Source organism: Hyla sarda, chromosome 3 (assembly GCF_029499605.1).
Source record: "Hyla sarda isolate aHylSar1 chromosome 3, aHylSar1.hap1, whole genome shotgun sequence".
NCBI classification, from domain to species: domain Eukaryota; kingdom Metazoa; phylum Chordata; class Amphibia; order Anura; family Hylidae; genus Hyla; species Hyla sarda.
The window spans coordinates 410,696,197-410,840,375 of NC_079191.1; the positions used below are offsets into that span (position 1 = coordinate 410,696,197).

At 45.0% G+C, this 144,179-nt stretch overlaps 1 long non-coding RNA gene across 1 annotated transcript; it reads right to left on the reverse strand.

Annotated features, from left to right (window-relative positions):
- Window positions 1-33,537: 33,537 nt before the first annotated feature.
- Window positions 33,538-91,085, reverse strand: LOC130362976 (uncharacterized). Its single transcript, XR_008891667.1, has 5 exons — window positions 90,919-91,085; window positions 87,312-87,806; window positions 77,650-77,823; window positions 45,367-45,526; window positions 33,538-33,634 (listed from the first exon to the last, which is right to left on the reverse strand). It is a non-coding gene; the product is annotated as an uncharacterized LOC130362976 (long non-coding RNA).
- Between the last annotated feature and the right edge of the window lie 53,094 nt (window positions 91,086-144,179).

A 144,179-nucleotide genomic window follows, 5' to 3' on the forward strand; every position in this document is an offset into this window, starting at 1 on the left:
CCACCTAGAGGAGTAGGGGGTGTACCACTCAAGCCACTCGCACAAATACAGCCATAAAGGCTTAATAGTTAAAAAAGCGCATTAGGATTAAGGCTATGTTCACATCAGTGTTTGAAGTTCTGTTATGGAGCTCATTCCGCTAAAATGATGGGACTTTAGTGGAGAAACCCTGCATGTCAGTTTTTTTCTCCTCTAAAACTTGAAAAATACCAGACTTTTAACGCAAATCCAGATGGACCCCATTCAAAGTGAATGAACCCTGTCAGGTTCCGATGATGTCAATTATGACACCCTCCATCCAGGCACCATTATTCAGCTGATTTAATGGAGCTCCACAACACTAATGTAAACCCAGTCTAAGAAGTAGATTAAAGGGGTACTCCACTGGCCAGTGTTTGGAACATTTAGTTCTGCTATGTGCCAGGGGACATCACACCCCCTCCATAGACTTGCATTGAGGGAGTGTGACCTGACATCACGAGGGGGCGTGGCCAACCCCCACAGCACACACACAACGTTCGGAACTAAATGTTCCGAACGCTGGCCAGTGGAGTACCCCTTTAAGAAACATTATGATTTACTTTGAGTTGCTCATTTAGGATTCTATCAGGTAGCATCAGTAGCGGTCATTGCTTAACTGAACATGGCCATACAAAAAAAATGCTGAATTGCATAAAAGTTCATTGACAAATTAATTCAATGTTACTTAAAAACCATGTGGAGTCCGTAGGCTTCATCACTAGAGCACAGTGGGCAGATTGGGTTTCCTTGCGATTAAATCTTTCCCTTTGTACAATTATTCATATCTATAGAGATGGGGTTTGTGAACAAGTTATGAACAGCTCTAGTTCAGGTAAGGATACAGCGGACTCTTTGCAGTCCAGATGTACGTTCTTCTGTCTTCTCCCATGAACATGATTCATTCTCTAGCTCAAAATTACTACCAACAATTTTTTATGTATATTTATATCATTATATCATTATAAACATTATATTGCTTAAGAAACACAATGTAGGAAATCTAGTCATGGATGGAGGCTCCTGGGTCTTAATGTACAACTTACCAACCATCTGATGCCAGGATAATACATACAGCCGACAGTATAGTAAATATTAAAGGGAAGGTGTCATCGGAAAAGGACATATATTCAAATCAAGTTTTTAGGCATCACATATTTTGTAAGAATTTTTGTTGTTGTTTTATTTTCATTTTACTTTTTATATCATATAATAATCCTGAAACTTTGCAATTTTTATTCTATTAGGTCTAATAATTGTCATGCAGGGCAGGGATAAGTGCTGCCCTGAACTGACTGACATTCTCTGTCCCTGCCTATCTCCTTAATAGTGTGGAGGTGGCAGCAGCATGAGGAAACCATATAGTGGCTGAATGACACAGCCTGGAGTTAGCGGCAGCATGAGGAGACCATTTAGTGGCTGAATGACACAGCGTGGAGGTGTTGGCAGCATGAGAAGACCATATAGTGCCTGAATGACACAGCGTGGAGGTGACGGCAGCATGAGGAGACCATAAATTTTCTGAAAGACACAGCGTGGAGGTGGCAGCAGCATGAGGTGACCATATAGTGCCTTAATAACACAGTATGGAGGTGGCGGCAGCATGAGGAGAATATATAGTGGCTGAATGGCACAGCCTGCAGTTGGCGGCAGCATGAGGAGATCACATAGTGGCTGAATTACACAGCGTGGAGTTGGCGGCAGCATATTGTGGCTGAATGACACAGCCTGGAGTTTGCAGCAGCATGAGGAGAACATATAGTGTCTGAATGACACAGCCTGGAGGTGGCAGAAGCATGAGGAGACCATATAGTGGCTGAATAACACAGCGTGGAGGTGGTGGCACCATGAGGGGAACCTATAGTGGCTGAATGACACAGCCTGGAATTGGCGCCAGCATGAGGAGAACATATAATGGCTGAATGACACAGCTGGAGGTGGCGGAAGCATGAGGAGACCATATAATGGCTGAATGACACAGTGTGGAGGTGGCAGCAGCATGAGGAGACCATATAGTGGCTGAATGACACAGCCTGGAGTTGGTGGCAGCATAAAAAGACCATATACTGGCTAAATGACACAGCATGGAGGTGGTTGCAGCATGAGGAGAATATATGGTGTCAGAATGAGACAGCCTGGAGGGGGCATCAGCACGAGGAGAACATATGGTGGCAGAATGAGACAGCCTAGAGGTGGCAGCAGCAGCATCAGGAATCCTGAAAGTAACCCCATGAGAGAGTGGTGCGGTGGGTGGCAATACCAGTACCCGCCGACGTAGGTGGGTGAAAAAAGGAGAACTTTGGCATCAGATGTGTGGTATCAGGCGGGTGGCAGGATCAGAATAGTAGCTGAGACAGATAGGCAGAAGAAAAGTAAGTATTGAGGATATGCATTACGTAAAACTAAACTTTTAATAATATGCTTAGGATGAAATAAGTCAAATTAACCGATGTGGGTAAAACCTTCCCCTTTAAAGCCCTACTCTCGCATTATTAATTCCCTTCTTGGCAAGTGTTACTCGCTCTTAAAAAGGCGGCCCCACACAGGAACCTCTCCCTATTTCCACCTACAAACACTGTAATTTCCCAGGGTTTTTAGGTGGAAATAGGGATTGGTTCCTGTGTGGGGCCACCCTTTTTAAGATGAGTAACACTTTCCTCGAAAAGGTGGAAGGGAATGACGTATTGTCCATTGAAGCAGGTGGGGGTAAAAACTACCCCTGTAAGGCCCTACTCTCACAGTATTAATTCCCTTCTTAAAAAGGGCGGCATTACAGTGTTTGTAGGTGGAAATAGGGAGAGGTTCCTGTGTAGGTCCTCCCTTTTTAGGGCGAGTAACACTTGCCAAGAAGGGAATTAAAGGGGTATTCCAAGCAAAACCTTTTTATATATATATATATATATATATATATATATATATATATATATATATATATATATATATATCAACTGGCTCCGGAAAGTTAAACATATTTGTAAATTACTTCTATTAAAAAATCTTAATGATAATGTCACGTCCCGGGAGCTGTGCATGATGGGAGAATATCCCCATAGGAACTGCACAGCTCCCGAGACGTGAGTCATCAGAGAGCAGATAGACAGAAAACAACAAATCAACTTCAGAAGCTAATAACTATTGGAAGGATTAAGATTTTTTAATAGAAGTAATTTACAAATCTGTTTAACTTTCCGGAGTCAGTTGATATATAAAAAAAAGTTTTGGCCTGGAATACCCTTTTAATAATGCAAGAGTAGGGGGCAGTTTTTACCCCCACTGGTTACAATGGACTGTACATTGTTCCCTTTCACCTTTTAGAGGTCTTTGCATCACATCAATACTTGGTGGTGTAGGTGGCACATGGTGTTTTTTGTACAACTTTCCTTTTGTTTGATTTAAAAAAAAAATTGGGGTACATATATTTTATCCTAAGAATATTATTAAAAGTTACGTTTTACGTAATGCATAATGTCCGTAATTGGGGAGCAGCGCATTAAATTTGTTAAGCACTATCCATATTTGTGAAGTGTTGTTGTGGCACCATGGTCAATCTACTCTGATGCATCAGGCATTGGGGGGTGGAAATCCTGGCTGATCCATGCCTGATTCATCTTCACAAAGGTCAGTTTCTCCACATGTTTCGTGGACAGACGAGTTCCCCTTGGGGTTCCTATAACCCCCTCCGCACTAAACACCCGCTCTGATGGCACACTACTGGCCGGGCAGTACAGCTTTTCTAGGGCAAACTCTGCTAGTTGTGGCCACAAATCAAGTTTGGCTGCCCAGAAGTCCAGCGGATCTTCAAGGTGTGTTGGCAGGGTCATGTCAAGGTATGCCACCACCTGCTGGTTCAGGTCCTGCTCCAGGTCTACCTGCTGCTGATGAGTTGCTTCACTATGCGGGTGAAGAAAGCTACTCATCAGCGACGGTAGACTCAGGCTGCTGCGGATGGAGCTGGTGCTGCTCCTGCCACCCCATCCCTCCCCAGCAGCCATGGCAGTGGAAGGTGAGCGCAGAGGGCCCCCCGAGTCAGACCTGCGAGAGGATGGACGATGGCACAGATAGGCATTGACCTACTGACTACAGAGGATTACTCTGTAGTAGGTCAGTTTGTCCTCCCTCTCAGTGGGTGTAAAAAAGGCCCCCATTTTGTGCCGGTAGTGAGGGTCCAATAAGGTGGAGAGCCAGAAGTCATCCCGTTGCAGAATGGTGACAATTCGGCGATCACTGCGCAAGCAAGTGAGCATGCATCGTTCCATTTGTGCAAGTGACTCAGAGGGACTCCCTGCCTCCATCTCCACGGCATACTGCCGTGTCTGGATCCTCTGTCTCACCTTCCTCATAACCCTCCAGCTCCTCTAGCTGCTCCTGCTCCTCCTCTCCTGTCAGATGACTAGAAAAACTGCCCATCTCATGAAATCTAAACCGTGCTTCAATGTGCTCCTCCCCCTCATCTCCTCCTCCCGCTCCTCCTCCAGTTCAGCCCCCACAGGGCTCATGTGAGATGTAGGCGCCATGTCTCCAGTGCCCTGACCAGCCATCGTTTCCAACACGTGTTGTAGAAGATGAAGCAGTGGAATGACGTTGTTCATCCCGTAATCCTGGCGACTGACTAATAATGTGGCTTCCTCAAAGGGCCTGAGCAAACGGCAGTTGTCACGTATGAGCTGCCAATGGTTGACATTGAAGTTACATAGGGGAGTACCCCTATCCACTTGGATCATCAAGAAGTCGGAGATGGCTTTTCTCTGTTCGTATCAAAACATATGGAGGGTGGAATTCCAATGTGTAGAAACATCGCAAATCAGACTATGTTGCAGGATGCTGTTCTGATGCTGCAGCTCAAGGAAGGTGTACGAGTGGCTAAAGTGCATGCAAAGTTACCTTCCCATTGTTAGGATGTCTTGCAGTTAGGGCGAACACTTCAAGAACAGCTTGACAACCAGATTTAACATGTGTGCCATGCAGAGGCAGGCTTCCTTGTCACAGCGCAGACAAGATGTTCTTCCCATTGACAGTCACCATGGTTCCCATTTCCAGTTTTCTTGGAGTAAGCAATGATTCGATTTCTTGATGAATGACTTTTAGCTTCCTCCCCTGTGTGGCTCCGTTGGCCAAGGCAAACCATGTGAAGAACAGCATGACACCACTGTGCCCTGCACACATGGTATGCTGGAGGGGCACTGAGACTTGTCCATGCAATGGAGGCTGAGGACACAGTGGAGGATGAGGAGGTGGAGTCGTACACTTTCACAGGACCAATGGCCTGAGAGCGTGGGGCGGAAGCATTGTGACCTGTCCAAGTTGCTGTTGTGTCTGTGCAGGAACCACATTCACCCATTTATTGTCCTTGACCATAGTTACAGCTCCACACGTCGGCGCTGCTGTGCCCTTTGGTACACACCAACAAGCTCAAGGACTGGCCCACCTTCTGTTCCACAAAATTGTGCAGGGCTGGTACTGCCTTCTTTGCAAAGAAATGACGGCTTGGGACTCTCTACCTCAGCTCGGCATAAGCCATCAGTTCTCTGAAAGGTGCAGAGTCCACCACTTGAAAAGGGAGCGACTGCAGCACCAGCATCTTGGACAGGAGCACATTCCGCTTCTGCGCCATTGGATGAGTGGACGCATACTCTTGACTCTTGGACATGGCTTCGCCAATGGATTGCTGGTGGAATTACTGACTCGAAGTAGGAGGAGCATCTCGAGTGACAGAAGGAGGGTATGACACACAGCTCCCTTCGGCTGAGGTGGTGGAGCTTTGGCTGGCTGAAACAGGGAGCGGTATGCCACTGGGTAATGTAGCATGCTTGACCACCACATCGGAGCCATAATTCTCCCAGGCCACTTTATGGTGACACTGCATATATGTGGCCAGGTTAACATTCTCCGGATGCTTGATGAACAACTGCCACACCGCCGAGTAGCTGATTTTCCCACCAACAGTCTGCATTGATTGACTGCTACTCCAGTAGTTTACAGTTTACTGCAGTAAAACAGGCTGCGGTCAGAAACATACACTCGTTACAATAAAAAGCCGACATATACAGATCCCTATCCAATGGCCCCCTACTTTTATTACACACCGGATTACAATGAAAGGTAACATCTGTATGTAAATAAAATGGAATTAGGCCATGTACTACAAAGCTCAGGATCCCCCATACATAGGTCACACAACATTCTTAAAAACTCTCCCCTATAAGTGAATAAGATCAGCTTTAGTCTATTGTGCCTAGGTTTCTGGGTCTTGCCGTAAATCATATCTCTAAATGCAGCTAAAAACTGTGTAGGCAAGATTACTTCGCCCATAAATAATGTAGTCAAAATTAAATAAAAAATTACAATCAGAAACTAGGAACAGAATACAAAAATGAACATGTTTTAGTATCTGGCTATGATCCATGATACATCCAGTGATACAACTTTAAAATGAAGACCCCTCTGATACCTGCTAACACCACCACATCCTTAATTATCTGATTACTGGTCATCTAGCTTCTTTCCATGATATTTGGTTTGAATTTCCACACTACTTCATACAATATTCCACACATAGAATATTTCGAAAAATTTTGGGCATTTCCAGTTAAGATAGGAGTGTGGGTTCAACCCAGCCCTACCCACACTATATAGCCTTAACACAATGCTCAGGTGAAGAAAATCCTGTGATATCTTCCCTGCACTAGACTGCACCGAGGGGAATTGTTCTATTATGCACCGTATGAAATAAAGCTGCATTAGAAAAGAAAACTGGAGGGTGAGTGCGCAAAAAATTATACACCCATCTATATGGCTTATATACCTGCATCATGTGTACTGTGAAGAGAGAGATACTTACTAGTGTTGAGCGGCATAGGCCATATTCAAATTCGCGAATATTCGCGAATATATGGACGAATATTCGTCATATATTCGCGAATATTCGCATATTCGTAATATTCTCGTTTTATTTTCGCATATGCGAATATTAGCATATGCGAAAATAACATATGCAAAATTTTGCATATACAAAATAAGCATAAGAAAAAAATTGCATATGCGAAAATTAGCATATGCTAATTTTCGCATATGCGAAAATTCGCACACCAGTCTCACACAGTAGTATTAGAGCCTTCTATACACCACACAAGCTGGAAGCAGAGAGGGGGGATCACTGTGATGTGTACTGTGAAAAAAAAAAAAGAATATTCGTAATTACGAATATATAGCGCTATATTCGTGAATATTCGCGAATTTGCGAATATGCAATATTTGCGAATAAAATTCGTATTGCGAATATTCGCAAGCAACACTAATACTTACCATCTCGTCGCTGGTCCAGGCCACTCCTTATATACCTCCGATCCATCATTATGTCATCACTAGAGGGAGGGCTACACAAGAAGAGGCCCAGACTGGCTGTATCATGTATACAACAGCCCCCCATCAAAGAGTTTACTAGTGTCACCTAATTAACTCCTTCCTTACTGGGCCGGCATATAGCGCTCAGCCCAGCAAGATGTTACAGTAAACCAGGGAATTTTTTGTGGCAAAAGAGTTAAGTTGTGCTGCACAGCACCACAACTTAATCCTTTTACTGCTGGTTCACCGTGAACGAAACACTTTCTGAAAGTTCAGCGAGCTTGCTCAACTCTGCTTTAGAATAATACACCCAATGTTCTAAAACATTCATGCAAAAACAAAACCATCTCACAAGTGTAATTTTCACCATAATCTTCCTGATTCTCCCTGCTGCTCTGGCTTATTTTCCATGATCAGGCAGCTGTATCGCACAAAAGTCCATTGCAGTCTGGCTCTTGTTACCAGAGCTCTGGTCTCCTGTCTCCTTCCGAAAGTATTCACTCATACAAAGCTCCAGAGATCTCACTAATAAATAGGGCTATGGGATCTAACCTTTTCTGATTTTTTTAATCTTCAATATCCCCTTCTTAGGTTATATTTACACATCATAAAATTTAAAGCGACTTTTCAGAATAGACTCTGCTGTGTGGTTACATAAGGAGCAGCGCTATTTCTGGCCATTATATAACTTGTATATGGTATCTTTCAGCAGATTTCTGCTCTGCAGACTTTATTTATAATTTGCAGTTCTCCCAGAGCTGTTTGACGGAGCTCCCTCCTTCCCTCTTCATAGACTCATATTGCTTGTCTTGCAGACACAGGACAAAGAGGAGCTGATTTTCAGAGAAGAAGATATGAGCAGCCCTTCCTCCCAGAGTCTACTGTGCTGTGCTGAGTCTCCTCATCCAATCACTGCAGGCTGCTCTATAGCCCCCTCCTCTTTTTTATCAGTCAGGAGTCTGATAGACAGGACAGGAGTGAGCACAGATGACTGCTAGTCCAGCTTCAGCTAGGAAAAAGATGATGCTGCAGCCGGACAGGATAATGTTCTGGAGGGTATGGGGACCCCTAGTGGCCTTTTTTTTTTTTTATAAGCCATGATTTCTATAACAAGGAGATAAAACATTTTATGAAGTACAGTAGAAAGGTAATGTTTTGCCAAGATGTACAACATATAAAAAGTTTTTGATTCTGACAGTGCCCATTTAACCTATTTTCATTAACACACTTAAAGAGTACCTGTCACCAAACTAAGCTTTTTTTAATATATTGTTCCTGATGTAATTATAAGACACTTTGCTATTTACTTGCTGTAAAAATTCTCCAGCTTTATATGTTTTTAATGTGATTGAAAAAACAGCCACTAGGTGGCTCTGTTCTTTTCCCTGCGCAAGCCAAACAGTTAGTTTGGTCTCCTCCGGCCTGGCAGGAGACCAAACTCAGGAAGTCTGGGCGGGGCCTGGTAAGACACAGCTCTCGCAGGCTTTAGTGATGTCACTCCTGCTGTGGAATGCACACTTTCACCTGCCAGGAGCTCACACAATGTGAGCAAGGGGAGAGGTATGATACACAGCTTTTAAAGCTCTGATTTTTTTTTTTAAAGAATTCAACTTGAGAAAAAAGAGACATGGTCGCATATCCACAACATGCATCTTGATCTAATGCTTCTCAGCAAGATTTATTAAAGTAACAGGTCATTACTGTACTTTATGATCATGAAGTGCAAGCCCACTAGCCACGTCACGGCCACCTGTAAGTAGTGGGTCCCTAGCATCCCTAGCATAAAATGGCGCAGCACTGAGTGGCGACCACCAACGCCCCAACACCAGTGCCCACAGGGGGAACGACCCAACTGAACTGGTAGAGCAGCCCCAATACCATTCAAAGCAGTCCCTGGGCCACGCCACCCCACAGACACAGCGCCCGGGCAGCAACAGACGCCAAACAGCACCAGGGGGAACAGATGTAAAAAGCTCACTCACCATGTGCTCCCAGTATGAGACTGGGAGGCTGCCAGGAGGAATAGGGCCCTAATGCAGCTTCCTGCCAATTAAATAGGCCTGCGTTGACGGGGAGGGGCAGAGTGCAGACCAAGCGAAAACAAAAAAAGGAGGGGATAGAAAACACAATGTGAATTTAACTTGAGAAAAAACAGTGCCCTGTGGGCACTGGTGTTGGGGCGGTGGTGGTCGCCACTCAGTGCTGCGCCATTTTATGCTAGGGATGCTAGGGACCCACTACTTACAAGTGGCCGTGACATGGCTAGTGGGCTTGCGCTTCATGATCATAGAGTACACTAATGACCTGTTGGTTTAAAAATGTTGCTGAGAAGCATTAGATCAAGGTGCATGTTGTGGATGTGCGACCATGTCTGTTTTTTCTCTAGTTGAATTCACAATTTTTTTAAGGTTAGGAGGGGGGTTAGTTGTAGTTAGGGAATATAATCTGAGTTAGTTTAGAAAATATTGTTTGATGACCGGTACTCTTTAAAGATATTTATGTTAAAAGATTTGCTTTTATTTTTAATGCTTAAAGGGGTACTCCACTGGAAACAACATTTTTTTAAGTCAACTGATGACAGAAAGTTAAACAGATCCTTCTAGTACTTATAAGCTTCTGTATGTTCCACAGGAAGTTCTTTTCTTTTTGAATTTCTTTTCTGTCTGACCACAGTGCTCTCAGCTGACACCTCTGTCTGCGTCAGGACCTGTCCAGAGCAGAATAGGTTTGCTATGGGTATTTGCTCCTACTCTGAACAGTTCCTGACACGGACAAAGGTGTCAGCAGAGAGCATTGTGGTCAGACTGGAAAAAAATTCAGAAAGAAAGGAACTTCTTGTGGAGCATACAGCTGTTTATAAGTACTAGAAGGATAAAAACATTTTAATAGAAGTAATTTACAAATCTGTTTAACTTTCTGGCACCAGTTGATTTAAATTATTTTTTTTTCTTCCAGCGGAGTACCCCTTTAAGGACAATCAGAAGAAGTAAGGTAAGGTAGCCCGAAAGACAATTACATTGAGTTGAGACAATGCATTCTAAGGAGCACTAGGATCACCACAAGGCATCTTTGGCAGGTTTGTTGCTGTTCTTCTCAGAACGGTTCCAAGACTGTCATCAAGTCATCTTCAAAGTCACATTCAATCTCTGCAATCTGGGAGAAAAGTAACAGGTTATCGTACTTGCAAACAAGCAATTGCATTTTGCACAACGTCTTGTTTGTTGACATGAACTTAGGACTGCTTGGTCCGCAGACATTCCAGCCCTTACAGGATGATCATAACACTTTATGAAGTTCTACGCTTACAGTGTCTCTACAGGACAGTGTTTCCCAACCAGGGTGCCTCCAGCTGTTGCAAAACTACAATTCCCAGCATGCCCGGACAGCCTTTGGCTGTCCGGGCATGCTGGGAGATGTAGTTTTGCAACAGCTGGAGGCACCCTGGTTGGGAAGCACAGCTATAGCAAATCAGCAGAAATTCAAACGCCACATCTGACTTTAATCATTCTAATGACTCCATATAACGCTACAATAAACGGCTCCAAACATTTTCTTCTCAAGTAATTCGACATCAACACTCATTTAAATATCTGACATTTCAGCTTTTTGTGTGTCCACGCACATGCTACCCGGGACCCCCCCCCCATGATCCAGAGGGGATAGCTGCCAACACGGAGCTCGTGATCTGGCAGAACAGACCTGTCCTTACATTACATGACAGATAATCCATGTGAATGTCCAGCATGTCATACCACATTATTCCTGTAGTGGCCACTGCAGCGGAATTGAATAGCCAGTTAGAGTTTATCCTGATCACTAGACATTCAGCGATCAGATGATTCAAAGGGGTTTTCCAGGGAAAAAACTTTATATATCTATATATCTATATCTATATATGGAAAGGCCTGCGCAGCTGGCCTGTAATTGTGGGAGGAGCGGGATGACTATAAGAACCCACAGCTCTTCCCCTTCTATGACGCCGTGGGTTCTTCGCTCCGTCAGCTGACACGCATCAGCTGACCGGAAGTTGTCAGACGTCTTCCTCGTTCGGGACCTCGCCGTTTGCGATCATCTAAACGTAAGTAGCTGGGACGCTGGGGGTTGTGCCGTGAGGCTTCCCGGTCGCGTGGATGACCGGTGATCGGCCCGGCTTCCCCCCAGCTATCCTCGCATGCTGTCAGTTTATTCCTAATCGTCCGGGGTACGGTCCCGGTGTTCTAGCCTACACCGCCAGCCCACCTGCCTTACTGTCCGGGCGCATTCTCCCCATACCGCTTGGCTGCCCTACTCACTCACCCCCCCCCCTCCCCTCTTACCTCACACAAAAAAAAAAAAAAAAAAAAAAATGTGTATAGACAGGGGTTCATATATAATTAACCTACGTCAGTGCTATAAGCATCATAGGTTCCCCGCTGCTATTAGCAGGGGAGTCATATGTAATATACAAAGATAGTGTTATATTATTATGTATTTTCCACAGCACTACGCAGGGGGGTGAGGTTCTAGGGCGGCCAGAGTATTCATGGCGGTTATGTTACCAACGCTACCTAACAGGTCCCCCATAGGGCTGCGGTGGACTCCTTAAGGGGCCGGGCAGTCAACTTCCTACTTTTCCTCCCGGTTTACTATTACCCCCTCCGTATGTACTAGTACACTGTTCATACCGCAGGTTATATGCATTTGCTGTCATCTTTCTCTTATCTCAGCCCTCCATTATTTTCTATTCGCATTCCGTACGTTCACGCATTCAATCTCATGTGTGTTGTTTCTCATGTTCAGGTGATTAGTATTTACGCATTCTGATGCTTGTTAAGTTTAAACTGATTTTCATGAGTCTCTGTTTGTTAGGTTCGTCAAATCGTCTTTACACCGCAGACCAAACCAGTTAATTCGGTAGGTTAGACTCTTGTACCTCCTGGTGTTACCTGTCCAGAGTTCATTGGTAGCCATGTGTATGTAGCTTCTAGTCTTGACAGTTTACGGTCCTTGGGGTTCCCTGTCCCTGTCTCTTGACCTTATCTGTTGTTTAGGTGGTGCCGCGGTTCAGTTGGTAGTTCCAGATATATTTCCTAGTTGGTGTTAGTCTCCCGCCACGCACGCATTTGTTCATCAGGCAATTTGTATTATCTGCCAAGGTACGTAGTCAGCCCGTGTTAGAAGTTTCTTTGGTGATATATGTGCTATGCTATAATTAAGTTTCTTCACAGCTATCAGTTCCCGCCGGAATACTGCAACTACACTGTTTATAAGTCTCCGGCCGTCACGCTGCCTGTATCCTTTCTCAAAATCCGAAAAGTAGTTCACTGGGACATAAGGTCCAGTTAAGAGTCGCTTCTTCGGGTAAGAATTATTTTATTATCCAAGTAAGCACCTCATGAACCTGACACGTCTTCAGGTTGTGTTTACTTGCGTTGTCGGTGCACCTCTTTTACGTTATAGTCACGTTCTCAAAAAATTGATTTTCACATTGTTCAGGGTTTTCATGGTGTTTGTATTAACTTTCGCGCTTTCCTCTGGGTTCTCACTTATCTAGACGCAGTCACGCATTCGATTCTCGTCCAATACGTCGTCAGGTACCTTCCCTGTCTCGGTTAATAAGTTGTTTCGTCATTGCCCAAGTAATCACCTATAAACCCGTCACATTTTCGTGATTGCTTGCATGGTCGTTGCACTCCCCTTTTCGTATAGTCATGATAAAAAAAAATAAAAAAAAATGTACTTTATGTTGTTATAGGTTGATATGGTACTCGTGTAAGCGTTTCGCACTCATCACCGGGCACATATTCGTCTAGGCCCGTTACGCATACGTTTCCCGTCTGACACCCCTTTGGTTGCTCCCCCTCTGTTCTGCTTAAGTGTCGTACGTCGTTGTTCAAGTAATCACCTCATGAACCTAACACGTTTTTAGGTTGTGATTGCTTGCGTTGTCGCACCATTTCTTTTTCTGTGTAGTCTCCGTCCTTAAGATGCTCTTCATGGTGTTCTAGGTTGTTAAGGTACTCATATAACGTTTCGCACTTGCCACCGGGCACACACTTGTCTAGGTCCGGTCACGTATACGATCCCCATCCGACACGTTTTCGCTTACTCTCTCTCTGTCCCGGTATTTCACGATCATCTTTGTTTAGATTAAGTGGTGTCTTGGTAGTTTTCTCCTTAGTCATAGCTTGCTGCAGACAGGTTACTTAGCATCGGTTTGGATTATTTTCCAGGATGTCGCACGCGTCTGACATTGAGGATTCTGCTTCGGTTTTGGAGAATGCAGCCAGAGGTTCCGATCAAGCTAGTGTCCCTTCCCTGAGAACATGGACTATTCCAAAATTGACGGCTGAGCTAGTTAGAAGGGGCATCCCCTTCCCGGCTTCTGCCCGTAAAGCGGAATTATATAGGATCCTCACTGCAGACTCCGCCGGACACAGCAGTGAAGAAGTTTCCATGTCCACCATTCAAACTTCTCTTACTCAGTTACATGCCGCTATTAATAATTTAACCTCTGATGTCAGTGACATGCGAAGTAGGATGAATGCCATGGAGTCCAGAAATACTGCAGGCACTTCTACCCCGGTTCCACCTCCTACTGTGCCATCTTCTCATGCCAGTATTTCAGGTACGCCATCTGCTGTCCCCAACATTTCGCCAGCCCATTTTATTCCTGCCCATATTAGGAAAGAGATCTTGGAAGGCAAGGATGTTAATCTGGCATCTTTGCTTATAGCGACTCATGATCTAAACGAAAATAAGACCATAGCCTGCGGAGATGTCTCCGTAGTTCTTAAATCCAAAGATGCCAGATTAAATAAGAAGCTCACCTTGTCCGAATTCATTATGGCGTTCAGCATTTTCCGGGACGTCATATGTTCGGCCAAACCAGACAGGAGGGAAGAATTAGATCAGTACCTCTACAAAATCACTGAATTAAGCCACAAATTTGGTGGGTATTCGTTCTACGAATACCATAAGTCTTTCTCGGCCAAAGCTGCTGCCGCCCTAAGCCAGTATAACTTCAGCGTTAATTGGGCTATGGTAGACACTGAATTATACTGCAACCACTTCTCAGGGCTTAAACTCCCAGGGTGCGCCTTTTGCCATTCTTCCTTTCACACCACAGACTGGTGTGCCTCAGTCACTTCACAAGCTCCTTCAGAAACACCCAGCACGTCTAGATCTGCCCAACCTCGAGGTCCTAAGGTATCCGGCCTTACAGATAAGCTAGGCAGAGCCATAGTCTTTTTAGGAAAATCACAAATATGCAACAACTTTAACTACACTTCCTGCACTTACAGCCAGTGCCGCCTACTGCATATCTGCTCAGTCTGTTTTAGGGCTCATCCCAAGACCACGTGCAGCCAAAAATCTGAGAAGTCCTGACTAGCGGTGGTGGATTCGGACCTCTTGGGCCGTTTTCTGCAGGGTCACCCAGACCAGTCTTTCGCCAGACACCTAGTCGCTGGCTTCCAGCAGGGTTTCCATGTCGGTTTCGTGGCCCTGCCGCAGATGACCCATGAGTGCGTTAATCTAGCCTCCGCTACATCAGACCCAGACTCAGTTTCTACCCTTATACAGACTGAACTAGATAAGGGATTTATTATTGGCCCTTTTGTTGATTCACCCTTTGACATATATAGAGTCAGCCCTATAGGCTTAGCGACGGGCAAATTCAATAATAAAAAGCGTTTAATTTATGATTTGTCTGCCCCCTATTCTTCTACAATCCCAAATCTTAATGCACTTATTCCCGCCGAAGAATTTGCCCTTAAGTATTCTTCTGTTGACGAGGCCATAGCTATCATATTGAGCCTGGGGCGGGGAGCTTGGTTATCTAAGGCGGACATATCCGATGCCTTCAAGCTCCTCCCTATCATGCCTCAACAATGGCAATGGCATGGTCTTCGCTGGCAGAACCTGTACTATTTCGCTACCAAGCTAACCTTTGGTGCACGCAGCAGTCCATGGTTATTTAACCGTTTTGCTTCAGCTCTCCACTGGATACTGGAAAATCGGTTTGAGTGTAATCACGTCATTCATTATCTCGACGATTTTCTGTTAATCGAGTCTCCCAATGCCTCGCCTAGGGATCTGCAGGTTCTCCGAGCAGTCTTTGACACTCTTGGGGTCCCAGTGTCTCCCGCTAAAACTGAAGGTCCCTCCAGGGTCATTACATTTCTAGGTATTGAGCTCGATTCTCAGAAAATGGAAGCCAGACTTCCTGAAGCTAAACTCGTGAGGATTAGAACCGCCATACACAGGCTTAGGGAACGCCCCTACATTTCCAAGGTTGAGTTACAATCCATCCTGGGGATGTTAAATTTCGCTATGCGTATCATCCCCCAGGGACGCACTTTCATATCTCGCCTCTTGGCCTTATTACCGTCAGCCTCTGAGCAAAGTAGTCTAATACATCTAGATTGCCAAGCTTTAGCAGATCTAGCTATGTGGGAGTCGTTTTTGCACAATTGGAACGGCATTTCATTTTTTATCCCTAGCATTGGGAACGAATCGCCCATGGTTTTTTCCGACGCTGCCTCTTCAACGGGTTTCGCTGCTATCTGGGGCAATCATTGGTTCGCCGGCCCTTGGCCTCCCGAGATCACCCAGATTGAAGGCTTCATAAGGAGTTCGGCAGCCTTTGAACTGTACCCGATAGTAGCCGCTGCTCAGTTGTGGGGTCCAGCTTGGAACAGGACCACTGTTCTTTTCGTGTCCGATAATGCCGCTACCGTAGATATTCTACTGAAGGGTAGGTCTAGATGCCCTATCATCGTGAGTTTAGCTAGACGATTAGTTTGGCTATCCCTACATCATTCATTTACTTTTACATGTGCTCACATTGAAGGTTTCCAGAATATTGCTGCAGATGCCTTATCTAGGAACAACCTCTCACATTTCTTTCAGGTGATGCCGGAAGCCGATTCCATAGGGGCGCAAGTTCCCCCGTTCCATTCACTAGTCATGAATTGAACCAGCATCTTCGGATAGCCAAACGTTTGGTCAGTGATTCCTTGTCTACAAATACACGTAAAATTTATGCTACGGCATGGAACTCATTCTCCAAATACAGATCCGAGCATGCCGAGGGCGACAAGATTTCAGTTCCTTTCCTTTTAGCTTATATTGGGTTTTGCCATTCCACACTGCATTTATCACACAATACTATTAGGAGTTATCTAGCCGGTATCCAACACCATCTGTCCTTAACCAATACCTGTAGTTATTCTATATTCTCTTCCCGCCTGGTGAAGTCCGCTCTGAAGGGCATCCTCAAGAAGGAAGTCCCTCGCAGCCCAGTCAGACAACCTATCACAGGCAACATGTTCAGGCAGTTGTCCGACCTGTTAGATTCCGCACCGTTGGGTTTCCATGATAGCCTCACATTAAAAGCAGCCATGTACCTTGCCTACTATGGGTTTCTCAGACCAGGCGAGTGTACTGCTCGGTCCGTTAACGCACCCTTTCTTAAGGTCAGTCAGCTGTCTTATGTTTCTGATCGTTTCGAACTGTCCCTCACTCAGACCAAGACCTCGTCTCCGGGTCAATCCGTGACAGTCCGATTTTTCCCCACTACGCACAAATGGTGTCCTGTCACGGTCCTCCGTGATTTGTTGAATGCCTATGTTAACCCATCTGCTGATGACCCTTTGCTCCGTTTCAGATCTAATCCATTAACTACTTCTCAGTTCATCAAACATATACGCATTCTGGTCAGGTCGCTGGGAGGAGACCCGACCTCATTATCCGGTCACTCCTTCCGTATTGGCGCAGCTACAGCCGCTTCTAAGCACGGGGTCCCAGCTCACGTAATCAAGAAATTAGGACGTTGGAAATCCGGATGCTACATGCAGTATATCCCTAACCCTCGCAAAGAAATGGCTAGCGCATTCCAGTCTCTTGTGTTGTAATCTGCAATAAACAAATGTTTGTTTAAATCCGGGTTTTGCCCTCTTTTCCTGGCATATTCTTCACGCCGCAGTTATGGCACACTTCAGACTGCCTAGTTGAGGATGATAGGTTATTGGTTACAGTTGGTTGTTAGGTTAGTATTAGGGTTTTACGCATTTCGGTCATGTAGCAACGACCACAAATGGAAAGGCCTGCGCAGCTGGCCTGTAATTGTGGGAGGAGCGGGATGACTATAAGAACCCACAGCTCTTCCCCTTCTATGACGCCGTGGGTTCTTCGCTCCCACCCGCCCCCCCTTCTTTTATTTCTTCACATTTACCACAGGGTATGCCCTCTTTTCCTGGCATATTCTTCACGCCGCAGTTATGGCACACTTCAGACTGCCTAGTTGAGGATGATAGGTTATTGGTTACAGTTGGTTGTTAGGTTAGTATTAGGGTTTTACGCATTTCGGTCATGTAGCAACGACCACAAATATATATATTTATCTGTAGCAAGGTGTGAGCCACTCACCACATACACGCCCTCCTCACCACCTGTGCCGTAGACCGGCTGGTACCGCCTCCAGCCTATTATTAGACAAGAACAAAGACGAGGTCCGGCACCAGGATGGTTGCAGATAAAAACTTGCATTGTTTTATTGAAGATATCGCAGTACAAGGCAGAACGTCTGACGCGTTTCGCACGTGACCGTGCTTAATCGTAGACTGAGACTAAGCATATATATATATATATATATATATATATATATATATATATATATGTATATATATATATATATATATATATATATGTATCAACTGGCTCCAGAAAGTTAAACAGATTTGTAAATGACTTCTATTTTTAATTTCGAATCGAATGACTCTGTAAATATTGTGGAATGATTCCCTGTAATGTGATAGTTACATTATAAATATCCTCCAGAACAGTGGTCTCAAACTGTGGCCCCCAGATATTGCATAAATTCAACTCCCAGCATGCCCGGACAGCTGTAGGCTGTCCAAGCATGCTGGGAGTTGAAGTTTTGCAAAATCTGGAGGGCCATAGTTTGAGACTGCTGCTCTAAAATGTTTGCCGTGTCCCTCCTTTCCAACACAGACTTACATCCAGCCTTAAAGGGGTTCTCCTGTGGAAAAACGTTCATTTTATTTTTTTCAAATCAACTGGTGCCAGAAAGTTAAGCAGATTTGTAAATAACTTCTATTAAAAATTCTTAATCCATCCAGTACTTATCAGCTGCTGTATGCTTGACAGGAAGTTGAGTAGTTTTTTTCTGTCTGTCTCTCACAGTGCTCTCTGCTGACACCTCTGTCCGTGTCAGGAACCGTCCAGAGCAGGAGAGGTTTTCTATGGGGATTTGCTTCTACTCTGGACAGTTCCTGACATGGACAGAGGTGTCAGCAGAGAGCACTGTGGTCAGACTGGACAGAACTACACAACTTCCTCTGGAGCATACAGCAGCTGATAAGTACTGGAAGAATTTAAGGGGTACTCCGACCCAAGACATCTTATCCCCTATTCAAAGGATAGGGGATAAGATTTCTAATTGCGGGGGTCCTGCCGCTGGGAACCCCCTCGATCTCTCCTGCAGCACCCCTGTCCTCTCGTGCACGGAGAAAACTTCTCTCTGTGCCTGATGACTGCCGATACTGGGGCCAGAGGATCGTGACGTCACAGTTCCACCCCCTCGTGACTTCACGCCCCGTCCCTTCAATGCAAGTCTATTGGAGGGGGCGTGGCGTCATGAGGGGTGGGACTGTGATGTCACGATCCTCCACACCAGTATCTCCAGTCATCAGGCACAGAGCGAAGCTCACTCCATGCACCAGATGACAGGGGTGCTGCAGGAGAGATCGAGGGGGTTCCCAGCAGCGGGATCAGACGATCCTTTGGATAGGGGATAAGATGTCAAGGGGTGGAGTACCCCTTTAAGATTTTTTTATATAGAAGTAATTTACAAATCTGTTTAACTTTCTGGAACCAGTTGATTTAAAAAAATGATTAGTACCCTTTAACTCCCTCGATATGTGATTTGTTCTTAACATGAAACCTCATTTATTCTAGCTATGACCCAATCCTACAGTGAAGGAGGAATTTGGCGATTACTGGTGCGATCCCACTATTATCATCACAGTCACCCGGACACTCACTCTGTAAGCTTCGAAGCTTCGCACCATTGTAAAGACTAATACCTGATACTGTTCATGGAAAGCTGTTCTGCACATGTACGATTTCTACGTCCAAATAGATTTACGTGTCTACAAAGGAAAGGGGTGTTTTTAATTACAATATATCAAAACAATGCTGGACTGGATCTTAAAAGAAATGTACTTATTTTTAACTTTTTTCCATGAATATTGTAGTTAAATAGTCGCACTCTTTAGGGAAATACTATGAGTTACAGGACAAATACAAGTCAATGACCATTTTTTACTCCATGACTTTAAAGCATACCAGTCATATTACAAAAAAAATGAATAAATAATGCATCTATATGTTACTCACTAGGTCATGCAGATGCTTTACATGTCTTTTTATGTGTCTAGCCTCTGTATTTGTCTCACACATCGCTCTGTTCTGCTGCTCACTCATTCTGGCATCCACTGCTCAGGGAGGGGAGTGTCCGAGGCAAGCATTGAGCCTGCCCTCACTCACAATGCATTCACTTCCTCCCTGAGTCTGCTGTGCTGGGTCTCTTCATGCAATCACTTCATGCTTCTCTGTAACCCCTCTTCTCTATTTTCATGCTGAAGTCTGATGGGACAGGAGTGAGCACAGAGGAGTGCTAGTCCCGCCTTCACTTCCTGGACTTTGTGCCAGCCTGCTCTTCAGCTAGGACAAAGATGAATTCTGCAGCTGGGCAGGATTATGTACTTCACTGTATTTGCAGCTAACACTTCTGCAGGAAGGCTATTCCACGCATCCACTACTCTCTCAGTAAAGTACAGTGGTCCCTCAACATACATTGGTAATCCGTTCCAAATGGACCATCGTTTGTTGAAACCATCGTGTGTTGAGGGATCCGTGCAATGTAAAGTATAGGACAGTGGTCTACAACCTGCGGACCTCCAGATGTTGCAAAACTACAACACTCAGCATGCCCGGACAGCCAACGGCTGTCCAGGCATGCTGGGAGTTGTAGTTTTGCAACATCTGGAGGCCCGCAGGTTGAAGAGCACTGGTATTTGAGGTTATACTCACCTGTCCCCGCCGCTCCTGACCCATCACCGCTCGTCACCGCTGCTTTAGATGTCGCCCTCCATCACTGTCGCCGCGTCCTCGTGGTGTCCCCGACGCTCTGGCAAGGCCTCTGCTTCCCCGGCATTCTCGCTCTCCATCGCCGCCATCACGTAGTTACGCACGCCGCTCCTATTGGATGACGGGACGGCATGCGCAGCGACGTGATGATGACGATGGAGAGCGCCGACGATGTAAGGGGATCCCGAAGAGGACGCGCCGGAGCCCCGAGGACAGGTAAGTGATCGTCAGCGGACCACACGGGGCACCGTAAACGGCTATCCGGGGGCAGCTGAAGCAGTCTGCGCTGCTGAATAGCCGTTTATGCGATGGGGGGGTCACTGTAATACTTCCCGATATTACTGCAGAAACCTTTGCCCCTTAAATTTAAAACTATGTCCTTTTGTGGTAGTTTTTCTTCTTTTAAAAATACCCTCCTCCTTTACCGTATTGATTCCCTTTATGTATATAAAAGTCTCTATCATATCCCCTCTGTCTCTTCTTTCTTCTATACATGTTAAGGTCCTTTAACCTTTCCTGGTAAGTTTTATCCTGCAATCCATGTACTAGTTTAGTATCTTATAACTCTCTCTAGAGTATCTATATCCTTCTGGAGATACGGCCTCCAGTACAGCGCACAATACTCCAAGTGAGGTCTCACCAGTGTTCTGTACAGCGGCATGAGCACTTCTCTCATTCTACTGCTTATACCTCTCCCTATACATCCAAGCATTATGCTAGCGTTTCCTGCTGCTCTATTACATTGTCTTCCTACCTTTAAGTCTTCTGAAATAATTACTCCTTAATCCCTCTCCTCAGATACTGAGGTCAGGACTGTATCAAATATTCTATATTCTGCCCGAGGGTTTTTACATCTCAGGTGCATTATCTTCCACTTGTCCACATTAAATTTCAGTTGCCAGAGTTCTGACCATTTTTCTAGTTTTCCTAAATCCTTTTCCATTTGGCAGATTCCTCCAGGAACATCAACCCTGTTACATATCTTTGCGTCGTCAGCAAATAGACATACCAAATTTAAGATTTATGTTTTGCTAAGATGTTCAAAATATTAAAAGTTTTTGATTTTGAAAGGGCCCATTTAACACTTATCCTGCAATCTCCTGAATGGTGCCCTGGCTATCCTCATGCACAGAGCAGGGTCAGCACACCCCTTCATGCATCTCCATGGGAGACCCGTACATAGCTCTTGTGTATCTACGGTTCTTCCATAGAGAAACATGGAGGGAGCATGTCAATCCCTGCTCCATGCACCCCCTGCAGACCATTATCCCTCATCTTATGGAAAGGGGACAGGTGTTAAAGTACTTGAGTACCGCTTTAAGGTTTTAGTTAAAGGGGCACCCCACTGGAAACAATTTTTTCAATCAACTGGTGCCAAAAAGTTAAACAGATTTGTAAATTACTTCTATTTAAAATTCTTAATCCTTCCAGTACTTATCAGCTGCTGTATGCTCCAGAGGAAGTTCTTTTCTTTTTGAATTTCCATTCTGTCTGACCACAGTGCACTCTGCTGACACCTCTGTCCATGTCAGGAACTGTCCAGAGTAAGAACAAATCCCCATAGCAAACCTTTCTGCTCTGCTCAGTTCCTGATATGGACAGAGGTGTCAGCAGAGAGCACAGTGGTCAGACAGTAAGGAAATTCAAAAAGAAAAGGACTTACTCTGGAGCATACAGGAGCTGATAAGTACATAAAGGATTAAAGAAAAATAATACAAGTCATTTACAAATCTGTTTAACTTTCTGTCACCAGTTGATTACATTTTTTTCCAGGGGTGTACCCCTTTAAAGTGACTTTCAGACGGTAAAGATGAATGAGCAGTGGTATAGCAATGTAAAATAAAACAATATACTATTAGACTTTATTAAACAGACTGTTTGACTATATCAGCAGTCACAGAGTCCCAAATATTTGGAGGTTTCCAAATGACCACAGCCACAACCAGACGACTGACCCAATGATAGGACCAAGGGCAACAACCTGCATCTAAAGTAACATTTCCCAAACGGGCATGCTGAAAGTTGTAGTTTTGAAACAGCTGGAGGCATACTGGTTGGGAAACACTGGTCAAGACCCTATTTTGAGCATTTTTGCTCATGTGATAGGTTACCGGCCCTACATTATTTTTGTTTGCTGGGCTCCCCAAAAGACATTGACCACATTAAATGTATGGTCACACCTACTATACAGTGCGGCAAAAAAGTATTTAGTCAGCCACCAATTGTGCAAGTTCTCCCACTTAAATAGATGAGAGACCTGTAATTTTCATTATAGGTATACCTCAACGATGAGAGACAGAATGAGAAGAAAAATCCATAAAGTCACATTGTCTGATTTTTTAAAGAATTTATTTGCAAATAATGGTGGAAAATAAGTATTTGGTCACCTACAAACAAGCAAGATTTCTGGCTCTCACGGACCTGTAACTTCTTCTTTATAGGGGTGCTCCACTGTAAAACATTTTCTTTTAAATCAACTGGTGCCAGAAAGTTAAACAGATTTGTAAATTACTTCTATTAAAAAAATCTGAATCCTTTCAGTATTTTTCAGCTGCTGTATAATACACAGAAAGTTCTTTTCTCTTTGAATTCCCTTTCTGCCTGACCACAAGTGCTCTCTGCTGACACCACCATCTCCATGTCAGGAACTGTCCAGAGCAAGAGCAAATCCCCATAGCAAACCTCTTTTGCTCTGGACAGTTCCTGATGTGGACAGAGGTGTCAGCAGAGAGCACTGTGGTCAGGGAGAAAGGAAATTTAAAAATGAAAAGAACTTTGTGTATTATACAGCAGCTGATACGTACTGGAAGGATTGGGATTTTTAAAAGAAGTAATTTACAAATCGTTTTAACTTTCTGGCACCAGTTGATTTATAAGAAAATGTTTTCTAGTGGAGTACCCCTTTAAGAGTCTCCTTTGTCCTCTACTCGTTACCTGTATTAATGGCTCCTGTTTGAACTTGTCATCAAACTTGTCATAAAAGACACCTGTCCACAACCTCAAACAGTCACACTCCAAACTCCACTATGGCAAAGACCAAAGAGCTGTCAAAGGACACCAGAAACAAAATTGTAGACCTGCACCAGGCTGGGAAGACTGAATCTGCAATAGGCAAGCAGCTTGGTGTGAAGAAATCAACTGTGGGAGCAATTATTAGAAAATGGAAGACAAACAAGACCACTGATAATCTCCCTCAATCTGGGGCTCCACACAAGATATCATCCCGTGGTGTCAAAATGATCACAGGAACGGTGAGCAAAAATCCCAGAACCACACGGGGGGACCTAGTGAATGACCTGCAGAGAGTTTGGACCAAAGTAACAAAGGCTACCATCAGTAACACACTACTTGGATGATCCAGAAGAGGATTGGGAGAATGTCATATGGTCAGATGAAACCAAAGTAGAACTTTTTGGTAAAAACTCAACTCGTCGTGTTTGGAGGAGAAAGAATGCTGAGTTGCATCGGAAGAACACCATTCCTATTGTGAAGGATGGGGGTGGAAACATCATGCTTTGGGGCTGTTTTTCTGCTAAGGGACCAGGACGACTGATCCGTGTAATGGTGGAAATTCTGCAGTGTGTACAGAGAGGCAGAATACTATTGAAAACAACGAGAGGCTGCTGCAAGCGTAATTCCATAGTGTGCACAGGCCATATTACAATGATAAAATCTGCTGCATATGTAGTATGTGAGAACATATCCTGAAATTTGAATAATTCTCCCAAAAATGTATCTTACCGAATATATTATATGTATACAAAGATAGATAGATATGAGATTGATAGATAGATAGATAGATATGAGATAGATAGATATGAGATAGATATGAGATAGATAGATAGATAGATAGATAGATATGAGATAGATAGATATGAGATTTTATTTATTTATTTATATAGCGCCTACAGATTCTGCAGCGCTTACAATTATGGGGTACAAACAAAGACAAGTATCAGACATAAAATTACACAATAACTATTCAAACAAGAGGTGTGGGGATATATTGAGGATATGTTGGGGATATGTTGAGGATATGTTGAGGATATGTTGGGGATATGTTGGGGATATGTTGGGGATATATTGAGGATATGTTGGGGATATGTTGAGGAAATGTTGAGGATATGTTGGGGATATGTTGGGGATATGTTGAGGATATGTTTAGGATATGTTGGGGATATGTTGGGGATATGTTGGGGATATGTTGGGGATATGTTGGGGATATGTTGGGGATATGTTGGGGATATGTTGGGGATATGTTGGGGATATGTTGGGGATATGTTGAGGATATGTTGGGGATATGTTGAGGCCAATTAGAGAATGTTATAGGCCTGTCTGAAGAGATGTGTTTTTAGGCCACGTTTGAAACTATGGATGTTGTTGTTGAGTCTGAGGGATTGAGGGATAGCATTCCAGAGAATCGGTGCAACACAAGTGAAGTCTTGGAGACGGGAGTGAGAAGTTCGGATTATAGAAGATGTTAGTGTGAGATCATTAGCAGATCGGAGAGAACGTGTAGGATGGTAGACGGAGATGAGAGAGGAGATGTAGGGAGGTGCAGCATTGTGGAGAGCTTTGTGTGTGAGACTGAGAATTTTGTACTGTATTCTGGACTGAATTGGTAACCAGTGTAGTGACTGGCACAGGGAGGAGGCGTCGGTGTAGCGGCTGGAGAGGAAGGTGAGTCTGGCTGCGGCATTAAGGATGGACTGGAGAGGAGAGAGTTTGGAGAAAGGAAGGCCTATTAGTAAAGAGTTACAGTAGTCGAGGCGGGAGTGAATCAAAGCAATAATGAGAGTTTTAGCAGTTTCAGTAGTGAGAAACGGGCAGATTCTGGAAATGTTTTTGAGATGCAGGTGACAAGAACGTGAAAGAGACTGAATACGGGGAGTGAAAGACAGATCAGAGTCAAGTATAACTCCAAGACAGTGAGCCTGCTGCCCGGGAGTTATGGTAGTACCACATACCGAGATGGAAATGTCAGGGTTAGGTACAGTATCAGTTGATGGAGAAAAGACAAGAAGTTCTGTTTTAGAAAGATTTAATTTCAGATATAAAGAGGACATGATGTCTGAGACAGCAGAGAGACAGTCACTGGTATTCTGTAGGAGTGCAGGGGTGATGTTGGAGGAAAAGGTATAGAGTTGGGTGTCATCAGCGTAGAGGTGGTACTGGAAACCAAATCTACTGATTGTTTTTCCAATGGGGGATGTGTAGAGTGAAAAGAGTAGAGGACCCAGGACCGATCCCTGGGGAACCCCGACAGCAAAGGGAAGAGGAGAAGAAGTAGAGCCAGAAAACGAGACGCTTAAGGAGCGGCCAGAGAGATAGGAGGAAAACCAGGCGAGAGCAGAGTCCTTGAGACCGATGGAGCGGAGACTACTGAGGAGGAGTTGGTGATCCACAGTGTCAAATTCGCAGACAGGTCCAAGAGAATCAGTAAAGAGAAATTGCCATTTGATTTGGATGTCAGAAGATCATCAGTGACTTTGGTTAGGGCCGTTTCTGTGGAGTGAAGGGAGCGGAAACCAGACTGTAAGGGGTCAAGGAGAGAGTTCTCGGAGAGATAGCGGATAAGGTGGGAGTAGACCAAGTGTTCCAGGAGTTTGGAGATAAAGGGGAGATTTGAGACGGGTCGATAGTTGGCTGCACAGGACGGGTCCAGAGATGTTTTTTTCAATAGTGGGGTTATGATAGAGTGTTTGAAAGAGGAGGGAAAGACCTCAGAAGAGAGGGAGAGGTTAAAGATTTTAGTTAGGTGACAGCTGATAGCAGGAGAGAGAGACTGGATGAGGTGTGAAGGCATGGGGTCACTAGAGCAGGTAGTGGAGCGGGTGGAGGAGAGGAGCCTGGAAACCTCATCCTCCGTTACAGGCTCAAAAGCTGAGAGTGATGAAGAGGAGATGTGGCTGGGAATTGGATCAGAACTTTTAGGGGACTGGGAGAGGATTTCATCACGAATGTCATCGATTTTAGTTTTGAAGTATTTGGCCAGGTCCTCAGCACAGAGATCAGTGATTGGGGTCTGTACTTTAGGCCGAAGGAGAGAGTTGAACGTGTCAAAAAGGCGTTTTGGGTTGTTAGACAGAGAGGAGATGAGGGAGGTAAAATATGTTTGTTTGGCGAGATGAAGAGCGGAGTAATAGGATTTAAGCATGAATTTACAGTGCAGATAGTCTGAGGAAGTTTTAGTTTTCCTCCACAGACGTTCAGCACACCTAGAGCATCGCCTGAGAAAGCGGGTTGTTAGCGTGTGCCAGGGTTGCTGCCATCTGTGTCGGGAGGTTCGTATATTAGAGGGTGCCATTTGATCCAGGAAAGACTTCAGGGTGTCATGGTAATGTTTGGCTGCTAGATTAGGGCAGGAGAGAGAAGAGATTGGTGATAGTGAAGATTGTAGAATGTCTATAAATTGACTGGTGTTTATGGCACGCAGGTTTCTGTAAGTGTACAAGGTTGGAGTGTCTGGAAGAGGATAGGAGTTACTGATAGAGAAAGAGAGAAGGTTGTGGTCAGAGAGCACAAAAGGAGAATTAGTGAATTTAGAGACAGAGCAAAGTCTAGAGAAGATCAAGTCCAGTGTATTCCCATCCTTGTGTGTGGGAGAGTCATAAGCTGTGATAGGGCAAAGGAGGAGGTTAGAGACAGAAGCCGAGAGGCAGAAGAGGAGATTGGGGTATCGATGGGGATATTAAAATCACCCATGATGAGTGTAGGTGTTTCTGAGGAAAGAAAGTGAGGGAGCCAGGTGGCAAAATGATCCAGGAACATTTGGGGAGGACCAGGAGGACAATAGATGACCGCCACTCTGAGAGACAATGGGCGGAAGAGCCTGAGGGTGTGGACCTCAAAAGAGGGAAATGTGAGTGAGGGTAATGGGGGGATGACTTGAAAAGTGCATTGTGGGGCTAGAAGCACCCCAACTCCTCCACCATGCCTGGTGTCAGATCTGGGGGTATGGGAAAAGTGAAGGTCACCATAAGATAAAGCAGCGAGAGAAGCAGTGTCAGAAGGTTGTATCCATGTTTCTGTGAGAGCCAGACGATTAAGAGAATTAGTGAGAAATAAGTCATGAATCTGGGTGAGCTTATTGCACACAGATCGAGAGTTTAGGAGAGCGCAGTTAAAGTTTGTAGTGGTTCCGCAAGAGGCAGGTAGTGTAGAGCAAATATTCGTGAAAGGTGGGCCAGGGTTAGGAGCAATGATAAAAGCAGAAGAAACAAAAGGGAGAGCAGATTACTGGGTGAAGTGATGAAGCTTCTGTACTGTACCATGGAATGAAGTGACTTTGGGTGGTTTATGATGGTGAGCAGTGCATGCGAGCAAAACATAGGTGAGGGAAGGAGGCATGGACAGATGTATATAGAGTCCACCGGTGAAATCGGTGGGGGATAGAAGAGAAATGTATTGCAATGATATAAGTAGTAAGTGAGTGCATGTTTGTTTAGATAGGTAGATAGATAGATATGAGCTAGATAGATAGATAGATAGATATGAGATAGATAGATATGAGACAGATAGATAAATATGAGATAGATAGATAGATATGAGATAGATAGATAGATATGAGATAGATAAATATGAGATAGATAGATAGATAGATAGATAGGAGACAGATAGATAGATATGAGATAGATAGATAGATATGAGATAGATAGATAGATAGATAGATAGATAGATAGGAGACAGATAGATATGAGATAGATAGATAGATAGATAGATATGAGACAGATAGATATGAGATAGATAGATAGATAGATATGAGATAGATAGATAGATAGATAGATATGAGATAGATAGATAGATAGATAGATGATAGATAGATATGAGATATATAGATATATATGAGACAGATACATATGAGATAGATAGATAGATTTGAGATAGATAGATCAAAGTGCTGTGTGCATGTTCTTACTGGATCCCTGTAGGACACATCTGCTTACAGTAACTATATAGTAACACTACTTCACAGGAGATTAAGTATTTAGTGTTTAATTTCATTTAAATAATTTATATGCAAATACAAAACATATTTGTGTTCTGGTTCAGGGATAGGACTAACATACTGACGGTATTTTGGCTTCATCGCTACATTCAAAGATATTTGGAACATTCTGTATGATTACAAATCGGAAATGTGTTTGTCTTAAAGGAACACCCCGGGCAAAATGTACATACAGACAGAGGAGAGGAGATTGTCTGCAGGATCTATGCAAAAAGTCACCAAGCACAATGCAAAAAGGATGGGTTTGTCCAAATTTCGTGAAACGCGTTTGAGAAACTTTAGGGAAGAAAGTATGTCCCTACTCCATAGGACGCAAAGTATTGAACATGGATGTAAAACCCGACATGTCTGGAATTTGTTTTTCCTTCCAAAACTAATGAGAGAAACAGAATTGAATTCCAGTTTAACTATCATTATCTTATCCTGCAGACAATCTCCTCTCCTCTGTCTGTTATCATCCTCACTAAGAGGTCTATTATACAAAGTCATATTCCCCAAATTAGGATATTATTAGTTTTCTATGTGGTAGAATTAAATCCATGTGTATTTTACGGGGGGTCAGAGTTGCTCTAGTTTTTTTTATGGTGCATGCTGAGCTCCGCTATTCAACAAGACTCCGACTCTAATAGACTTCTAGGAAGGAACTCAGAATCCCCGGTCAGACCGACCACCTGGTATAGAATGAGCTGGTCTACAACTTTGTGCAGTGACCCCCCCCCCCCCCTGACCTACGATGGTCCCGACATACGATCATTACAACATATGATGGCCTCTCAGAGGCCATTGCATGTTGAATGCAGCATCAACATACGATGCTTTTGTATGTCGGGGCCATCACATAAACGGGTATCCGGCAGCGCAGACTGCTTCAGCTGCCAAGGAATAGCCGTTTATGGTGCCCCGTATGGTCCACTGACGATCACTTACCTGTCCTCGGGGTTCCGGCGCGTCTTCGGGATCCCCTGCATCGTCGGTGCTCTCCATCGTCGTCATCACGTCGCTGCGCACGCCGTCCCGTCATCCAATAGGAGCGGTGTGCGTAGCGACGTGATGGCGGCGACGGAGAGCGAAGATGCCGGTGAAGCAGGGGCCTTGCCGGAGCATTGGGGACGCGGCGGCAGCGATGGAAGCGACATCCAGGACAGCGGTGACGAGCGGTGACGGTCAGGAGCGGCGGGCACACGTGAGTATAACCTCCAATACCAGTGGTCTTCAACCTGCGGACCTCCAGATGTTGCAAAACTACAACTCCCAGCATGCTCGGACAGCATAACAGACATGCAGACATACATACATACCCACTACAGGCAGCCACCCCAATGCCATTTTGCACAGAACTTCTTCAGGGAGTCAACTCTGCTCAAGTATCCAAAGTTGCCTGGAGAAGAAGAGTGAAGATCACGGTGGCACGGCCAGCAATCATGTTGATCCCGCGATCACCCTGCGATGGTCCTGATCAGCCCCCCAACCCACCTGCTCCAGTACTTTAAAGAATTTAGGTCCCACTATCAAGTTAGATCACAAAATCTAAATGGTTAACAGCCTCGAAGCAGCTATTGCTTCTTCAGGCATAGCACTGTTGCCTTTGGTCCTAGGTTCAAATCCCACCAAGGACAACATCTGCAAAAGAGTTTGTATGTTCTACTCGTGTTTGTGTGGGTCCTCTGGGTTCTCCAGTATGTCCCACACTCCAAAACACACTGATAGGTGGATTTATATTGTGGGCATCTATGGGGACAGTGACCAATTTGAGTAAACAGTGTACTGCACTACGGAATCTGTGTGCTCTATCGGGGACATCTATCATCGTTGCTTTGATAAATTTGGCTTACATAAGCAAACAACAATAAATCATTTTTGAATTTTTTCATTTTTAAATTTTTTTACCACTTTTTCCCCCTGTACTAACCCATTTTTTTTCCTTCTCATTTCAGATCTGTGTATCCTGTGGACTACTTCGGATCTGGTGTACAATGACCTGCATTTTTTTGTTTAATATTAATAAAATGGTTAACGAGGGCTTGTGAGGAAATGTTTTTTTAAAGGTGTTGTGTTTTTAATTTTTTTATTTACCGTATTTTTCGCTGTATAAGACGCACTTTTTCTTCCCCAAAACTGAGGGGAAAAAGTCGGTGCGTCTTATACGGCGAATACACCCCTATTGCGGCGGTCCCTGTGGCCATCAATGGCCGGGACCCGCGGCTAATACAGGATATCACCGATCGCGGTGATGCCCTGTATTAAACCTTCACACGCGGCGATCAAAGCTGACCACCGCGTCTGAAGGGAAAGTGACACTAACCCGGCTGTTCAGTCAGGCTGTTCGGGACCACCGCGATTTCACTGCGGCGGTCCCGAACAGCCCGACTGAATAGCCGGGTTAGTGCTTACAGGACACCAGGAGGGACCTTACCTGCCTCCTCGGTGTCTTCTCCGTTCAGGGATCCCCTGTATGCCGGCGCTCTCCTTCCTCGTCATCACGACGGAGAGCGAGGATACCTGGCCGGCAGCAGAGACGTTCCAGAGCGACGGGGACACGGCGACAGCGATGGAGCGACATCCAGGTCAGCGGTGACGGGTCCAGAGCAGCGGGGACACGTGAGTACTACCTCCTCCTGCAGTGGTCTTCAATCTGCGGACCTCCAGATGTTGCAAAACTACAACTCCCAGCATGCCCGGACAGCCAACGGCTGTCCGGGCATGCTGGGAGTTGTAGTTTTGCAACATCTGAAGGTCCGCAGGTTGAAGACCACTATTGGGTTCAAAATCTTTATTTTTTTAGATTTTGCCCCTAAAAATTGGGTGCGCCTTATACGCCGGTGCGTCCTATAGGACGAAAAATACGGTACTTGACAGGCTTAGTGGTGAAAGCCGTCTAATAGATGAAGTCTATTACTAAGTCGGACTTAGTGTTACCTCCAATTACAGCTAGCGCTATCCCCCAATTATTACCCCAGTACCCAGCGCCACAGGGGTGCCAGGAAGATCCGGTACCAACAATCCTGGAGTGTCAAAAATGGCGCAATGGCAGTAACAGGCTGGCATTATTTAGGCTGGGGAGGGCCAGTAACAATGGACCCCGCCCACCCTGGTAACGTCAGGCTGTTGCTGCTTTGTTGGTACTAGACATGTGCAATTAGTTTCGGACGTAATTCGTTTTGGTCCGAATTGTGCATATTTCGTACATTCGGATTGATCCGAATGTACAAAATATTTACATCCGAATGAATCCAAACTCCGAACAAAACGAATTGTACATGCCTATGAAACTGTGAAAAACTAATTTTATTTTTGTTAAAACAAAATTCATTTTCATTTAGAAGCAAGGGACCATTATCGGGAGCACGGAAAAGAAGAGACCCGCGGAGATCAGAACATTAAGACAGGTAAGATAATGTAAAATTCTATGTTATTCATTAATACATGATGTAATGTTGAATGAATGAATGAATGAATTAATTAATTAATTAATTAATGCTGTATGAATGATTGATGTGTTTGATCGATGTGTTTGATTGTTGGGTGATTTATGTATAACATGTCATGTCACTTGCGCTACCACTGTTTCTGTTACTGTTACCAGGGTGCCTCCAGCTGTTGCAAAACTACAACACCCACCCAGCATGCCCTGACAGCCAAAGGCTGTCTGGGCATGCTGGGATTTGCAGTTTTGCAACAGCTGGAGGCCCCCTGGTTCATTGGCAAAGATGTGCAAAGCTATTTTTCATCTTTCATTTTTAAATTTCCCTCTATCTTTTCTAAACTGGATTAGTAGGTCAATGAAATGCATAGTAATTGCCGTGGGAACATTTTTCATTCATAAAACCGCAGACTTAATTGGATAATTGCCATTTAGAACTTTTGGGGTCCCAACGTTCTAAACGGCAATTATCCAATTAAGTCTGCGGTTTTATGAATGAAAAATGTTCCCATGGCAATTACTATGCATTTCATTGACCTACTAATACAGTTTAGAAAAGATAGAGGGAAATTTTAAAATGAAAGATGAAAAATAGCTTTGCGCATCTTTGCCAATGAACCAGGGGGCCTCCAGCTGTTGCAAAACTGCAACTCCCAGCAAGCCCAGACAGCCTTTGGCTATCAGGGCATGCTGGGTGGGTGTTGTAGTTTTGCAACAGCTGGAGTCACCCTGGTAACAGTAACAGAAACAGTGTTAGCGCAAGTGACATGACATTATACATAAATCCCCCGACAATCAAACACATCGATCAAACACATCAATCATTCATACGACATTCATTCATTCAACATTACATCATGTATTAATAAATCACATAAAATCATATTAACTTACCTGTCTTCCAATGTTCCGATCTCTGCGGCTGCCCTCTTTTCCTGCACACGCTTCCGATAATGGTCCCCTGCTTAAAAAAGATTTATCCGAATGTACCCGAAAACCGACTGTATCCAAAAAAAATCGCTCGAACCCTCGAATACCGAATGTATCCGAAAAATCAAGCCCGAAAAAATTACCAAAATGAAAATTTTACCCAAAATGAAAAAACGGAACAAAACGAAAAATTTTCTTGTGCACAAGTTTAGTTGGTATCTGGCTGAGAATAAAAATATGGGGAGCCCCAAGTTTTCTTCATAAATAGTTAAATGTAAAAAAAAATGCATAGGGTTCCCCCTATTTTTATTCTCAGCCAGATACCAACCAAGCAGCAACAGCCTGACGTTACCAGGGTGGACGAGGACCATTGTAGCTGGCCCTCCACAGCCTAAATAACACCAGCCTGTTACCGCCTAGGCCCAGGAACACCATTTTTTATACTCTGGGCTTGTTGGTTCCGGCTCTTCCTGGCACTCCTGTGGTGGTGGGTACCGGGATGATAATTGGGGGTTAACGCTAGCTGTTTTTGGTGCTAACATTTCCTGGATTGGAAATGGATTACGTCTATAAGACAGCTTCCACTACTAAGCCTGTAAAGTAAATTTTAAAAAAACAACAAGTTTTACAAACTTTTATTCCAAAAAACACTCCCCCCACAAGCCCCCGTTAACCATTTTATTAATATTAAACAAAAAAAAAAAAATACTGGTCATAGACATAATCCATCGATTCCGAAGAAGTCCTCTGCATACACGGATCTGAAATGATAAAAAAACAAAATATGGAAATTGGTTAGTTCATTTATGGTGCCCTCCCTTAGGAAAAACGTCCGTTTCCAAACAGGGAGCCTCCAGCTGTTGCTAAACGAAAACCCCCGTCATTTTAATTTAGCAACAGCGAGCCTCCAGTTTAGCAACAACTGGAGTCTCGCTGTTTCTAAACTAAAATTCCCTGATGGGAGTTGTAGTTTAGCAACAGCTGGAGGCACCCCAATTCTAAACTACAACTCCCATGATGGGAGTTGTAGTTTAGAAACAGCTGGCGGCACCCTGTAGCTAATCTACAACTCCCGTGATGGGAGCGGTAGTTGAGCAACAGCTGGAGGCACCCCGTTCCTAAACTACAACTTCCGTGATGGGAGTTGTAGGTTAGAAACAGCTGGAGGCCCCCCATTCCTAAATGTGGTGGTCCAGTACAGGAGGTGCACCCCTGTACCCTTGCTGCCCTGTCAGGCAGCCCCCATACAGTGTCCCCTGCCCGCCCCCCCCCCCCCCCGCCCCCTGCGTCTGTTCCCCTTGCATATTAATTTGTATGTGTGTTATCTCCTGCAATTTACCTGTAATGTGTTATAGCTTTAACAACAGTCAACATGTGATTAACCTGATGTCATGTGATTGTAACCCAGTGAGGTGTCAGTGACCATGTTACCTAAGGGTGACCTATGGGACCCCTCTGAGTCTCCCCATATAAGCCCTGGGTGGAGCTAGTTCACTCAGGAAACTAAGTCTTTTCTGAGCCACAGTGCAGTAAAGTTCTAGGTGTGTGTCTAGAGTGCAGAGGAGGCCTATAGTCTGTCAAGCAGCCGCAGGTCTACAAGTCCACTATGCCCAAAGTCAGAGCTGGTAAGCTACAAACAGGGTAAAGTCAAGTCAGTCAAAGTCAACCTGTCTTCTGTCAGTGTGGCCTGCATCAAAATTGTCCCAGTCCACTGCAAGTCCCAGCAAGCCCTAAGGTCTCTGAAGTCACTGGTCACCTCCGTGGGCCTAGCAAAGCTGTATAGACTGTTACACCTGTCTAATTCATTAAAGCTACCGTTGTCCGTAACTTAGTGTCTGAGTCATTATTGTCCCCGTGCCTAGCCCTGGATCCAGCGGTATACCTTTGGGTGGTATTGAGGATAAACCACACCCTGGCGTCATGAATACAAGGGGTTAATGCCATCTGCCCCTAGGGTGACAACATCTGCACTGCATCAAAATCTCTACCATATAAACTACAACTCCCATGATGGGAGTTGTAGTTTAGCAACAGCTGGAGGCACCCCAATCCTAAACTACAACTCCCGTAATAGGGAGTTGTAGATTAGCAACAGCTGGAAGCACCCCGTTCATAAACTACAACTCCCGTGATGGGAGTTGTAGTTTAGAAGCAGCTGGAGGCACCAGCCGCCCACTTGCTGTTGCAAGTTACAACTCCCAGCATGCCCTTACAGTGAGGACATGCTGGGAGTTGTAGTTGCACCGGTGGTAGATGCAGGCCGGCCGGCTTGTCATTTCATATTTCCCGGTCTGAGCTGTGATTGAACAAGACCGACAAGACCAGGCGGGCAGGCGGGCAAGATGACTCGGCGGGCAGGCGAGATGACCATTAGATGACCGGTCGGGCGAGCTGTGGGGGGAGATGACCGGGCAGGCGAGCTGTGGGGGAGATAACCAGGTGGGCGGGCGAGCTTTGGGGGAGATGACCGGGTGGGCAGGCGAGCTTTGGGGGAGATGTGTGGGTGGCCTGTGTGGGAGATCACCAGGCAGGTGAGCTGTGGGGGAGATGACCGGGCATCCTGTGGGGGAGATGACTGGGTGGGCGTCCTGTAGGGGAGATGGCCAGACTGGCGGCCTATGGGGGAGATGACCGGGTGGGCGAGCTGTGGGGGAGATGACCGGGAGGGCATCCTGTGCGGGAGATGACCGGGCAGGGGGGAGATGAGCTGTGGGGGTCCGAGAGGTGACCCGACAGAGGGAGGGGGTGGGGGAGCGAGGATGGAATAAAATAGGGAGCCCGGGCGGCTGCACAGTGATGTCAGCCCGGACTGAGTGGCGCCGGGCCGACTAGGGCTAGGGGACACTGACTGTGGGCAGAAGTTCAGGCAGGATAGGGTTAAGACAGGTCCCCCCCCCCCCTCCCTATTTGGTTGCTCCCAGGGCTGGTTAGCCAGTTAGAGTAAGGTATAGAGTCACATGGGAAAAAGGGGCTGGGCATTATCAGCAAGGCATAAGGAACGTCCTTCCTCCCATCAGGCACTCTTTTTGGTACCTGTGTCCAGCAGAGAAAGGTTGGTGCTCTGGCTGCCGTTACGTCCGAGGAGCTCTTGCAACTGCTCCGGGAGCGGGCGCAGGCCGATGGGGGCTTCCTGGCTCGCATTGCTGCCGAGCTGGGAGCTCCGCTCCTGCACCCCTCGCCGGGTTCTGTGGCGGTGTCGCAGCCTGCTGCGGCTCGGCGTTCCGCCCGCAGGATCACTCGTCCTCCTGCTCGCCTTAGCCCCAGTCCTCCCCGGGGTTCCCAGCGGCGGGGACGCCATGTCGGCGATGTAGTTAGCAGGGGTGGGGGGAGGGGGGTCTCCGGCATTCGCGCGCGCGGGAGCGGTGTGGCTCCGCCCCCTTCGTCCTGCCCTCCTCGTGGACAGGGACCTCTTGCTCCCCTGTTGCCCTCTGCTAGTCAGGCTCTCCCCCCATCCACGGCTGCCCAGTCTGTCATGGGGAATAACGTGGGTGCCTCTGGTTCCTCTGCTGCAGGGGATTCGGAGCCTGCTGCTGCTGCTGCCCTCTCTCCTCTGGAAGGGGTTCCACCTGTTAGTCAGTCCTCCCCCCCCCCTGACCCTCTACTGACCCCTGATCCCATAGTGCAGGATAGTGAGGTGGAGGTCAGTGTTCCGCCCTCTGCCCCTGTAGGGGTGCCCTCAGTGCCCCGGCCCCGCGGCGGTAGTCGCCGGCGCACTCGCTCCCGTAGGAGGGGCGGCCAATCCCGTTCCCGTTCCTCCTCCTTTAGTTCCGGTAGATATTGCCACAGCAGGACCGTTGTTTCCGGCGATGGCAGGAGCTGTTGGCACGGGTCATTCCAGGCGTTCCAGATCCTCCCGCTGGAGGTCCCCCTCTTCCTCCGGCAGCCACTCCAGGAGCCCTCGGGGCCGGGAGAGTCGCTCTGGGGTTCGGAGAAGATCGTCCCGGTCCTCCAGGAGGCCATCCCGCGCAGACAGTCGGTCTGGCACGGCCCCCTCTTCCGGCGCAGCGGCTGCTGCGGCCGGGCCCACGAGGACTCCTACGGTTCCTGTGCTGCCGTCAACCACTGGTGTGATGCCTCCTCCTACAGCTTCATCGACTGGTGAGTCAAATCTTGCTGGGGCTTGGGGTTTAGCGGGTGGTCCGCGGGTTCTGGTTCCGGCCCTTAAGGCATTATTGGCGCAGCTGGAGCCTGGCTCGCCGGGGGGTGTGGTTAATCCCCCGGCCACGAGGGCCTCATCTCCGCCAAGGGCTGGGATTCACAAGTAGTCTTTTGTGGGATCAACCCCTTGGGATCGCATGTCAGTGAGGAGACCAAGCAGAAAATATGGGATAATCAATATATTGATATTTGGGCTTTAGTGTCGGTTGATCAGCATATTATAGATAGGGAGCGAAAACCGCCCACTGACAGGGGTTTTAAGCGTAGGCCCAAGGTTGCCAAGTCTATTGGCAATTGGCTGCAGGCCTTTTCTGTTCTGGGTTGTATCATGGGCGAAAAGCATCCCGAGCGCTGTTCGGAACTCTTCATATACATGTATTCCGTTTATAATGCCTTTAAGTCTCACGGAGGTCAGGCTTGGTGGAAGTATGATGAGGAGTTTCGCAGGCGTTTCGCGTTACAGCCCAGCGTGGGGTGGGGATGTAAGGCTACGGATGTTTGGCTTAGGTTAATGATGGCGCAGAAGCCGTCACCCTTTTCAGGGGGGGCCACTGTTCCGCAGTCCAGTCAACAAGGGGCAGTGGCCGCCAGGCGACCGGGTTCATGCTGGCTTTTCAACGAGGGCCATTGTAAGTTTTACGGACTGTGCAAATTTAAACATGAGTGCTCCTCTTGTGGGGGAGCGCACGCCGCAGTCCGTTGCCCCCGGCCTGCAAAGCCAGCATCCAGGGGCGCAGCGCCCGCTGACAGGAAAGACGCCAGTGAGCGTGGGCGCGATGTTGCCCTGGCTAGGGCTTTACCTCAACCGGTCGGAAGCTGAGCAGTTACGTATTGGTTTTTTGTTTGTTTTTTTCATTCCTTTTATTCCTTCTGTTTCACCCCAGTTGTCGAACAATTTGCAGTCTTCCAGGCTTTATCCGCAGGCTCTCCGTGACAAGGTCAGTAAGGAGGTAAATCTGGGCAGGATTCAGGGGCCTTATGCCTCCCCCCCTTTTGAAAATTTACGTGTTTCCCCTTTGGGTGTTGTGCCTAAGAAGGAAAACGGTAAATTTCGATTGATTCACCATTTGTCTTATCCTAAGGGCTCATAGGTTAACGACGGGATCTCCAAAGAGGAGGCATCTGTTTCCTATGTGTCTTTTGATAGGGCGGTGTTTTTGGTAAGAAAAGCAGGTCGGGGAGCCCTTATGGCTAATTCGGACATTGAATCCGCTTTCCGGCGGTTGCCAGTACATCCGGATTGTTACCACCTTCTGGGTTGCTGTGTGGGCAGTTGGTATTATTATGACACTTGTTTGCCAATGGGTTGTTCCATTTCGTGCCACTATTTCGAGATGTTCAGTACGTTCTTGGAATGGGTGGTGCGATATGAAACAGGCTGTCCATCAATCATTCACTATTTGGATGATTTTCTGTTTGTTGGTCCGGGTGGGTCCCCTTTCTGTCAATCTTTGCTGGATTCTTTCTGTTCCCTGTTGAGTGGTTTTGGTGTCCCGCTCTCCGCCGAAAAAACGGAGGGTTCGGTCACCACGCTTTCTTTTCTGGGAGTTGAAATCGATTCGATGAGGATGGTTTTTCGTTTGCCCGCTGATAAATTGAGTAAGTTATTGGAGTTGTTGGAAGGTTTCTGTTCGGTTTCAAAGGTTACCCTTCAGCAGCTCCAAACTCTCTTAGGTTTGTTAGTTTTTGCATGTAGGATCATGCCCATGGGGAGAGTTTTTTCTCGGCGGCTCTCTCTGGCCACACGAGGGGCCAGGAGACCCGATCACCACATCCGATTAACGTTTTCTATTAAGGCTGATTTGTTGGTGTGGCGCGAGTTTTTGCGCCGCTACAACGGTCGGACCTGTTTTCAGTCCCCCGAAGTTAGCAATATGGAGCTGTCCCTGTTTACTGATGCTGCTGGTTCCATTGGATACGGGGCCATCCTTGGTACGGAATGGAGTGCGGAGTCCTGGCCTCAACACTGGGTGGAGGAGGGTTTATGTCGGAATCTCACCCTCTTAGAGCTCTTCCCTATTGTGGTTGCCGTGGAGCTTTGGGGTCCCAGGCTCAGAGACAGCAAAGTTTGTTTCTGGACAGATAACATTAGTGTGGTTCACTGTATTAACGGTCTTTCTTCATCCTCCCTCCCTGTGTTGTCCCTGTTGCGGCATTTAGTTTTACGTTGTTTAGAGTACAACATTTGGTTTAGGTCTCGACATGTTCCTGGAATTGACAATGTGCATGCTGATCTGTTATCCCGTTTCCGTTTTCAGGAATTTCGCAACCTGTTTCCGGGGGCGGCCCAGGAGGGCCTGCCCTGCCCGCCGCTCCTGTGGACCTTGGTATCCTGAGTTTGTTGCCCTTGATTGCCTCCTCCGTGGCTCCGTCTACATGGTCTGGTCACGGTAAGGCTTGGGAAGGTTTGTTGTTGGTGGCGGGAGACAGGGATTTTGCTGGTAGCGAGAATATGCGTTTTTCCATCACGGTGGATTACCTGCTGGGTTTGCAGAGTGCAGGTTGTTCGGCGGTTGTTGCCAGGCGCCGTTTAAGGGGGGTGGGTTTTCATTTGAAGCTGCGGGGCTGGTTAGATTGCACTAGGCATTTTGGTCTTCAGCAGGCATTGAAAGGGTGGTAAAGGAAGCAGGTTCGAAAAGATACCAGGCGCCCAGTGTCCTTTCAGTTGCTGGAGATGTTAGTGCGGGTGTCTGGTGAGGTTTGTTCCTCTCCCTATGAGGGGCTTTTGTTTTCCACGGCTTTTTGTTTGGCTTTTTTCGGAGCCTTGCGGTTAGGCGAGCTGGTCCCCTCTTCGTGCCCATGGGGGTCTTTTGTGTGATGATGTGCTCTTGTCTAATGGAATAGTGTAGTTACGGATTAGGAGGTCCAAGACGGATCAGGTCGGGGTGGGGTGTTGGTTGAGTTTGGGTTCAGTGGGGGGGGCAGTGTGTCCGGTTCTAGCGGTTTCCGAGTTTTTGAAGGTCCGGCCTCCTGGGGACAGGTTTTTAGTTCATCAGTCAGGGGCACCTCTCACGCGGTTTCAGTTTAGTTCTCTTTTTAAGAAATGTTTGATGTTGGCTGGGGTTCCCCCGGCTGAGTTTGGGATGCATTCCTTCCGCATAGGTGCGGCCACGGAAGCGGCCAGGGCAGGCCTACCTGCCAGTGAGATTCAATGGATTGGTAGGTGGAAGTCTGGTTGTTATGCGGGATATGTTCGGCCCGAATTGCTCCTCTAACACGTTTTTCTTTCCCAGGTTCTCGTTCTCCAGTGGTTCACATTGTGGGGCATTCGTATATTCGCCTGGCTGCTCGACGGGCTGTCTGCCGACCGGGTGGTAGGTCTTTGGGATTCCAGGTCGAGGTTCATTGGCGTGGGATCGGGGGGCTCCCCTGGTCTCGGATTCTTATGGAATCTATTCAGATAGCTGGTATGTCACGGTCACCTGTGATTTTGGTTATTCATGCTGGGGGTAATGACATCCTATCCCTGCGGGTTCCCGAGTTAATTGTCCTTATGAGAGTGGATCTGGAGAGGATGGTATCCCTGTTTTCTGAGGTTCTCATTGTGTGGTCTGAAATTGTCCCCCGGGTTACGTGGCAGGGTTCTAGAGAGGCTCCGGTGGTGGAGAGAGCGCGTAGAACTATTAACTCCCATATGGCTCGCTTTGTGTGGGCCCGTTCTGGTGTAGTGGTAAGACATAGGCAGCTGGAAGGTGATAATCGTAGGCTGATGGGCCAGGATGGGGTGCACCTTAATGATATAGGCCTGGATATATTCCTGTCGGGTTTGCAGGACGGCATAGAGCAGGCCCTTTACGTTCTTGGTGGGGGTCGGAGCTCAGTTTAAGGAGGCTGAGCTCCTCCTGTGGCGGTAAAGGAGAGAAATACATGGAGAAGCGGAGGGGGAAGGCTCTTAGGCCCGGCGGCAGAGGCCGGCGGCTGGCTGTGGGGCTCCCCCTGGTTTGGCGACCTCACGGAGGTTGGATGGTTTGGTTACCATGTTAACAGTGTTATGACTAAATAAAAGCTGTGGCCGACCCCCACGTCCACCAAAGTTATAAGTTGTCGGAGTGTTTTTTATACTTATAAGGTTACATGGCAGGGGGGGGGGGGGAGTTTTAAGAGGTAGAGGAAGTTGGTTATTGAACACAGTCTGGGTGGCACCGGGCCGACTAGGGCTAGGGGACACTGACTGTGGGCAGAAGTTCAGGCAGGATAGGGTTAAGACAGGTCCCCCCCTCCCTATTTGGTTGCTCCCAGGGCTGGTTAGCCAGTTAGAGTAAGGTATAGGGTCACATGGGAAAAAGGGGCTGGGCATTATCAGCAAGGCATAAGGAACGTCCTTCCTCCCCTCAGGCCCCCTTTTTGGTACCTGTGTCCAGCAGAGAAAGGTTCCCACCCTCCCTATTTTATTGTTGTACGGGGTTTTTTCCCCTTTTGATTTTGTATTTCCCCTTTTTGATAAAAAATAAAAATAAAAAAATAAAAAAATATATATACATATATACAATTGTTATAAAAAAAAAAAAAAAAACCTATGTCAGTATATAATTACTTTGGTGTAAAATTCTTACCTTATGTTGGTTTCATCTGGATGGAATGTTTGTCTTTTGACTTAGTTAAGTCACAGCTGGCGGTAAAGGAGAGTAATACATGGAGAAGCGGAGGGGGAAGGCTCTTAGGCCCGGCGGCGGAGGCCGGCGGCTGGCTGTGGGGCTCCCCCTGGTTTGGCGACCTCACGGAGGTTGGATGGTTTGGTTACCATGTTAACAGTGTTATGACTAAATAAAAGCTGTGGCCGACCCCCACGTCCACCAAAGTTATAAGTTGTCGGAGTCTTTATTATATTTATAAGGTTACATGGCAGGGGGGGGGGGGGGGAGTTTTAAGAGGTAGAGGAAGTTGGTTATTGAACACAGTCTGCTTTGTACAGCTATGAATCCCGCTCTCCAAAGCAAGTTTTGTAGGCGGTTGCGACTATTTGTGTGACTTTCGCCCTTGATAAATCCCTGACCACTGCAAATTGAAAACTGAAATTTACTTTAGTAGGCTCTTTTGTTGCTTTTTGCTTCCAGACAAAAGTTGCTAAAAAATTTGCTTAGGCGCAGGTGCGACTTTTTGTGCGACTTTTGTAAGCAAAAAAACAGCTCTGAATCCCTTGATAATTCTTCCCCTTATATAGAGAAGAAATATTAGTAGTAGTAGTAGTAGCATTAGTAGTAGCTGCAGACCCTTGTTATTGATATGGGGCTGCCCAGTATGGAGTGGGTTCATGAAAAAATCCTGTTCTAAAGCCACCCCAACCCTCCACCCACTTAGGATATACCCATGCATCCTGGGGAGGAAAGGGTTACGTTTCTTTTAAAACAGTTGTACTGACTAAAAATCTCTGGATATGCTTTTACACACTTCCGTTGTAGCTAGTAAGGTCGAAACAGTCCAATAAGGTAATACTCTACTGTAGAGGGTCTACACAGACTGCTACGCCCAACAACGGGAGGAAGAAAAACCAGGAGCTCTGCTGGAATTGAGGGGACTAACAATTAAAGGGGAACTCTGCTCCTCGACATCTTACCCCCTGTCCAAAAGATAGAGGGTAAGATAAGATGTCTGATTGTGGGCCGCTGGGATACCCAGCGATCTCTGTGCACGCACCTTACGTTCTGAACATTGGGGGAGATTTATCAAAACCTGTCCAGAGGAAAAGTTGCCCAGTTGCCCATAGCAACCAATCAGATCGCTTCTTTCATTTTTAACAAGGCCTCTGCAAAATGAAAGAAGCAATCTGATTGGTTGCTATGGGCAACTCAGCAACTTTTCCTCTGCACAGGTTTTGATAAATCTCCCCCATTATGTTTAGAACTCTGAGTACGTTCAGACGTCAAGCCACATCCCCTTCATTGATGTCTATGGGAGGGGGCGGCAGTCACGCCCCCTCCCATAGACATGAATGGAGGGGATGTGGAGTGATGTCACATCATAGCCTCCCGAACCCAGGTGCCGGGACTCTGGCGACCTCCGTCACCCCCGCGATCAGACATTTTATCCCCTATCCCCTTTAAAGGACAATTAAGAGGAGTAAGAGTTTGCCTATATACATGGGGTAATATTGTTGTGGTGTTTGTATAGAGGTGCTGAGGGTGCCGGAAAATAGAAGCCTAAAATGTTTCTCAGGTAGGTCTGCTAAAACACAGCTGGAAGATGTTGTCATGGTGGTCCGAGACAGATGATAACCAAAAGGCACGAAAATTACTCTGATCAGAGAAGATGTCCCCTGTGAGTCCAAACCTTTCCCAATGAGGGGGCTCTTACACATAACATCTACAAATGTGTGAATTTTTGACAACACGTGATCTTGAATATCCCTAATCATCATCACTGATCAAAAACGCAACATCCATATACCCTTTCAAGATGCTAATTTTTTTACATGCATTTCTAAATGTGTTTTATTTGGTTTAAAAGCACAAAAACTCCACATATAATGGCACACCACTGTGTCCAAAAAACTGCTTAATAATTTACACTATAGTGGGGGGTTGGGGGAAATATCACTCATAGAAACATAGGCCCAGTAGTGTGTAAATATGGCCCTAATACACTGATGTGTTGCAGAATAATAATAATACAGTGGTCCCTCAACATACGATGGTAATCCGTTCCAAACGGACCATCGTTTGTTGAAACCATCGTATGTTGAGGGATCCGTGCAATGTAAAGTATAGGACAGTGGTCTACAACCTGCGGACCTCCAGACGTTGAAAAACTACAACACCCAGCATGCCCGGACAGCCAACGGCTGTCCGGGCATGCTGGGAGTTGTAGTTTTGCAACATCTGGAGGTCCGCAGGTTGAAGACCACTGTTAGAGGAAGTTGTACTCACCTGTCCCCGCTGCTCGTCACCGCTCGTCACCGCTCGTCACCGCTGCCCGGGATGTCGCCTTCCATCGCTGTCGTTGCATCCCCGGGGTGTCCCCGACGCTCCGGCAAGGCCTCTGCTTCCCCGGCATCCTCGCTCTCCGTCGCCGCCATCACGTCGCTACGCACACCGCTCCTATTGGATGATGGGACGGTGAGCGCAGCGACGTGATGACGACGATGGAGAGGATCCCGAAAAGGACGAGCCGGAGCCCCGAGGACAGGTGAGTGATCGTCAGCGGACCACACGGGACACCATAAACGGCTATCCGGGGGCAGCTGAAGCAGTCTGCGCTGCCGGATAGCCGTTTATGCGATGACCCTGACATACAAAAGCATCGTATGTTGATGCTGCCTTCAACATGCGATGGCCTCTGAGAGGCCATCGTATGTTGAAATGATCGTATGTCGGGGCCATTGTAGGTCGGGGGTCACTGTACTAACATTAGTAATAATTGTAACATAAGTTAAAGGAGATCTGCAGTGTTAGACACATCCCCTATCCGCAGTATAAGGGATAAGTGTCTGATCGCGGGGGGGGGGGTCCGAACACTAGGACCCCCCCGTAATCTCCTGTATGAGGCCCTGGCTCTGCTGCAGCTCTCCCGTCCAGGAAGCGTGTCGGCCGCAGCATGATGCAACGGCCATCACGCCCCCTCCATGTATCTCTATGGGAGAGGCGGAGATGCAATGTTCGTGCCTCCCCACCTCTCCCATAGAGCTGTATGGGGGGGGGGGGCGTGTCCTCGACTACAGTGAGGTCGACGACACATGCATGAGCCACGGCAATGCCGGGTCTCCGTACGGGAGATCGGAGGGGGTCCCAGCGGTCGGACTCCCCATGATAGTTACATAGTATGGTTGAAAAAAGACATACGTCCATCAAGTCCAACCAGGGAACTGAAGTGAAGGGTGTAAGGGGATAAGGGAAAGGGGTGTAGTTTTAAGCATTAATGTTATTTTGTTCCAGGAATGTATCTAACCCTGTTTTAAAGCTGTTAATTATTCCTGCTGTGACCAGTTCCTGAGGTAGACCGTTCCATAAATTCACAGTCCTCACGGTAAAGAAGGCGTGTCGCCCCTTTAGACTAAACCTTATTCCCCCTCCTGCGGATAGAGGATAAGTGTCTTAGACTGCAGTACTCCTATAAGGAGAAAATAGGAGACATAATACAGTACATTAATAGTAAAAAAAATAATAGTAAAATTTATCAAAATTGACCAATTATGGCTGATGAGGAAAATTAACTACAACATGAAGACCCTCATTGCACAAGCATCGATTTGTTGCTATTTGATCCAATTTATAATCTTTTCCATTGTTATTTCCCATATATTCCAAGGCTCAATAAATCCCACAGCTCGCTGACATCCCATAGGAAATATGATAAGAAATCCAAACACTCCGATACAGTCACCCTATATAGTGTTTCTTACTTTCATCCCAGATTAACATCTCTGACATATTGGGATGGTTTAGAGACGATGATTTTCTTTCTCCGACACATGTGCTCTCTCATATGATCTTCATCCATCTTATGGAGGCAGCTGGTGAAACCTTGAACGACTTTCCGTGTCACGATGTCTCATTCGATACCTAGTTACACGGCAGAAGAGGTAATCTGATGTCATCAGTGGAATTCGGCTATAGACTAATAGATGTCTTTTCTGTTTTCATATGGGGTATTAGGGGACAGAATGGGCCGTCACTTGCAGTAAAGAATCTTGTGAATCAGTAGGACGGTGCATGGATGGTTTCTTTTGAAGGGCATTTCCTTCCTAAACAAATATATTAGATGCAAGTGTCTTGATGTGAATGCAACACAAGGGATTGCGGAGGAATGTAAGTGATCTGACCCTCTGGGCATTGGAGGTCATGGGTCTCATTCTGTTCACTAAAGCCACAATACATGGGATTTGATTAAAGGGTAGCTCCCACCATCACTTTTTTTTTTCTGTCCCCGCCTATTACCCATCTATCCCTAACCCCCTCCCTGCCTTTAATTTTTTTTTTTTACACATTAAAAATGCTTTTTTGTCTGCCTGGTAGAGTGCTCACTACCAGGCAGACTTCCCCAGCAGGCACCACGTCACTGATGCCTGCAGGGGCCGAAACTTCCGCCCGTAGTTCACCTATACAGGGTGCCTCCAGCTGTTTCCCCACTGCAACTCCCAGCTTGCCCTGACATCTATTGGCTGTCAGGGCATGCTGGGAGTTGTAGTGGGGAAACAACTGGAGGCACCCTGTATAGGTGAACACCGGAGCACATACCGCTCCCTGCCGCGCAGCCCGCAACCCCACCCCCGGCACCGTCGCGCCACTCAACTCACTCCCCCTCCCCTTTAGTTCACCCAGAGTACCCCCTCCCCGCCGCGCAGCCCGCAATCCCAAGTGGCCGAATTTAAAAGTGATTTTAAACTGTTTTAAAATCACTTTTTTTTTTAATTAAACTATATTAGAGATATGTTGTAGTACTTAAGTACTACAACATATCAATTTTTTGCTTTCATGACAGTGCTCATTTAAAAGTATTTTGAGAGCATTTATTTTGTACAGTCTGTGAGCCCTATGTAACTAGCAACAGATCTCTACATGTATCACAAAGCATGCCCACAACACTCTCCCATATAGTCTGTAGGTTTTCATGTCAAGCTGTAGTGTTGGGCACGAATATTCGCTTTTCGAATTTTTATCTCGAATATCACAAATTCGCAAATATTGCGAATATATTCGCTATATATTCAAAATTGTAAATATTCATTATTCCACATATTCGCATATTCCTTCTCACTTGTGGGCCAATTAGAATGATGCAAATATACTTGTCAGAGGTTATCAACAACATCCCTAGCAACCAATAGTAGAGTTGCCCACCCCCTCACAGTTTTCTTCCTCAAAGACGCGAATATGCAAATATTCACATGTGCGAATATTCGCATATGTGAATATGCGAATATAACGAATTCGTGAAATTCGCGAATATAGGATGAATATTCGTCTATATATTCACGAAATATCCCGAAATCAAATATGGCCTATGCCTTTCATCACTATCGAGCTGCCTGCTGGAAAGAAACATTTTAAAGGGGTACTTCACTCCTAGACATCTTATCTCCTGTCATAAGGATAGGGGATAAGATGTCTGGTTGTGGGGGCCACTGGGACCCCCCCCCCCCCCACCCCTTATCTCTAGGCTGGCACCCCAGCGTTCTGAACATTTATTAACAGAACTGTGTCTTCAGGTCAAGGGGTGGGAGGGTGGCGCGTTTGTGACATCATGCCAAGCCCTCTCCATTCATATCCATGGGAGGAGGAGGGACAACAGTGTATTTTGCTGCCTATATGATGCTGCATATTTTCCTACCCATTGTCTTCAGTGGGTAGGAAAACACACAGCACCGAATATGCAGGAAACTACAGTACGTGTCTCCCCACGTTTAAAGGGGTTATCCAGGAAAACATTTTTTTTTATATATATATATATATATATCTCAACTGGCTACAGAAAGTTAAACAGATTTGTAAATTACTTCTATTTAAAAAAAATATTAATCCTTTCAGTACTTATGAGCTGCTAAAGTTGAGTTGTTCTTTTCTGTCTAAGTGCTCTCTGATGACACGTGTCTCGGGAACTGTCCAGAGTAGAAGCAAATCCCCATAGCAAACCTCTTCTACTCTGTGCAGTTCCCGAGACAAGCAGAGATGTCAGCAGAGAAGACTGTTGCCAGACAGAAAAGAACAACTCAACTTCAGCAGCTGATAATTATTGGAAGGATTAAGATTTTTTAATGGAAGCAATTTACAAATCTGTTTAGCTTTCTGGAGCCAGTTGATATATACATATATATATATATATATATATATATATATATATATATAAAAGTTTTTTCCTGGAATACCCCTTTAATGTATACTTAGGGAGGATAACTATGATGTCTGATAAAGATGATGATGATTTATCCTCATTATTCATAGCCAATGACAAATGGAATAATTCACTATATATATATATATTTTTTTTACTTTCTAGTAAACATTATCGGCAGAAGGGAAGCGTTCTCCTGAGGGCCGCACATGAGTTGGCTGCATTGATGTCTATGCGCTGCGTACAGGCAGATAGTGTTTGCACTGCACAGGTCACTGACTTTCAGGAGAAGTGCACATTTACGTTTTTTAATTTCCTTTGAGGAGAAAAAAAAATCCAGAGAAAACAGTTTACAAAAGGAAGTGATATAATTAAAATAAGCACAACATTTCCATAGGAAAACAATGCCGGCACATTTACAGTGCGGTGAGCGTCCTACCGTATACAATCATTAACTCCTTCCTCCACTTCACCTGTCACCATAGCTCTCCGGCGAGATACCGTGAGAAAACATCACTACTGGTGTCCATGTGTCCTTCATATACAGTAGTCCCATTATACTATTATTGTATTTGGGCTTATGGGACCTTCTAGAGCAGTGGTCTTCAACCTGCAGACCTCCAGATGTTGCAAAACTACAACTCTCAGCATGCCCGGACTGCCGTTTTTTTTTATTTCTGTATTTGACTCACAAATCCCTCTGTTCTGCTGCTCACTCATTCTGACATCCACTGCTCAGAAAGGGGTGAGTCCAAAACAAGCACTGAGCCCGCCTTCACTCACCATGCATTCACCTTCTCCCTGTGCCTGCTGTGCTGTGCTTGGTCTCTTTATTCAATCACTGCTGGCTACTCTGTGACCCTCTCCTGTCTGAAAGACAGGACGGGAGTGAGCACAGAGGAGTTTTAGTCCCGTCCCTCACTTCCTGATTTTTGTCCCTGTCACTGCTTCAGCTGGGACAAAGATGATGCTGCAGCCGGAGAGGATTATGTTCTGGATGGTATGGGGACCCCTAGTGGACTTTTTTCTAAGCCATGACTTCTAAAAAATCTTTCTTTTTTTATGAAGTATATTAGAAAGGTTAATGTTTTACCAAATTGTAGAACATATACAGTAACATTTTTTTGGTTCTGGTAGTGCCCATTTAATTAACAAAAATAATTGCATCAAAACTAAAACTAATCTGTGCTGTAGTGTTTGTTGTTTTTCCCAGAATGCAGCATCATCTAGTAGTAGTATGTCAGAATGGGTACATCCTAACCAGAAGATAACATCTGGTGTCAATACAATGACCACCCAAAAAATTCCATTTAACATAAACACCTAGGTCTAGAAAAACATATATATATATATATATATATATATATATATATATATATATATATATACATTCATGTGTGTGTGTGTATATACAGTGGTCCCTCAACATACGATGGTAATCCGTTCCAAATGGACCATCGTTTGTTGAAACCATCGTATGTTGAGGGATCCGTGCAATGTAAAGTATAGGACAGTGGTCTTCAACCTGCTGACCTCCAGATGTTGCAAAACTACAACACCCAGCATGCCCGGACAGCCAACGGCTGTCGGAGCATGCTGGGAGTTGTAGTTTTGCAACATCTGGAGGTCCGCAGGTTGAAGACCACTGGTATAGGAAGTTGTACTCACCTGTCCCCGTCGCTCCGGACGGTCACCGCTGCCCGGGATGTCGCCTTCAATCGCTGTCGCCGCGTCCCCGGGGTGTCCCCTTGCTCCGGCAAGTCCTCTGCTTCCCCCCGCATCCTCGCTTTCCGTTTCCGCCATCACGTCGTTACGCATGCCAGTCCTATTGGATGACGGGACGGCATGTGCAGCGACGTGATGACGATGATGGAGAGCGACGACGATGCAGGGGATCCCGAAGAGGACGCGCCGGAGCCCCGAGAACAGGTAAGTGATCGTCAGTGGACCACACGGGGCACCGTAAACAGCTATCCGGTGGCAGCTGAAGCAGTCTGCGCTGCCGGATAGCCGTTTATGCGATGGCCCCGACATACAAAAGCATCGTATGTTGAAATTATCGTATGTCGGGGCCATCGTAGGTCGGGGGGTCACTATATATATATATATATATATAGAGAGAGAGAGAGAGAGAGAGAGAGAGAGAGAGAGAGCAAAAAATATAATTAATTTTAATAAAATTCACTTATGGTTCAGTTTCGGCATGTGTGTCGGAGGAGCGTTCCTCTATACGCCTATTAACTTAATGAAACCAGCCTCTGGGGAAGCGACCAGATTCCAGTCTCCTTCACTGCTGTCACTCCATCCAGCTAAATGCATCCTGCTCCTACCTGCTTTATGTCACTTAACCTGATTTTGACTCTATTGCTTATTAATAAGAAAATGAGAGAAAGCAGCTTTATCCTTTACAAAACAATTCATCACTGAGTCGATGGGAAAAAAAAAACCCACTCTTTAACATCTGTCAGAGTGAGTAATATTAATGGGAATCTCCATTGTACCACTCCTGGCACTGATGCTGGAAAAGACGGCTTGTGAATGAGTAAAACAAAAGAACATTTTAAAGTAAAATAATAAATAATTAAATAAAAATAAATAAATAAAACAAATGAATAATTAAAGAGCAACTATAATGTGGAAATACCTCCTTAAAGGGATACTCCAGTGCTCCAGTGTTCTGTACATTTTGTTCAAAACGCTCGGAGCAGGAGGCCATGATGGTGACTTCACAGCCACGCCCCCTTGTGACATCATACCACGCCCCTCCATTCATGTCTAAGGGAGGGGCTTGTCAGCTGACATGCTCCCTCCTATAGACATGAAGGGAGGGGTGTGGCATGATGTCATGAGGGGGCGTGGCCGTTACATCACAGACACTGTCACAGGAACCCAGCGTTTGTTTAGAATGCTGGGTGCTGCGGGAGATTGTGGGGGGGGGGGTCACAGCAGCGGGACCCCAGTGATCAGACATCTTATCCCCTATACTTTGGATAAGGGATAAGATGTCTAGCAGTGGAGTACTCCCTTAATCTAAGCACAGTATGATAAAGGGCTGTAGACTTTAATGTAGCCGTACCTTTGGCTACTTAATCAGCGGCTTTATCTTGTAAAAAAAAAAAAAAAAAGAATTTGCTTTTCTCCTCAGTCAGGAACAGTCAGATGGGCGTGCCCTGGAGCCGCCACACCTTCCCCCTTATGACAGGATTGGGGCCTGATACACACACAGACCCTAAGCGCATGCGCCATACATCTCTAATATGCAGTGCGGTGTCTAGGTGGTGCAGATAATAGTGTAGGGTATGTTGGTATAAACCCTAGGTTGTCGTGACGCCAGGGTGGAGTTTCCTTAGAGTAATAGTCCTACCATGAACCGTCCCAGAAACGGTAGGGAAAAATTATTGAATTTCCACAGCAGATATTTGATGAAACTGGAATAAACTTTACTGCATATTTTATGCAACTGCAGTTAACAAAACAGTCTTTGTATAGAGGACCGTAGTTCAGGTTCCTCACAGGTTTGCTGGGACTTCTGAATACAGTGAGCTTTGGTTTGCTAGCCACTGTGCTACTGAATTTAGGATAATTGAGTTGCAGTAGTCACACAGGATTTTAGTAGTTTTGAGCTGGATAACGCACAGTTTAGTGGCTGCGGAAGATAAGGCTTCAGGCCTCGCTTGAATTGATGAATTGTGCTGAAATGTGCTCTCTCTGATAGTCCGGCAGGATGAGCAGGAGCTAAGAGAGCGAATTAAGTGGCAGCAGCCCCTTATATATTAAGAGGGCGGGACAAAGCTCATTGGTCAGCGGAACCTGTCAGTTATGCACTCTGGATCTCTGGGTATATCACATGATCCAAAGGTCCTTAAACCATAGCATAACATATATTAAAGGCATGTGACCTCTAAGGTCCTATACATAGGTATCCTATATGAATTAAATATATAAATATATACATTAAATATCACAATATTAAGAGGCGATTAGGGGATAGCCCTTCAGGAAAGCCCATTATCATGGAGGGACGCTGGCTGAGGGGACTCCAGACAAAAGGGACAGGATATGTCCTGTACCGGGACACCACAGCAGCGCCAGAGATATCTCAGTGCTTGCTCCCTTAGCGCTATGAGCTGGAAGGCATCGGGAGCGAACACCCGCTGAAGCATCTCTTGTGCCATGTATTATTGATGCTATGCCACAGCGCAGCATTGATCAGTGTTAATGGTGCTATTATTATAATACAGGCTGCTGATCCTGCCTGTATTTTCAGAGTGTTGATCGGAAGGCACAGAGGCAGATGATTACCTGAACGGACCCTGGGATTTAGAGGTTCTGATCATCCACCAACCCCCAATCGACCGGCACCAGTATTTTGCCTATTTTAGATCTTATGATCAACTTTGATCGCAGGATCTAAAATGTTAAAGGGGTACTCCACCCCTAGACATCCTATCCCCTGTCCAAAGTTTATGGGATAAGATTTCTGATCGCAGGGGGTTGCGGGCGGCCGTGGTCGTGACCTTAGACCACGCCCCCTCCCTTCATGTCTATGGGAGGGGGCTTGACGCCCCCTCCCATAGACATGAATGGAAGGGGCGTGACGTCACAACCAGTTCAATTCTGAACCCAATTCTGTTGCGAGAACAGGCCATAAATGTGCGCCCTGCGTTATTAAGGGGTTAACAATGATGGAACACTTCCTCAGAATTCATCGACTCGAGGACGCTATCTAGCAGACACACCGCTTCATCATCCGCAGATTACGGCCATTTTCCCAACACTGTTTGAAAGATGAAGATTAAATGACTTGTGCTCTCCCATTATCGGGATCACGCACCTGAGCGGCGGCGAGGAACTCTGATCTCCGCACACGTAACCCGATACATGGGAAAAAACAGTAGCGCTGTTTAGGAGCCCAGATCCCTCTAATGTGTTTAGTCATTAGTAATAAACCAGGGACAATACTTATGTTCTTTGTAATTAAAGAGAATGGTTACTTGGCTTTTTCCACATCACAGAACAGAAGGGGAAAGAAGGGACTTTTGTTTCTCAAAGAAACGGAATGAACAGGAAATGGAAGTTTAAGGAGCAGTCAGGCATTCAGCGTATGAACCCGAGAACATCTTTCTTTCTTTCCAAGCTTCTTTAGGAACCTGAGCGACTTGCCTTACATTCCATTCAATATCAGGTTAACAAAGCCGAACATATGTAGAAGAGGACGCCATTAGCGGGGAAGCGCCGCGCCGTATTACTCTCTCCTCTGCAGCGATGATTCAATTTGGGTTTCTAAATCCCAATGTTTATCTTGAGAGATGAGTTGAGGAAAATGTATAAGGTTGTTGTGCGGTCACAGCGTTCTTACAAGTAATGAACTTCGGAGGAAGCAGATCGTACGTTAACTATTTCATCTCGGAAGGGATGCCGGAGGGGAATCATACTGTGCGGTGCCGTTATAATGTTCTAGTGTATGATCTATTGTACGGTAGATTCTACTGCTATACTGTATGGTGAGCTTTCTTACTTCTACATAAGAGACAGAGGAAAGAAAACATATGGTATCTTATGTAAAATGATAGACAAAGCTATGTATGTGCTTTATCTGTCTATAGAATCTATCAATTTACAGTATCTCCCATAAGTGAGTCCACCCCTCACATTATATACAGTATCTCCCATAAGTGAGTCCACCCCTCACATTATATATACAGTATCTCCCATAAGTGAGTCCACCCCTCACATTATATATACAGTATATCCCATAAGTGAGTCCACCCCTCACATTATATACAGTATCTCCCATAAGTGAGTCCACTCCTCACATTATATATACAGTATATCCCATAAGTGACTCCACCCCTCACATTATATATACAGTATATCCCATAAGTGAGTCCACCCCTCACATTATATATACAGTATATCCCATAAGTGACTCCACCCCTCACATTATATATACAGTATCTCCCATAAGTGAGTCCACCCCTCACATTATATACAGTATCTCCCATAAGTGACTCCACCCCTCACATTATATACAGTATCTCCCATAAGTGAGTCCACCCCTCACATTATATACAGTATCTCCCATAAGTGAGTCCACCCCTCACATTATATATACAGTATCTCCCATAAGTGAGTCCACCCCTCACATTATATATACAGTATATCCCATAAGTGACTCCACCCCTCACATTATATATACAGTATCTCCCATAAGTGAGTCCACCCCTCACATTATATATACAGTATCTCCCGTGAGTCCACCCCTCACATTATATATATACAGTATATCCCATAAGTGACTCCACCCCTCACATTCTATATACAGTATATCCCATAAGTAAGTCCACCCCTCACATTATATACAGTATATCCCATAAGTGACTCCACCCCTCACATTATATACAGTATCTCCCATAAGTGACTCCACCCCTCACATTATATACAGTATATCCCATAAGTGAGTCCACCCCTCACATTATATATATAGTATCTCCCATAAGTGAGTCCACCCCTCACATTATATATACAGTATATCCCATAAGTGAGTCCACCCCTCACATTATATATACAGTATATCCCATAAGTATATCCACCCCTCACATTATATATACAGTATCTCCCATAAGTGAGTCCACCCCTCACATTATATATACAGTATCTCCCATAAGTGACTCCACCCCGCACATTATATATATATACAGTATATCCCATAAGTGACTCCACCCCTCACATTATATATACAGTATATCCCATAAGTGAGTCCACCCCTCACATTATATATATACAGTATATCCCATAAGTGACTCCACCCCTCACATTATATACAGTATCTCCCATAAGTGAGTCCACCCCTCACATTATATACAGTATCTCCCATAAGTGAGTCCACCCCTCACATTATATATACAGTATATCCCATAAGTGAGTCCACCCCTCACATTATATATACAGTATCTCCCATAAGTGAGTCCACCCCTCACATTATATATACAGTATATCCCATAAGTGAGTCCACTCCTCACATTATATATACAGTATATCCCATAAGTGAGTCCACCCCTCACATTATATATACAGTATCTCCCATAAGTGAGTCCACCCCTCACATTATATATACAGTATATCCCATAAGTGTGTCCACCCCTCACATTATATATACAGTATATCCCATAAGTGACTCCACCCCTCACATTATATACAGTATATCCCATAAGTGACTCCACCCCTCACATTATATATACAGTATATCACATAAGTGAGTCCACCCCTCACATTATATATACAGTATCTCCCATAAGTGAGTCCACCCCTCACATTATATACAGTATCTCCCATAAGTGATTCCGCCCCTCACATTATATATACAATATCTCCCATAAGTGAGTCCACCCCTCACATTATATACACAGTATCTCCCATAAGTGAGTCCACCCCTCACATTATATATACAGTATCTCCCATAAGTGAGTCCACCCCTCACATTATATACAGTATCTCCCATAAGTGAGTCCACCCCTCACATTATATATACAGTATATCCCATAAGTGACTCCACCCCTCACATTATATATACAGTATATCCCATAAGTGACTCCACCCCTCACATTATATATACAGTATCTCCCATAAGTGAGTCCACCCCTCACATTATATACAGTATCTCCCATAAGTGAGTCCACCCCTCACATTATATACAGTATCTCCCATAAGTGACTCCACCTCTCACATTATATATACAGTATCTCCCATAAGTGAGTCCACCCCTCACATTATATACAGTATCTCCCATAAGTGTGTCCACCCCTCACATTATATATACAGTATCTCCCATAAGTGAGTCCACCCCTCACATTATATATACAGTATATCCCATAAGTGAGTCCACCCCTCACATTATATACAGTATTTCCCATAAGTGAGTCCACCCCTCACATTATATATAATATATCCCATAAGTGAGTCCACCCCTCACATTATATACAGTATTTCCCATAAGTGAGTCCACCCCTCACATTATATATAGTATATCCCATAAGTGAGTCCACCCCTCACATTATATATACAGTATCTCCCATAAGTGAGTCCACCCCTCACATTATATATACAGTATCTCCCATAAGTGACTCCACCCCTCACATTATATATACAGTATCTCCCATAAGTGAGTCCTCCCCTCACATTCTATATACAGTATCTCCCATAAGTGTGTCCACCCCTCACATTATATACAGTATCTCCCATAAGTGAGTCCACCCCTCACATTATATATATAGTATCTCCCATAAGTGAGTCCACCCCTCACATTATATATACAGTATCTCCCATAAGTGAGTCCACCCCTCACATTATATATACAGTATCTCCCATAAGTGTGTCCACCCCTCACATTAAAAACAGTATCTCCCATAAGTGAGTCCACCCCTCACATTATATATACAGTATCTCCCATAAGTGAGTCCACCCCTCACAATATATATATATATATATATATATATATATATATACAGTTTCTCCCATAAGTGAGTCCACCCCTCACATTATATACAGTATCTCCCATAAGTGAGTCCACCCCTCACATTATATATAGTAGGGTATATGGGGTGTAGCTGTGCGGTGACTAAAGGGTGTCTGGTTAACCCTTGCTATTCGTGACGCCAGGGTGAGGGCTCCTCTGTAATGCTTGTCCTACCCTTCCCAAGAGCCATAGAGAGGTAGAGAATAATTTAATGTCCACAACCGGAGAGTTTTCTAAAAACAGTTGAAACTTTACTGAAGATTTAATGCAAGCTTCATAACCGGAACAGTCTCTATACATGCAAATTCTCTTGGAGATTGACAAAGGTTGGGACCTTAAGCAATTTAGAGTCTTTAGGATGATATGTGCTGTTCCACTGCATTTAGGGGATATAGTTGCGGTCCAGTAGTCAAGCTAGCTTTAGCGGGGATTAGTTTAGAACTCACGGTTTAGTTCAGCTGAGGCCGGTAGGTTTTCTGGCCTAACGTCTCTTTGAAAGTTGCACAGATCCGTCCTGCTAGTCCTGCATCCACAAGAGCAGCAACCCAAGAGAGCGATAATTGGCTACAGCTCCCTTACATGGGCTGAATCTATAGAGAAAAGAAAAGAAAGGACCGACGGACGGCGCCTTGTGTATTTACCCTCAATAGATCGGGTGGTGGGTGGGAGGGCAACCCCACGAGGCATATAGATGGCCGCTCACCTTGAGATCTATGCAAAAAAGCATATCACCCACGATATAATCGGGGTACTGTAGTGCGAGTCGCTGCTATGCCGATGGGTTGCAGGAGGAAACAAGTTGTCCTGGGAGTCAATATTAGAAGTAGAGCAGGAAAAAACCCTCAGGTATGGCGCTGCAGACTCTTGTAGACAGATGAGGCGGATGCCAAAGGTAATAGGAAAGTCCTCAGCAGGACATTTTATTAAAAAAACAATAAAATGGACAAGATTACGCGTTTCGGGAGGATCCCTCCCTTCCTCAGATCAGGATAAGGACAGTACAACAATAGCAGGTTTATATAGCCCAGTAATGGGCGCCAAAAACACATGGGAGGGTGTTTTTGTGTTGTATATTACCACAATTTGTAATTGTATTGCTTCCTAATGTATATTCATACTGTATATTATATGTAAGTGCTGTTTCTGTTCCTGTACTTTGATTTTCAAGTTTGGATTGTTACTCCTCCTATATAAACCTGCTATTGTTGTACTGTCCTTATCCTGATCTGAGGAAGGGAGGGATCCTCCCGAAACGCGTAATCTTGTCCATTTTTTTTTTTAAATAAAATGTCCTGCTGAGGACTTTCCTATTACCTTTGGCATCTGCCTCATCTGTCTACAAGAGTCTGCAGCGCCATACCTGAGGGTTTTTTCCTGCTCTACTTCTTATATGGGCTGGGGCTGGACTAGGGCTAATTGGTCCAATACTTCTGTTCCTCCAACATACCATAGAGAAATTAACATAGTCACATGACCGAAGGTCCTGCGACGCCAGCAAGGTAAGTACTCTGTATATTATCTTAAATACACACATTATTAAATATATACACATATTAACACTATAGAATTAGAGTAGAAGAGAGGCGACAGGGGGCTGTCCCACCTTGGGGACCCTACCTGAGCGTAGTAACTCTGACTTTGGGGACCACCATACAAGGTACGGTATGCTATATGGTACCGGGACACCACAAACCCCCTTACTTAAAATAAGTCGGACTCGACGTCTGTCCCCTAAGACAGAGGGACGAAGCGAATGTTGATTAATAACAGTCTAGGGCATAACTTCTTAAATGTTCATTGGTCAGGCTGTATAACACTACAAAGCTACTTAACTTTTTTGAGGTACATATATTTGCATGGGTAAACTCATAAACAGGATTATTTGGTTCATGAATTTAGTAACAGGATGATATTATTTACATGAGATACATCCTATTTAACATTTCTAAATCTCACTAGACATTTTTGAATCTCACTAGACATTTTTGAATCTCACTAGACATTTTTGCCATTTTAGTTACCTGTTTAGTACACTGAGAACTTTACTGGCTTGCCTGAGGCTTTCTACCAATAAACTGGCTACTAGAGTCCATTGGCTACCCTCTCTTATCCCTAGAACACAACAGATAAACCTTACCTAGGTTACCTTTTGATTACGTGTATTATTTTTTGCTCGCAAGAGCACCTACTGGCCAGGCAGGGCATCTCGAACACGTAAGAGAAAGAATTAGTGTACATAACAGTGGCAGGAATTGGAAAATGAAATAGGCTACAATTCCTAGAGCATTTACTTGAGTGGGAGATATTTTTGTTGTTTGATGTACTATGGTTAAGTGAGGTAAGTACAATTAAGTGATTAGTTTGAGGTACTATGAGTGTAGTACTATGTGAAAGGTCAGTCTTGATACCTTAGGGGTAGTTTTCCCTGTGTAGACCTTTGAGAAGGTGTTAGTGATGGGTGACGGAAATGTTATCCTCAGAGGAGCTGAGAAAGCTACCTACTAGCAACTACTACAACACCTATTATTTACATTTTTTTTTATGTACACGTGTACAAGGCTAATTTTTCCGTGTACAATAACCATTTACATTTAGCTACCTTAGCACAAATATTTATTAAACACTCCGACAGGGTTCAGGTACATTCACCTGATAAGTGCAATTTAAGCAAACAATGTTACGTTACTATTGAGGTATTTACACGTAAACAGACGTGTAAGGATCATCAGTCCTCCTTCACTAAGAGTCCAGATATCACGGCTAGCGCAGTTTAGCCGGGCAAACACTTACGAATCTCCTACAGCTAGGAGTCTCTTGGTCTAAGGACCAGGCACAAAAGCTTGACAGTTACAGTTTCAACTTGAACAGTCTAGCATAGTCCACTTCTTAAACGTTGCAGAAAGTCTGTGTAGACAAAACTTTAAGAAAAATAAGTGTCACAGTTCAGACGAAACTCTTGCAATGACATCCTGCTCCTCTCCTGGAGCCTCTACCTCTCTCATGATCATCAGCAGGAAAAGAATTGATGTGGCTTTCCCACACCATATTAGTGACGGTAGAGTGTGACACTGTAGGGTTAAGACAAATGGTTGGTGCTGGTTGATTCGGCCCCACCTCCACGTCGGGAGTGGGCCGCAGCACTTTCGTTGGTACCTGGTGGGCAGGCCAAACCTCCGCGCCGGGAGTAGGCCTAGGTACAGTGGTTGGTACCCGCTGTTTAGGCCAAACCTCCTTAATAGGAGTAGGCCTGGGTACATTGCTGAAGGTAGAAGGAAGTGGCTGCTGCTGTAGTAATTCCTCCTCAGGATGGTAGGTGGAGGTATTAGGAGCAGGGCATTTTGGCCTCAGCTGGAAGGGGTCCGCCTCCCAATCAGTAGATGGAAAGTACTTGAGAGGAAGCTGGGTTGGAGCTGATGGTCTGGTGACTGCGGCAGCCCACTCTCCTCTCAGGCCCTGGACGGGGCTGTACTCCACTATCTCACCCACCTCCAGGGAATGGAACTTTTTGTGGATATATGGCCTCAGTACAGCTCGCCGATTTACGAGGATGGTATAGCCGGTGTGGCAATCAATGAGGGTACCGTAACCTCTGACCTTGTCGAACTTGGCCACTATTGCTCTGCACGTTCCAAGGGGTTCTCCCCTTCTCGGGGATGATCCCACATGCGGTTGAAGAGTGCTTCCATTTCTTTGGTGTTCTCTTGGTTGCGGATCCTTTCCTCATGAGGCAGATGAACATGCTTGGGGGCCTAAAGTTCTCTGTGTCAGGCCTTTAACTTTGCCATCACTTCAGCTAATTTGGCTTCCTGACGGGCCCCTTCCCTCTGTGCCTTAGGGACCGGTGGGAGGGACTTCCCAGGCAGGGGTTGGAGAACATCATGCATGTACTGGATCATTTCAGGTTCATCCCCAAAAGTCCATCTAGGCAATTATGGTGAGCACGGTCGTGTACTCGGCAAAGCAGACAGGGGTATTTCTGGCTCAGGGCTGGTGGAGGAAGAGAAGGCAGCTTCTGATGGTGTACTTACAGAAGACTCCTCCATCAGGATCTCAGCCCACGAACCCCATGTCCGGTGGTGAGAGGACAGTCTCACCGGTGAAGATGCTCCACGTGTCCCAGCGATTTCCCCTGGAGGGGAATCCGGCCAGTCGTTGTCATCGTCAGGCAATGGGGGAAGATTGCAGGCCCCCTCTTCATCCAACAATAACTGCTGCAGACGGTCGGCAAGGTCGTGGAACAGTTGGGCTGCGACCGCCGCAACTTTCCTTTGTTCCGGTGCCATCTCGGTGCGCACGCCACGATGAACACTGCTCTCCGCCATGTCTGTACTTTCCGGCTCTCCCTTGTGCAGACTGAAGGGGTCGCTGTGCAGGGCTCCTTTTATAATTGGCTTCTCCAAAATGGCTGCCGGCCGGAAGGACGTCATCGGTGCAGCCCCGACTTCCAATCCCCCCGGAAACAACAACTGTGAATTTGAGTTCCCATTCGGCTGCAATACGCTTACTTGGTAGCCACGCCCAGGGGCGGGTTGTGGTGCAGTGTGGGCTTTCTTCGCATGCTTTTCCAGCAGCGGGTTAACTCTTGCATTGCTGACTGGACCAGAGCATCATAGCATACATTCATTTCTCACTTTACACATTTCTGCAGCAAATACATTTTCGCCTCCCCCTTACTTTTCGCGTGTGCTCTCTGCACGCTGCACCATACACAAAATTCTGTACACTTAGATGGTGCTCCATAACACATTGATGCAGTCTTTTAAATAGGGGGAGTACACTTTACTTGGTGGCAACAGCTGGAGGCACACACCCGTATCCTGTTCGTAGGATACCAAAAAGTTATGTGATAGCCTGGGGGAGTAGGGTATATGCGGTGTAGCTGTGCGGTGACTAAAGGGTGTCTGGTTAACCCTTGCTATTCGTGACGCCAGGGTGAGGGCTCCTCTTTAATGCTTGTCCTACTGCCACCCTTCCCAAGAGCGATAGGGAGGTAGAGAATAATTGAATGTCCACAACCCTTTACAAAGGGTTATGGGTAACATGTGACCCAAGGACCTCCAAAGGTCCTCCAACATACCATAGAGAAATTAACATAGTCACATGAACGAAGGTCCTGTGACGCCAACAAGGTAAGTACTCTATATATTATCTTAAATACACACATACACTACAGCAGCATAAATATACTAAATTCATCCCATCTAGGCCAAAGCCTAAGGAACCTGCAGCCACTTCAAAACGTGAGTTATCAAGCTGTGTCTACAATTCCTAGTGACTACTATTCAACTCAAGCATATAATTAGTATCACAGTGGCCTGCATAAATCTCAATACTACAAGTCCCAGCAAGCCTGTGAGGTATACTGCATTCCGGTTGCCTCTAAAGAAACTGCATAACTGTAAAAGCTGTTCCATAAGAAGTGTAAGTAAAATTTCCAGTTATTTGCACGATTCCTGCTGTGGACATTCCTTTATTGTCTACCGTTTCTGGATTGGTTGTCGGCAGGGCCTTATACAGAAAACAACCACTTCCTGGCGTCATGACAAATCAGGGGTTAAGAACACCTTTCCCCACAGGGTTAATACCACCAGACCCTGCTACACTGTTGCAACACCCCAGACACCACATAGCTTTTTTCGTCCTACGAACAGGATACGGGTGTGTGCCTTTAATAACTTTGTTACCCTGATCACCCGCAACGAAAAACGGGTGTACACCGTTATTTCAAGTGCCATAGTCCTCCCCATATGCAAGAATGTGTATAGAATATTGTGCAGGATTTTCGCAAGTAGCGATTGAAATTGAAAAAGTAAGGGGGAGGTGAAGAACACTGTATTGTGGCCATGTGTAAAATCAGGAAAGAAGCCAAGCTACGTGCTCCGCTGCAGACCGTACCTGAAAGGGTTAAGGCAGAACCCGAGAAGCATGCCAAAATGTCCCACGCTTGTCTGCCTCTTGCCCCTGGGCGTGGACATTGTGTAGCTGTTCCTATGCCGAAGTGGAACTATTATCTTCTGCTTGTGTTTGACAGTCAGAGCTGCACCGATGACGTCCTTCTGGCTGACGGCCATTTTGTTGAAGCCTCATATAAAAGAAGCCACGCGGCCTGACCTCTACAGTCTGGCGATAGCAGTGAGGTGTACAGAGATGGCGGAGCCCACCGCAACATGTGAGGAAAGCAGCAAGATGGCACCGGAGCAGCAGAAAGTTGTCACGGCCGCAGCGCAACTTTTACAAGAACTTGCTGACCGCTTGCAGCAGTTGTCCCTTGGGGCCGAGGAGGCCTGCAACCTGCCCCCGCTTCCAGAGGATGACAAGTGGCCATCCACCACGAGAGGGTAATCACCGCAGACTTCGGGACCTGCATCACTGGTGAGACTGACCCCTCACCACAGATCCTGGGGATCCTGGGCGGAGATCGCAACCGAGGAGTCGGATGTAAGTACGCCAGCCGAAGCCGCTTTTTTGACTCTTCATCCTCCTCCAGCCCTGACAGGGAACCCATAACACAGAAGTCTGCACCTGCTAGCGCAGGCCCGTGGTAACCCCCCCTTCCACAGTGGGTGTTCGGCGACGAGCCTGCGCTCCTACAGTACATGCGGGACCACGTTTTTCCCCAGCCGGGGAAGTCCCATCCAACGGTCCCCACAGCTGAGGTACAAAGGGCCCGCAGGGAAGCTGAAATTACCGGCATCATTGAAAAGTTAAGGGCCCAGCATAGAGAGAGATATGGGCCGAAAAGCCTCCCTTATGAAGTCCAGGCAGAGCAACAGAGGGATACTAAAAAGCTGGAAGCTCTATACATTCGTATGCTGGACTATTCTCAAGAGGGTGAGCCACCCTTAGAGCACTGACGCGCCACAGTTGTTAAATTTGATAAAGCCAGAGGCTTTGGTACCCTCCAGGACTGCCGGCATGGAGGGACCATATTAGTCAATAGAAGGGCCGTTCAGTGGGACTACCTACCTAAAACATATCACTCCCTAGATCGTGGGGAGAGTCTGTGGGGTGAATGGGCTGCAGCCATAACTAGGCCCAAAAATCCAACACAGATACCATTCAAATACTTCCCATCGGACGACTGGGATGCAGATCCCCACGGGATTGGGCCGATGAGGTTGCCAGAGACAGCCTGTGAAGAGGAAGTGTACAAGATGCCCATCATGCATCCCAAGCACATGTCAAGGTCCAGTTCATCATCTGTAACAGAAAATGTGCCCAGGCCTACTCCCTCTGAGGAGGTGAGGCCTGATCAACGAGCACCAACATATGTGCCTAGGCCTACTCCAGAGCCGGAGGTGTGGCCAAAACAGAAGGCACCAACTGATATGCCGCGGCCTACTCCACCTAAGGAGGTGTGGCCAAACCAACCGATACCAACTGCAGCACCAGTGGCCTCAGCTGCTGCCATTAATGTTGTTGTGAGCGTGAACCCATCAGTGGCACAGTCCCGGCTCACAAATGTTTTTTGGGACACTATTGTATACCGAATGAGGGAAGAAAGAAGATCCAAATTCTGAAATAGTTTTTTCTTTCACTGTGTGGTATTCTAGTACCCTCTTGTTGTTACAGGTTTTCTACAGTTCTGCAACAAGTTCCAGATAAAGTGCCTGGCAGGACTATGCCAAGAAGTTCTCCTGTTTGCAATATAACCACATTCATAAGTTTGTGCCCAGTGCCTGGCCGAGAGACTCCTTGCCCGAGGAGATCCTAGTAAGTTTGTGCCCGGCAGAATGTAGGTGGACTTTAGAGCCTTACAAGACCGTTAATGTAAATTTTATAATGGTAATATATTTTTGTGCACAGAGTTTTGCACTCCAACAGCAGGTAAATGTAACCTGAATATCTCAAGTGTTGTGCTGCTAGCATGTAACCTTTGTATTCCAAGCAAATCAAATGTCTGGTTACATAACATGTCCATAATGTAAATGGTTTTACTGTACAGAAGTATAAAATTCCTGTACATAAGTACAAAATCCCTGTACAGAAGTATGTAATTCCTGTACGGAAGTAGAGAAAAAAAATATATATATATATTTCTTATAGGTTTTATAGTGTTTTCTTAGAGGTGCTTTCCCAGCTCCTCTGGAAGTAACAAAGAACGCCACCCTTCACTAGCGCCTAATCAGACAAATACCCATCAGATACCAAGACTGACTTCTCACATTCATAAAATTCAGTGTACACATAATTCAGTACATAAACTTCAGTAGTGTACATTCAAAGTCCAGTACACATAACTTGTAACCTATAAAGATAGGTATATGGGGTTTACTCTTGAGTGTTTCCTGCACCCTAGCCAGACCAGAAGTGGAGACTTATAATAGATTTACATTTTCTGAACATTTGAGAAAAGAGAAATTCAAAATGGACACGATAAAATCTGTGCTGAGTATTCTGCAGGCCAAAGAAGTGATGGCATCCTTAGATTTAGAGAACGCATACCTGCATTTACCAATCCATGTCGAGTCCAAAAGATACCTCAGAGTGGCAGTCTGGACTCCTCACCAAACATTCCATTATCAGTTCAGGGAGCTGCCGTTTGGCCTCTTGCCAGCGCCAAGAATATTTACCAAAGAGGTAGTTGTCCTTGTAGCAGCACTAAGACTTTAAGGTTTGAAGATAATACCATACTTGGATGACTGGCTGTTCATTGCACAGACCCCGGAGATTCTGAAAGCTCATCTCCAGATGGCATTGAATCTCCTCCAACAAGTAGGTTTTGTGGTAAATTTTCAGAAATCTCAGTTACATCCTACTTCAAAAATTCAGTTTCTGGGTCTGCTAGTGGATTCGGTAGCCGTGAAAGTGCTTCTGCCTCAACAAAAGATTTTGCATATTTCTCAGAAGATTCACCAAGTTGTGTCTGCTTCCAAGATGTCCATCAGAAAAGCCATGAGTGTATTGGGTCTTCTAACAGCCACTATCGAAGCGGTTCCTTGGGCAAAAGCCCACATCAGGGATCTACAGAAAGAAATTCTGCAGTCTTGGAACAAGCTTCCAGATGCTCTGTCAACATCCATGACTCTCTCTGTGTCAACCCGGAAGGGGTTACTTTAGTGGACAAAGCTAGATAAGCAGGAAAAGATTTTCAGTTCCACGAGCAAACAGTGCTGACCACAGATGTATCAAGCAGCGGCTGGGGAGCCCACATGGGCGATCACTGGATCCAAGGACATTGGTCAACCAAAATTTCGGAAAAGTCATCCAAATTCCGCGAGCTGAAGTCTATACATTTGGCGCTACTTCATTTCGAACCATTCCTGCTTCGGAAGTCTGTGCTCATTCAGACGGACAATGCAACTTCCACTTATTACATAAACAAGCAAGGGGGTATACCCAGTCCGTCTCTTCAACTGGTTTGCAGCCAGATTATGTCTTGGGCGGAGTCAGTTCTTTACTGTATTGCAGCAGTGCACATAGAGGGGATCAACAATGTATCAGCGGATGGTCTCAGCAGATAGACCTTGCTGCCGACAAAGTGGGGACTGAACCCAAAGATCTTCAAGAAGATCACAGAGAGATGGGGATGCCCAACGTGGGATCTGATGCATCTGATGATCCTTGAGAAAACAGACAGGCCTCAACTACTGGATGCCTTCACTATGAGTTGGAAGGAAAAATTTGTCCATCTGTACCCTCCAGTAGCCTAAATTCTATGCGTCTTGTCCAAGTTGAGGACAGAACATCCAAAGGCCAATCTGATAGCACTCTTTTGGCCCCAAAGGGCCTGGTTTCCGGCATTGTGTCATCTTTCGAACAGTATTGGAGGCTCCCACTATCTCCAGATGTCCTCCTTAAGAAACGATTTTATCACCCACAGATTCACAAGCTCCATTTGACAGCATAACTCCTGAAGGGGAAAGATTAAACCCTTAATGACAATGGACGTAAATGTATGTCATGGTAATGTGGTACTTAACGCACCATGACGTACATTTATGTGCCACCATGATCGCGAGCACCAGAGCCGTGCTCGTGTCATGCGTGGCAGGTCCTGGCTGCTATCAGCAGCCAGGGACCAGCCGGTAACGGAGGATATCCGCAATCGCGCAGATGTCCGCCATTAACCGCTCAGATGCCGTGATCAATACAGCTAAAGAACTGACAGATATCCGTGAGTTCTATTCTTCAAATCCTACAAGAAGGGTTCCAGTTAGGTCTCAAGGTGAACACTTTAAAAGTTCACATGACGGCGATAAACTCTATGACAGATGGTCAGTTGTCCCATGATCCTCTCATTAACAGATTCTTTAAAGCAGTAACCCCTTAAGGACATAGCGTTTTTCCACTTTAGTTTTTTCCTTCTTACATTTTAAAAATCATAACCCTTTCAATTTTGCACCTAAAAACCCATTTGATGGCTTATTTTTTGCACCACCATTTCTACTTTGTAAAGACATCAGTCATTTTACCCAAAAATCTACGACGGAAAAAAAACCTTGTGAGACAAAATGGAAGAAAAAATGCCATTTTGTAAATTTTGGGGGCTTTTGTTTCTACGCAGTAAATTTTTCATAAAAATGACACTGTATCTTTATTTTGTAGGTACATATTATTAAAATGATATCCTAGTTATATAGGTTTGATTTTTTATTACTTCGGAAAAAAATCATAACTACATGCAGGAAAATGTATACGTTTAAAATTGTCCTCTTCTGACCCCTATAACTTTTTTATTGTTCCATGTACGGGGTGGTATGAGGGCTTATTTTTTGCGCCGTGATTTGAAGTTTTTATCTGTACCATTCTTGTTTTGATCAGACTTCTTGATCGCTTTTTGTTCACATTTTTATGTTATAAAAAGTGACCAAAAATACGCTATTTTGGACTTTGGAATTTTTTTGCGCGTACGCCATTGACCGTGCAGTTTAATTAACAATATATTTTTATAGTTCCCATAGGGACCTATAACACTGCACACACTGATCTTTTCCACAGATCACTGCAAATACATAACTTTGCATTGATCAGTGTTATCGGCGGTTGATTGCTCAAGCCTGGATTTCAGGCTTGCAGCAATCAATCGCCGTTCGGACGCACAGGAGGAAGGCACCCTCCTGCTGCGTCCCAGCTGATAAGGACATTGCGATTTTATACAAGTTCACAGAAAGCTAGCCACAGTGTTCTGGTAATCTCACAGCATAGCCATTTAGCCCAAGACAAGCGCAGATCCTTCCTAAGCATGTCCATTACTGTCTGCCAGGTATGTACTAAAATCACCTTATGGTGGATAACCCCTTTAAAGAAGCTAAGGCCTACTGTTTGATCCCCTATTCCTATCTGGGATTTATGTTTAGTCCTCAATAAACTTACCTTACCACCATTCGAGCCGCTGGAAGAAGTAGACCTAAAATGGTTATCCTGTAAAGTATTGTTTATAATAGCGATGACCTGTGCAAGAAGATTGGGAGAGCTCCAGGCTTTGTCTTCCCAGGAGCCTTACTTAAACATTCTTCCTGATGGAATTTGTATCAGGACTGTGCCATCATTTTTGCCTAAAGTGGCGTCTACTAACAACATCAACAGGGAGTCATTTCTTCCAGATTTCTTTCCTAATCCTGTTTCTGAGGATGAGTGACGGTTCACACCCTGGATATAAAGAGAGGACTTACCTGTTATCTTACAAAAGTCCAGAAGTTCCCTCAAGATGACAATCTATTTGTTCTGTATACTGGCCCAAGGAAAGGGTTGAAAGCTTCAAGAGATACTCTAGCATGTTGGATCAAGCTGGCAATTTCAGAGGCATATGTCTTAGGCTGGGTTCACATCACGTTTTCTCCCATACGGGAGCGCATACGGCAGGGGGGAGCTGAAACCTCGCGCTCCCGTATGCTTTCGTATGCGCTCCCGTATGTAATTCATTTCAATGAGCTGGCTAGAGTGAAACGTACGATCCGGTCGGCTCATTTTTGCGCCATATGCGCTTTTACAACCGGACCTAAGACCGTGGTTGACCACAGTTTTAGGTCCGGGGAAAAAGAGCATACAGAGCAAAAATGAGCCGTTTCACTCCGGCCGGCTCATTGAAATGAATTGAATTACATAGGGGAGCGCATAGAAAGGCATACTTACCGTAATTTTGATTTCTTCTAGTCCGAAGGATGCACAATTACCCTCCCAATAAATATATATTTTTTTTGCATGAATTGTAATTTTAGTACACATTATGGTTTGAATCATGAGATCCTTTTATGCCTTTGGCTAAGGGGGGGGGGGGTCTATTGTTTAATTGTGTATTGTTCTAGGTGGGTGAGTTGGTGTGTGGCCACAGGAGCAGAAGTGCGTGGCTGAAGGCAGCTCACCTGAGATGGCTTCCCTGACGGCAATGCTGGAGAAGGTGCTCAAGCGCTGCAGTTGGAGAGCCGGGAATCGCTGTGGCCCGCCCTGCTGGGGACGGGCTCAAAGGATGTCATCAAAGCTCGCCATTCCTACGCTCGCTCCTGCGTCCCAGGGGCAGAGTTCAGCGGGTCTGCTTCCTGTGCTGGCCTCTGTAGAAGTGCACTCCGCGGCCTCCTGTGTGGGAGGGGGCCGACGATTACGGGGCTGCGTGGCCCCCGGTGAACTGATTGACGGGATTGGGGCAGCCAGCCCAGTTCCCAGTGATCACAGTGCTTGAATGAGGAGGAAAGAGGAGGCCCTTGTGTCCAGCGCTGCTCGGTGCCAAGGATGGTTCAGGCAAGATATACGTTTAAAAGAGGTTTATTTATATGTCAAATAAATAAAACTATTAATTAAAAGTGCATGCAAGCAATAACGCGTTTCGGGATCAGCATATCCCTTCTTCAGATTGCAGATGTAAAAATGATGAAACTGAACATTTAAATAGGCTATAGACCGGTATTCCAGGTCAGAGGGCGTGTATCTGAACCGGATCCGGATCGGCGTAATGTCTTAAAAATTTTACCATTAAGTCGGCACATTAAAAAGAAAAGAAACAAGATACACGGGGCATGTATTATAGGAATAGGTGTGTATCTAAGAACAGAATATCACAGTGAATTAGCTTTTGGGTGAAGTATATATGAATGAGTGCTAAAAGCGCATCCCAAAGGGAGGCTTGGAGCGCATGAGTCAGACAACATAGTCTGGTGTGATTGAAGTCAGGTGAAAGAACTTAATGCGAACTAGTATTACTGGGGAAATGTAGGTGCGCGGGGTACATTTGAAAAGGCCGGATAGATTGAGAAACGTATGCAGCCAATGAAAGTTGGTGGGAGGGGCATGAGTGGAAGAACAACGACCAATCCAGTAGCAATACGGCATAATGTCAAAAATGTAAACAAAGGTCACATGTTTGGTGTATACCAATCAGGGATGAACCTGCAATCCGGTTTCTCCGTCCCCTAACAATAATCCTCACAACACATGTTATTACACACCATGTACTGAATCTGTACCAGTTATTCAATATAATTCCACCACTTCGGGTACGTCACTGACTTTAAACAACTCTGGAGCTAATTCGTCTTTTTTAGGGCTCCCTCCCATCATGAACTGCACTCCGCCGATACCATTACCGATTCAAGGGCTCCTCCAATCCTCAGAGACAGTCCATTTAGCGCTCCCCCTATTGTCAAAAAGAAAAGAAAGAGAGGATGTCGAGGAGGACAGAAACAAAGACAGAGAAAAGAGGAACAAAACAAACCATCCGATACCCTCGCCGGACCATCAGAACTAGATACAATCCGCATTTTTAACCTCTCCAAACATATTCTGACTGAAATCGAGGAAAGCGTACTTAAAAAGGGTCTATCATTTTGCCCCACTGCAAAATCCAAAGATTTCGATCTCTTCCTCGATTTAAATAGCTACATTAGAAAACTAACTTTAAAACGGCATTTCAACATGATTGCCAAAAATGACACTCCATCCGCTATGCCAATAAATTCCTATGTTAATATCCTTGATCCGGCCCCTATACCCACAGGCTTAAAACCCCCATCCACGTTTCATCCGATTCACCATAGAGGCTCCTTCCTGGATACATTCTCAGCAGCAGTTATTTCTGAATTCAAACAAATGTGCTCTAAAGTCACAAGCAGACACAAACCTAATCTCTCTAAAAAACAACGAGAGGCCTTAACCACCTTATCGAAAGATGATTCTATTATAATAAAAGCGGCGGATAAAGGAGGTGGCATTGTAATACTGGATCGAATAGACTATCTCCTTGAAGCTAACCGTTTATTGTCTGATACCACCTTTTACATACAGTTATCCCATAATCCCACTTCTCTGTACTGTAGTGAGTTTAATGATTTTCTTTTACAAGGTTACAATTCTGGCGTGTTAAACAAAAAGGAATTCGAGTTCATCACCATCACTCAACCTGACACTCCCCTATTTTACTATCTGCCAAAAATCCATAAGGATGCTACGAACCCCCCTGGACGCCCTATCATTTCCGGCATTAATTCTCTCACATCCAACCTCTCCCAGTATATAGACATCTTGCTACAGCAATTTGTCATCACTACACCGGCCTACCTCCGTGATACTGCAGATTTCATAAACTCCGTTATTAATATCCCATGGAAAGATTCATATTGTTTCCTAACAATGGACATAACGTCTCTTTATACAATCATAGACCATGACCAAGGCATACAAGCCGTTTCTTTTTTTCTGGATTTAGACCCTAAGATGCCCACTGCTCAAAAAATGTTCATTTTAGATGGGATCAAATTCATATTACATCACAACTATTTTTCATTTAATAACCGCATCTATAAACAGGAACGAGGCACGGCGATGGGCAAGCGCTTCGCACCAAGTCTGGCAAATCTGTTTATGAGTTTTTTGAACACCAATTTGTTTACACTCATCCTTTGTTTCATCACTGTATAATTTACAGAAGATATATCGATGATATATTTATTATCTGGGACACCGACCTCAATGCTCTCAATAAATTTATTACAGATCTGAATAATAATACCCAGAACCTCCATTTTACTCATAACAGTTATCCTAATAATGCAGAATTTTTGGACGTCATTGTGTTTCACACTCCAGCTAAAAATATCAACACCAAAACTTATTTCAAATCTGTTGACAGTAATAGTTACCTGGATTATAGCAGTTCCCACTTTCACAAGTGGTTAAACAATATCCCCTTTGGGCAATTTAAACGGCTAAGAAGAAACTGTACACAACTTTCAGATTACACCACGCAAAGTAAAATGCTGACCAAGAGATTCAAATCTAAAGGCTACCCAACATCTCTGATCCAAAATAGTTTCCAAAAAGCAAAAGCCATAGACCAACAGATATGCCTACTTCCATCATCAATCAAAAAAGAAGACAGTAATACCAGTTTCTCTTGCAATTTCATCACCAATTTTTCAAGTGACCATAAAAATATGAAAAAGGTTCTAAAGAAACATTGGGATACCCTCAAATTGGATCCGTATTTGAAAGATGTCATTCCCTCCCATCCTCTTGTCACCTATCGGAAAAATCGATCACTTAAAAATATCCTAGCCCCCAGCCGTCTAAAAAATCTGAAAGCCACTATCCCTACATTTTTATCCATGCCACCTGTAATAGGAAGTTATAGATGCAATACCACAAGATGCAAATGCTGCCAGTCAATTAATCATGCTAAGAAAACATTCAAATCCAACATAACACAAGAAGTATTCAATATCAAAACATTTATGAACTGCAACACGTCATATATCATTTATCTTCTGGAGTGTTCCTGTTCTCTTCAATATATAGGACGCACCATTCAACCTTTGCGCTGTCGACTCAACAAACATCGATCAAATGTGACCAATGGATACAATTTACACAGTGTGTCAAGGCATGCTGTGGCGGCGCATGGCTGCAAATTTTCCGGATTTCACATTACGCCAATTGAACACATCTCGGAAGACACTAATCAAAGATTCACCTGCCTTTGCCGACGGGAAAACTATTGGATATTCCGCCTACAAACCTTACAACCGACAGGTCTTAACGAGTACATCGAGCACGTAACATGATCATCATTATCATAGACCTTACATACTTCCTATTTACCTCGATACGATAGTTTGCTTTGCACTTTTTCCCTCTTTCTCATTAAGAACACAGATGTCCGCTGTACTACTTTATTCACCATTATATACATTGTATATCCCGACCAGTTGCTAGCGCCTCCATCCACCTCCGGATTGGCTGCCTCTATTTGTTCAAATTGGTTTTTTTCATAGACTTCATCCCTGATTGGTATACACCAAACATGTGACCTTTGTTTACATTTTTGACATTATGCCGTATTGCTACTGGATTGGTCGTTGTTCTTCCACTCATGCCCCTCCCACCAACTTTCATTGGTTGCATACGTTTCTCAATCTATCCGGCCTTTTCAAATGTACCCCGCGCACCTACATTTCCCCAGTAATACTAGTTCGCATTAAGTTCTTTCACCTGACTTCAATCACACCAGACTATGTTGTGTGACTCATGCACTCCAAGCCTCCCTTTGGGATGCGCTTTTAGCACTCATTCATATATACTTCACCCAAAAGCTATTTCACTGTGATATTCTGTTCTTAGATACACACCTATTCCTATAATACATGCCCCGTGTATCTTGTTTCTTTTCTTTTTAATGTGCCGACTTAATGGTAAAATTTTTAAGACATTACGCCGATCCGGATCCGGTACAGATACACGCCCTCTGACCTGGAATACCGGTCTGGCGCCTATTTAAATGTTCAGTTTCATAATTTTTACATCTGCAATCTGAAGAAGGGATATGCTGATCCCGAAATGCGTTATTGCTTGCATGCACTTTTAATTAATAGTTTTATTTATTTGACATATAAATAAACCTCTTTTAAACGTATATCTCGCCTGAACCATCCTTGGCACCGAGCAGCGCTGGACACAAGGGCCTCCTCTTTCCTCCTCATTCAAATACTCTACGGGTTCCTTCCCAGGATACCGGTCTAGGCACCTTCAGCTGCAGCACGGATTCCACTTAATACCCCTCAAACGGGGAGATACGCTTAACCCCAAGAGGGTCACCAGGTGAGAGTACACCCTGCTGGGGGATCCACCTGGGATTTCTCTGTTTGTACAGTATCACACGAGGCGCTGCCCTCTCTCTTTTTTGTTTCCTCAAATTTCCATTCAGTGATCACAGTGACTCGGATGCCCTGGCCTTGGATGAAGGGGAGAAGGGCCTGCGCTTTCCTCGGTTCGAGTGAGGTCCGCTACTACAGACGGCCTGTCCGGTTCTGGCTCTTTGGCTACCTGCCCGTCTCCTGTACTGCCTGCTGTTGGTGACGCTGGGGCGATTGCTGGGCAGTCCGCTGCGGTGCCATCAGTGACGGATGGGTCATTGGGTCAGCGGTCAGAGACGGAGGTTTGGAAGTGTTGCTGCCTTCTTCACCAGGAGTGATGGCCGCTGGTTTGCTGCTGGCGAGGTCGGGTGAGTGCACCACCATCTCTTATTTACCGAGGGGGAGGGATCTGGGTAGCTGGTTAGCTGGGTTGCAGTACTTTTTAAGTGGGATGAAGGCCTTATTGAGTGGTGGGGCTTTGAGAGCAGTAGGGGGGTCCCCGGTCCCTGTGTGGGGTGCGTCAGGGGGGGTTTCTGTGGCTGTGGTGCCTGTGGTGAGTGGGGTACCTAGATAGGTTGGTGGGACTTCGGTGGGGGTGGTGGCTCCTGCGGGGGTGGCGTCGTAAGGGGTGGCAGGTTCTAGTGAGGGTGATGTTCTCCTGGTGGATGCTGCAAGGGGGAAGTATATGTCTGTTTTAAAGGGCCTTTGGGGGCGCATTTGAAGGCGTTGGTGCGGGAAAAAATCTGGAAAAGGGAGTATGTGGAGATTTTTTTACTTGCTTCCACTGGAGAAGTTCAATCTGGATAGGGTGAAGCCTGATGAGGGGAAGAGGAAGGAGGAGGAGTAGTAGAGCCGGCGGTATCGGCTGATACCGCGGATGTTCTCAAATTGGTTACAGGCCATTGCAATTTTGGCGATTATGGTGGGAGTGAAGACTCCGGAGCACTGTTCTGGGCTGTTCTTTTACTTGGGCTCTGTGGGGGAGGTGTATCGGGTCTACGGGGATGGCTTGGCTCAGGTACGACAAGCAGTTTCGGCAGCATATGGCGGTTCGCCCCATCTCTCCGTTGGGACCATGAGGATATAACCCTTTGGATGCAGCTTATGGCCGCTCCAAAGGGGGGGAAGCAGTCCATTCGGGACAGGGACGGTGGCTCTGTTTCGTGGGCGCTCTGCTGGTGCAGAGTGCGGCGTCTGCTGGCAGTTCAATGAGCGGAACTGCAAGTTTGGAGTGGACCGTCGCTTCAAGCACAAATGCTCCACTTATGGGGGTTCCCATGGTTTGCCTCGCTGCTTAAAGAGGTGGCGGGGGGGAGTCGAAGATGCTGACCCAAATGGGGGCGACGCCCATGCGGGTGGAAAAAATGGTGCCTTTCCTCGACCGGTATCCAAATAGGGTGGCTGCCGCTTTGTTGCTGGATGGGTTTGCAGCAGGTTTCGACATTAGGAAGGTAGCAGTTTCCCATCATTAGGAAGGTAGCAGTTTCCCCACATTAGGAAGGTTGCATGTTCCCCACATTAGAAAGGTAGCGGTTTCCTCACATTAGGAAGGTAGCAGTTTCCCCACACACAAGCACAGACAGACATACACACACAGACAGACAGACACACACACATGCACACACACATAGACACACTTACCTGTCCTGCGCTGCTCCTGAATGACACATGCTGGGAGTTGTAGTCCCTGTTATGTGTGTGTGCTAGTGTTTCCCAACCAGGGAATTCTGGTAGTAGTAGTTTTGGAACATCTGGAGGCACCATGGTTGACAAACACTGGTGTATGCCCTGTAGAGGTGTGGTGAACTGCAACTCCCAGGAGACTACTGAGACAATAGAGGTGTTGTAAACTACAACCCCCAAGAGACAGGAGACTACAGAGGCAGCATGCTGGTGATATACCACAGACTGAAGACTCCTGAATGACACATGCTGGAAGTTGTAGTCCCATTTGTACATGCCCTATAGAGGTGTGGTGAACTACAACCCCCAGGAGACTATAGAGGCAGCATGCGGTTTTTAAACCACAGACTGAAGACTCCTGAATGACATGCTGGGAGTTGTAGTCCCTGTTGTGTGTGTGTGTGTGTGTATGCTAGTGTTTCCCAACCAGTGTTGGTGGTACACCTAAGAGAAACACAAGGAAGAAGCGGCACTCCAGGGATTCAATCCAAAGAAATAGATTTATTCACCCATCAGTGAGATGCAACGTTTCGATCCACAATCCGGGTCTTTATCAAGCTTGATAAAGATCCGGATTGTGGATCGAAACGTTGCATCTCACTGATGGGTGAATAAATCTATTTCTTTGAATTGAATCCCTGGAGTGCCGCTTCTTCCTTGTGTTTCTCTTCACTGTTGTGGGATCTTGAGTCGGACCCCTGGAGCTTGTGCACCCATTTAGGATTATAAGTCCTTCACTGTGCCTTACCTGCCTTTTTTCATTTTTTGGTGGTACACCTAGGTGGTAATGATCTGGGTTTTCAGAGGTCCCGGGACTTGATGCAGGATATTAAAATAGATTCTTTGCGTTTGCAAGAGTCCTTCCCTGGTGTTATTTTGATTTGGTCGGACATGGTGGCGTTAGGTGAGGTCTGTGGCTGGTGTTAATAGGGTGCGGGCTAAAGTTAACAAAGTGGTTGGTCAGTTCGTGGCCCGGATAGGTGTTTTGGTGGTCCAGCATCGGGAGCTGGATCCTGCATTTTTTGTCCAGGGATGGGGTTCATCTTAATGCTATGCAATGCAATGGACCTTTGGACTTTGGGAATTCGTGAGGCAGTGGAGCGAGTGGTGTTGTTGTGGCGGAACGGGGGCGTGTAAGGGGTAACACGCCCCGTTGTGGAGGTAGCAGGATAGGGACTTGGAGGGCATGTATGCTTATTGTGGCAGCTGGAAAGGTGGTTTGAGTTAAGGCTGGGGATGGGGGCCCCCAGGGAGGGTTGTGGGTCTCCGATAATTGGTGCCCCGGCTTGGTGATGCATGGCTGAGGGTAAATAGGAGGCCCCCCTTTGAATTAGTGGTGCCTTCAAGTCCTTATCCTGGGCAGGTATAAGTTAAAGTGTTTGTAATTGGTTTGGTTGTATGATGTTTAAAAAACAATGCTTAAATTGTTATGTAAATAAAAGTGGGCCTGCTGTGGCCCTTGTACTCAACTATTGTCTCTGTCATTTCTAAGGAATATGAGAAGGTATAGTTGAGTCTTAAAGGGGTAGTCCGGTGGAAAACTTTATTTTTATTTTTTTTAAATCAACTGGTGACAGAAAGTTAAACAGATTTGTAAATGTCTTCTATTAAAAAATCTTAATCCTTCCAGTACTTATTAGCTGCTGAATACTACAGAGGAAATTATTTTCTTTTTGGAACACAGTGCTCTCTGCTGACATCACGAGCACAGTGCTCTCTGCTGACATCTCTGTCCATTTTAGGAACTGAACAGCTTATTTTTGATATGGGGATTTTCTCCTACACTAGACAGTTCTTAAAATGGACAGAGATGTCAGCAGAGAGCACTGTGCTCGTGATGTCAGCAGAGAGCTCTGTGTTCCAAAAATAAAATAATTTCCTCTGTAGTATTCAGCAGCTAATACATACTGGAAGGACTAAGATTTTTTAATAGAAGTAATTTACAAATCTACAATAGATAAAGAAATTGGGGCTCAAAGGTCTGTGATTATTTGATAAAAAATAATTTATTTGTATTAGTGTACAATGGATAGAAAAAATTATATTAATAAATAGTAAATATTATAGTGGTCTGTGACCTACAGGGCCCTTGTAGGTCAGCTAGACTACATATAGTGTAAGATAAAATCAGTGTATATGTAATGGAATAAAACAATATAAAAACAATAATTTAAATACAATGGTATAAATTAGTATAAAGTGTCCACAATAATACAAGTGACTTCAGAATTGTACTCCTGGTATAATTAATTGTAGTCCAAGTGAATACACTCTTCTCTCATTGCATGTAGTAAATATTAGTGCAGATTCTGAAAAATACTGATATACTGTAATCCAAGTGTGGGTGTAGATCAGCAAAGTACTTTCTTTTTATATGCAGAGCACAACGGCACAAGTTGCAATTGTATCCAACTTATAGTAGTTTGTATCAACTTTCAAGGTAAGTGTAAAGTGAGCTTTCATTCGTGCAAAAATCAATCCTGGCTCCTATGCAGAGAGACTGCTGCAGGAGACTCAGCCGTCTCACAGTGTAGCAACGGTAAGTGTAATAGATAGTCACGGATCGATGTGCAAATGTTTAAGATATAATTTGTACCTTGATTAGATGTGTGCTGGTCTCAGTGCGATCCCGGCTCTAGCACAGAGGGCCCACTCCTGGAGACTCGGCCGTCTCTGATTTGGCAGTGATGGTAGTGGGCTCCTTTTGTGTGGACTGCAGCTGTTCTGTAGGTAACGACCAAGCTGTATCCTCGTGATAGGTGCTACGTGCCTGTCCAATGAAGGAAAAAGGAGTAGTGATGATCGTTGGTACTTTGTCTGTGAGAGGTAAAATTAGGTATTGTGGCTTTTGTTGTGGTAGTTAAGGCTGGACGCATTTCAGGTCCTCCTTAGGACCTTTCTTCAGCAGCTAAAAGTGAAGACGTATCACTTGTATTATTGTGGACACTTTATACTAATTTATACCATTGTATTTAAATTATTGTTTTTATATTGTTTTATTACATTACATTTACACTGATTTTATCTTACACTATCTGTAGTCTAGCTGGCCGACAAGGGCCCTGTAGGTCACAGACCACTATAATATTTACTATTTATTAATATAATTTTTTCTATCAATTGTACACTAATAAATCAATTTTACAAATAAATTAATTTATATCAAATATTCACAGACCTTTGAGCCCCAATTTCTTTATCTATTGTATTGTTGCTAGACACCGTGGGTGTAGGTGTCATTTGGGCAGCTCAGGCCGCGGGTTATCAGATTGGTAAGAGCTTCTCCAATCCCCTTCTATTTTAATTTACAAATCTGTTTAACTTTCTGGCACCAAATAATAAAAAATAAAAAAAAGTTTTCCACCGGAGATCCCCTTTAAGGGCCAGCAATTAGGATATCCCATAGTCATGTCCCTTAATATAATTTCCTCTGAAATTGAAGCCAGGCTCTATACTATATCATGACTAAATTAATAAGCAAGAGGAGCAGAGGGAACTAACAAAACATATGGATCAGCCCGCAGTCTTTAAATATAGGTACACATTGGTCTGCATAGGAGCTGTATACAGCAAAACTGTTGGACTTTTTACAATAAAGACCATCTGGAAAAGTTGCTTATTTTTATTTTTTTAGATACAATGGAGTAATAAAATGGATTGCAGAAATGTACATATCCTTTTAATGTTATCCCAATGAAAAATATGGCCAAGGACCTATCAGCTATGGGAAAAGAAAACAGGAAGAGCGTGAGAAATGGTTCTTGGGATCTGAGAAATGAACTGTAACTACAGTGTGGTGAACCTCAATCCATCCCGATATCACTAGAATAAACATTGGTTATTTGTGGAAATACTTTACAGAGGGGGAGAAAGAGGGGGATGTACCCCAGCCTACATCCAGACTTTATTCTTGTCCATTACATATAGAATTCTTTTACACAAGTGTGCAACAATTTGATAGATTGATAGATATGAAATTGATAGATAGAAATGATATAGATAGATAGTAGAGATCAGCAACATTTTGAAAAATTTGTTTCGGACCAAATTTATTTGTGGTGAATCGCTATTAAAAACGGCTATTTCTGGCCAACAGAGAGCCTCAATAGGGGTGTAGAGCACTTTGCTTTGTCCCAACACAGAATCACTGCTGAAGAGCGTCGATGTGGCAGCAGGGAGACTATATGGTGTCAAAATTGAAGAGAATAAAGAGGGTTTTTTAATGTCATTTTAATTTAATTTAATTTGAATTTATAAAAAAATTTTGAGTACCCATTCTGGTGAGCATCGAGCTGGCGGTCCTCCACTAGGCGAGATAACACCTGTTCCAGCCCCTGCCTCTCAACACCCCCCTGACTATGAAAGTGCAATTTATACAGTTATGGTTCATTGTTATCACTCCAACCTGTTATATTGGATTTTTGTGATAATTCCACAGGTAATATGACTTAGGCGACCATAGGGCCTCAGTCTTGAAAAGATTACATCGATTTTTTAAATTTAAGATTTATATTAGATTCCCAAGTTTAATGTCCTGGTGTTTACTTTGAACTAATAGTGTATGACCACAAAACCCAATATAACAAGGAGTCACATGGCGGCACAATGACAGAGCCTAGAGGTGGCAGCAGGAGGAGACCATAATATGGCAGAATGACAAAGCCTGGAATTGGTGGCAGCATGAGGAGACCATATAGTGGCAGAACGACCCAGTCTAAAGGTGACAACAGCCTGACAAAACCATAGGGCCTCACAATAGAGAAGATTAAAGACATTTTTAATTGAAGATTTTAGATATATTAAACATTTTAAAAGTTTATTTAAGGTGCCAACAGCATAAGGAGACCATATGGTGGCCCAATGACACAGCCTGGAGCTGGCGGCAGCATGAGTAGACAATAAGGCTTCACAATCCCTAAGATTAAAAGATGAATTTTAAAATCGAAATTGAAGATTTATGGTAGCTAGTGCTACCATAAAATATTTTTAGGTAATGTCCCAGGCCCAGCAGCATCAGTAAACCACATAGTGGCTGAATGGCACAGCCTGGAGCTGGCGGCAGCATGAGTAGACAATAGGGCTTCACAATCCCTAAGTTGAAAAGATGAATTTTAAAATTGAAATTGAAGATTTTGAAATAGAAATTTAAGATTACACTCCCAAGTATTAATGTCTCAGGCCCCGGCATGTGGTTACAAAGGACCAAATCTAACAAGGAGTCACATGGCGGCACAATGACAGAGCGTGGAGGTGACATCAGTTTGAGTAGACCAAATAGTGGCTGAATGGCACAGCCTGACATTGGCTGAGGCATGAGGAGACCATATAGTGGCTGAATGGCACAGCCTGTAGATGGTGAAGCATGAACAGACCATATAGTGGCTGTATGGCACAGAGTGGAGATGGTGAAGCACGAAGAGACCAAATAGTGGCTGAATGGCACATCCTGGAGGTGGCTGAAGAGTGAAGACACCATATAGTGGCTGAATGGCACAGCATGGAGTTGGCTGAAGCATGAAGAGACCATATAGTTTCTGAATGGTACATCCTGGAGGTGGCCGAAGCATAAGGAGACAATATAGTGGCTGAATAGCACAGCCTAGAGGTGGGAAGCATGAAAAGACCATATAGTGGCTGAATAGCACAGCCTGGAGTTGGCTAAAGCATGAGGAGACCATATAGTGGCTGAATGACACAGCCTGGAGGTGGTGAAGCATGAGAAAACCACATAGTGGCTGAATGGCACAGCCAGGAGTTGTCAGAGGCATGAGGAGACGATATAGTGGCTGAATTAGATAGCCTGGAGGTGGTGGCAGCAGCAGCATTAGGAGTCCTGAAAGTGACCCAGTGACAGAGTAGTGCAGTGGGTGGCAATACCAGTACCCGGAGACGAAGGTGGGTGAAAAAAGGTCTGATGCGGAGGAATGTTTGTAACTGGGGAGCAGCGCCTTAAATTTGTTTGGCAGTATCCATATTTGTGAAGTGTTGGTGTGGCACCATGGTCAATCTACTCTGATGCATCAGGCATTGGTGGGTGGAATTCCTGGCTCATCCATGCCTGATTCATCTTCACAAAGGTCAGTCTCTCCACATTTTTTGTAGACAGGCAAGTTCTCCTTGGGGTGACTATGGCCCCCCCGCCGCACTAAAAAGCGACAGGACAGCTTTTCCAGGGCAAACTCTGCTAGTTGCGGCCACAAATTAAGTTTGGCTGCCCAGAAGTCCAGTGGATCTTCAAGGTGTGTTGGCATGGTCATGTCAAGGTATGCCACCACCTGCTGGTTCAGGTCCTGCTCCAGGTTTACCTGCTGCTGATGAGTTGCTTCACTATGCGGATGAAGAAAGGTACTATTCAGCGATGGAGCTGGTACTGCTCCCGCCACCTACCCCTCCAAAGCAGCCATGGCAGGGGAAGGTGCAGAGGCCCCCCCCCGAGTCAGACCTGCGAGAGGATGGACAATGGCGCTAATAGACACCAGCCAACTGACTATGTAGGATGTCTCTGTAGTAGGTCAGTTTGTCCTCCCTCTCAGTGGGTGTGAAAAAGGTCCCCATTTTATGCCAGTAGCAAGGGTCCAATAAGGTGGAGAGCGAGAAGTCATCCTGCTGCCGAATGGTGACAATTCGGCTGTCACTATGCAAGCAAGTTAGCATGCATCGTGCCATTTGTGCAAGTGACTCTGTGGGACTCCCTGCCTCCGTCTCTACTGCATACTGCTATGGTGTGTCTGGGTCCTCTGTCTCGCCTTCTTCATAACCCTCTAGCTCCTCTGGTTGCTCCTGCTCCTCCTCTCCTGTCAGATTACTAGAAAAAACGCCCATTAGGCGAAACCTAAACTGTGCTCCACTGTGCCTTTACCCCTCCTCCTTCTTCTCCAGTTCAGCCCCCACAGGGCTCATGTGGCCGTGAGATGTAGGCGCCACGTCTCCATTGCTCTGACCAGCCATCATTTCCAACACGTGTTGTAAGAAATGAAGCAGTGGAATGACGTTGTTCATCCCATAATCCTGGCGACATACTAATAATGTGGCTTCCTCAAAGGGCCTGAGCAAACAGCAGGTGTCACGTTTAACATTGAAATTACACAGGGAATACCCCTATCCGCTTGGATCATCAAGAAATCGGTGGTGGCTTTTCTCTGTTCGTATAGTCAGTCCAACATATGGAGGGTGGAATTCCAACGTGTGGCAACGTCGCATATCAGACTATGTTGGGGGATACCTTTCTGACGCTGCAACTCAAATAGGGTGTGCTTTGCGGTGTAGGAGTGGCTGAAGTGCATGCAAAGTTTCCTTCCCATTGTTAGGATGTCTTGCAAATGGGGGGAACACTTCAGGAACCACTTGACAACCAGATTAAACATGTGTGGCATGCATGGCTCAGCCTTCAAAGTCGCAGTGCAGACAAGATGTTCTTTCCGTTGTTAGTCACCATGGTTCCCATTTCCAGATTTCGTGGAGTAAGCCATGCTCCGATTTCTTTACGAATTACTTTTAGCAGTTCCTCCCCTGTGTGACTCTTTTTGCCAAGGCAAACCATGTGAAGAACAGCGTGATACCGCCATGCCCTGCACACATGGTATGCTGAAGGAGCACTGAGACTTGTCTGTGGAGGCTGAGGACACGGTGGAGGATGAGGAGGCGGAGTCGCACACTGTCACAGGACAAACGGCCTGAGAGCGTGGAGGAGGAAGTGGCGTGACTTGTCCAAGTTGGTGTTGTGGCAGTGCAGGAACCACACTCACCCAGTGGGCCGTAAAGGACATATATTGTCCCTGACCGTAGTTACAGCTCCAGATGTCAGCCCTGCCGTGCACTTTGGTACACACCAACAGGCTCAAGGACTGGCCCACCTTTTCTTCCACAAAATTGTGCAGGGCTGGTACTGCCTTCTTCGCAAAAAAAATTATGGCTTGGGACTCTCCACCTCGGCTCGGCACAAGCCATCAGTTCTCTGAAATATGTCGACCACTTGAAAAGGGAGAGACTGCAGCACCAGCAACTTGGACAGGAGCACATTCAGCTTCTGTGAATTTGAATGAGTGGGCGCATACTGTTGTCTCTTGGACAAGGCTTCACCGATGGATTGTTGGCGGAATGACTGACTAAAAGAAGGTGGAGAAGGAGCATCTGGACCAACAGAATGAGGGTGTGACACACAGCTCCCTTCGGCTGAGGTGGTGGAGCCTTGGCTGGCTGAAAGAGGGAGCAGCGTGCCACCAGGTGATGCAGCAGGCTGGACCACTACATCGGAGCCATGGTTCTCCCAGGCCGCCTTTTGGTGGCGCAGCGTATGTTGATGCAGGGCTGTTGTGCCAACATTGGGACTCTGGCCACGCTTCACATCTTTCCGTATGCTTAATAAAAAACTGCCTCACCGCCAAGTAGCTGATTTTCCCACCAACAGTCCATGCTAATTGACTGCTACTGCCGCCGTCTCCAGTAACCCCTGTTTCACTACCTCCCCTGAAGGTAGGCTGCCAGGAAGCAGGTGGTCTCCCCCAGGCATGTTTGGTTCCAGAATTTCCACTTCTGCCACCATGCTGACTGCCACCCAAGCTACTACCTTGCTTGCTCAGCTGCTGTCTCATCGGCAACCTGCAACTCTCTTCTCCTGATGATGATGAAGCCCCTTCTGCACCCAGCTCCCAATTGCAATCGGCTTTATCATCATCAACAAGCGTCTGCACGTTACTGATGCCCTCCTCAGGTTCCTCAACAGTGTCTGTTTCAGAACCCTGAACGCTGGCGACGCCACCTCTTACGTCACTCTCCTCATCACTACTTGCCCGCCTAGCGGAGGAAGAAGCAGTCTCCTCCACTTCTTGGCTGGGCAGTAGCTGCTGACTGTCCTCCATTAGATCATCCTCAGTGAATAGTGGAGTTGAACCCACAGCATAAGATACTTTTGTAGGGGAGGGAACAGTAAAGGACAGAGGCAATGGGAGGACAGGGACTGCTCCCGGGCTATGTCAACTGAGGGTTGTGTTGGAGGAACCCACCGACTGTTAATTGGGGGTATCAGATGTCACTTGTGATGAAGTGGATAACCGTGTTAACCAATCGATGACGGCAGATGGGTTGCTGGTCGAGACATGACTGCTAGCTGATACTGTGAAGCTGCGACTCCTGCTGCCACTCACCCCTAGTCTGGTGCGACCTCTGCCTGCGCCTGATGAATTTGGCCTCTGCCACTCCTCTGTGCACGTCCTGGCACTTTCTGCCTGACATAGTGCGTATATAAGAGGATTACAATATGCATCACTACACTTAAAACAGTATTTGTCTAGAACAGCAGCAGATGTGTGCTTTTAGCTGTCCTTTCACAGTATCTAGGCCCTTGACAGATTAACAGGTACAAAATAGTACACTACTTAGATGTATGTATGTGGTATGCACTTACGAGGGCAGAAAAATGTGCTACAGTACAACTGAAAAAGTATCTGAGTACAACACCAGCTGGTGATTACTTTTGCCTGGCCTTTCACAGTATCTAGGCCATTGAGAGTTCAACAGGTACAAAATAGTACACTACTTAGATGTACATATGTGGTATGCACTTATGAGTGTAGCAAAATGTGCTACAGTACTGTACAATTAAAAACTATCTGAGTACCACACCAGCTGATGATTACTTTTGCCTGGCCTTTCACAGTATCTAGGCCCTTGAGAGTTTAACAGGTACAAAATAGTACACTACTTAGATGTAGGTATGTGCTATGCACTTATGAGGGCAGAAAAATGTGCTACAGTACACTTTAAAAAGTATTTGAGTACAACACCAGCCGGTGAGTATTTTTGCCTGGCTTTTCAAAGTATCTAGGCCCTTGACAGATTAACAGGTACAAAATAGTACACTACTTAGATGTATGTATGTGGTATGCACTTATGAGGGCAGAAAAATGCGATACAGTACGCTTTAAAAACATAATGGAGTACAACACTAGCCGGTGATTACTTTTGGCTGTCCTTTCACAGCATCTAGGCCCTTGACAGATTAACAGGTACAAAATAGTACACTACTTAGATGTATGTATGTGGTATGAACTTATGAGGGCAGGAAAATGCGCTACAGTACACTTAAAAAAGTGTCTGAGTACAACACCAGCCGTTGAGTACTTTTGCCTGGACTTTCATAGTATCTAGACCTTTGACAGGTTAACAAGTAAAAAATAGCTCACTACTTAGATGTAGGTATGGGGTATGCACTTATGAGGGCAGAAAATGCTCTACAGTACACTTAAAAAAGTATCTGAGTACAACACCAGCCAGTGAGTACTTTTGCATGGACTTTTACATTATCTAGGCCCATGACAGATTAACAGGTACAAAATAGTACACTACTTAGATGTAGGTATGTGGTATGCACTTATGAGGACAGAAAAATGTGCTACGGTATGCTTAAAAAAATGTATTGGAGTACAACACCAGCCAGTGATTACTTTTGCCTGGCCTTTCACAGTATCTAGGCCCTTGAGAGTTTAATAAATACAAAATAGTACACTACTTAGATGTAGGTATGTTCCATGCACTTATGACAGCAGATAAATGCGATACAGTACACTTAAAAATGTATCTGAGTACAACAGCCGGTGAGTACTTTTGCCTGGACTTTCACAGTATCTAGGCCCTTACAGATTAACAGGTAAAAAATAGTACACTACTTAGTTGTACGTATGTGGTATGCACTTATGAGAGCAGAAAAATACGCTACAGTACGCTTAAAAAACATAATGGAGTAAAACACTAGCTGGTGATTACTTTTGGCTGTCCTTTCACAGCATCTAGGCCCTTGACAGATTAACAGGTACAAAATAGTACACTACTTAGATGTATGTATGTGGTATGAACTTATGAGGACAGGAAAATGCGCTACAGTACACTTAAAAAAGTATCTGAGTACAACACCAGCCGGTGAGTACTTTTGCATGGACTTTTACATTATCTAGGCCCATGACAGATTAGCAGGTACAAAATTGTACACTACTTAGATATAGGTATGTGGTATGCACTTATGAGGACAGAAAAATGTGCTACAGTATGATTAAAAAAATGTATTGGAGTACAACACCAGCCAGTGATTACTTTTGCCCAGACTTTCACAGTATCTAGGCCCTCTACAGATTAACAGGTACAAAATAGTACACTACTTAGATGTAGATATATGGTATGCACTTATGAGGGAAAAAAATGTGCTACAATACGCTTAAAAAACCGTATTGGAGTAAAACACCAGCCGGTGAGTACTTTTGCCTGGCCGTTCACAGTATCTAGGCCCTTGAGAGTTTAACAGGTTCAAAATACTACACTACTTAAATGCTCTACAGAACACTTAAAAAAACTTATTTTTGCACAACACCAGTAGTACACAACAGTGCTGGAGCACACAAAAGCTTTGTACTAAACCCAAAATTGCTCTCTGTCAAAGACTATAAGGAATGGACTAGTATAAACAGCAGATGATTTGTTGTGGAACACAACACAGAATTGCGCTTAAAAAAATTATTCCTGCCTCCTCTGCTAAGGTTCATGAAGTTGAGGCAGCTTGTTGAAATGTATGAGGCAACACACAGCTATCTGCCCCTCTCTGTAATACAATGCTGTAGAAAGTGACTGGGAGGTTAATAGCTGCAGTAAAAATCATTTTCAGTGGAAAAAAGCACTGCTCTCTGTCCACCAGACTTGATTTGACTAGGATGTGAAACACTGCTGAAAAAAGCTTTTCTGTGTAACACACACACACAGGCTGTCACACACAGGCATATCTCTCTGAAGTGTAATGAATGAAGTGACTGGCCGCAATATGGCTGCCGATTTTATAGGGCTGTGACATCACAGGGGTTACTGGCTGCTGATAGGCTGCATCCCGCATGTGATTCAGGGTCATCCCGCCTACCATTATTACCACCTTCCCAGCGTTCTTTGCCCCATGTCCTCACATGTGGATCCGCCATTTAAGATGCCCTGGAGCCTGGACCGCGCTAAATGGAGTTTAATGAAGCAATTTGCCAGATAGAACTGCTGCAATATTCGCATTCGTTGAAAATCTAATTTTTCCAGATATTCGTAATGAATTTGCATTCGTCAGCTTTGATTCGTTCATCTCTGATAGATAGATATTAGATCGCTAGATAGATACATAGATAGATATGATATAGATAGATACATAGATAGATATGATATAGATAGATAGATATGATATAGATAGATAGATAGATATCATATAGATACATAGAAAGATCTGTTCTTGACAGTTACCCTATTCCATGGCGGGTGCTCTATAGCCAACAACTTTAGTTTTCATGTTCACCATGGTCCTCAACTTGCTCTCGAGCCCTTCAATAGTAAGTCATTTACACACTGTTATCTTCTTACCAGAGACATTTCTCCTTTAAGGAGCTTCTCCACAATAATCATTTTATAACTGAGCATGCTCCCTACTGATATCTTGTTCTCTTACTCATTGCCACTTTTCCTCTGAATAGGTTGCACAATGTCTCTTCAACTTTTGGTCAAATTGGTGTTGGGCTCTAAAATCAAACTTGTGCAAACTATGGATCTTCTCTTTTTCAATGTTTCTAATTCTGTTTTATTCAGTTCATTTCATTTCAGTTATCTTGAGCGTAAGTATGTATAGTATGCAGGGCTGCCATCAGACATTTTGGGGCCCCTCACACAGCTCAAGGCCTGGGCCCCCGACCTTCCAACCCCTCGTGGCCGTCTCCTGGGCATGCCTGCTATCTTCCCCATCATCTATGAAAAACATTTTTAAACACAGGACAAGAAAAACAAAATCCTGTGAGTTCAATGAGTAAGGAAGGAAAAAGAAATATCACCATAGATATTACCATCATACTGTTACTGACCCAATTCTGTATACTACAGGCCTTAAAGGGGTAATTTGCTACTTTACTCCTTATCCCCTATACACAAGATAGACCGTTTCTGATCACAAGGTGTCTGACCACAGAAACCCCTCACGATTTCCTGCATGTCGCTCTCCTAACGCATTCATCTCTATGGAAGAGTCAGAGATACACGAGCTCTGTAGATAACCCCGCTTCATGTGCAAAGGGAGCCAGGGAGCTGTACAGGATCCCCTCAGGATCAGACACTTATCCCCTATCCTGTGGCTAGGGGATAAGGAGTAAAGTAGCAGAGCACTCCTTTAACAAATTTGTGTTCAATCTAGGAGCCAGGATAAAAAGGATATATTTTTTTTTTTAACCCCTTAAGGACTCAGCCCATTTTGGCCTTAAGGACTCAGACAATTTAATTTTTACGTTTTCATTTTTTCCTCCTCGCCTTCTAAAAATCATAACTCTTTTATATTTTCATCCACAGACTAGTATGAGGGCTTGTTTTTTGCGCGACCAGTTGTCCTTTGTAATGACATAACTCATTATATCATAAAATGTATGGCGCAACCAAAAAACACTATTTTTGTGGGGAAATTAAAACGAAAAACGCAATTTTGCTAATTTTGGAAGGTTTTGTTTTCACGCCGTACAATTTATGGTAAAAGTGACGTGTGTTCTTTATTCTGAGGGTCAATACAATTAAAATGATACCCATTATTATATACTTTTATATTATTGTTGCGCTTAAAAAAAATCACAAACTTTTTAACCAAATTAGTACGTTTAGTACGTTTAGTAAGTTTATAAAAACTTTTAATACATTTTTTATAATTTTTTTTTTAATAAAATGTATTAAAAAAGTAGTAATTTTGGACTTTTTTTATTTTTTTTCGTTCACGCCGTTCACCGTACGGGATCATTAACATTTTATTTTAATAGTTCGGACATTTACGCACGCGGCGATACCAAATATGTCTATAAAAAATGTTTTTTACGCTTTTTGGGGGTAAAATAGGAAAAAACTGACGTTTTACTTTTTTATTGGGGGAGGGGATTTTTCACTTTTTTTTTACTTTTACTTTTACATTTTGTTACATTTTTTTTTACACTTGAATAGTCCCCATAGGGGACTATTCATAGCAATACCATGATTGCTAATACTGATCTGTTCTATGTATAGGACATAGAACAGATCAGTATTATCGGTCATCTCCTGCTCTGGTCTGCTCGATCACAGACCATAGCAGGAGACGCCGGGAGCCGCACGGAGGAAGGAGAGGGGACCTCCGTGCGGCGTTACGAATGATCGGATCCCCGCAGCAGCGCTGCGGGCGATCCGATCGTTCATTTAAATCGCGAACCGCCGCAGATGCCGGGATCTGTATTGATCCCGGCACCTGAGGGGTTAATGGCGGACGCCCGCGAGATCGCGGGCGTCGGCCATTGCCGGCGGGTCCCTGGCTGCGATTAGCAGCCGGGATCAGCCGCGCATGACACGGGCATCGCTCCGATGCCCGCGGTAATGCTTAGGACGTGAATGTACGTCCTGGTGCGTTAAGTACCACCTCACCAGGACGTACATTTACGTCCTGCGTCCTTAAGGGGTTAAACAATCAGCGCAATGTTTCAGTATTTCAGAGGTGGTTGTTTAAACATGTTTTTTTTTTACTATTTTCCCAGTTATATTTTGCACAGGGACATTAGTAACTAGTCCTGAGACCCACCCCAAAGAATAGTTCCCAGGTAGCGGCAGCATTTATAAATTATGATTACTCTGAAACACCTGGGTGACCTGAGTGTAATTCATATTGTCCCCCAATTAAAAGACAATAAACAGTAGTAACAGCAAGTCTCCCTTCTCCAGACCCCACCCCACCTCACACATAGCAGGACTCTCAGCCCATTCTGCCCCCCTTCTCTCCACATAACAGCCCCCCCCCCCTCTCCAGTCCCCCCCACCCCACACACACACACACATAGCAGGACTCTCAGACCTCCCTGCCCCCTTCTCTCCACATAAGAGGCCCCCCCATCCAGACCCCACCTCATACATAGCAGGACTCTCAGAACCCCTGCCCCCTTCTCTCCACATAACAGGCCCCCCCTATCCTGCCCCCCCCTAACACATAGCTGGACTCTCAGCCCCCCCTGCCCCCCTTCTCTCCACATAAGAGCCCCCCCCCCCTCACACATAGCAGGACTCTCAGACCCCCAGCCCTCCTTCTCTCCACATAAGAGGCCCTCCTCACACATACCAGGATTCTCAGACCCCCTGCCCCCCTTCTCTCCATATAACAGGCCCCCTATCCAGTCCCCCCCCCCCCACACACACACACATAGCAGGACTCTCAGACCCCCTGCCCCCTTCTCTCCACATAAGATGTCCCCCTCACACATAGCAGGACTGAGACCCCCTTGCCCCCTTCTCTCCACATAAGAGGCCCCCCTATCCAGACCCCCCTCACACATAGCAGGACTCTCAGACTCCCCTTCTCTCCACATAAGAGGCCCCCCTGTCCAGACCCCCCCTAACACATAGCTGGACTCTCAGCCCCCCCCCTGCCCCCCTTCTCTCCACATAAGAGCCCCCCCCCTCACAAATAGCAGGACTCTCAGAACTCCAGACCCCCTTTTCTCCACATAAGAGGCCCCCCCTCACACATAGCAGGATTCTCAGACCCCCTGCCCCCCTTCCCTCCACATAACAGGCCCCCCCCTATCCAGTCCCCCCCACATACACACATAGCAAGACTCTCAGACCCCCTGCCCCCCTTCTCTCCACATAAGAGGTCCCCCTCACACATAGCAGGACTCAGACCCCCTTGCCCCCCTTCTCTCCACATAAGAGGCCCCCCTATCCAGACCCCCCTCACACATAGCAGGACTCTCAGACCCTCCTGCCCCCTTCTCTCCACATAAGAGTCGCCCCTATCCAGCCCCCTCCTCACACATAGCAGGACTCTCAGCCTCCCTCGCATAGTAATATGATCAGGTTCTCCTCTTACCCCGTGAAGCAGCTCCTGTTCCTGTGTGCCATCTGCAGGAGGAGCCAGAACCAGTGAGGAGAAGGCAGACAGTAGAGGCAGCAGTGAGCTCCTGTCTGTTTAGTATGTAGTACAGACTCTGTGTCCTCCGGACCTCCGGTCACTGAATCAGCCTGTCAGCCGCAGGACCTGTGTGTGCTGCTGTAGCTGCAGTGCGCAGGTCCTGAGTTCTGACAGGCTGACACAGTGGCTGATCTGTATGTGTCCTCCAGCCACTGCAGGGGGCTGCAGCGGGGCTGGGCCCCCTTGGGCCCCTTACTGGGGTACTGACTGTACCCCCCTGATGGCGGCCCTGATAGTATGATTTGTAATATAAGTCGTCCCTATTGTTCTTATTTTCCTTCAGTCTTTAAAAATATCCAAACATATAACTAGGGAAAAGCAATGATGTGTACTTTACCCTTTCTCGCCCTATGATTTATGGTCACATCATGGGTGGGAATACGTTTACGTAAAATCATATATATTTAGGAGCTGCCGAGCTGCTCTTGCATCATAGATGGTGAAAAATTGCTCCTATCAGCAGCCAGGACTCACCTCTAATGCTGGGTAGTGGAGATCCGATGCCTGGCATCAAACCTTTAGATCCTGTGATCAAATTTGATTGTGGGCTCTAAAAGTCAAGATTATTGGTGTCGATGGGTTTGGGGAGGGGGGGGGGGGGGGCTGATCGGGACCACTGGGATGATGGCCGGGAAGGCAACCGGGACACAGGATACCTCGCAGGCTTGCTTAGACTTGTAGTTATGAGGATATTTATGCAGGCCACTGTGCTACTAATATATTCCTTAGCTGAGTAGTAGTCACTGGATTTGTAGAGAGAATTGTAACTCACGTTTTAGAAGTGGCTGCTGTTCCTCAGACTTTGGCCTAGATGAGATGAATTTGCAGTATACAGGAGTTTATGTTTTCTTTAGGTCCAGGAGATAAGAGAGTGAGAATAGAGACTACAGCCCCTTATATACTAGGGGGCTGGACTAAAGCCCATTGGTTGCTAATGCCTGGGGTTCCTGTGCCCATGGAAATCTGGGTATATCACATGACAGTAGGTCACATGACCAAGGAAGGTCCTATACATTTTATGCAAACTGTACAACTTTATACATATGAACAATAGATACACATAATGAATATACACTGCATTGATATCAGGCAACAAGGGGGGAGCCCTGCAGGAGAGCCCAATGGACCTAAGGGACTCTTCCTGAGGGGACTTAAAGGGGTACTCCTATGGAAAACTTTTTTTTTTTTTTATAAACTGGTGTCAGGAAGTTAAACAGATTTGTAAATTACTTCAATTAAAAAATCTTAATCCTTCCAGTACTTTTTAGGGGCTATATACTACAGAGGAAAAGCTTTACTTTTTAGATTTCTCTGATGTCCTGACCACAGTGCTCTCTGCTGACCTCTGCTGTCCATTTTAGGAACAGTCCAGAGCAGCATATGTTTGCTATGGGGATTTTCTCCTGCCCTGGGCAGTTTCTAAAATGGACAGCAGAGGTCAGCAGAGAACACTGTGGTCATGACATCAGAGAAATCTAAAAAGTAAAGCATTTCCTTTGTAGTATATAGCCCCTAAAAAGTACTGGAAGGATTAAGATTTTTAATAGACGTAATTTACAAATCTGTTTAACTTTCTGGCACCAGTTGATTTACAAAAAAAAAAAGTTTTCCATGGGGGTACCCCTTCCCCTTAAGTACCAGGCCATTTTACACCTTAGGACCAGAGCGTTTTTTGCACATCTGACCACCGTCACTTTAAGCATTAATAACTCTAAGATGCTTTTACCGAAAATTCTGATTCTGAGATTGTTTTTCGTGACATATTCTACTTTATTTTGGTGGTTAATTTTCGGCGTTACTTGCATTCTTTTTTTGTGAAAAACTCCAAAATGTCATGAAAATTTTGAAAATGTAGAATTTTTCTAACTTTGAAGCTCTCTGCTTGTAAGGAAAATGGATATTCCAAATAAATTAAATTTTTACTCACAAATGCAATATGTCCACTTTATGTTGGCATCATAAAATGGACATATTTTTACTTTTTGAAAAAATTAGAGGGCTTCAAAGTAGAGCAGCAATTTTCAAAAATGTCATGAAAATTGCAAAATCTGAAGGGACAGATGTTACAGAACTACAACTCCCAGCATGCCTGGGCAGTCTAGGCATGCTGAGAGTTGTAGTTTGGCAACATCTGGAGGGCTACAGTTTGGGCACCACTGTAACAGTGGTCCCCAAACTTTGACCCTCCAGATGTTGCAAAACTACAACTCCCAGCATGCCCAGACAGTCTTTGGCTGTCTGGGCAATCTGGGAGTTGCAGTTCGGCCTTCCTAGTGGTTGCCACAGTAAAAATCACTTTACTTTCAGTTTCATTTCCCCCCCCCCACCGTCGATTCCCTACCTGAGCCGGGATCTCCAGTGAATATCTGCGATGATCTTCTCCTCCAGGTACCGGCCTCCATGTTCTCCCCCCGTTCTGCCTAACATCCAGGGGTGGGCATAACGGGGGGTTTCCATGGCAACTCACCGTCCTGCTCATCCATTGGTCAGAATCAGTTCTGACCAATGGCAGGGGATGGGAGGAGATTGCAGCATTGCGCCCTCACTCCTACCCTGCAGGATGCTGGGGCCTGTCACCCACAGGTCCGAGCATCCCTATTTTTCAGGTGATCGGGTCACCAGAGACCCGATCAGCCCGGAATAGGAGAAAATGTCATGTCTGAATTGACATGCGATTTTCTGCGATCGCCGACATGCGGGGGTCCCTGGACCCCCCTCGGCATTTGCACAGCGTGCCTGCTGAAAGATTTCAGCAGACATGCCGTTCCGATCTCTTCCCGGCACGCGGCAAAGACCGGAAATACAACAGGACGTTCTCTAACGTCCTTGGGCATTAAAGCCCAGGTAGCGGGGACGTTCCAGAACGTCCTATGTCCTAAAGAGGTTAAGGATGGTACAGGACAGGTTCTGTACCGGGACACCACACTTTCTATGCAACTTTATATCTGATGCCCAATTGGATGATTTCTATAAATTACATTTCTCTTTTCATTTCCATATTCAGGAATCTATGTTATACACAAGTGACTGTATTTCTCTAGTGTTAAAACATGAGCTGCTCCTGTAGATTGATCAAGGGGCAGAACCTACTTTATGTGCAATATATGTGGATAAAAGGCACATTAGACTATAATCAATGGAAAGTAGAGAAGAATATGTTATACTTTATCGATGATGATGATGATGATGATGATGAACTAGAGGTGTATTATCTTTTATAGGGTAGGAATATTTGGAGAAGTCTCAGAATGGCAAAGACTGCAGAGGATCTTAGAAGTCTATAGAACAATCATGGCTGATGTTAAATTGCTGGAGGTCCTAGGCTCACAACCTTTGGTGAATTAAAGCTAGGTTCACACTACGGAATTTCCGCCTGCAATTCCGCTTTGAAATTGCAGGCAGAAATTTCGCTCACTAAAATGTATAGTGTAGTGATTGGGTTTCCATTCACAAATTCACACTTCGGAATTTGTGAAGCGGAATTTGTGAACGGAAAATCCGCTTGAAAATTTCCGCCTGAAGAATGGCGATGCTCATTCTTCAGGCGGAAATACTTGCGGAACACAGTGCAGTCTATTGGAGACTGCAGTGTCCGTGCGGTCCTAGCGCCCACTGATTCAGGCGCGCTGGCCGCACTCGGAATCTCCAGGCGGAAATTTTCTGCCCAGAGATTCCGCAGTGTGAACCTAGCCTAAGAGTTGCCTCATGCAGTTTCCACAGGATATGGCGAAGAACATAATTAAAGGGCTTTATACATCTTATCCCCTATCCAAAGTGTGATTGCAGGGGTCCCACCACTGGGGACCCGCACAATCTCGGTGGAGCCCCCGGCATTCTGTGCCGAGCGCTGCCTCCGAGACGGGGACGTGACTTCACAGCCACACTTCCTAGTGATGTCATGCACCGAGATAGCAGGGGTCCCCAGCGGCGGGACCCCTGCGATCATACATCTTATGGGATAACATATATAAAGCTGGAATACCCCTTTAAGCTTTTTTTGTAATTGGTTTATATGGTAAAAAAAAATACAAGACTTTTTCCATTCGAGTCATCTTCCGATCATATCCAAGTTTTGGCGCGGACTGAGAAGCATGGCTTGTAGGACTTTTATGTCCGAATACATCTGGAAAATGTCCAGAACGTAGTCACTAGCTGAACACACTCAGACCACTGAAATAGATGGGGTCCGAGCATGCATACGTCAACATGTCATTTTGACTGTTTTCCCACGTATCCTTGCCTCGGAGACACAAATTATGGTGTAAATCTGCCCTAATAATTATGAAATTTGTTCGGGGAGATAAACAAAAGAGTGTGTGCTAGAATTTGGTACAGTTTGTGCCAAAGAAAGGTGCACACATGTTATTTGACAGATTTTAAAACAAAATAAGGCAAAAAAATGTAGCTTTTCCCCATGTTTTGTTAAGTGTGGGTGACTGTAAAAGGTTGTTATAAAAGAAGTGGGACTTACATGCACCAAAAATGCACCACTTTTTGTTGCACGTTGTGGCTTAAAATTAAGCCAATTTAAAAGTAATGTCTAAAGCTTAGACTAGACAGTTTTGGAAGAGTGCCAGAATCTGGCGCACTCCTAAAACTTTCTAGTCTATGCCCTCATATGGGTCTACAGATGCAAAATTGAAAGGGTTATGGATTTTAAAAGGCAAGGAGGAAAAAAATGAAAGAACAAAAATGAAAATGTGGAAAACTTTTTTTTTTTTTTTTAATCAACTGGTGCCAGAAAGTTAAACAGATTATTATCTGCTGAATACTTCGGAGGAAATTATTTTCTTTTTGGAACACAGAGCTCTCTGCTGACATCACGAGCACAGTGCTCTCTGCTGACATCTCTCTCCATTTTAAGAACTGTCCAGAGTAGGAGAAAATCCCCATAGCAAACATATACTGCTCTGGACAGTTCCTAAAATGGACAGAGATGTCAGCAGAGAGCACTGTGGTCATGATGTCAGCAGAGAGCACTGTGTTCAAAAAAGAAAATAATTTCCTCTGTAGTATTCAGCAGCTAATAAGTACTGGAAGGATTAATATTTTTTAATAGAAGTAATTTACAAATCTGTTTAACTTTCTGGCACCAGTTGATTTAAAAAAAGAAAAAAAGTTTTCCACCGGCGTACCCCTTTAAGAACAAGACAGGTTTTGTTTATCTCCCCCATTGAGTTCTTTGGTGCTGAAATACTGCACATTTTCCGCAGCTGATCTGCGGCTGATCCTTGGCAAATCTGCCGTGTGTGAACGTACCCTAAAAAAAGGCCTAATATAGAATTCCTCTATAAGACTCGATGCTACGGATTTAAACAATATGAATACATTGCTAAAATCCACAATACACAAAAAAACTTAAACAACAAGAAAAAAATGTGGTTTCAAATGGCAGGAAATGCTCAACCCGCTATGCAGTTGTGCATTTATGCTGGGGGAGCAAATCCTGCCCTTGTGGTCTGTTGCCAAAGGCAATCCCCAGCATTAAATGCATACAATGGGGGATGCCTGCAGCAGATTACAAGTACCACAATGGCATCCTACACCAGATAAACAGTGTGGATGTGTGACAATTAGAATAATAAATACATTTAGGTGCACTACTGTGGTAGATGTAGACAGTAACATATGACTTACCCTCAAAAAGATGTTAAAATTGAGAAATTATCCAGTATATCCTTATATGAAGGACATACCTGAGCCCGCACACCAACGCCAAGGTTTCTCAAGTAGCACGGGACCTAACATTAACCTACTTGTGCCGTATGGGCAATACCAGGGGCCAGTGAGCAATTACAGCCGCATTAGGTCCGACTCACAGCCTGCTCCCAGTTACCTCCAGTGTGGCTGGGAACACATACAATGGGAGGAAGGCTATGAGCCCCACCCAAGTTGGCTGATATGTTGCCAGTCTCACAGGTGAACCTTAATTGTTACGCCTAGCGCTCCGGGCCCCCGCTCCTCCCCGGAGCGCTCACGGCATCTTTCTCCCTGCAGCTCCCCGGTCAGTCCCGCTGACCGGGAGCGCTGCACTGTCATGGCCGTTGGGGATGCGATTCGCACAGCGGGACGCGCCCGCTCGCGAATCGCATCCCAGGTCACTTACCCGTTCCCGTCCCCTGCTGTCATGTGCTGGCGCGCGCGGCTCCGCTCTCTAGGGCGCGCGCGCGCCAGCTCCCTGAGACTTAAAGGGCCAGTGCACCAATGATTGGTGCCTGGCCCAATTAGCTTAATTGGCTCCCACCTGCTCCCTGGCTATATCTGGTCTCCTCCCTTGCACTCCCTTGCCGGATCTTGTTGCCCTTGTGCCTAGTGAAAGCGTTTTGTGTGTTTAAAGCCTGTGTACCAGAACTTCTGCTATCTCCCCTGACTACGAACCTTGCCGCCTGCCCCCGACCTTCTGCTACGTCCGACTTTGCTTCTGCCTACTCCCTTGTACCTCGCCTATCTTCAGCAGTCAGAGAGGTGAGCCGTTGCTAGTGGATACGACCTGGTCACTACCGCCGCAGCAAGACCATCCCGCTTTGCGGCGGGCTCTGGTGAAAACCTGTAGTGGCTTAGAACCGGTCCACTAGCGCGGTCCTCGCCATCCCTCTCTGGCACAGAGGATCCACTACCTGCCAGCCGGCATCGTGACATTAATGCTGCTTATAATAGTGATCAAGGCGCATTAAATGTGGAGTTTATACACCTCCAAGTATAAGATTTGAACAACAAGAAAAAAACATGGTTTCAAATGGCAGGAAATGCTCAACCCCAAATGCAGTTGTGCATTTATGCTGGGGGAGCAGATCCTGCCCTTGTGGTCCATGGCTAGGGGCGATCCCCAGCATAAAATGCATTCAATGGGGGATGCCTGCAGCAGACTACAAGTGCCACAATGGCCTCCTACACCAGATGAAAAGTGTGTATGTGTAACATATAGAATATTACATACATCCCCCATTGTATGCATTTTATGCTGGGGATCGCCCTTAGCAATGGACCACAAGGGCAGGATCTACTCCCCCAGCATAAATGCACAACTACATTTGGGATTGAGCATTTCCTGCCATTTGAAACCAGGTTTTTTTTTCTTGATGTTCATATCTTATACTTGGAGGTGTATAAACTCCAAATCGAATGCGCCTTAATCACTATTATAACAAGCATTAAGGTTCACCTGTGAGGCCGGCAACATATCAGCCAACTTGGTTGGGGCTTATAGTCTGCTTCCCTCCCCCCATTGTATGTGTGCCCAGCCACACTGGAGGTAACTGGGAGCAGACTGTGAGTCGGACCTAATGCGGCTGTAATTGCCCACTGGCCCCTGGTATTGCCCATACGGCACAGGTAGGTTTGTGTTAGGTCCCTTGGCGTTGGTGTGCGGTATGTTCTTCATATAAGGATATACCGGCTAATGTCTAAATTTTAACATAATTTTGAGGGTTAGTCACATGTTACTGTCTACATCTACCACAGAAGTGCACCTACATTTATGTATTACACAAAAACTTACCCTAAAGCAGTATTTGATGGAGCATGCCACACAAGAAACTGGGCATGTACTGAGATCCACAATTTTTCTAGCAGACTTCTATGGGTGCCATAATACGGTCTTCATACAGCCTTATGGCCTTTTGTTTATAATGGGGGAAGTGAAGGTATAAAATGTGTTATCCTTGCAATTTATAATATATACTTTCAAATACATAAAAGAAAATTTTATGGAATTTTGTATATATTGAGGTAGAGATCTAAGATATGATGTTGACCAATGAAGAAACTTATAAAGTCAGGTCCCTATACCCTTCAAAGGATTTTTAGATACTCTAGGCCTCATGTCTTGGAAAAGACTTAAAAGCGTTCCAGTGCGGGGCACATTGTCTAAGTCCATTCCTGCTTATACTCTTGGGAATGCCGTGTAGCTTGCAGAAAGTTTACAATAGCATTAGTATACTGTTGTACCCTTATGTAAATGGCTCACTCCTTTTATTACCTTCCCTTGCTAAAAGGGGAGATTTTTTTCCCTTCATTGTGCGGGCTTCGAGGGGGTTGACCTTCTTTTTTAATTACAAGAGGATTAGTTTCTCCTAGTGGAGGGGATTAGGTGTCTTGACTATAAGCATATAGACCCTCAACAACCATAACACTTCCAATTTACAAGAAAATCCTATTTAGTATATTTGCATACTAGCCCAGGTGTCTGATTGATGTTTAGAGAGCGGAGATTTAAGGGGAAAAAAAAATATATATTTACAGCTGCAGTAATATGGGAGCGGCCATCACAAAAGGGTGAAACGTCAGAGCACTTAAAAAGAGAAGGGAACCGTGTGCTGTAAGACGGCTGCCATCTGCACATGACATCTGCCAGTCACTGACCAGATCTCAGGAGAGAGCAGCACTAATCCATATCATACATCTTTAATGGGAAACAATTAACCACCAATTCAATGGCAGATGTAGAAAATGATAGTAAAGAACAGTGGGCAAGTGTTATCAATCCACCAAAGGATTGCACAATATAGCATACTTAGGACACGTATAGAGATGCATAGGTCTGTATTTGAGCCATGGACACACAATGTGAATTGACAAAACAGTCCGATCCCAGCCAATGTAAAGATACGTATTGTTCGGCACTTTTGCTGAATAAGATGTGGTGAGAATGGGCTGGGTGTTTAAAAGATACGGCGGTGCTCAGTCTGAATAGTTCATCATGCACATATCCAAATAGAAAGAAGTAAGGGGACGGCGACTCACCCGATCTTCATAGTATCTTTTTGATTACTTAATGATGCTTACATAGTGTGGGGGGCACAGACGGGGAGTGCAGAAGAAATGAGGCTACAGCAGCCGTTTTGCACTAGTTGAGCTTCATCGGGCCTCGAAGAGGCCCGATGAAGCACAACTAGTGCAAAACGGCTGCTGTAGCCTCTTTTCTTCTTAATCCCCTGTCTGTCTCCTCCCTGCTATTTTGTGAGTATTATTAAGAAATAAAGATGATACTATGAAGATCGAATGAGTCGCCATCTCCTTACTTCTTTCTATTTGGATATGTACACAATGAGAAGAGATTTCTATTTTCTATTAAAACAATTTACAGATTGTTTTTATTTTTATTGTAGGCTGAAAATCGGGTAATACACCCTACCTTCCATATTCACTACGCAATGTATCGACCACTACCATCCATCAAGCATCACTCTTGCGGTGTCCTCCCCACCACCATCAGTGTTGTCCTGGGCACCTTTAGAGTGAAATGCGAATGAAAAGGGCTGGTGTGCACTGCTCTTATCTTTCCTCCACCAATGTTCCAACATCATACTCTATTTGAAGGAGTTCTCCAGATCCCATCCTTGCAAAAACGTTGTACAGATCCCATGATCTGAAATGGGTCGTTCTGATTGTGTTATTTCATTTGACCCCGATTGTTTTTGGCCATTCTCTTTGTTTGTTGCCTGCCCTGACCTATCTGCCTGTCTGCTGTGTTGCAGCAATATGTAGAAAATATTCCTCATATAGGAGCTAAACCTCGATAAGGATTTCACAGTTTCAGGAAGATAATAGTAAACATTTTGTTTATTCACCAATGATTCGTTTAGGGTTGGAGCACCCTTTCCAGATTGATACCAATCTGAAGAAGGATGCTCCAGCCCGAAACGCGTCATTGGGGAATAAACTATATGTTTACTATTATCTTCCTGCATCTGTGAAATCCTTATCGAGGTTTAGTGCCCATAGAGGGAATATTTTCTACATTTTGCTGCTATTGTCTTTGGACGGATTTCTATCTGTCTGCATATCCCTACGACCAAGCAACTCCTCCAGACTTCGCTGCAACCTTTTACCCACCTAGTGTGGGTTATATGGGCATTAGTATTGCGGTCCAGGTGAGCATAATACATTTTACTTATTTCTTATTAGTGGGGTATTGCACTAGGCGCCCTTTCTGGTCCTGTTTTTCTCTCCTATTTGTTTGTTCGCTGTGTTGACAGAACTTTGCCCACCCTGGCCTTCTGCCTGTTACCCACATTTACCAATCTCTGCCTGTGCTGACCTTCTGCCTATAACCCATGCTGACTGAACTCTGCCTACCCTGACAATCTCCCTGTTACCCCTGTTTACCAATCTGATACCTGTGTACTAAAGCTAATAATTCCTTTATTTATACCAACAATGTTCACTGAACTCCATCTGCTCTGACCTCAGCTTCATTGACTTCCTGATGATTCCCTGCAGCAAAGTCCATATCTCTGTACAAGGGTTAAATGGGCACTGTCATGAACTTTTTTCTTTATGTGTTGTAGTACTGATGTACTACAACATATTTCTAATATACTTCAATAATTTTTTTTGTACTTAAAACACTTTATTTTGATTTTGAAATCCGGCCACTAGGGGTCTCCCTCCTAGTGGCCATCTGCAGCCTGCTGTGACATCACAGATTAATCCGGACCGATCCCGGCCGGGCATCGGTCTGAATTCAGTCAGGCTGCGCTCGCTCCCTGCCTGTCAATCAGAACAAATTGAACAAAAAGGATGCGCGCAGGCTCCCGGGCCTCGCACACCCGCCCCGGCTCCCGGTGTGAGGTGGAGTTTCATGCACCGCTGCTGCTAAGCAGTGCTACCCTAGGACTGCCCTGCACTTTAGTCTTTTTCGGGAGGCGGGCGGAGGGGGGGAGGGGTTTGCGCAGCGGGGTTCAGGGGAACGGGATGTGCGCCAGCTGCAGCCATCGCCGTAACACAGATACTGTTTTCACCACAGTGTGCCTCCAGTTGTTTCCCCATTACAACTCCAAGCATGCCCTGACACCCAATAGATGTCAGGGCAAGCTGGGAGTTGTAGTGGTGAAACAGCTGGAGGTACACTGTATAGGTCAACTAAGGGCAGAAGTCGGCCCCCTGCAGGAATAAATGACGTTGCGCCTGCTGGGCATGTCTGCCTGGTCAGTGAGCACACTAACAGGCAGACAAAAAGGCATTTTTAATATAGAAAAAAAAAATTAAGGCAGGTGGGAGCTACTCTTTAAAGAAGGAAGAGCATGGGATTCCTTAGAGTCTGCCCCAAATCCAAGGTAACTTTGGTTTCACATCTCCTGCCAGGTGGGTCTCATGTAAAAAGGTGGGCATGGTCTTTGGGACATATTGGACTTCCTGTGGCATCCATACATAAATCAGAAAAGTATGGAATTTTGAAATCTGTGTTGCAGTGTTTCCCTATTGCAGCATGGCACCCAGGGATGGAAAATTCCAGACACCATATTGCACAACCACAGCAACCAAACCACAAGTTCTTTACAACACACAGAAGACTTAAAAAAAAAAAATGTTGTTCCAAAAAAAGATATATAAATAAACATATAGGTAAAACCCACATGATTTACATATTAGAAGAGGACAACAAATAAACATGTTGTTTTCAAATTATCCACATCTAGAAGAAACCCAAGCCCTGCTGGGTACCTGGCTATGTGTGCTCAGTTTTCTTATTTTCTTTTGCCAATTTTCATTTCCAAAATACTGTTGAACTGTATTGTACTCAAGATATCTCTGCATTTAGATATGAAGGGAGTGTCCAGGGGTGGATACAGACAACAGAGGGCCCCTGTGCAAAGAATGTGCCGCCCCCCCCCCCCCCCACCCCCCCCCTCATACGTCAATTGTTCAGGAACCCACCCTTCATATGTCACTTACTCAGGTGGACCCCCATATGTCATTTGCTCAGGGGGGCCCCACCCATATCAGTTGCTCAGGAGGACCCCCCCTAATATCAGTTGTTAATTATTTATTAAGGCTCCCCATATGCTGCAGCTCATTCAGGCCCCCCATATCGATTCTCTGAGAGAGTGACATTAGGTAGCATAGTTTCCCTACATTAGGTAGCAATCTCCCCACATTAGATAGCATAGTTCCACACATTAGGTAGCATAGTTTCCCCACATTAGGTAGCATATTTTCCCCACATTAGGTAGCATAGTTACCTCACATTAGGTAGCAGTTCCCCACTTTAGGTAACATAGTCTCCACACATTGGGTAGCATAGATTCCCCGAGCCTAGGACACCTGAGGCAGCGCGTCACCACCACTGTGGTGGACGCACGCAGGGAAACCGCCAATGCGGCTAAGTGGGACTTGTATGTGAGTATACACCTGTGGGTGGACATTAGGTAGCATAGTTTCCCCACATTAGGTAGCATAGTTTCCCCACATTAGGTACCATATTTTCCCCACATTAGGTAGCATAGATTCCCCACATTAGGTGGCAATTTCCCCACATTAGGTAGCAGTCTCCCCACATTAGATAGCATAGTTTCCCCACATTATGTAGCATAGTTTCCCCACATTATGTAGCATAGTTTCCCCACATTAGGTAGCATAGTTTCCCCACATTAGGTAGGATAGTTCCCCCATATTAGGTAGCATAGTTTCCCCACATTAGGTAGCATCGTTTCCGCACATTATGTAGCATAGTTTCCCCATATTAGGTAGCATAGTATCCCCACATTTGGTAGCATATATTCCCCACATTAGGTAGCATAGTTACCCCACATTAGGTAGCAGTTTCCCCAAATTAGGCAGCATAGATTCCCTACATTAGGTAGCATAGATTCCCTGCATTAGGTAGTATAGTTTCCCCACATTAATTAGAATATATTTCCCCCATTAGGTAGCATAGTTTCCCCACATTAGGTAGCATAGTTTCCCTTACATTAGGTACCATACTTTTCCCACATTAGGTAGCATAGATTGCCCACATTAGGTAGCATAGATTCACCACATTAGGTAGCATAGTTTCCTCACATTAGGTAGCAGTTTCCCCACTTTAGGTAACATAGTCTCCCCACATTGGGTAGCATAGATTCCCCCGAGCCTAGGACACCTGAGGCAGCGCGTCACCACCACTGTGGTGGACGCACGCAGGGAAACCGCCAATGCGGCTCAGTGGGACTTGTATGTGAGTATACACCTGTGGGTGGACAATTACCCCCAGGTACAAGGCATAGATAGATAGCATCACTCACCGGACCAGGTATGTGCTATATGCCAATACTCACTAGTCCATGGTTCACTTTATGTTGTTTAATACACCGTGTGTGATTTATTTCCTTATGCACTCCTGTATTTATTGGTGATACAACTCTTTGTTTTCCTTGTGTAATTTTAAACTACTGTTGTTATTTGCCTGGTTAACCCCTGAGGAAGCCTCCGATGTGGGAGAAACGCGTCGGGTGATACCAGTGCAAGGAAGTTATTTATATCACCTAGGGACTTCTAGGGTGTAGTCCAAGGGGTAGTTCGGGGCAGGGGTCGCTCTTTTTAGGGCGAGTGCCCCGACAGTCCCTGTGGGAGTAGGGGTAGACCTCACCACATCGCCCCATTAGGGTCAATTAGGGACTTTCTACCTGTCCTGGCCCTACTCTCCCTTACAACCCTTATACAGACATATATCATCCCAATAGTCTGTTATTCCCTGTGACAGGGCACCAGTCCTCAGTGCCCCTTTTTAAGGGTGTCCTTACACCAAGTTTAAGTGTGTTGTGTTTTTTTTTTGTTTTAAAGTATCCATTAAAAGCTATATTTTATTATTGTGTACCCCTCTATGATACATTTAATCTTTCTGGTACCCTTGGTATCCCATAAGTGGACAATCTGTGAAATAGCATAGATTCCCCGCATTAGGTAGCATAGATTCCCCGCATTAGGTAGTATAGTTTCCCCACATTAATTAGAATATATTTCCAACACTAGGTAGCATAGTTTCCCCACATTAGGTAGCATAGTTTCCCTTACATTAGGTACCATAGTTTTCCCACATTAGGTAGCATAGATTCCCCACATTAGGTAGCATAGATTCACCACATTAGGTAGCATAGTTACCCCACATTAGGTAGCAGTTTCCCCACATTAGGTAACATAGTCTGCCCACATTAGGTAGCATAGATTCCCCACATTAGGTAGCATAGTTTCCCCACATTAGGTAGCATAGATTCCCCACCTTAGGTGGCAGTTTCCCCACATTAGGTAGCATAGCCAAGCCCCCCACCCCCAACACACAGACACACACACAAAGACAAACACATTGACACACTTACCTGGCCTGTGCAGTACTTCTCCTCTCTGGCGGCGGCCTGATGAGTGACGTCACTGAGGTCCTCCTGCGTGGGTCTGCGGAGGTACGTCATTTGTGCAACGTCTCTCATCAGACGCGGGTTGGCCGGCTGCAGACTCACTGTCTAAAGTGCCAGCGGCAGGGCCGGCCCTACCATGAACCTACTGGGCACAAAAAAAAGGGCAGCAAAGTGCCAGCCCTGAAAAGTCCCACCAGGGACAAATGGTCCCATCGGGTCCCATTGTAGGGATACCCCTGGAAAGGGAGGCTGGCCCCTTCAAACACTGGGCCCCTGTGCAGCTGGACTGGCTGCACAGGCAATATGTCTGCCCCAGGGATTGTCACCTGCTATCTGGAGGCCGCTATCTAGGGTGCATCATCCAAGTAGGTAGGGACTGGGGTGCTGATGGAGATCACATTGCTATAGAGTTGCTCTCTTCCTCAACTGTGGCACCTTATTGGCTCCATTTCTCTTACATTACCGCATTACTTCTAGCACAGGGGACACTTATTGGGAAACCTGCCCATTTTATGTCTCAAAAGAGGTCCAAAATATACCCTTCTTTTAGTGTGGAATTGTATTGAATTCAGTGGTAAAATTTATTTAAGAAAAAACATCAAACCTAAAAAGAAGGTGGGTAGGGGTCCCCAAAGAACATAAAACCTGAATAATTGAGTATTTTCTCTTTAAATGTAACAGGACCATAGATATCCCCACATGTGCATGTGTCTTTGCCTCTTTATCCTTCTGTTGATGCTGGTATACAGAGAAACATATTGAAGGGGCATGTTTATTGTTCTAATATGAGTACCATCCTGTTGATTAATGATGGTGGTCTGCAGCCTCCGATCACTATATTTGTAGTATTTGTTTCACTATACGTATTTGCATCGTAACCGGGTTCTGTCATGTATAAATTAACTAGCGCACTTTCTGATATCATACACAGCAGCAAGGAGGTGCACAGACATTTTGGAGGGCAGGGGCTCGAGCAAAAAAAAAAAGGCACGTATGATTAAAAAAACAATGTTAGTAAGAACCTTACATATGTTAACACAACACAATTCCCAAGGAAAGGACCTCCAGCCGTCCTGTCTGCAATGCTTTACCCTGCTGCGCAATAAATGTGCGACTTTAAAAAACAAAAAAAAAAGGTCTTCAAAGGCAGTTTTCTAATCCAGATCTGGGGTTGTGTAGATTTGCAGTGTTTTTAGGGGGTTGGCAACATTTTATGCGAAAGTCACCATACTTTTCGCCCTATAGGACGCACAGGGGTATAAGACGTACCCAATTTATAGGTGCAAAATCTAAAAAAAGAAAGATTTTGAACCCAATAGTGGTTTTGAACCTGCGGACCTCCAGATGTTGCAAAACTACAACTCCCAGCATGCCCGGACAGCCGTTGGCTGTCCGGGCATGCTGGGAGTTGTAGTTTTGCAACATCTGGTGGTCCGCAGATTGAAGACCACTGCATAGGAGGTAATACTCACGTGTCCCCGCCGCTCCGGACCCATCACCGCTGCCCTGGATGTCGCTCCATCGCTGTCGCCGTGTCCCCGTCGCTCCGGAACGTCTCTGCTGCCGGCCAGGTATCCTTGCTCTCATCTCGTCGTTACGCACGCCGACGCACATACGCGACGACGTGATGACGAGGAAGGAGATCGCCGGCCATACAGGGGATCCCTGAATGGAGAAGACACCGAGGAGGCAGGTAAGGTCCCTCCCGGTGTCCTGTAAGCACTAACCCGGCTATTCAGTCGGGCTGTTCGGGACCGCCGCGGTGAAATCGCGGCGGTCCCAAACAGCCCGACTGAACAGCCGGGTTAGTGTCACTTTCCCTTCAGACGCGGCGGTCAGCTTTGATCGCCGCGTCTGAAGGGTTAATACAGGGCATCACCGCGATCAGTGATGTCCTGTATTAGCCGCGGGTCCCGGCCGTTGATGGCTGCAGGGACCGCCGCGATAGGGGTGTATTCGCCATATAAGATGCACCGACTTTTCCCCCCCAGTTTTGGGGAAGAAAAAGTGCGTCTTATACGGCGAAAAATACGGTACATTTGATAAGTTGGTATGTACACATATATATGTAAAAATCAATGCGCCCAAGCTAAGCAAAAAAAATTATAAATGCTCCCACTATAACTTTATGTAAATACATCAGTATACGAATCCATATACGAACCTGTGTGAGGGTCATTTTTTGCGCCATGATCTGTAATTTTTATCAGTACCATTTTTGTTTAGAATGGACTTTTAAATCACTTTCTATAAAAATAAAAATAAAATTCCTCATTAAAAAGGTGACCAAAAATCTGCAATTCTAGACTTTGGTCTTTTTTATATATATATATATATATATATATACATTTACGCCATTCACTGTGCGGCTTAATTACTTTATATTTTAATAGTTCGGACTTTTACACACCCAGGGATACCATATATGTTTATGTTTGTACATTATTTTAAAATGGGTTATTAAAACTTTTATTAGGGAAGGGGTTTATTCACGCTTAGGCTTCTTTCACACTACAAAAAGCACTACAACTCCCAGTATGCAATGTGAAAATGCATTACAAGCTCACAACCTCCAGCACGCAAGGCAAAAAGGCACTACAGACTCTTTGTCCCTTTGCATACTGGAGGTTGTAGTACAAAATTGGAAATAAAATATTTTGTTAGTAAGACCCCTTTCACACTACAAAATCACTCCGTTTTAAAGATCCGTACAAAGTTCCGTCTGAAAATCAGCTGTAAAACGGCAGTTGCAAAATCCTATACCGCCCTTAGAAAATCCCATTATAGTCTATGGGATTTTTCTAATAGCCGTTTTAACACGTTATAGCCTGTCAATAATAACGGCCGTTACCCTATTTTTCGCAGTATAAGACGCACTTTTTCTTCCCCAAAACTGGGGGGGAAAAGTCGGCGAATACTCCCCTATCGCGGCGGTCCCTGCGGCCATCAACAGCCGGGACCCGCGGCTAATATAGGACATCACCAATCGCGGTTATGCCCTGTATTAACCCTTCAGACGCGGCGATCAAAGCTGACCGCCGCGTCTGAAGGGAAAGTGACACTAACCCGACTGTTCAGTCGGGCTGTTCGGGACCGCCGCGATTTCACTGCGGCGGTCCCGAACAGCCCGACTGAATAGCCGGGTTAGTGCTTACAGGACACCGGGAGGGACCTTACCTGCCTCCTCGGTGTCTTCTATGTTCAGGGATCCCCTTCCTCATCATCACGTCGTCGCATACGTGCGTCGGCGTGCGTAACGACGTGATGGCGGCAACGGAGAGCGAGGATACCCGGCCGTCAGCAGAGACGTTCCGGAGCGACGGGGACACGGCGACAGCGATGGAGCGACATCCAGGGCAGCGGTGACGGGTCCGGAGCGGCGGGGACACGTGAGTATTAAATCCTATGCAGTGGTCTTCAATCTGCGGACCTCCAGATGTTGCAAAACTACAACTCCCAGCATGCCCAGACAGCCAACGGCTGTCCGGGCATGCTGGGAGTTATAGTTTTGCAACATCTGGAGGTCTGCAGGTTGAAGACCACTATTGGGTTCAAAATCTTTAATTTTTTTGATTTTGCACCTAAAAATAAGGTGCGTCTTATACGCCGATGCGTCCTATAGGGCGAAAAATACGGTATTTTATGACGGAAGATAGTAACGGGAGAAATAGTGCATGCACTATTTCTCCCGTTACTATCTTCCATCATAAAATAACGTCAATTATTAATAACGGGCTATAACGGGTTAAAACGAATAATGTAAAAATCCCATAGACTATAATGGGATTTTCTAAGGGCGGTATAGGATTTTGTAACTGCCGTTTTACAGCTGATTTTCAGACGGAACTTTGTACGGATCTTTAAAACGGAGTGATTTTGTAGTGTGAAAGGGGTCTTACTAACAAAATATTTTATTTCCAATTTTGTACTACAACCTCCAGTATGCAAAGGGACAAAGAGTCTGTAGTGCCTTTTTGCCTTGCGTTCTGGAAGTTGTGAGCTTGTAATGCATTTTCACATTGCATACTGGGAGTTGTAGTGCTTTGTCCCATGTACAATGGAGTCTGTAGTACAGACTCCAATATGAAAAGTGACAAAGCACTACAACTCCCAGTATGCAATGTGACAAAGCACTACAACTCCCAGTATGCAATGTGACAAAGCACTACAACTGTTGCTCTATCTCCTGACATCAGGCTCCCTTTCTTACTCTGCAGCCCCTGCGCTTACATTACATTACAGAGTCCATGCGTCTTTTGTTAATTCGGACAGTGGGGGAGGGGGTTCTGGGGCTGGCTCGCTTTCTAACCCGGCAACTTGGGCAGAGCTGTAAATTTCTTTAACAGAAAAAAAAAAAAGACATTAAAGGGGCAAGTGCACATATAGGGAAGGGGGGGCTCAAGCCCCCATTTAAGCCTATGTGTGCACGTCCCTGCACAGCAGTATATACTTTTAAACATTTCTGAGAAGTAAAAACCCCCTGAAAAATTTTATTGCAAAAAGCCATAAAATACAGACCAGAAAACTGTGTGTGCAGAAAGCCTTACAAGAAAATGGCTACAAAATGTAAACACCCTTTGCGATAGATACAGAATAACTATACAGTGACCTCCCGCCCTACGATGGCCCCGACATACGATCATTTCAACATACGATGGCCTCTCAGAGGACATCGCATGTTGAAGGCAGCATCAACATACGATGCTTTTGTATGTCGGGGCCATCGCATAAACGGCTATCCGGCAGCGCAGACTGCTTCAGCTCCCACCGGATAGCCGTTTACGGTGCCCCATGTGGTCCGCTGATGATCACTTACCTGTCCTCGGGGCTCCGACGCGTCCTCTTCGGGATCCCCTCCATCGTCGGCGCTCTCCATCGTCGTCATCACCTCGCGCGCACGTCGTCCCGTCATCCAATAGGAGCGGCGTGCGTAGCGACTAGTGTTGCTCGTGAATATTCGCAATGCAAATTTTATTCGCGAATATCACATATTCGCCAATTCGCGAATATTCGCGAATATAGCACTATATATTCGCAATTACGAATACTCGTTTTTTTTTTTGTTTTTTTTCACAGTACACATCACAGTGATCTCCCCTCTCTGCTTCCAGCTTGTGTGGTGTAAAGAAGGCTCTAATACTACTGTGTGAGACTGGCGTGCAAATTTTCGCATATGCAAAAAATAGCATATGCTAATTTTCGCGGATGCGAACTTTCGCTTATGCTAATTCTCGCATATGCAAATTTTGCGCATATGGGAATTTTTGCATACGCAAACTTTCGCGTATGCGAAAATAAAAAGCGAATATTACGAATATGCGAATTTAGCTAATATATGACGAATATTCGTCCATATATTCGCGAAATATCGCAAATTCGAATATGGCCTATGTCCCTCAACACTAGTAGCGACGTGATGGCGGCGACGGAGAGCGAGAATGCCAGGGAAGCAGAGGCCTTGCCGGAGCGTCAGGGACACCCCGGGGATGCGGCGACAGCGATGGACGGTGACGGTCCGGAGCGGCGGGGACACGTGAGTATAACCTCCAATACCAGTGGTCTTCAACCTGCGGACCTCCAGATGTTGCAAAACTACAACTCCCAGCATGCCCGGACAGCCGTTGGCTGTCCGGGCATGCTGGGTGTTGTAGGTTTGCAACATCTGGAGGTCCGCAGGTTGTAGACCACTGTCCTATGCTTTACATTGCACGGATCCCTCAACATACGACGGTTTCAAGAAACAATGGTCCATTTGGAACGGATTACCATCGTATGTTGAGGGACCACTCTACTTCTTACATAAGTCTACATGAGTCTTTTATGAGGTCCCGTGTGGGCACCAAACACAATAACATGTCTTGCACCAGTCTTACTCATATAAGAACTTATATGGCATGGACAAAAGCTTGAAGGAACTAGCACCGCATATAATCATTAGAAACATTCTGCCCAGCTATGAAAATCCCCTTTGTTTGGGTTGTATGGCCGCTGATTGAGAATCCTATAGATGTTCTTAATCAGTAGTAATAATCTATATTAACCTCCAGGTTGCAAAACTCTTGACTGACTGATTTTCCTTAAGGGGAATAAGAGGCTTATACACCAGAAATCCTTTGCCACCCCTACTTAATCTCCAGGGGCTTCCTTTAATTATTTTCTTACAGAATATTTATATTTCAGTTCATGACCTCCAGATGTGTCAGAGCATCGGAACCTCGCGTGGTATTTGTTTCACATACAATGTTGTCTGGGACTTGTGAAATTTCACATTTTATATTTCACATTTATGTGTTTTTTAATTTATACATTAAATGATTATAATTATTGTCTCGGTGCCCATCAATTGGAAAATATAATATTACCCTTTAAAGAGAAATATAAGTTTAGTACGTATGTTTTTTTGTGATGCCAAATGGCAAAGAGTACTGTCAATAGACTTTTAAAATATATTGGTTCGTACGCCAAATTTTTCCAAGAATGGGTTTTTATTAGTGACATAGTAAAAACATCAAGTCAGATTTTACGCTTGGGTGAATGTTAGACATTTGGCATTAAAATGTAATTTATATTACTTGTAAAATTGAGTAATCAAATAGAATCTAGGAATGTTGGGTCATCCGCTGGCGCTTTCTTGGGATTAAAAAGTTCTAAACAAACGTTGTTTGTAATAATAACTATTTTGACTAAAATACAGTGTGAAAATAATAAGAATCAAATCTGAGCTTAAGCACTATGATTTTCATGCCTGGACCAGGCACTTCTTTTTACGAAAGTTTTGCTCCTTTAGCATAACTGGAAAAAAAAAAAGGGTTAAATACTAAAAATTTTCTGTAACAATTGCACCTGGCCAGGCTTGGCATGTTGGGTCCTGGTTAGTTAGGAGTTAATGGCCCAGGTCATTCAGCAGCCGAGGAGGGGTATTTGATTTGATTTAAAGGGGTTGTGCGCTGCGCTGCCTTTCGGAGCTCCGCTTGCAGCGTCCGGAAGTTCATTACTCCGAACGCTGTGTGCGGGCTTCCGTGTTCGTGGCCGCCCCCTTCCCATAGACTTTTGTTGAGGGGGCGGGCGTGACGTCACGAGGGGGTGGGCGTGACGTCACAAGGGGGCGGCCACGAACACGGAAGCCCGAACACAGCATTCGGAGTAATGAACTTCCGGACGCTGCAAGCGGAGCGCCGAAAGGCAGGGCAGCGGACAACCCCTTTTAAGCTTTGTTCTAGTTTTAGTCATGTTGGTTTCAGTACAAACTTGTTACTTTGTTTTAGCCCTGGCTTTGTAGTTCTGGCCCATTTGTTTGTTTTTAGCCTAAGTCTGCCTGTCTTGATTTGTCTGTACTCATGGTCATTTTATCTAGTTTTTACCTGTACCTGAACGTGTATCTTGACTTGTACTCCACGCGGCATGGGTCATGGGTCTTAATCCATTGCTTCTTTTGCTTTGTCCCTAGCCTTGTGTGTTCTCTGTTCTGTCTTGTTTGAAACTGAACCTATATGCTGACTTGTATTCAGACTTGTTTGTGTTGTGTATTCTGCATTGATATAGGTCCTGATCCATTGCTTTTCTTGCTTTGCCCCTCTGCCTTGTGTGTTTCTTTGTTTAGTCTTGTGTGATCGTGTACCAGTGTATCCTGAAACCTTCCACTATATCTTCCTGGTAACCTGTTTATAATTGCTCTCATATCTGCTTCATTGCTTTGGTCCTAAGGCTGTAAGTCAGTACCCTATATACCTGCCGTTTTTATCTTTCTGATCTCTTTGTTTGTTACTATTTTGCATTCCTGCCAATATATATTATCCTAGTTCCCTGTCTGTTTGTTCTAGCATGTTAACCCTTTGTATCCTGACCTTTATCCCTGACCTATGTACAGTTTTGTTTATTATTTTAACTTGTGTCCTCCCTACACTTTAGTCCTGCAGAGGGACTTGTGACCAGTTGTGGATGCCCTGTATAGGGTCATTCTGTTATGATGTCAATCATTCTTCTTCCATCTATTTAGTCTCTGTTCACACTGTCATCAGGGATTCCATATATAACAAAAGCCATGATGCTGTGCAGGATCCATTATCTAGTGGCTCCCAATGGTGACCAACAGACACCATTGACCGCTAATTGTGTTTGGTGAGATAGTCAAGGTATTGTGAGGTGCATTCCATGCCACTGTTGACAATTACACAGTGCTCCCCAAAGATTATGGTGGTGATTCATGGTAAGTTAGTGAATGAGCAGATATCTAAATCAAGACATCTTTTTCCATTTGGCTAAAAAAAAATAGTTTCCATTTGACTAAAAATAGTTTACAAACTGATACAAATTGTTACAGCATGAATATTGTCATAAATGTTTTTTTGGCTTATTAGCATGCTTTAATATTTTTAGCAGAATGAATGCTTTAAAGGGGTAATCTTTAAGTTAAACATATTTGTAAATTACTTCAATATAAAAATATTAATCCTTCCAGTACTTATCAGCTGATGTATGCTCCACAAGAAGTTCTTATTCTTTTTTAATTTATTTTCTGTCTGACCACAGTGCTCTCTTCTGACACCTCTGTCCATGTCTAGAACTGTCCAGAGCAGAAGCAAATCTTATTAAGGAGTCATGGCATCTTCTATCCCTCCCAGGAGGCACATCTCATTGTTCAGAATCAGAAATCTGCTCCACCAAAAATTATCCATCTAGAGTAAAACAGTATATAGAAGTCAAGGTGGAGAGGGATCATGTTACAGTCCTTCTGCCTTTTCCTGAGACTTATGCTGGGAGAGGGGAGAAGGAGCAGCAGGAGAAAATGTTTGATTCATCAAGCAACAACCTGCCTGTTTTGCACATTTATGGGGGGGGGGATTTACAGAAATGGTAAAGAGGGGATGAAGAAGACCCAAAATATGCAGGTTTGGTATATCTATAGCTGGATTGGGATTTTCAGAACATTTCACAATCCATAATGTGCTAGCAGAGCTTGATTCTAAATTCATTTTTATTCTCAGGCATGATAAGCCATTGCCAGAGGTGTCTGGCAGCAGCTTTCCTGTTCGAAATATATGCATGCTCAGTTGAGCGTTCATGTGTATGGGCGGGGACCAGAAGAGTTAGCTGTTGGACAAATTAGTGACATCTATCTGAAGTGTTTGGGTTGTGGAATATTTTTAGGGGAGAATGATTACTTCTAACTTGTTATACCATAACAAAAAAACACGTAGTCAATATTTTATGAAGAGGAAATTAAATATTCTCCAATGAACTTTGATACTCAGGCGACACAACAATCTCTAATTCACATCTCCCCATCATATCGCCCTTTCTTATATTACAATGTTTCTCTGTCTCATAATTCTGTTTTACAGGTCGTTGACAACACAAGTCCCCAAAAAGATTGAAATCTTAACAAGAAGTTTTTTTCTATTTTCCGATAGTTATTGTTAAACCCAGCAATAATAGCGGAATTCACACTTTTGACATGGACAGATTTTGCTAGAGGCTATCGCTGTTATTACTTCCATTATTCTTTCTGTATGGAGTTTATATACATATGTACCTTAAATTAAGAAAGTGCTACAATTTTAAGTGTCGAGGAACAACCCCTGAAATAAAATCTTCCATCTCGGAGCAACTCTGTAGAACCTGCTGCCAGATTCCTTGGGCTTTCCCACAAACATATTGTCTGCCCTTAAGTCTAGCTCTGAAAATGTGAAAGGATGATAAGTATTTGTTGTAGAAAAAGATAAATGTACAACAGCTGGAATTTAAAAACTGGCACCAGAGGGGGGTTCTGCCATCAAGTTAAAGAAATTGTATGGAGCGAGTAAGAATAAAATAACACACTGTGTCTGTCCACACATAGCAAAAGCCTTAGACCAACAAACTCACTCCGATAGATCAGTAATTCATCATCGTAATGAAGGCAGTTTACAAAGAATTCTAGAAACACTGAAAGAAATGTAACACGTTGAGTAAACCTCCGAGAAAACATCGTACCGGGGAAAAGCAACCAAGTCAGATAAAAGGTTAATGACCAAATTGTATATATTTCATCAAAAATAGCTGTCAAAACATTTTACGAAATCTCAACAACAGATATGGGAAAACAATTCTGGAGAATGTTGCCAAGAATAGGAAACATTGAGTCTAAACAATATAATTAAAACCAAATAATAAAAAAAACTATACCTGATTTAGTAGGTCTTTATTTTTAGTCTTTATTTTTGTTTTATTTTTTTGTAATGTCGGATGCAAAATAAATTCCACCTTTTATGTATTTTATCAGCAAAATTGCATTGTTTGTTTATATGTTACATCATGTCATAATAACAAAAAGAACAGAAATTAAACAAAACACCTTGTCATAATAACAAAAAAAACTGAAATAATAAAAAAAAAAAAACATGCAGACCACATATGGTCAGTCGTAAAGGAGTTAAACAACTAACCTGAGTACCTAAGTAACCCAGCCAATTTTTTAGTCTAGGTATTCTGTATTTATTTTTTATTTTTTTTGGCAATTAGACAAAATTTCCATTTTTGGTGGCATTTTGCGATACATAGTAGGTTAGTGTAGGTTAATGTAGACACATATGGGGTTGCTGAGAAATTTATTATCCCCCTTGGTTAACTTATTATTTAGTATGTTGTGAATTTTTTTAAGGTTAATTTTCATTTATTACTGTAATGGCTATGTGTGTATATGAACTGCTCAAAAAAATAAAGGGAACACTTAAACAACCCAATGTAACTCCAAGTCAATCACACTTCTGTGAAATCACACTGTCCACTCAGAAAGCAACACTGATTGACAATCAATTTCACATGCTGTTGTGCAAATGGAACAGACAACAGGTTGAAATCATAGGAAATTAGCAAGACACCCTTAATACAGGAGTGGATTTGCAGGTGGTGACCACAGACCACGTCCCAGTTCCTATACTTCCTTGCTGATGTTTAGGTCACTTTTGAATTCTGGCGGTGCTTTCACTCTAGTGGTAGCATGAGACGGAGTCTACAACTCACACAAGTGGCTCAGGTAGTGCAGCTCATCCAGGATGGCACATCAGTACGAGCTATGGCAAGAAGGTTTGCTGTCTGGCCAGAGCATGGAGAGGCTACCAGGAGACAGGCCAGTACATCTGGAGATGTGGAGGAGGCCGTAGGAGGGTAACAACCCAGCAGGAGGATCACTACCTCTGCCTTTGTGCAAGGAGAAGCAGGAGGAGCACTGCCAGAGCCCTGCAAAAATGACCTCCAGCGGACCACAAATGTGCATGTGTCCACTCAAACGGTCAGAAACAGACTCCATGAGGGTGGTATGAGGGACCGACGTCCACAGGTGGGCGTTGGGCTTAGAGCCCAATACCGTGCAGGCCGTTTGGCATATGCCAGAGAACACCAAGATTGGCAAATGGTGCATAGTGGCATTTCTTCGGGGGGGGGGGGGGGGGCATGTGCTTGCCAGAGGTAGCCTGGGTTCCTCCTAATGCAAGACAATGCTAGACCTCATGTGGCTGGAGTGTGTCAGCAGTTCCTGCAAGAGGAAGTGTTTGATGTATGTACTGGCCCGCCCCAGACCTGAATCCGATTGAGCACATCTTGGACATCATGTCTTGCTCCATCCACCAACGCCACATTGCCCCACAGACTTTCCAGGAGTTGGTGGATGCTTTAGTCCAGATCTCTGAGGACATCCCTCAGGAGACCATCCGCCACCTCATCAGGAGCATGCCCAGACGTTGTAGGGAGGTCATACGGGCACGTGGAGGCCATGCTGTAACACTCACGTTTCAGTAGACTGGAACACTGTTAGTAGTGGATCCGTTGGACCTGTATGGCAGATGACACGGACCGTACCAGGGAGCGGAGTCTAAGGTGCCGCTCGTTTTCACCAGAGCCCGCCACAAACAGGATGTACTTGCTACGGCAGGCGGCACTCAGGTTGCTACCCCTGATACGGCTCGACCACACAGGTGGCTGAGGAAATTCGAGGCACAGGTAGGATACAGCAACTCGTGGTCAGGATAGCAAAAGGTCAGGGCAGGCGGCACAGTAGCATAGTCAGGAATGTAGCAGGTAGTCAGTAGGCAGGCGGCAAAGGAGCAAGGTCAGGTCAAAGAGCAAAGGGTACAATACATGGCAAGGCAATACTCCGAAACGCTTTCTCTCAGCCACTAGGGCAACAAAGATCCGGCAGGAAAGTGTGGGAGGTGAAGGAATTTATTAACTGAGTCACAGGTGTTACTTAATTAATGAGTGCACTGGCCCTTTAAATCTCATTTCTCCGCTCCAGCTCGTGCCCTAGGGGACGGGGACACGAGCTGGAGCGGAGAAGCAGAGAAGGAGGCTGGAGAAGCAGGAGGTGAGTGACGGGCTGGATTTCGCATGCGGGCGCGTCCCACGATGCGAATCCCAGCCCTGCCTGCAGAAGAAGGAGACGGGGCAGTGCGCTCACGGCCAACGTGTGTTGCCGGAGCACAGACCATAACAGCACCCCCCCCCTTTGGTCTCCCCCTCCTTTTACAGTTCGCAAAACTCCTGAGAAGGTCACGGTCCAGAAGATTCTCCTCTTGCTCCCAAGATCTCTCCTCAGGACCAGAAACCTCCCAGAAATTTTTTTTTATCTCTTTAACTTTGTAGACATTTGAAGAGCTGAAGACTTGCGTGGGGGCAAGATTCTTTTGAGAAAACCGGTTTATGACAAGAGGCTTGAGGAGAGAGATGTGGAAAGAATTCGTAATACATAAGGTAGCAGGCAGACGGAGTTTGTAGGAGTCAGGATACATTTTTGGCAGAACCCGAAAGGGACCAAGGTAGCGAGGACCAAGCTTGTAGCAGGGGATCTTGAAGTGGATGTATTTGGAGGAAAGCCACACCATGTCACCAGGAGAGAAGGATGGAGGAGGTCTTCTACTCTTATCAGCCTGCGCCTGCATGCGCGAGGTAGCCTGAGATAACGACTATCTGGTTCGTTGTCAGGTGGTGGAGAAGTCACGGACCAGCTCATCAACAGCAGGCACACCAGAAGAAACTGGGAGAGGAAGAGGAGAACGGAGATGGAGTCCGTAGACAACAAAGAAGGGAGACGACCTTGTGGACTCGGAATCCTTATGATTATATGAGAATTCAGCCCAGGGGAGAAGGTCGACCCATTCGTCTTGGCGAGCTGAAACAAAATGACGAAGATAAGTCTCAAGAATTTGGTTAACCCTCTCCCCCTGACCGTTGGACTGAGGGTGGTAGGCAGAGGAGAATTTCAAACTGATGTCCAGACGGGTACAAAAAGCTCACCCGAACTTAGAGACAAACTGCACTCCACGATCCACAATGATATGCTGAGCAAGACCATGTAGGCGAAAGATATGCAGCAAGAAGTACTTCGCCAGCAGTGGGGCAGAAGGAAGACCAGGTAGGGGAATGAAATGACCCATCTTGGAAAACCGATCTACAACGACCCAAATGACAGTGTTATTACGAAATAGTGGCAGATCAGTGATAAAATCCATAGGGATATGGAACCAGGGAGTTTCCAGAATGGGCAAAGGCTGCAAGAGTCCAACACGTCTCTGCCACAGAGTTTTGTCATGGGTACAAGTATCACAGGAACGGACAAAATCAGAAACATCAGATGCCGAGAGATTAGAAGTAGATTCTTAGGTATTCCAGGATGACCTGCAGTCAAGGAAGAATGACCCCATTTCAGTACCTTGCGTCTCAATCTGGCGGGCACAAAAGATTTTCAGGGGGAGCTTGCTGAATTTCAGCAGGAGCGGCAGAAATCAATCGATCAGGAGGAGTAATATGCCTAGGCGTGGAGTCCAAACCAAGGACCTGGAGAGGGCATCTGCTCTGATGTTCTTGCTGCTGGACGGAAGTGAATGAAGAAGTTGAACCTAGAAAAGAACAGAGACCACCTTGCCTGGCGAGGGTTCAAATGCTGAGCAGACTGAAGGTATAGAAGATTCTTATGGTCGGAGTAGATGCTGACCGGATGAGAAGATCCTTCCAATAAATGTCATCATTCCTCCAAAGCTAGCTTGATAGTGAGGAGTTCATGATCTACAATGGAGTAATTCCTCTCAGCAGGGGAGAAGGTCTTGGAGAAGAACTCACAAGTTACATTCTTGCCCTTATCGTTTTTTAAGTAAGAATGGCATTAGCTCCAACAGATGAGGCATCAACCTCCAAAGCAAAGGGCCTCTCCGGATCTGGTCTTGTAAGCATGGGAGCAAAGGCAAACGCAGACTTTAAACGGAGAAGGCCAATGCGGCCTCATGAGGCCAAGACTTAGGATTAGAAGTCTTTTTTGTGAGAGCCACAATTGGAGCGACCAAGGAAGAAAAATGTGGGATAAATTGACGATAATAGTTAGCGAATCACTGAAAGCGTTGAATAGCATGTAAGGCAGAAGGACGATGCCAAGAAAAGGGAGGCTAGGTTTCTCGAATAGACATTTCTCCAGTTTGGCGTAGAGATGATTCTTTCGTAGACGCTGAAGAACCAGACGAACATGAGTACGATGCTCCTCTAAGTTGGTAGAGAAGATACCTCTAGGTATACGACAACACAGGTGTAGAGAATATCACGGAAGATATATTAACAAACTCTTGAAAAACGGCTGGAGCATTGCAGAGACCGTAAGGCATTACAAGATACTCAAAATATCCATCACGAGTATTGAAGGCTGTTTTCCATTCATCTCCCTTGCGGATACGAATGAGGCTATATGCTCCTCATAAGTCTAACTTGGAGAAGAGATAAGAGGTAGTGGGTAACGATTCTTGACTGTCAATTTGTTAAAGGGGTATTCCACCCCTAGACATCTTATCCCCTATCCAAAGGATAGGGGATAAGATGTCAGATCACCGGGGTCCCGCTGCTGGGGACCCCCGGGATCTACCATGCAGCACCCACCTTTAGCGGCTTACGGAACCGCTGGAGGTCAGACTGAGTCCATCTCGTCCACAAGGACGGAACATAGTGACAGCTTTCACGCCCCCTCCCATAGGCTTATATTGAGGGGGCGGAGCGCGACATCACATGGGGGCGGAGCCGTGACGTCACTATGCTCCGTCCCCGTGATCGCCAGTAATCAGATCGGGACCAAACATGCTCCTGGGACTGATTCTAATTGGGTGCGGCATGGACGATCACAGGGGTCCCAAGCGGCGGAACCCCCGCGATCAGGCATTTTATCCCCTATCCTTTGGATAGGGGATAAGATGTTTTAGCGCCGGAGTACCTCTTTAAGTCCTCTGTGGTCAATGCATGGACTGAATGAGCTATCCTTCTTCCCTACAAAGAAGAAACCAGCTCCAGCAGGAGAAGAGGACTTATGGATAAATCCCTTTTGGAGATTTTCCTGGATATACTCAGCCATGGTTTTGGTCTCAGGAACCGATAAAGGGTAAATCATTCCAGGAGGAGGAGTGGTGCCAGGCAGAAGATCTATATGGCAGTCGTAAGGACGATGTGGAGGCAGAGACTCAGCCTGCTTCTTGCAGAATACATCAGAAAAATCTTGGTAAGGTGACAGCAGGCCAGGAAAAGGAGGAAGACGAGAAACAACTTTAACTTCTTCAGCAGGAGGCACAGGAGATGGACGTTGGAACACAGGAGCCAAGCGAGGCAAAACGCACATCAATACATGTAGCAAGATAGATTAAGTCACACAAGGAAAACGGAGGATCTCGGGGAGCGAGGGCGTCTTCAATTCTGCTAGACAATCCTTTTTTGAAAGTGCCACACAAGGCCTCATCGTTCCATGCCAACTCACAAGCCAGGCAGACGGCAAAGGAGCAAGGTCAGGTCACAAAACAAAAGGTACGATTCACGGCAAGGCAATACTCAGGAATGCTCAGGAGGTGAGTGACGGGCTGGAATTTGCATGCAAGCGCATCCCACAAAGCAAATCCCAGCCCCCCGCCGGCAGCAGGAGGAGACGGAGAAGATTTATTGCTGGCTGAGAGAAAAGTGAGGGGCATCAGTGTGAGGAAAGAAGAGGGTATGGCAGCTCTGCTGCAGTAAGGAGTGCAGGAAGGATGAGCAGCCTATCACTGCTGTGGCTTCAGGAGAGTGGAAAAGCTGGGTGGCTGCTTTTCTTCTTCAACAAGGTTAAAGTTGGAAGACCAGGCAACGCCAGGTACTCCGCAAGCGAATAATGAAATAAATAACAAATTTAGCTCTGCTACATATACAGTGAGAAAATGTTTATTAGTTGGTTGACAGTAGGAGTTACTGGAGGCTGGGGTTGTAAACTTCTAAGTGTCCTTTAAAGGGGTACTCCGCTGCTCAGCGTTCGGAACAAAATGTTCTGAACGCTGAGAGTCGGCGCCGGGGGCTCCTGACATCATGGGCCCGCACCCTGATGATGTCACACCCCAGCCCCTCAATGCAAGTCTTTGGGAGGGGGCATGACGGCCGCCACACCCCCTCCCATAGACTTGGATGTAGGGGCATCATGAGGGTGTGGGGCCGTAACGTCATGAGCCCCCGGCGCTGGCTCTAAGTATTCGGAACATTTTGTTCTGAACACTAAGCAGCAGAGCACCCCTTTAAGAGTTAATTTTTTTTACTTCACTTTCTGTAAATTGTTGCAGCATTAAAAGCTGTATAGTTCTAAACTTAGTTCTGAAACTGAGAAAGTTTCCTTTGCATATAATGCTCCCTCTTCGTGGAGGTCGTGAAAGCTTAAGAAAATATTATGCAATGACTGTATTGTGATGTATTGTGTCGCACTGTTTGTAATGCAGAGAAATTTTACAACTTATTAAGTGAATTCTAAAATAGGGAAAAAAAATCTGCACATTTGTGAAGGCAAAAGGAAGGGGGGGGGGACTCGGATGAACGTTACAACACTTATGTCATCAAATAAATAGTTCTTCCAATTCCTAGTACTATACTGGCGTTATGTTCAATCTTGTATTTCTGGGGTAAGGAAAGGTTATCTAACCTCACAACAGCCATGGCATTTGTCTAATGGCATATTGAGTTTAGATGGTTGTTCTGAACGTGACCCCACCACCTACCCATGAGTGATCTCACAAATTTTATAAGGCCGAGAACCCTATAGATAACCGTGATATGGACTTTGTAACCACTATTACCCACCTACTGTAGCAACATGGATGTACAATATCTAAGAGAATGGCAAGTTGAATGACAGTAAAGTGATCCCTCAACTTACAATGGCCTCATACAATAGTTTCAACATACAAGGGTCTTTTCTGGACCATTTTAACTTGAAACCAGACTCAACATACAATGCTACGGACAGTCCAGATCTGCGAAACATGTCAATGACCGGAAGAACTGATCAATCAGAATGGGCATTCACTGGTAAAACCTCTGAATTACTGAAGTGCATGCACTGACTGGCTGTCTGGTAGCGCCCCCTACAGTACAGGGAGGTATTACATGTTCTGTACTATTTACCTGTACCAGAGTTAGCTGCTTCTGGACACCGGGTGAGGGTGGCTCCATGTTACTTTTTTAGGACACTGAGGGAGATTTATCAAAACTTATGTAGCGCAAGAGTGGTGCAGTTGCCCATGGCAACCAATCAGCTCGCTTCTTTTAAATTTTTCAGGCCTCTTTAAAAATGAATGAAGCAATCTGATTGGTTGCTTTGGGCAACTGCACCACTTTTCCCTGCACAGGTTTTAATAAATCTCCCCAACTGTGTGTACTGTACAGTATCCTGAAGAAGCTCCTGTCCTCTACATAGACAGTGATTACAGCTCCCAGCAGATCTTTATTTCTTTTATATGTAAGGACTTTCTTTATATGTATTAGTTATCTACTTATTTTTCTTTCATTCCTCACTTTTTCCTATTTTAGATGACATTTTGGGGGCTTCAGAACCAATTACCAGGTTTCCATAGAGTTATTGTCTCAACATACAATGGGGGAGATTTATCAAAGTTGTCTATGTCCCGCATCAATATAGACCAAACTACAGAGGCCGGTCTATTCTGCGCCTAATTTATCATAAGTCGCATGGCTCTTGATAAATTCTGCGCACGGACTTCGGGATCTATGATTTAGACTATATTGTAACCTGCTCCAGCATGGTCTGACATTTCAGCGTACTTTCGGCCAATGCGAATGGCCGAAATCATGTTCTAAAAATCCTCTAAAGCAAAAGCCGCGAAAAAGTCGCACAAATTTAGACTGCGACTTTCTGTGAGACAAATTTAGGCAGGAAAAAACTGTCAAAGGCTGGCATTTATCATTGTAGGTGTAAGTGAAGCATTTATCATTGTAGGTGTAAGTGAAGCATTTATCATTGTAGGTGTAAGTGAAGCATTTATCATTGTAGGTGTAAGTGAAGCATTTTTTTATACCTTTTTTTATGTGCTGGTGATGTGTACGAGCACCACATTTTTTTAAATGGTCACAGAGCATTTGATAAATTTTGTGCAGGTCACATTTTCTGAAATATCTCTTTTCACATACACCAAAAAGCTAAGCTAAGTCTGGGCTGATGTAGTTTTAGAGACTTTTCAGTGACTTTGCGCCTTTTTTGTGCCTTTTCACAAAGAGGTGCAGTTCATAAAACCCTTCCATATCATGTGTATTGCCAAAATCAGTGGATTGCAACTCAAAATCAGCAGAAATGTGTAAACCAAAAGGCGCAAAAAAAATTAAACCCTGCTTGCGCCTTTTTTTGCGCCTTTTCTAGACACACAAAAATGTCTAAAGACAATGATAAATCTCCCCCTAAATCCTTTAATAAATCTCCCCCAATGTTTTCAACATACAATGGTTGTCCTGGAACCAATTAATAATGTAACTTAAGGGACTACTGCATACAATTTTCTACACATTAGATTTAAATCGACTAGTCCTTCACTGGATACAAACATCTTTTAATGCATCTACAATAAAAAGAGTAGGAAATCTTGCAAATGGGTTGTATGAAAAACAAAAAAGATATATGTGTCTCCATGGTAACAGACTACATACAAATCATGTGTTGTCAGATCCTTCAGCTATACTCCCTATAATATGCACCCTAATTACAAAGAAGGGAACAGGTGGCAGGACTACAAAAGGTCTGGTTGTCGTCTGTAACCATGGAGACAAATAAGATGGTATAGATGTTTTAGTGGAGCCCACGCTGTCTCCAGTATTGTGGCTCATTCACCTGAATGTGCTTGAGCTCCACTTCCAGACAAAACCAAAGAATGGCGCTGTTTCCAGAAAAGAAAGTGTGTTCTCATCTTCACCATAGAAAATTCTGAATATATTGTTATAATAACACTGCATTGTCTGTATTTGCTAAGGCTTTTAGATTTGCTTGGTCGGTTTTCTCAAACCAGGATAAACAGAAGGGAATGTTTATATGTAATGTGACACATAGGTTATACTCACCTCCCATAATCCCTCACCACTGTCAAATCTTTCGATCCCTGCCACAGTACTCTTTTTTCATCATTAGACAATGTCAGGGCCGGTTTTAGACTAAGTGTGGCCCTGGGCAAAAAATTGGGCCCCCAGATTGCGAGACCAAAGATCCCCATGTTGTACTCCCTGAATTTTGCTGCATCTCGGATAATGTGAGTAAATGAGATTGCACTGCAAACCACAAATGGCTGTGACTACAACATGAGAAACGTAACAATACCATCCAGGATGAATTTGTGGCTGCGGTAATTTGGGGGTCTCAATGTGACCCCATTTAGTGCAGATCAGCTCCCTCCTTTGCAAAAACCAAGTGCACGGACACCTGTGGAGCAACAGCAACTTGTTAGGATACACGTAGAGAAATCCAGCGCAAAACGGCATCATAAAATGTAGGGTCACAGGAAACCACAGAGTCACAGAAAGCCATACATTCTATGATGCTGTTTTAAGGGTTTAATAAACCACCTAAAGAGCAAGAACTGATTTGCGCTGGATTTCTCTATGTGTGACCACATTTACTTACATTAGCTGAGATTCAGCAAGATTCAAGAACAACATGGCGATCCTTGACTGTGCGACCCATTTTTGCCATGTAGCCCTAAACTAATACTGTCACCTTGTTCTTTATGCAGTAATAGTCACTGTACACAGATAAACAGTGATCTTCTCAATGCTACCTATCAGTAAGAGCGCCCACATATACTATAAGGCTATGTTCACAGGATGGAATGTCATAGTTACATAGTTAGTATGGTCGAAAAAAGACATATGTCCATCAAGTTTAACCAGGGAATTAAGGGGTAGGGGTGTGGAGCGATATTGGGGAAGGGATGAGATTTTATATTTCTTCATAAGCATTAATGTTATTTTGTTCCAGGAATGTATCTAATCCTGTTTTAAAGCTGTTAATTGTTCCTGCTGTGACCAGTTCCTGAGGTAGACCGTTCCATAAATTCACAGTCCTCACGGTAAAGAAGGCGTGTCGCCCCTTGAGACTAAACTTTTTCTTCTCCAGACGGAGAATGTCCGTGCGGATATTCTGTAAACTGCAGGGCACCGACATAATATGCTGGCGCTAGGACCGCACAGTAATGCACCATTTTATAGATGGCTATGCATTCTGTGCGTACTCCACAGAAAAAATGAACATGGTCATTCTTTGTGCGGACACAGTAAATGGAATTTCCGTGCCAGAAACATCTGGCATGGAAATTCCTCCGATTACACAGAGCAGCAGAATCCTATTGAATTCAACGAGCACACATATACTATCCTGTTTCTACACAGTGCACTTTTCGGTAAAAATGACACCTTATCTTTGTTCTGTAGATCCATACGGTTACAAGGATACCCAATTTATTTGAGGTTTATTTCATTTTAATAGTTTTAAATTATATACTACATGCACCAAAATTAGTATGTTTAAAATTGGCATATTCTGACCCCTATAACTTTTTTATTTTTCCACATACAGGGCTATATGAGGGCAAATTTTTTTGCGCCGTCGTCTTTAGTTTTTATTGGTGCCATTTTTTTTATGAGACTTTTTGATCGCTTTTTATTAATATTTTTAAGGTATATGAAGTGACCAAAAATGCACAATTTTGTACTTTGGTATTTTTATACGTGTACGCCATCGACCGTGCGGTTTAGATAACCTTATAAATTGTAAATTGAAAGGTGTTATTACAAAGTACAATAGATGGTACAAAAAAACAAGTACCATATGGGTCTGTGGATGGAAAAATATAAGAGTTAACTAGAGCAACGGGGGAACGTGGGAAGGAGTTAACGTTTATTTTGTTAATTTTTGCAGCCCGGGCACAGGATTATGTAAAATTAATTCACTACAGATGTCCTTTAATGACCCCCCCCCCCCCCCATACTTACCCCTATTACCTTATTACCTTCTTTTTTATCTATTGCAGAGAGCCCATACACACACAGCACAGGCTTACTATGGATCTTCCAAGACCTGCGATTACATCATCAGGAGTCCAAGCCTATAGGATTCATCGCAGGTCCTAGAAGGTCCATAGTAAGTCTATTAGGGCTGTCTTTAGGCTGTCTGGACAGCTTTAGGGCTATACTAACACTACTGTATTTTGCCGCGATTTGCTCAAAATCGAGGAAAAAATCGCTGCAATTTTACAGCGATTTTGCACAAAATGCAGTATTGTTAGCAATGCCCTAAAGCTTTTCAGGGGTCCCCTTTTGGATGGGGGCCTGGGCAACTGCCCGGGTTGCCCTGCTCTAACGCCGGCCCTGGACAATGTCATTGAAAGAGGAAGGAACGGGATCACAGGGACCTGAAGATTTGACAGTGGTGAGAGATCATGGGAGGTGAGTATAGTTTTTGTTCTTGTTTTCACTGCGCCATTCACATTCCATAAAAATGCTGTAATCTTGGAAAACACCTTAAAAACAATTGTCCGGGCAGCAGTAAAGGTATTACCCGCTGAAAATATAGGAAGTATAGGAAATATTGGAAGAACCATCTGCAAATATAGGAAGCATACTTTTCAAGACAAGAGGGGGCAGATGCCAAGTCGCAATCATTGCATGTTCCTGGAGGGATAAATGGAAAATGATTAAAGGGGTTCTCCACCCCTAGACACTGGGATAAGATGTCTGATTGTGGGGGTCCTGCCGCTGGGGACCCCTGTGATCTCAGCTGTGGCATCCCAGACATCCGGTGCTCCCGTAGAGCGATATGGAGGGGGCGTGGCAGCACCCGCTTCGTGCAGGGGTCGTGACGCTCCGCTTCAAGGGAGATCAGAGGGCCTGTGCAGGAGATCACGGCGTAGTCCCAGCGGTTGGACCCAAGCGATCTAAAACATATCCCCTATCTTGCGGATAAGTTTTTAATCAGAAGAGTTCTCCTTTTTTATGTGTATGAAGGCCTAAAGACGACATTCTGACCACTGAAAAATTATATTAATAAATGAATCAGCTTAGAACAGTGGACATAAACACAACATGGAGTTAAAGAATGAAATCTATATCAAGTAAGCAACAGAAGGTCAATAAGCTCCCAATCTAGCTTTCCTATATATTTCAATCTAGAGATACTTAAAGCGTACCTGTCATGGCATAAAAAAAAATAATGCTTCTACAGTTTATGTTACTCACTGGGTCATGCAGATGCTTTACGTGTCTTTTTTTTATGAGTCTACGTTCTGTATTTGTCTCACAAATCCCTCTGATCTGCTGCTCACTCATTCTGCCATCCACTGCTTAGGAAGGAGTGTGTCCGAAGCAATCATTGAGTCAGCCTTCACTCACCATGCATTCACTTTGTCCCTGAGTCTGCTGTACTGGGCTGAGTATCTTTATCCAATCACTGCAGGCGCTCTGTAACCCCCTCCTCTCTGTTTTCCCCCTGCAATCTGATAGGACAGGAGTGAGCACAGGAGTGCAGTCTGATAGGACAGGAGTGCTAGTCCCACCCTCACTTCCTGGACTCTGTCCCAGCCTGTGCATCAGCTTGCACAAAGATGATGCTGCAGCCAGACAGAATTATATTCTGGATGGTGTGGGAACCCCTAGTGGTCTTTTTTTTATAATAAGCCATCTCTCTATTTTGGTTTTATAATAAGCCATGACAACATGGAGAGAACATACAAACTGTTTGTAGATGTTGTCCTTGGTGGGACTTGAACCCAAGACTCCAGCCCTGCAAGGCAACAGTGCTAACCATTAAGCCTACCCTTCCATTCAGCTCCACAGCTGATCATAGTAGATCATAGTAGATCATAGTAGATCATAGTAGATCATGGGAGATGAGGGGAAACCCTTGTTCTTGTGTTCGGTCTAAACCCCTGAAATTTGAACCCTAACAATCAACAACTAAACTGTCCATAGACAATAAATATTAGTTAGTTTAAAACCACTAATATTTCTTGTCTGTAGGAACAGAACCATTTATAATTCCAGGAAACCATTTATATCTCAAACAATACAGGACACGCTGAATACTCGGCTTTGATGTAGTAGCACAAAAGTTAGCAAAATTGTTGACCTTAGTTGATACTATCTATGGCGGCTGCTGTATTCTGTATTCTGCCTATCTACTGTTCTGTGTAACAAACTGACACAAAGCAGAGGAGATAACATTATAAAAACTGCAACATATTGTCATCAACACACAATACAAGTCCCATCGAGCCCAGATATCATCCTGACTGCGCATTGTAAATATGAGTGAAAAAATAAGAATTTTCTGTTCCTCTTTTGCATTGAGACGTAAAATGTACCCTGACAATGGAGTCTTTGTTCTATGATAAATCTTGAAATGTATCCATTCGATGGAGTAATGTCCCAATTTCCAGGCATTATCAGATGACTATTCTGGATGGCCAGATGTCATTACTTTAATACTTTGCAGCTCTCTACCGTTTCTTCTTATAAAGAGAGCAATGTAGAAATCTAACAAGGACCCAGTAGCTACTATACATGACCAAAGAACTTGTCTCCGCACCGGATCGAGTTACGCCTCAATTTAGTCCAGCTGCCTCCAAATCTTCTTAAAAAAGTTCCTGTAAGAAAATAATATTTAATGAGATTTCTTATTGTCCAGGACGCAGATAGATATATGGCACAAACTCCTACGGGGTGAGGAATTTTTGACTGTCGGTCTCTTATAATCCCGTGTCTAGAACAATATACATAGAGTTGGAGCAGGGAAGCTGGGGCTGGTGTTTGTTATAGCAGCCAAAGCAGTGTGAATAAGAAACGAGTTTTATCGTTTCTTTCCAATAGATGGTTAATGAGCCGCAGCCCATTAGACACAGAAGAGAGCGGCGCTCTCATAATATTTTACGTGCAATTATTGACTTCATTGGAGAAAGTAAATATTTGCACAATCTGTTCTATGTAACTGTGTTTTTATGAAAAGCCAACATTCAGTAAATGGTACGTGGATGTATGGGTTACTGAGCGTAGACACACACAAAGACGCTCAAGAAAAACATTCGTGTTCTGTATGGGAACTGTCATCAAAAATAGGTTAACGGTGCAATTTAGATAATTTTTGGACAAACCCGAGTCAAATGTGCGTGTGTGTATAGGGAAAATAGAGACTATTAGGTATCCCTCGGCTCAGAACTTGGATGACAACTATCTAATGTGATGGTTATCCTCAGGATAAGCCATTAATATCTGATCAGTGGCGGTCCGCAACCCTGCCAATGAGCTATTAGCCAGAAATGCATACACAGTGAATGGAGCAGGAAGCAGATGGCTCCATGAATTGTGTAGTGGCCATGCTGGGTTACTGCAGCTCAGCTTTCAATGATGTTCATGTACCTCAACGGGGCTGAGCTAAAAATGAGTGGGTCAGTTTGATTAGATAACTAACTAGGGATATGAGGGTCAATCTCTTTAACTGGAACTCGTAAATCATAGTTTAGAAAGGGCAAATCCCAAGATAAATAAGGGATTATTTTGGTTGATTTAGCCAACTGTAACACTCATGTTTCAGTAGACAGGAACACTGGTGGTAGTGGATCCGCTGGACCTGTGTGGCAGATGACACGGACCGTACCAGGGAGCAGAGTCTAAGGTGTTTTCACCAGAGTTTGCAGCAAGGCGGGATGAACTTGCTGTGGCAGGTGGTGCCCATCTTTGAACCCTCTCCAGCTCCACCACATCTTTCTTGTACACTGGTGCCCAGTACTGTACCCAGTATTCCATATGTGATCTGACTAGTGATTTGTACCTCGGTACAATTATTGCCTTGTCGTCGGCATCTATGCCCCTATTGATGCACCCCATGATTTTATTTGCCTTGGCAGCAGCTGCCCGACACTGGTCACTACAGCTAATTTTCTGTTAACTAACACTCCAAAGTCCTTTTCCACATCAGTCGTCCCAAGTGTTCTCCCATTTAACACATAATCCCAGCCCAGATTTTTCCTCCCCATGTGCATTACCTTACATTTATCAATGTTGAACCTCATCTGCCACTTCCCAGCCCAAACCTCCAACCTATCCAGATCCATTTGTAACAGTGCACTGTCCTCTATAGTGTTTACAGCTTTACAGAGTTTAGTATCATCAGCAACGATTGCTACTTTACTATTCAACCCCTCTGCAAGGTCATTAATGAATATATTAAATAGGACAGGACCCAAGACAGACCCCTGTGGTCCCCACTAGTAACAGTCACCCAATCAGAATAAGTACCATTAATAACCACCCTCTGTTTCCTATCACTGAGCCAGTTACTTACCCACTTACACACATTCTCCCCCAGCCCAATTCTTCTCATTTTATGCACCAATCTTTTATGTGGCACCGTATCAAATGCTTTGGAAAAATCCAGATATACGACATCCAGCGATTCCCCCTGGTCCAGTCTGGAGCTCACTTCCTCATAAAAGCTGATCAGGTTAGTTTGACAGGACAGATCTGTCATAAAGCCATGCTGATATGGTGTCATACATTTATTTTTCTCAAGATATTCCAAAATAGCATCTCATAGAAAAACCCCAAACAATTTACATACAACATCGGTTAAAATAACAGGTCTAAAATTCCTGGGGTCACCATTTGACCCCTTTTTAAATATTGGCACCACATTTGCTATGTGCCAGTCCTGGGGAACAGTCTTTGTCAATATAGAGTCCCTGAATATTAAAAATAGGGGTCTGTCTATTACATTACTTAATTCCTTTAGAACACAGGGGGTGAAAAGTCCCCCATTTAGTGTCAGTATTCTTGTTTATGAGGACATTATCCCAATTTATATTAAGGGCTTCTCAGAGTTGATCAAACTTTGCCTTGTTTTTGTGGCCCCTCGAGAGATTCCCTTATTGAATAACAAGTTATAATGTATTATATTATGATCACTATTTCCCAGGTGTCTTTCTACTTGTACATTAGTTACTCTATCAAATCTGTTGGTTAATATTAAGTCTAGTAGGGCGCCCCCTCTGGTCAGGTTCTGCACCATTTGGGACAGATAATTGTCTTTAGCTATAGTCAGAAACCTGTTTCCTTTATGAGAGTCACAGGTCTCAGTCTCACAGTTTATATCAGGATAGTTAAAGTCCGCATTATTATTACCTCATTCTGATTTGCTGCCTTGTTTATTTGCCTCAGTAATTGATCTTCTGCCTCTTCCATTATGTTTGGTGGCTTATAACAAACCCCTATCAGAATTTTTTTTATTTTTATCTCCATATATTTCTACCCATAATGACTCCACATTATAATTTCCCTCCCGTATATCCTCCCGCAGTGCGGCCTTCAGACTGGACTTTACATAAAGACAGACTCCTCCCCCTTTCCGTTTTGTCCGATCCTTCCTGAATAGAATATAACCCTGTATGTTGACCGCCCAGTCACAGGTATCGTTCAACCAAGTCTCTGTTATACCTACTATGTCATTATTTTCCTCCGACATCAACCACTCCAGTTAGTCAGTTTTATTGGTCAGACTTCTGGCATTAATCAACATGCAATTCAATGGTGTAAGTTTTTTTTTCCTATGAAGCCTATCCCTATTAACGATTCCAACCCCTCCCTCCGCTCCACCCCCAGGTACATTACTAAGTCCCCCCTTTCTATCTACACTATCTTCCCCCTCTATGTTGTAGGTCCCCCCCCCCCCAGTCCCTAGTTCAACCTCTTGGGGGGGGGGGGGGGGTAAGCCCTTGAGCCCTGGTGCTTAAGGACCTGTACGCCCATGGGAATTTTGGACTGGACCGGAATGCCTGCTGAAATCATTCAGCAGGCATCCCAAGACAATGCCTGGGGGGTCCTGACCCCCCATGTCGGTGATTGCCGCAAATCGCCGATCAATTCAGATTGACGATTTGCAGCGATTCCGGGCTGATCGGGTCTCTGATGACCCAATAGCCTGGAAAATAGGGATGATTGGAAAGGGCGGGGGGGGGGGCTTAAAGTTGAAATGTTCGCTCTGCCGGGTCCTGGATGTCCGGGGAGAGTGAGAGGGAAGATGGCTGCGTGTGCCGGAGTGGCGAGGGACCGGTGACAGGCAGCGGCGAGGGACCGGTGACAGGCAGCGGCGAGGGACCGGTGACAGGCAGCGGCGAGAGACCGGCGACAGGCAGCGGTGGGTCCGGTTGCAGTAAGGAGGCGGGGGCAGCAGTGAAGATCAGTGGTAAAAGTTGTCTGGGCAAGCTGGGAGTTGTAGTTTTGCAACATCTGGAGGGTCACAGTTTGGTGACCACTGTGCAGTGGTGTCCAAACTGTAGCCCTTCTAGATGTTGCAAAACTACAACTCCCAGCATGCCCAGACAGTCCAGGCATACTGGAAGTTGTAGTTCTGTAACATCTGGCCCTTCAGAAGTTGCAGATCTACAACTCCCAGCATGCCTGGACAGTCTGTGCATGCTTAGAATTGAAGTTTTGCAACATCTGGAGGGCTACAGTTTGGACACCCCTGCACAGTGGTCTCCAAACTGTTCTCCAGTTGTTGCATAACTACAACTCCCAACATGTCCTTCGGCTGTCTGGGCACACTGGGAGTTGTAGTTTTGCAACAACTGGAGGCACACTGGTTGAGAAACACTGAGTTGAGTAACAAACTGTTTTACAACCAGTATGTCTTCAACTGTTGCATAACTACAACCCCCAGCATGCACTGACAGCCAAAGGGCATGCTGGGAATGTTAGTAGTATGCCTCCAGCTGTTGCATAACTACAAGTACCAGCATGCCCTTCAGCTGTCACTGCATGCTGAGAGTTGTAGTTTTTGCAACAGCTGAAGGCACACTGGTTGTGAAACACAGCGTTTGTTACCTAACTCAGTGTTTGTCAACCAGTGTGCCTCCAGCTGTTGTAAACTACAACTCCCAGCATGCACTTATAGACCATACACGCTGGGGGTTGTAGTTTTGCAACAGCTGGAGGCACACTGGTTGCAAAACACTGAGTTAAGTAACAAACTCTGTGTTTTGCAACCAGTGCGCCTCCAGCTGTTGCATAACTACAACCCCCAGCATGCACAGACAGCTAAAGGGCATGCTGGGAGATGTACCGGGTACAGTCACACGAGCAGGGGTTTATGGTAAGTTTATCGCTGCAAGTTTGAGATGCAGCAAATTTTCCGCTGCAGCTCAAACTCCAAGCGGGAAACTCCCTGTAAACCCCTGCCTGAATGTACCCTAAAAACACTACACTACAGTAACACAAAATAAAAAGTAAAACACTACATATACATACTCCCCCCTGTCCCCCCTGTCCCCCCCCCCCCCCTGCCCAATAAAAAAAAAAAGTCTCGTACGACACTGTTTTCAGTATGGAGCCTCCAGCAAAACAACTCCCAGTATTGCCGGACAGCCATTGACTGGGAGTTTTGAAGCAGCTGGAGGCACCCGGTTTGGGAAATATTGCCATAGGGTATCCCTTATTTAGGCTTCAAATGTGTATGGCGCTCTCTCACTTCAGAGCCCTGTCTTATTTCAAGGCAACAGCTTAGAGCCACATATGGGGTATTTCTGTACTCGGGAGAAATTACCTAACACATTTTGGGGGGCTTTTTCTCCTTTTACCCCTAATGAAAAGGTAAAGTTGGGGTCTACTCCAGCATACTATTGTAAAAAAAAACATATGAGGTATTTCCTTACTCGAGAGAAATTGTGTTTTGTGGGCTTTTTCTCCTTTTACACCTTGTGAAAATTCAAAAACTGGGTCTACAAGAACATGCGAGTGTAAAAGATTTTGAATTTTCTCCTTCACTTTGCTGCTATTCCTGTGAAACACCTTTCTGAATGTCATTTTGAATACTTTGATGGGTGCAGTTTATATAATGGGGTCATTTATGGGGTATTTCTAATATGAAGACCCTTCAAATCCACTTCAAACCTGAACTGGTCCCTGAAAAATTCTGATTTTTAAAAATTTGGGATAATTCGAAAATTGCTGCTGAACTTTGAAACCCTCTGGTGTCTTCCAAAAGTAAAAACTTGTCAACTTTATGATGCAAACATAAAGTATACATATTGTATATGTGAATCAAAATATAATTTATTTGGTAAGCCTATTTTCCTTGTAAGCAGAGAGCTTCAAAGTTAGAAAAAGTATATACAAACTTCCCATGCGTAAGTGATCTACACCAAAACTGAAAATCCAATGCATAAAAAACAGCGTGTAAAGTTTATAGTTAGAAAAATATATTTTATTTAACAAATATGCATGAAAGACAAGACACAATAAAATCACATAAAAATGGTGCTACGGTGAGAACTGACAGAAAGACGGGGGCTATGCATGCAAGTACAAAATATGCAACATATGAAATGCAACTACCGTATTTTTCGCCGTATAATACGCACTTTTTCTTCCCCAAAACTGGGGGGAAAAAGTCGGTGCGTCTTATACGGCGAATACACCCCTATTGCGGCGGTCCCTGCGGCCGGGACCCGCGGCTAATACAGGACATCACCGGTCGCGGTGATGCCCTGTATTAACCCTTCAGACGCGGCGATCAAAGCTGACCGCCGCATCTGAAGGGAAAGTGACACTAACCCGGCTGTTCAGTCGGGCTGTTCGGGACCGTCGTGATTTCACCGCGGCGGTCCCGAACAGCCCGACTGAATAGCCGGGTTAGTGCTTACAGGACACCGGGGGGGACCTTACCTGCCTCCTCGGTGTCTTCTCCGTTCAGGGATCCCCTGTATGCCGGCGCTCTCCTTCCTCGTCATCACGTCGTCGCGTACGTGCGTCGGCGTGCGTAACGATGTGATGGCGGAGACGGAGAGCGAGGATACCCGGCCGGCAGTAGAGACGTTCCAGAGCGACGGGGACACGGCGACAGCGATGGAGCGACATCCAGGGCAGCGGTGACGGGTCCGGAGCGGCGGGGACACGTGAGTATTACCTCCTATGCAGTGGTCTTCAATCTGGAGACCTCCAGATGTTGCAAAACTACAACTCCCAGCATGCCCGGACAGCCAACGGCTGTCCGGGCATGCTGGGAGTTGTAGTTTTGCAACATCTGGAGGTCCGCAGATTGAAGACCACTATTGGGTTCAAAATCTTTATTTTTTTAGATTTTGCCCCTAAAAATTGGGTGCATCTTATACGCCGGTGCGTCCTATAGGACGAAAAATACGGTAAGTGCAAGAGAAGCCACTTGGAACAAGCAGCATAAATATCAGGCACTGCTCCTTTAAGAGCTATAACAGCTACAATGGTAAAAAATAAAAATAAAAAATCATGGGAGTATGTATATGGCTCACCAGTAAGTTAGTAACAATAATGTAGCAGCAAAGCAATAAAGTGCCATGTGCAAAGTAAGCAAGCTAGTTCATACATAAACAGGCATAAATGTAAACATAAACATCAAAGTACACTAGTTAATAGTGATACCAACAAGTGCAGCGTTCAGGCCTCGACACCCAAATGTTTTCGCTCCTAGGCTTCTTCCGCGGAGGAAATGATGCAAGTATCGACAAAAATTTACCATTATGTTAAAGTAAAATATGTCACGAAAAAACAATCTTGGAATCAAATTCATAAGTAAAAGCATCCCAGAGTTACAGTATTAATGCTCAAAGAGACAGTGGTGAGATGTGCAAAAAATACTCTGGTCTTTAACCCCTTAAGGACTCAGGGTTTTTTCCGTTTTTGCACTTTCGTTTTTTCCTCCTTTTATTTTAAAAATCATAACCCTTTAAATTTTCCACCTAAAAATCCATATTATGGCTTATTTTTTGCGTCGCCAATTCTACTTTGCAGTGACATTAGTCATTTTACCCAAAAATGCATGGCGAAACGGAAAAAAAGGATTTTGTAACTTTTGGGGGCTTCCGTTTCTACGCAGTGCATATTTCGGAAAAAATTACACCTTATCTTTATTCTGTAGGTCCATACGGTTAAAATGATCCCCTACTTATATAGGATTGATTTTGTCGCACTTCTGGAAAAAATCATAACTACATGCAGGAAAATGTATACGTTTAAAAATGTAATCTTCTGACCCCTATAACTTTTTATTTTTCCACGTACAGGGTATGAGGACTCATTTTTTGCGCCGTGATCTGAAGTTTTTATTGGTATGATTTTTGTTTTGATCGGACTTTTTGATCACTTTTTATTCATTTTTTAATGGTATAAAAAGTGACCAAAAATGCGCTTTTTTTGACTTTTGAATTTTTTTGCACGTACGCCATTGACCGTACGGTTTAATTAATTATATATTTTTATAGTTCGGACATTTACGCACGCGGTGATACCACATATGTTTATTTATTTATTTTTTTTACACTGTTTTATTTTTTTTATGGGAAAAGGGGGGTGATTCAAACTTTTATTAGGGAAGGGGTTAAATGACCTTTTTTTTTTTACATTTTTTTTACAATTTTTTACATTTTTTTTGCAGTGTTATAGGTCCCATAGGGACCTATAACACTGCACACACTGATCTTTTACGCAGATCACAGGCGTGTATTAACACGCCTGTGATCAGTGTTATCGGCGCTTGACTGCTCCTGCCTGGATCTCCGGCACGGAGCAGTCATTCGCCGATCGGACACCGAGGAGGCAGGTAGGGGCCCTCCCGGTGTCCTGTCAGCTGTTCAAGGCGCCGCGATTTCACTGCGGCGGTCCCGAACAGCCCGACTGAGCAGCCGGGTCACTTTCACTTTCACTTTAGAAGCGGCGGTCAGCTTTGACCGCCGCTTCTAAAGGGTTAATACCGCACATCGCCACGATCGGCGAAGTGTGGTATTAGCCACGGGTCCCGGCCGTTGATGAGCGCTGGATCCGACGCGATATGATGCGGGATCGCGGCGCGATCCCGCTTCAAATCGCGGGAGCCGGCGCAGGACGTAAATATACGTCCTGCGTCGTTAAGGGGTTAAGGCCAAAATGGGCTTGGTCCCCAAGGGGTTAAACACTCCTCCACCCTTCTGGCCATCTTCTCCCCAAGCACAGCTGCACCCACCCCACTGAGGTGCCCGTCCCTACGGTAGAGCCGGTATCTGACAGCAAAGTCGGCCCAGTTCTCCATGAACCTAAACCCCCCTTCCTACAACAGCTTCTGAGCCACTTGTTTACCTCCCTAATCTCCTGCGGCCTCTCTGGTGCGGCTCGTGGTACAGGTAATATTTCAGAAAATATTACCTTGGAGGTCCTTGCCTTAGTCCCTGAAATCATTTTTAAGGACACTCCACCTACCCCTTACTTTGTCATTGGTTCTGATATGTACCATGACTGCTGGGTCCTCTCCAGCCAGTGGCGGATCCAGGGGGGGGCAACGGGGCAATTGCCCCCCCCCCCCCCGAGATTGCTGCCCCCCCCCCGCTCCCAAGCATGGTGGAGCCGAAGCTGTAAGCTCCGGCTCCACCATTCCCTAACCTTACACACACGCTGTGCACAGTGTGTGAGCTGCGGGGACGAGATCCACTAAAGGCCGGCGCGATGACGTCACATCATCGCGCCGGCGCTTGGAGGACCCGTCCCCGCGGCCTGCATACTGTAAGTAAGGGTATGCTCAGGGTCCAGGGGATTAGGGAAAGAGGATATGCGCCACTGTTAGGAGGAGGGGGGAGGGGGGGTCAGAGAAAAGGGAATATTTATTGAGGGTCTGCAGGGAAAAGCACAGGGGGCATTATATGTGAAGAGCACATGACAGGGGGCCCCCTGTCCTGTGCCCTTCACATATAATGTCCCCTGTGCTGTGCCCCTCACATAATGCCCACTGTGCTGTGCCACACATATAAATTGTATGTGAGGGGCACAGGACAGAGGGCATTATATGTGAGGGGCACAGCACAGTGGGCATTATATGTGTGGGGCACAGAACAGGGGGCATTATATCATATAATGCCCCCCTGTCCTGTGCCCCTCACATATAATGCCCCCTGTGCTGTGCCCCTCACATATAATCCCCCCTGTGCTGTGCCACACATATAAATTATATGTGTGGGGCACAGCACAGGGGGGCATTATATGATATAATGCCCCCCCTGTTCTGTGCCCCACACTTATAATGCCCCCTGTGCTGTGCCCTTCACATATAATGTCCCCTGTGCTGTGCCCCTCACATAATGCCCACTGTGCTGTGCCACACATATAAATTATATGTGTGGGGCACAGCACAGGGGGCATTATATGTGTGGGGCACAGAACAGGGGGCATTATATGATATAATGCCCCCCTTTCCTGTGCCCCTCACATATAATGCCCCCTGTGCTGTGCCCCTCACATATAATGCCCCCTGTGCTGTGCCACACATATAAATTATATGTGTGGGGCACAGCACAGGGGGCATTATATGTGTGGGGCACAGCACAGGGGGGTATTATATGATATAATGCCCCCCCGTTCTGTGCCCCACACTTATAATGCCCCCTGTGCTGTGCCCCTCCCATATATTGCCCCTTGTGTGCTGTTCCCCTCACATATATTGCCCCCTTTGCTGTGTCCCACACATATAATGCACCCTGTGCTGTGCCCCTCACATATAATTCCCCATCATGCGCCCCTCATATATAATGCCCCCATCATGCGCCCCTCACATATAATGCCCTCTGTGCTGTGCCCCTCACATATAATGCTCCTGTCATGTGCCCCTCACATATAATGCCCCCATTCTTTGCCCCTCACATATAATGCCCCCATCATGCACCCCTCATATATAATGCCCCCTGTGCTGTGCCCTTCACAAATAATGCCCCCATCATGTGCCCCTCACATTTAATGGACATGGGGCTTTATATGTGAAGGGCACAGCACAGGGGGCATTAGATGTGAGGGGCGCATGATGGGGGCATTATATGTGAGGGGCACAGCACAGGGGGCATTATATGTGCGGGATGCATGATGGGGGCTTTATATATGAGGGGCGCATGATGGAGGCATTATATGTGAGGGGCAAAGAATGGGGGAATTATATGTGAATGGCACAGCACAGGGGGCATTAAATGTGTGGGGCACATGACAGAAGCATTATATGTGAGGGGCACAGCACAGAGGGCATTATTATGTGGGGGGAACAGGACAGGTCATAATTATTATATGTAGGGGCACAAGATGGGGCATTATTACTATATGTGAAGGCACAGAGTGTTTTGCCTTTCAGAAGTATATTGTAGATTATGAGGAATTTCTGGGGTGGTAAGTTTTTTAGGGGCCACAATACATTACGGTATTTTACTCAGAGGGTGCACTGCACAGCAAGTTATATTCAGAGAATGCACTGTGTGGTAGTATTAGATTTAGAGGGCACAGTGTGTGGTAGTATTATATTCAGTGGGTACAGTGTGTGATAGTATTATATTTAGAGGGTGCAGTGTGTGATAGTATTATATTCAGAGGGTGCAGTGTGTGATAGTATTATATTCAGAGGGTGCAGTGTTTGGTAGTATTAAATTTAGAGGGCACAGTGTGTGCTAGTATTATATTCAGTGGGTACAGTGTGTGATAGTATTATATTTAGAGGGTGCAGTGTGTGATAGTATTATATTCAGAGGGTGCAGTGTTTGGTAGTATTAAATTTAGAGGGCACAGTGTGTGGTAGTATTGTATTCAGTGGGTACAGTGTGTGATAGTATTATATTCAGAGGGTGTGTGCCAGTATTATATTCAAATAATACAGTGTTTGGCAGTATTATAATAATTATTGTTTTCATATAGAGGATCAGAATGCGCTGACATAGTGAGGAGACATCTGGGCATCAAGTTCCGCAGAGAGAAGATTTAGCTGGAACAAATTCTGGCGGTATGTACCAGCTGAATTAGATAAGGAAAGACTATAGAGAAGACTTCACCTGTAATCACTGATATCATTATGTATTCTCCTCACTATAGAGAAGACGTCACCTGTAATCACTGATATCATTTTGTATTCTCCTCACTATAGAGAAGACGTCACCCATAGTCACTGATATCATTGTGTATTCTCCTCACTATAGAGAAGACGTTACCTGTAATCACTGATCTCTATAGTGAGGAGAATACACAATGATATTAGTGATTACAGGTGACGTCTTCTCTATAGTGAGGAGAATACACAATGATAAGACGTCACCTGTAGTCACTGATATCACTGTGTATTCTCCTCACTGTAGAGGAGACGTCACCTGTAATCACTGATATCATTGTGTATTCTCCTCACTATAGAGAAGATGTCACCTGTAATCACTGATCTCTATAGTGAGGAGAATACACAATGATATCAGTGACTACAGGTGACGTCTTCTCTATAGTGAGGAGAATACACAATGATATCAGTGATTACAGGTGACGTCTTCTCTATAGTGAGGAGAATACACAATGATATCAGTGATTACAGGTGACGTCTTCTCTATAGTGAGAATACACAATGATATCAGTGATTACAGGTGACGTCTTCTCTATAGTGAGGAGAATACACAATGATAAGACGTCACCTGTAGTCACTGATATCAATGTGTATTCTCCTCACTATAGAGAAGACGTCACCTGTAGTCACTGATATCATTGTGTATTCTCCTCACTATAGAGGAGACGTCACCTGTAATCACTGATATCATTGTGTATTCTCCTCGCTATAGAGAAGAGGTCATCTGTAATCACTGATATCATTCTGTATTCTCCTCACTATGTTGTGAGGAGGTTGAAGACCACTGGTATTAAAGGTTGTACTCACCTGTCCCCGTCGCTTCGGACCGTCACCGCTCGTCACCGCTGCCCTGGATGTCGCCCTCCAACACTGTCGCCGCGTCCTCGGGGTGTCCCCGATGCTCCGGCAAGGCCTCTGCTTCCCCGGCATCCTCGCTCTCTGTCGCCGCCATCACGTCATTACGCATGCCGCTCCTATTGGATGATGGGATGGCGTGCGCAGCGTCATGATGACGTTGGAGGAGAGCGACGACGATGCAGGGGATCCCGAAGAGGACGCGCCGGAGCCCCGAGGACAGGTGAGTGATCGTCAGCCGACCACACAGGGCACCGTAAACGGCTATCCGGTGGCAGCTGAAGCAGTCTGCACTGCCGGATAGCCGTTTATGCGATGGCCCCGACATACAAAAGCATCGTATGTTGATGCTGCCTTCAACATGCAATGGCCTCTGAGAGGCCATCGTATCTTGAAATTATCTTATGTCGGGGCCATCGTAGGTTGGGGGGTCATTGTCATAGAGTCCACAACTACCAGTACCTGTCTGGCCTGCCCTGCACTCCTCCTTCCCTCCTTACTGGAGCAGACACCCCCCCCCCCCTGGCGGTCAGAGGCAGAGTCCTGCTGCAGTACTGCTATAGAAAACTATTCCTCTGCACCCCAAATATCTAAGCCTCAGAACAAAACGTTGCAGAACACCAATTGCTTAGTAAGAGTGCGGAACATCTGTTGTTATCATACGTACAGTCATTATATTCTCATTTGCTACTTGATATATCTGTTTGCGTAGGTCAGTTACAAAACATCTTACATTTGAAGGGCTATAGTCATATATAAGAATATATTCCTCCCAGCAGTAAACACGAGCGCTGCGTCTCTTTCAACAAAAATGGATGCAGCCGGCTGGAAACCTTCCAATGAAGTAACAAAATACTATGGAATTACAAAGTTAAAGTGAGATTATCCTGAAGGCCCAGAAATATCACTTTTTGTCTGTGATTCATTTATGTTCTACTTATTGTTTAAAGCTGGTTAAATGGTGATCTTATAAGAGGGGGATTGAAAAGGGATCGGACCAAGTAAGACTGAACCTTTTTATTTCCAAGAAGACCATAGCAGCCCCAAATGCACGACTTCTTAACACATTGAAACTTAAAGGGGTTATCCAGCGATTAAACTTATCACCTATCCACAGGGGTATTCTGTCCCCCATCTTCCTAGACAAACTGGTGTCGGGAGTGACAGCTCGCTCCACCAATCACTAGCTGAGGCAGGACATGGCTGCGATCAGTGATTGGTGGAGCAGGCTGTCACTCCCGAGACCATTTCACCTTGAAAAAGGGAAGTTTAAGCTAGGAGATAGTTCCCATTCTGGAGACCATGGGGTTTAAGGGGGGGGGGGGGTCTGTCCCCTGTGGATAGGGAATACGTTTTATTCACCAGATAACCCCTTTAAGAGATTGGTTGGCTCAATAATGTTAATGCCAAGAATTTTTAATCAAACATTGGCCCAGATTTACTATGGCTGGGACTTCAAAATGTTGGTTCCATTTGCTCCAGAATTGTGACATATAGCAATCGTGCCACATTTCTTAAAGAGGTACTCCGGTGAAATTTATTATTTCTTTTTAAATCAACTGGTGCCAGAAAGTTAAACAAATATGTAAATTACTTCTATTTAAAAAATCTTAATCCTTCCAGTACTTATCAGCTGTTGTATGCTCCAGAGGAAGTTCTTTCTTTTTTTAACTTCTTTTCTCTCTGACCACAGTGCTCTCTGCTGACACCTCTGTCCATGTCAGGAACCGACCAGAGCAGGAACAAATCCCCATAGCACACCTATGCCTCTGGACAATTCCTTACATATACAGAGGTGTCAGCAGAGAGCACTGTGGTCAAAACTTCCAGCTGATTAGTACTGGAAGGATTAAGATTTTTAAATAGAAGTAATTTACAAATCTGTTTAACTTTCTGGCACCAATTGATTTAAAAAAAAAAATAATCTTTAAAAAAACAGTAAAATGTGCCTTACTCAACAAGAAGCTATAGATCAGAAAATGAGTATGGCTTAGCCAAAAGGGGCCTTGACTTTAATATGACACTGTAGATTTCTACATCACTCATTGAGTGGAGTGAGAATGAGCAAAAATGTTAAGAATTTTTTAAAAGTCACAAATAATAAATGTGTCTAAAAACCATGAAACTAGGAGACCCTGCCCCCCCCCCCCCCCCAATAACCGTCAGAAGGCAAAACTGGTGAGCAAGGCACAAATGCACCCAAAAATGGTGCAAAGGCAGAATAAATATAGTGACGTCAAGATGGCCATGAAATAAGAAGAGAAATTCATTCTTATTGTAATTTATTCAAAGAACGGAGGTGGGATAGAAGAGTTGGCAGACAGAACTGCAGGTGTCTAGTAGAGTGGTTAGCCAGAGGGAAATACATTTACCATAAATTACCATTCAACCATGCCATGGGATGTTGAGGACCTAAATGAATGATTGGGTATCTGTCAGATTTCCTAATGAACTTCAGGGACCAAGTGTTGAAAATCCTTAAAAAAAAAAACCCTACCTTTGGCACAAAGACAGCTTGTCCCACCTGTGGATCCAACATAGTTGCATTCATTTATCAAAATGGCATGTTCTTTGCATTTGAAAGGTTGATTAACTCTTAAGTGACATATTTAGGAACCCTTCTTCCCTCCTTCACCCATACCCCCCTTCTATTAGTCAGTGAAAAGCAAATAAAGGGGTACTCCGCTCCTAGACATCTTATCCCCTATCCAAAGCATAGGGGATAAGATGTCTGATGATGGGATCAGACATGACTGGTGTCACGCCCCCTCCCATAGACTTGCATTGAGGTGGCAAGGCCGTGACGTCACGAGCCTCCGGCGCTGCATCCGACGGTCTAAACGAATGCCGGGTGCAGCAGGGAGATTGCGGGGGTCCCCAGAGATAGGACCCCCATGATCAGACATCTTATCCCCTATTCTTTGGATAGGGGATAAGATGTCTAGGGGCGGAGTACCCCTTTAACGGGAGTTGAGCTCTCCTGGCTTTGAATGGGTGTCTTGCAATACCAT